General features: G+C 38.2%; 3 protein-coding genes across 3 annotated transcripts; all 3 read left to right on the plus strand.

Moving 5' to 3' along the window:
* Window positions 1-20,704: 20,704 nt before the first annotated feature.
* On the plus strand, window positions 20,705-40,040 carry LOC136678140 (72 kDa type IV collagenase-like). The gene is made up of 13 exons (XM_066656024.1): window positions 20,705-20,976; window positions 21,234-21,460; window positions 22,705-22,853; window positions 24,055-24,183; window positions 25,380-25,553; window positions 25,822-25,995; window positions 28,099-28,272; window positions 28,415-28,570; window positions 28,761-28,887; window positions 34,793-34,929; window positions 36,079-36,238; window positions 36,960-37,069; window positions 39,012-40,040. The coding sequence occupies exons 1-13, from the start codon at window positions 20,821-20,823 to the stop codon at window positions 39,140-39,142; spliced, it is 2,004 nt and encodes a 667-aa protein (XP_066512121.1). The 5' UTR covers window positions 20,705-20,820; the 3' UTR covers window positions 39,143-40,040.
* Window positions 40,041-49,381: 9,341 nt separating this feature from the next.
* Window positions 49,382-66,203, plus strand: LOC136678667 (lysophosphatidylcholine acyltransferase 2-like). The gene is made up of 14 exons (XM_066656754.1): window positions 49,382-49,718; window positions 51,458-51,600; window positions 52,519-52,736; window positions 55,438-55,550; window positions 56,069-56,129; window positions 57,183-57,241; window positions 59,951-59,985; window positions 60,716-60,770; window positions 60,969-61,051; window positions 61,163-61,288; window positions 61,645-61,798; window positions 62,361-62,459; window positions 62,867-63,008; window positions 63,778-66,203. Exons 1-14 carry the CDS (start codon window positions 49,608-49,610, stop codon window positions 63,954-63,956), a joined length of 1,578 nt encoding a protein of 525 aa, XP_066512851.1. The 5' UTR covers window positions 49,382-49,607; the 3' UTR covers window positions 63,957-66,203.
* Window positions 66,204-75,311: 9,108 nt separating this feature from the next.
* On the plus strand, window positions 75,312-108,162 carry LOC136678137 (sodium-dependent noradrenaline transporter-like). The gene is made up of 15 exons (XM_066656016.1): window positions 75,312-75,374; window positions 75,628-76,131; window positions 79,629-79,760; window positions 79,895-80,135; window positions 93,618-93,756; window positions 94,253-94,387; window positions 94,699-94,802; window positions 97,529-97,653; window positions 97,938-98,050; window positions 99,023-99,151; window positions 100,559-100,658; window positions 102,003-102,103; window positions 103,666-103,833; window positions 104,073-104,144; window positions 104,652-108,162. Exons 2-15 carry the CDS (start codon window positions 75,843-75,845, stop codon window positions 104,673-104,675), a joined length of 1,872 nt encoding a protein of 623 aa, XP_066512113.1. The 5' UTR covers window positions 75,312-75,374; window positions 75,628-75,842; the 3' UTR covers window positions 104,676-108,162.
* The last annotated feature ends 33,361 nt before the right edge of the window (window positions 108,163-141,523 follow it).

The following is a 141,523-nucleotide window of genomic DNA, read 5'->3' on the forward strand; positions in this document are numbered from 1 at the left end:
ACAGTAATATTGCAGGCTGCTGCATGTGCGCAGTGTGGGATTACAGGGCTCTCAGGAGATTAGCGGCAGGGGAGAAGGGTTACAAGTCCGCAAAACTTTTCATCTTCATCCACGCCATGTGGTAAACACAAACACATTTGTGCCCCACAAACAACATTTAACACAGTTCCACAGCTCTCTTAGATGGGAGAACATCAGCAGCTTACACCATGCTCATTGCCAAACATTGGCTAGGTCATTGGGCATTGGGCTGTGGGACTGTTGGAAAAATGGAACACCATGCAGTACTCGTCATGTGACTGACAGACAAACCTTATACTTTATTCAGGTGTATACACAGCCATTAGAGTCTCCACTGGTGTGACAGGTTAGATTTGGGCCCCTCAGTGACTGGGTGTTTCCCCCCAACGCAGAGCAGTCTACAGGCAGCCAGCCGGACACGTGGGCAGAGTAAAGCGCAGGAAATCAGCTGCAGGAGTCGGCTTACAGCACGGCACGTCCACAATTTCCCCCTGCACACCTTCCGTGTGAAGACAACACAACACACACACGCTCTGCTGCCATGTGCTACCAATCACAAGTTTTAATGAAGGCCAGTCGGACCAAGCAAAGGTCTGTTTTTGTGTGTGTGTGTGTGTGTGTGTGTGTGTGTGTGTGTGTTTTGGAAATGAAGAGGCCTTAAGGGGCTCAGACAGGCTTCAGCACCAAAATTATCCAAAAGTAAACAAGAACATGCTGCCGCTTTGGCACACAATGAACAGTAAGAAAAACAAACTGCAGTGTTTCTACTTTAGTCCCAAAAGCATGGGATTTTTTTATTTAGTTATTAATCTTATGATTTCAATACACTGACATGGCACTTAAGTGTTGATAACAATATCTTGAAGTGGCCACGGTTGAAAATAATATTACGTACATGTTAAATAAAATAATTAATGAATTCAATAATGCACACACAGCTTGTATGATCTCCAAAAAAATAAAAAATAATAATAAAATAATAATATGATGTCATATAAATGGACCGGACTGGTGCCTCTGCCTTGTTCCCAGTGATTCCTGGTAGGCTCCAGACTCACAGCAACCTTCCAACCTCTGGTGGCGCTGTGTGCTTAAATTCAAACTTTGCCTAAACTCTCTGTAGCCTACCTGAAGAAACAGTGCTGTAACCTGTTAGCGGTAGCAGTGCACAAGCAAAAAAACACTGTCATTTTAATCTTTTTGCAATTTACTGCTAGGTTTACAGTTAGGTTAAGGTTTAGGGTTATGGTTAAAAGGCAGGGTAAATGTTAATGGTTGGGTTTAGACTCAGGTCTAGGTATTAGCAATAGCATTAAACCAGCACTGCAAATATAACATAGTGGTGCTAAGGAGGTTTATGGCTAATTTTAGTGTTAATGTTAGGGTTAAGTTTTGGGTTAGGTTTAGGATTAAGGATTGTTTTAAGGCTGCTTTTTCATGCTGGGTGGCCAGTAATTCACATGAATATCCACGCATATGTTCAGTGCACTTTCACTCCTGTGAGTTAGTACTTCTCTGGAGTGGTGAAGTTCTGTCCAATCTATTTGAGAAGAGCTGACATACGTTTTGTGATCCAAAATTAAATATTCAACATCAGTGTCTGACTACACTAATGCTTTTGTGGTTAAATACCAGCAGATAATCACCGCAATGTTCAAACACCTGGTGAAAAGCCTTCAAAGTACAAAGTGTTTTTGCATGAAACAGTTACACATTATTAATGGATTATATTGAGTTCTGAAAAACTAGAATGCTGGATGAGCAGGTGTCCACAGCCGTCATTATGCACTTATGCCACTTATTACCTTTGAATAGTGTCTATGCCACAGTGAATCACATTCTAAAATATCATAAATACACACATACAGCCCTGTAAAGTGTTTGGGCTTCATGTTCTTCCAAGATGAGAAGAAGAGAGGTTGAGAGAGGTTGAGTTTTATCTCCAGAGTGAAATGCTGAGGTGTTTCCAGGCAGCAGACGGCAGTGGCTTTGTAGCTGCCGCCGCCAAGGGGCCCAGGGCCTGATGTAAGGAAGGAAGGAAGGAGGGAAGGAGGGAGGGAAAGAGGGAGGGAGTGATGCGGCCACCACATGCAGCGTTTCACTTATCCATTAGCCCTGCCACTCCTGCAGTGATGCCAGTTCAAAGAGAGACCCCAGAGAACAGCTATCGCCACCCCCTCTCAGACCTTTCCGTTCAGTCGCCTTCCGGTAGGCACCCACCAGTCATCAATTAGCCCTCTGACGGCCTACGTCTTCACTTAAACACACGCAAACACATACACACACACACACGTGCCGCATACAAATAGAGCCAGTGTTTAGTGTTCACACTGCCTTAATAGGCCTTGACACACCAAGCGGACATCGGAGCCAGTCTTTGACAAACTCGGACACGCATCTAGACCTAAATAGCCAATAAACTCTTTGTTCCTTGTGCCCCTTGGCGTGCGAGCAAGAGCCACTATGTCAAAAGTGTTTGAGAGGTAAATATCTTTGTAGTGAGATGATATCTCAGTAAACAGTGGCAGTGTCCTTACTGGACGAACATATGTGAAAGGGGAATGGACAGAGATTGCTCCTGGATGCCGAAGTCGTTATTGGTTCTGTGCATATTTCTAAAATATGAAGAACAGTAATTGCTATATAACCTTTATATAAGTAAAAATGATCTAAATAAACTAAAGATTGATCCTTTGCAGTCACATCTGGCAGCAAACTCTATACAAAGCCTAAAGTTTGGGACATCATGGGAACATATTTTGGGGGTTCAAGATTTAACACTGATATTTTCATCTTGAAACATTCAATGGTCGAATTTGAAGCTTCAAAATGAATCACTGTGAATCAAAACATGAGTGGTCGATTGCACTGTTAATTCAATCATTTTCTGTAATTGCTTTATCCTTCACCGTCAGAGAAATTGTCACTTTTGTAGAACCTTTTGCTGCCACTCTGTTAGTACCCTTGAAATATATATAATCTGTACCTTTACTTAGTGGACATATTTGTAACTTATTCTATTATAATTATAGATTTTAACATTGTGTTGGTTTCATTTGCCCAAATTTTGCCTAATTGCCTAAGTTGTTTAGCTTTGTTTAGCTTATTTCTACAATTCTATAATGAAAGATTACAAATATTCACCTCTCTTTCTGGAGAAGAGAATGTTATATACCTTTAGGGAACACAACTGGACTTTTAAAACATTGCAGTACCTTTAAAGGTAAGTGACAAATATATACCTCTACCGTACCTTTTTTTCTGAGTGTAATTGGGGTAGCCGAGGGTCCCAGGACTACCAGGAATCTTTGGACACCCCATGAATAGTACACCAGTCCATAGCAGGGCATCACACATGTGTTTTGGGCTTGTGAGAGGAAACCTGAGCAGCTGGAGGAAACCTATGCAGACACAGGGAGAACAGACCCTGGAGCTGTGTGGCAGTGACAATAACAATGTGAGTAGTTAAAATTCAAGCACATCAGTTAAGTTCCTGAAGTCATAACCAATGAAAAGCTTGGTTGTTTGTACCTGATAGAGGAAAAACATTCCATTGGATGTTTTAAAAACACAATAAAAACGAGCAGTAATAAATATAACAAGCAAATAAAGTGCAGATATTTTCATATATATAACTTCAGAACACCTACATTTTACTGTTCTGAAAAAATACACAAAAAACACTATCCTTTAAAATCACAAGTTGATTGGCCCTTAATGCTGGTCCTAACATGCATTACGCCCAAAGCATATTTACATCCTCAAACCAATAAATATATTTTATACTGAACCATTCACGGTGCCTCCTTTCTCACTAGTTACTAAAGGGAGCACTGTACCTTTAACCAGCCCCTGCCAGGACATGGCTTCATCACAGCAAGCCAATGTGCTCTTTACGCATATGATTCACATACAATTCCAGTTGCGAGGTGGAGCCTCATTGCCATCTTCAGGACTGCAGAAGGCAAAAGTCTGAAAGCTTTCCCAAATACCATTTAAATCACCATCCGGGGAAACATCTCCATTCATAATCCGGGGCATACATCATTATTGAGATAATGCTGAGGATGAATTACAGCACGAGTGTGAGCCGTGTGGGCGCTGACCCAGGAACAGCCTCAAGACGGCTGAGGAATTCATTTTCATATTGCAAATGTTCGCCCTAATCATAGCACTTTATTGTTCCAGGGAGGAGATTCACACAGTGGGAAGTAGCTCAGCCAAAACAATGGGTTTTGAAGAGCTAAAGAGCTACAGCTAATGTAGACAAGTTTACATACACTGTATATCAGACACATCATTAAAATTTCCTCATTTTTACAACCACTATGCATACATTTTATCAGCTCCACTGACCATATAGGTGCACTCTGTTGTTCTACAAGTACAGACTGTAATCCAACTGTTGCTCTGCAGGCTTTTCACCCTCTTCTTTAGTTGTCTAGACCCTTAAAGAGCCACCATATAGCAGGTGTTATTTAAGTGGTGGATCATACTTAGCACTGCAGTGACACTGATATGCTTGTGGTGTGATAGTGTGTGTTGTGCTTATATGAGTGGATCAGACACAGCAGTAATGCTGGAGTTTTTAAACCCCTCAGTGTCACTAATAGACTGACAACAATCCACCGATCCTAAATATCCAGTCAAGAGCGTCCTGTGGGCAGTGACCTATATCCAGGGACGAAGGACTAGAGGACAACCAACACAATCTGTGCAGCAACAGATGAGCTAATGTCTCTGACTTTACATCTACAAGGTGGACCAACAGGGGAGGTGTGTCTAATGGCCAGTAAAACACAACCTACTATGTATATATGCATTTCTATGGAGATTTCATAAATTGCATGTGCATATTTAACCATCTGTTGCAATTCAAGATTATAAGATGTATCTACAAACCCTTATGTATATTTATATAGATTTTTCCCCTCCAGTTACAAAGATGTTGCCACATGACATTGGAAACACAGCTCACATGACCCCTGCGTTTGTGCTGTCCTACAGAGATATAAAGCCCTCACTCACACACATGCATACATGCAGCAAGCAATCCTGCTCTGGATATCGACCCGGCTTCACGTTTCCATCTTTGATCAGATCAGAGAGTTAGAAAAAAGGCCCAGAGCTCAGTAAGTCATTAGGAATTAGTTGCAATGCTGTGTCTAATCACACCCTAGGACAAGACAAGCATGCAACATCACTAATATAAAAGTAAGTATGTCTGTTATTGAGCCGTTGCTGACCATTGTACTTAGCCCTAAGCCTAGCGCGCTAATGCCAAAGTCAGTCGGTATCACTCAGACTAGCTGGTTAGCTGGTGTCAGGACAAAAAGGAAAAGGATCACGGGATGCTTCCTGTTTCGGGGAAAAAGTAATCACAGTGGGCTTGTAACTGTAGAGACGGATGTAGGTCATTGGTGATGGTGACCTTTGCTTTCCCTGTTTGAACCCCCAACACCCCAATCTCACACACACATGCCCCTAGCAAGCCTGATCCCCCCTTTCAGAGGGGCTGGAGCTCTTAAATGATTTAGCACAGTGATCTGGAGACATGCAGAGCAATTTCATACGCCACTGATATTCACAATGCAGCACATATGGGATTTCAGACACACATCCACATGTGTATATATACTCACACACACATACACACACATATATCTGAAATCACAAAAGCGAGTCTGACATTGGTATAAGACAGGGAAAGAACGCTGTCCCAGATACATTACCAAAATATAAAAAATAATGCTGGGGATTAGGTCTTGATACTCGGCCCTTATTTACTCATACTTGTATTAGGAAAAACACCTGGCTCCTGCTCCAATAGGATCAAGAGATTAATCTTAGTAAGTCTTAATACATACAGATGGTCAGACAGGAGAAATTAGAAAAATATGAAATACGAATACATTCGTCTTGTATAATTTGAAATATGATTCATCTGCTGGGGAGATTACGGCGTGATGTATTGGTGTACTTAGCAAGGAGACAAAGTTAATTTCTTTATAGGCCAAATGTTGCTGGCAAGATCCCTGGAATAATAATGATTCTTCTGGGAATATTATATAAATTAAACCGAAGCCGTCTCTTCTGTTTGCATATTAATGGCTGCCGCTCCGGCGCAGGTTTTTGATTCATACGCTGTCAGATCCCTCTACGGCCAACACAATGCACTTCACACGGCCGCCTGACAGCCCAGGACATCCTATTTATTTATTCCATGCAGAACCGCTCGTACCTTTAATGTGGAAGGCACACAGCAGAGCCAAGGATTAGGGCACCTTTTCAGCAAGCGCCTGCCTTCACACGAGCATAGCTGTCTGGGATTAGGCTCCAATTTTTGTCCTTCTTCAGGTTTGTCAGGTGTTATAGAAAGACTGATCCTGAATCAGCTCTTCTGTTAGTATTTATTGTGAATGTGAATGTGGGAATTTCACCTTGTTTCTTGTATTAATCACGGCAAACTTATACAAATGCAACATGATCTCATTTGTAACGCTGCAATATGATAATAGCTTGCATAAGCGGTTATATATTTAATGAGAGAGCTTAGCAAATCATGTGTGTACAAATGTTTCCTGCAAATTGTTTGTGTGAAGTTTGCTTCTTTAATTTTACACAGAGGTTATGATGCTAATTTTGCTAACAAGTAATGGGAGCTAATAGGTACAGGTTAGCGTTGTCCCTACTGCTTCAAACAGCTTCCGGCTATGGACAGGTTGGCACTCATAAAACAAACAGATAATACAGATTTCAAAATGAGCACTATTTGATGTTTCAGATTTGCTAAATTAGTCTATTTTTTATTTTTCATATGTCAAAAAATGTCTACAGGTATGACATCAAATTGGTTAGAGTCATGCACTAAACTAGTGACCACAAGCTTCAAAACTAAAGATATATAAATACTTTGAACATCATGTATATCTCTGCTGATCTGGGCAAAAGGGTAACTTGCATGAAATAGATTTTCAGCTTTCACATGCATCACATGTTTTGCATTCACATCAAATCAATGAGGAACCTATGAGACCTGAGTAAAAAGTGCGGAACAGAGATGTTTCTGACATCGCTGTAGCCATGAAACAGGTCTAGGTGGTATCTGACTGCTGAAAGGTGATACAGTAATTCATCACAGTGGGTTCCGTATCCACCTCAACGCCCCATGGGTTTCCCCTTCCTGACAAAGGTCTTTCTCAATATCCTGAATGCAGGGAGCAAGGAGGGGAGGAGGCAAAGTGAGACACGCGGGGAGAGAGGTGTCGTGCCAGGTTGTGGTTAAGATTGAGGAGAGAGGCCAGTTAGGCCAGAATTAGAAGCAAGGCTCCCATACCTGACATTAACATCCTCAATGTATAAGCATTGCAGAATTTAAAGCATATATATTAACACACACACTGGGTAAATGGACACAGACATATTAAAAGTTTATTTACTTCAGTGAAGTAACTGATATCATTAATGTACCTAAACTAACACTATAAGGTGGCTTAGCTGGTTAGCTATGATTCAGCATCTGATTTTATACAAAATTGCATTCTTCATCCACCAATATACTCACTGGGCAATAGCAGTCCAGTCTTAGTTCTGAGCCACACATGGTTGTATACTGAATATTACACAACTTCAAATGAGGATCTTAGTATTGGAAATATGTGATTTATAATACTACTTGTGTATGGACTGAGTTAAACAACAAAATCTGACTTGACACTAATGGAAACATAGCATTTTGGAATTAAACGTTAATTATAGTCTACACAGTTCTACTGTTAAAAGATGACTGACATATGCAGAGAATTCCAGGCAAAAACCGTGTACAGGTTGCACCTTATACTTTGTATCCATGTAGGTGCGCTATGTTGCGTGTTAAAGTGTGTTTAGGGTTGCAAAGGCTGCAAACACTGCAATAATAGAAGACTAAAGCACTAACAAGGTGCAGAGGGTGTTGTGCCAAAGGAAAGTGTCAGAACTTTATTGGATCACATTCTCCTTGGGGCTGAGGGGCAAACCTCAGATTGGTATTGACAGCAGAGGAAATTCACTTTGGTGTGGAATTTGTGACAGCAGAGAGAACCACAACAGAATTCTATTGACACCTCCAGCTTTTCCGGAGAGAGGTTCACTGAGGACGAAGAGCTCTTGTTAAAACTCTTGAAGATTAGAAAAGTATAAATATTTTTAAAATGTAAAAAAAGAGAGATTGTATACAGGTGTTCATGTGTTTGGTGTGATGTATAAAGGTGCCTGTTATAGTTATACACATCTGTTTTTATTATTGGACCTTGCTTCCTCTTTGGTTATGTGTGTTGTGAGTAAAGAAATGTTTTTCCTCAAAAGAATGTCTCAGTTATTGGAGACTGACCTCCCATAAGCTCCCATAAAGGAACAGAATAAGCTTTTAATCACATTGATATGTTACTAATGTAGTGATGTTATATTCTCCTACAGAACAAATTTAATCTAATAAATAACATGGGACTATTTTATTGCTGATGTTGACAATAGTGATGTGTTTCTGCATAGCTCTGCTTTCTAACTTTGTCCTTCTCAAAGCACAGCTAACTAAAGCTAGCATGGATTGAATATAATTGTGTGGTACTATTAAGTCCTGTAGTGGTTATCACTGACCAGTAAAGCACAGGATCCAATAGTAAGACCTAGGGCTAGACTCCCAATACAACCTTACCTTCTGTAACATAACAAGTGTCCGTTGCTCTGAATAAGAATATCTGTCAAATGTCCTGAAAATAAATGTATGACATTTACAGCATTTATCAGACTGCAAGTAACTTACAAAAATGCTTGTGATCTACACTAGTCAATGCAACCAGCCAGTAATGTCCAATTACTCGAGACACCTCTAGACACAGGAGTCAGTGCAGAATACAAAATAAACGTCATACTTTCCTGACTAAACAATGATAAGTGCCAATACCTGGGAAAGAGAAACACGGTAGTGCAATTCAAGTCATTCCAAGACCGTTTACAACATTTCATCTGAAAGATTAGTGGTAACTGAAATATTACTCAAATACATGAGTTTTTAGTTTGTTTTTTGAAGACAACGAGGGACTCTGATGTTCAGACACTGAAGGCCATTGGACGTTAGTCCAGTTAGCTCAACAGAGAAGGGTTGATGCTGTTGAAGGATGAAAAATAGTGGTTCAAGCTGAAACATACTTCCGAGGGCTCAGGGTACGGAGTGGGCTTTGAGTATTGCCATCATGTCGGGACGGACTAGTCTATTTTTGCCTTTGGAGGTTTCCATAAGGATTTTATATTACATTTTTTTTATTTTATATTTAAGTACTTTCAACAAGCTGAAGTGGCCCATAGAGGAAAACCAGGAAGGATTGATTTGCAAAAGTCAAGCCTGGAGATGAAAAGAGATTGAATAACCTGGGTAGCCTCCTAAAAGACACAGGGTCAAATGCTTCATAAACCAGACAAAAGAAACCTGCATGAACAAGTCAGATTTGAAACATGAGCCAAGAGCGATAACAGGTCATCTAAATGTACACCAAGGCAGAAGCTAACTTCAGAAGAAGCAAGATCAGCAGATCATGGTGGGGACCAGTTACAACCAGGATGTACAGCAGCAGTCTTTCTGGGCTTCATTTTCAAATACCTGCCAATAGTCAGAGGTTCAGTTGAGGAACAAACAGAACCTGGATGCAGTCCTATGCACTGGTAGGTAGACATGTGTTAGATGATGATGTTTATGATCGACCTAAAGTACATCATGCTTTAGACGTGATACTTATATCATCAGTATGTGGAAAAAAATAGTTTTCACTTCTTTACATGTGTTAAATGTGGACATTAATCTCTGTCTATTGACAGCAGCTAATATGAAAATGACCAATAAAAAGCTGTAAAATAGCGTATTTTACAGTATCCCCATTGGCTGCTAGACCTGTCCATCAAAACCACGTATCTCTCCACTCCCCTGATCTCCCGGTACTGTCTGAGTTTTAAAGTTAACAACTGATCTCATGTTTATTCACATGAAATATTAGACCAACTTTGCTATAATTAATCACAATAAGGATTAAATATGCTGATTTCGATCAAGTATAGTAATGTAATGCTTTTGCTAAAACATGGACTCATGGCAGTGTTTTGGGAGAATACGCTGCAGGCTCTGGTTACATGAAGTCTAAAAAACATAAGTCCATTTTACATAAGAAATGCTATGATTTTTCCAATAGGTTCCCACTATTACACACTCACATTTATCATAACCTCTCCACTAGGGGGGGACCATCAACAGTTAAATCACACACACACACACACACACACACACACTTAACAAGAGACACACAAGTATGAATTCATTAATGCCAGGTAGGCAGCAGTGGGAGTAGAACCCCTGGAGAGAAACCCACTCTGACAGACTGTGAGAAGGAGAGGGATTTAAATGCTCTCAGGGACTTGTGTGTTTGAGTTTAGACAGACAGACTGAAAAGTAAAAAGAGAGAGAGAGAGAGAGAGAGAGAGAGAGAGAGAGAGAGAGAGAGAGGGAAAGGCAAACATGCAAAACACATTTCATTCATATATTCATATAATATGAATAGTATATGCCTTATGCTAGGGTGAACAATTAAATATCAATATAGTGTACAGTAGGTTACCATCTACAGCTTTCATTGTTTAAATTACACCAGTAGTAATATTTATGATTTTTTTGTATTTTGCATAAATGTAAATCTCTGTATTAGTAAATTAACCTAAATCAAAAATGAAATGTGAAACAATTACTAATAATATATATATTAAATGTGTGCTTAAAGCCTTCCTAAAAATACTAAATTAAAGTAATTAATTGACATTTGAATGTAATTAATTGACATATATATTGAAATGACATGCATTTAAAATGTGCTTAATTATTTTGCCAAAATTACATTCTCAAACTACATTCAATCATAACAATCTTAACACTCCATTGTAATGTTTTATTACATTCTATAAAATATCTATATCCCACTGCTGTATAAATATTAATAAAAACGTTCATATAAAATGTGCTTACTTTCCTTTGTCTGCCAAAATGACATTCTCAAGATAGGTTCAATCATCTAAATCCCCGCAAAGATATTGATGTATTGTTCCTGTTGTCTATTTTTTCAATCGCTGCATAAATAGCTCTTTCATTTCTATTCAGAGCCTTTAATATCATGAAGTAAATGTGACTTTTCATGATGATAAACAAACAAATAAACAAATAAATAAATAAATAAAAATAAAATCATTGAAGCAAATCACAGTGAGGTCAGAGATTTGTCTACATGTGGCAGAGCACCAACAGCATTCGCAGATTGATTTTCCCTTTGACTATAAATGACATTAAAGTTATTAAACCTTCAGTGTGATTATTTTTGATTCCGTGTCGCGGGTGATCAGACACTTGCCCTTGCCTACTTCAGCAGGGAGGAATCTGTTCGGCTCTGAAAAATTCATCTCCTCTGTCAGCTGGCGTATATTACTGTGCCCCGCGCACACCTGGGTGAATATTTTACAATAACTAAAAGCAAGTCAGGGTAGCCATGCATATTTCATCTGCGCCTCTGCGCGCACACACTTCTTGACACCTATGGGAGTAATCTGTCTATGGCTCGAAAAAGCATCAATATTTCAAGTTGGTAAAAAGTAAACACAGATTCAAAAGAGGCCATGGGCTGATGCTCATTCGCTGAGCTAATTTCTTTCAGTAAATCCAGCCGCAGCAGACATGCCTCCACCAGCCATCCGCCGCCTTTCTCCATTAATATGGATGTGGCTGCGCTTAGATTAAAATCTGTTCTGAGCTAATCTAAATGTCAGTAACAGTCTGATTGTTCTATGATAGAGAGCTGTGTGTGTTTCTTTGCATCAGCGTGTCCATGTATGTGTCCTTGTTTGTCTGTGTGTGTAAGTGGGTTCAGTTGTGTGTGTGTGTTTCTGGGCACTATGAGCTTGTGCGTGACAGTATGTATGTGCAAATGTGCATCAGTTTTTGTGTGTTCCTGTACATTACGGTGTGTTTAATATACCAATATTCTCCAACAGAATGGTGTTTGTGTGTGTATATATATATATATATATTCAATAACTACTTTAAAATTTTATTTAAAGTAAAATATTTTTGCAATATTATGGTGTACCCCTAATATAATAATTCTAGGAGGCTATGTCTACAAGAATTACCACTACAGAGAAGGTTTAAAATGCAGTACATGTGTAAGTCTTAACAGTGTCCAATCTTACACTCTTAAAAATAAAGGAGCTACAATGTGTTCCTTGTGAAATGCCATAGAAGAACCATTTTGGTTCAATAACAAAAACATGTTTAAGAGATGTGCGAGTGTGAAGAACCTTCTAAAGGTTTAAAATCATTTTTTAAACATATAAACACATTACCAAAGATTATTTTTATGAATCAAAAGTGGTTCTTCACTGGCATCACTCAAAATAATTTTTGGTGCTTTCATTTTTAAGAGTGTATTAAAAAATTACAATAGATCAAATTTCAACTTATTATCCGTCTGATACTGATCAATTTCTAAGTAATTACCTTCCAATATCAATAGGGTTCCGATATCATCAGACATCGCTTTTTCATGTAAACACCCAGAAGCAGCACATTGAAGGCGCCTTGTTTGAACACTCGCACCAGCCACAGAGCGGCGCTCTCCCGCGGTGGATCACAGGCTTTAGTATGCTCCCTAATGAAACGCAAATCATTTACATGCTCTCCTCATCAAAGCAGCCCCTCGCAGCTCCACCGAGACACCCCAGCCTCCCACTGCATCTCCAGGCACACCGGCTAACCTTTGCGACTTGCCAAGAAGCGTTGATTAATTTTTTAAATGCAGCTGTTGACCTATTATAGAGAGGAGCACGTTATTCCATCAGTGTTTACAAGCCGCCTCTAAAGGAGGAAACAGAGACGAGCAGAAAAAGCATTAAACCCGAATCATTCTGGGTCACGTTGGCGTACAAAACGTCAATCAAAGCCGAGGCCTAGATCCATCATGTCCCGCTTTCGCTTCACCAGTCACATCAGAAAAAGGAGAGCGGTTGCACAATAGAACAATAATTACACCGCACCGCTTAGGCTAAGTCCCAGGTCTGCTTAATGCATGCATAAATAAAAGATGATGGATTCGTGTTCAATAATTAATCATAATGTTTCCATCATGCGATCACAGCGAGGTGTAAAACTGGGCTGTTATGAAGTACTTAGCAAAATTAACTTCTGTTTCAAACAGATTTATTGGGCGTGCCAAAGCAGGACTGCTTTGTCTGGCGTGTGCTTTTTTCTGTTCTCGTGACACTAGGAGTGGATAAATCTCAGTAGTTCTGAGAAAAACACCTTCCATCCCAACACACTTTGACCCACAGACAAATCGGTCACAGCAGTCATCCAAAAGACTCGGTTGCTTCTTTACTTTGGTTGGGTTTTGTAGAGAGCAATATGTTACAATGTCACCAACAAAAAACAAGGCTATCTTTGATCAACTAAAAAAAAAGACAGTGAGTGATGAGTAAGAAATGTAGTTTGCATGATTTTGTTGGCTTTTTAGATTCCATTATTATTTGGAATTTAAAAAAAAATACTTTCAGTGCCAGAAAAAAAGGCAAAAAAACATTCATCCATTTTCTGAAACCGCTTCCTTCTCTTCAGTGTGATGGTGGAAACTGAAGTTATTTTATAGCTGTGTTCATCTGATTTACCAAAGTGTCACTATAAAAAAAAATACAGTACTTGTCAAGTGTTTGGGCGCACACAGTCAGGAAGGGTTTCCTATGTTTTGGGTAATATTCCACATAATGTGACTGTACAGTACCAGTCAAACGTTTGTAATCATCTTCTCATTTAATGGATTTTCTTAGTTTTTTTTTTATATATATATATATTACATTGTAAATGAATATGACTTTAAAACTATGAAGGAACACATGGAATTATGTAGTAAACAAAACAGTGTTAAACAAACCAGAATATGTTTTAGATTTTTCAAAGTAGCCACCATTAGTTTTGATGAGAGCTTTCACCCTCTCTGCATTCTCTCAAAAGGCTTCACGAGGTCGTCACCTGGAATGGTTTTCAGTGAACAGCTGTGGCCTCGTCAAGAGTTAATTAGTAGAACTGCTCGCCTCCTTTTGTTTGAGACCACCACTTGTGTTGTGCAGAGGTAGGGGCTGGTACATAGTTCTATACAGTGAATAGCCCTGTTCCTCCAATGACTTACCAGAACTTTTGACTGGTACACTCGTGACTTTAAATCTGACCACCATATTGAAGCCTGAATTTTGTCCATTTGGAAAGAGCGAGACATGTGTATGACACACTCATCCAACTCTCAGCCCGCAGGGATTTGGGTGACTTTCAGACTGTCAAAATAAAAAAAAGATGCCAGCATTCACTTTGTAGTGTACACTTGTACTACATATAAACTGTGATTCACTTTGTAGTGCAGCGCTTGCACACTTCCGGATCCAAACTGGAACAAGACCATAAGGGCTGAGAGCGGAGCGCTCAGAGAGAGGGGACATCTCATCGCAGAGGCACATGTGGACACATATGGAGCGGGTCCCAAGCAGGGGACGCATCTGAGGGTTTGACAGCGCTTCTGACATGACCCAGATGAACAGGCCAGCACTTCTCTGAAATGCCAAAAAGCCCCTTCTGCCCAAATCATGAGCCCAGTAGAACCACTTTCAGTCCAGACCAGATGACACAGAGCCAAAACATAGTGATGTGCTTCAGGAACACAGACTGAGCGGGTGTCAAGGGTTTTTTTTATGGCAATCCCAGATGACTGCATAGAATCCTGCGCAAGAAAGTTGCAGATCCCGTGTTTCAGTACTAGGCTTTACATGCCTTCACTTCCCATCGGCTATGAAACTTGTCTACATGATACCGACGGTCACTTGCAGGGAGAAAAACATTAAGGAGTGGAATGTACTTGCTTTCTTGAGATCACACTTTATCTGTAATCTTCTGTCAAAAAAAGGTCTCATTAAGTCTGCTCCTCACTGAGTAACCTTCTCACTGAGGCCAGGTGACATGTTGTAATAAGAAGAGAGAGGGGAACACACATGAAATGTGAGCTAAAGGAAATAAACTGGGAACTCATTATGGGAAAAATTTTGTTAATAAAATATGCAAATCCTTTCCTTTTAGTGTTTTATATATATACACACACACACATACCTTTTATTATTCAGCAGAGGGAGTAGAGGAACTGTGGCACCGCAGCTCCACACAGCTCCAGGGTCTCAGGGTCCTGGCTGTGATAATTGCCCCTGGTCACTAGTGCGTGGAGTTTGGTGTGTTTACACTCTGTCTGTGTTGGTTTCCTCCCACCGTCCAAAAACTCATGTTGGATACTGGGCTGGCTGTGAGGAATAGTCCACAAGTGTTAGAAACAATTACATTATGTTTGACTTTGCTGTGTATCATTGAGAATGAAAGATACTGATTCTCACAGAGACATTTTGCATAAGTAAAGCATTTCATTTTAAAATATACATGCGTGGGTGACTGACTCTGGCTGCACGGCTTGTCCCAAGTCAACCAGATGAACATTGGTATTCTGAAGACTCGAGGCGAGAGAGAGAGAAAGAGAGAGAGAGAGAGAGAGAGAGAGAGAGAGAGAGAGAGAGAGAGAGATAGAAAATGGCTTCAACCTAAAGGATAGTCAAAAACACAATGAATAAAAAGAAACAATTTACATGCAAATCAAAGTTTATCAACTCCATCTCTTTTTCACCTGTTCTTGCATGTATTTGCATTCACAAGCTCTGAGGCATTCGGTTTGGGTAAGGGAGGTTGTATACACACTTTAGAAGAGACAGGAGAAAGAAAGAGTGAGAGAGAAAGATGGGATAGAGAGAGAAATGGGGGAGAGAGCTTCACTCTGCACAATCAGTGAGGGAGAAGTGAGCACAGAGAGAGCGAGAGAGAGTTCTCCTGTCAGTAGTATGAGACGGTTGTATGTGACAGAGCATGAAATGAAGGCAGACTGCAGAGCCACAAGCCTGAGTCCGTCACTGTGGCCAAACTGGCTCTGTTTTTACTCTCAGCATCTGTAGTCAGCATTGAAAAATTAACTGGCTCAATGCGGAGAGATCCGCTGGGCGAGATAGGCAGAAGAAATCCTATTTGAGAGCTCTCTCTGACTGTTAGATCTCTTCACTAAGTCCTGCGGCTTTCCTTCATAAAGAGCCCACATCAATACACTGTCGGCTCTAATCCTCCACACGAGAAAAGAGAGAGATGTCAAGAGGAGTTAAAAGAAATCCAGGAGCGGATACGCGGGCCTAGTCAAGCTCAATAAGTCCTACTGAGCACTCATCAAAGCGTACAGTGTTTTCATCCGCCACCAGAGGGCGCTGTTGTGTTATTATTAAAGCAGAGTTTGCAAAATTTACCATATCTTATTTAGGCACCTATATTCCCAAGTTTATAGACACTGCAAACTTCAAGGTGCACTCTTTGCAGACTAACGTGTTTCCCACCCACGGCTTGCATAATCTCCAGACAATATATATATATATAAGAATAATAATAATATAAAAGGCCTAATGCCATCAGGGCCTCATGGAAATGTTCCAACATATAGTTCAAAGCCTGTTCAGAAGAAAAGAGCCCCTTTCAGCAGCAGATGATGACAAACTCTTCATTAATACCCTTAATAATGAATTAATTTCCATTTTTCTGCAGATGTGAATGTGAAGTTGTTGTTTTATTTGATTTGATTAAAATAGGGAAATTCTGTAATAGCTTGGAAACTCTATAAAAATTGTAGCCAAACTTGTGTGTACTAAATAACCAGTAGAGCAAACAAAAACGAAGACCTGCAACACCATTTACAGACCTAGTAGATAAACTATGGAGAGCACTACCAAGCTAGGAATGTCCCAGTAATTAACGTGAGATTGCATGTCCTCCCACTCCCTCTACTCCAGGGCACGCAACCTCTTGTGGTTCAAATCCACAGAGCACAGTTTCACCATTTGGGGTTAAGCCTTCTTAGACCGGCATAGGCTTCTCCTGCAGCAAACGGGGACAATCTGCTTGACCTCAGAATAAACGTTGCATGAACGCTGTCTGCAAACGTGTGATGTCATTCAATGACCACCAGAGGGAAGTCTTTTCCTATCCTCATAAAGATTCCCCACTGTACTTCTAAGAACCTAAGCTGGTTTATAAACTGAATCAGCTTTTAAAAGATGCATTTGTCTGATATTGATACTGCGAGAGAGGTAAGGCCTCAGCATTGCACTGTGGAGCAGTGGGACTGTGTTCTCTCGAGTGGTGAAACTCATATCCAGTCTTCCAGAGCAATATGTGCAGAATATTTCACATTAACTGAGATATCACACGCCTATAGATTATACGCCTATATTATTTAGGAGAGAAAATTATCACCCCTGATAATTTTGTATAATTTTGAACAATGTTGTACAATTAACAAGAAAGTTATCCCTGCATTTCTAGAAAAAAAAGTCCAACAAGCTCCAATGAAAGTGGGAAAAAATATTCTTAATCATAATTTCACATTCAATAAAAACTGTGTATGGAAATCAAAAGCGCAACATTGAAGACAAAAATGCAGTCTTAAGCCATTTCTATATTTCTTAATCATTTTCCACTTTTTTTATTACATTAATAAACTGACTCTTTTGAACAAATGAAAGATTTTCCCTGTTTATTTAAAGGCTAAGCACCAGCTTTATGAAAGTGTCATGTAAAATGTAAGGAAACCAACGAAAGGTGTTCGAGAGCCTCTGTAACATGGAGGTAAACAGGGTGAGGACACTCACTTCGCCTGTTTTAGTTGGTGTTAGTTAACGTTAGCTTGACTCCCTAAACTCGGTGGCTCAGATTATACTCGGCTACGTTACGGAGGTTTATAGTGTCGGATGAGTTCGACTTCAATCACATTTACCAGAATAACGGTACCTCTAAATTTGAGTTTAGCTTATTGCTAGGCTATTGTCATGAATAATGTTGGTTATTTAGCGAGATACTGTCATAACAGTCAGTCATAACGGTGTTTTACTGCGGCGTTGTTCAGCGGTTGTCCACCAGTGACGTCACGGTTGCGTTCAAGAATTTCCGTAGCGAGCTCGGGTTTTTCCGTCAATTTAATAAAATTGTCCGTTTTAAAGCAAATTAAGCTGCTATTTTCATTTTAATTCATACTTATATAGGTCAGTAACTAAAATAATGTGAAATATTCATGGAGGTCCATTAAGTGGTGCTTAGACTTTAAGAGTTGCATCATGGCCGTATCTAAAACTTGGTTTTAATTACTATTTATGTATGTATGTATGTATTATGTATGTAACTTTTCAATGAATACTGTTCATGGAGTCTCAAAATCACATAAACAATTATACCATATCAGTGATATCAAGGTGCTTTCACAAATGCCCCTATGAATAAGTAGTTTACATATTTGCCTTTTAAAGTAATCCTAAGGTATAACTTTGTCCATTTGCCACTTCAGCTCGCTGCATTCTATTAATTTTTATTGGCGAGAGCTGCCGCTCACGCGCGTTGAAAGACAGGTTGCGTTGTGTCAAAAGTGCCTTGCAGCGCTACAAAAGTTCAGTAGAATTCAACTTGTTTCATCAGACTTCATATGATCTCAGCCGCCCATCTGCGTCCAGCCAATCAGACGAGAGCATCCCCCACAAAATACATTCCTTTATATATATTCATTAATGTCACTGACACACACACATGCAGTGAGCAAACAACCAGTATGGCAAAATGCTGTGGGGAAAAATGTGCAAGTACTGTAAGTTAGCGTTTTGTTAGAACTGTCCTCTCCACCTTAAATAAGAAGCGACATAAGGCTGAAGTTGCCTTCAGCACTACCATAATTCTGGATCATTTAAGGTGGAATGGAATGAAATGGATTTGCTGCACCAGTGTCCAAAAAAAAAAAACAGAAACTTGCTCTAGTTTCTGATTCTAATTTTCGGTTCCACCTTAAACCGAGCAGCAGTGTCCGCTGAAATACTGGAATTTTTAACTTAACCCAACAGTTGCGGCACTGTTGTGTAATCAAGTCACACCACCCACCCCTGCTGTTTTAGCTCATGCCAGTAAAAGTCAGACCAATTTTGTGTTTGTAAACAGAGGTGACATGTTCTGTGGACAGAGTTTAACTGGTGGCAAGAAAATGGGAATATGCATCATCCACACTACGCATTCTCCAGTAGTTTTAACCGTTAAAAATCAAACTCTTAGCAAAGGGGTGAAGTACTATCGTATGCAGCTCTTTTACTGCTCTCTTGTGGCTCTCCAAAGTGTTCAACTTTAACTTAACCGTTAACTGTGCGGTGTTTTTACAGACACAGCTCCACATTCTGTCCATTTTCTAAATTCAGCGAACAGCTTGACAAAATTCCACAAATATAGCGTCGGGTATGTGCCACTGTTCACAGGGCAGGCTGAACTGAGCTTGGGTTTCTAACATATCCAGAGCTACGAAATACGCAGCATGTCAACCGTCTCCATTCACTCCATTCACCCTATGTAGTGCACAATCGGCTTTAGTGTGTGTGTGTGTGTGTGTGTGTGTGTGTGTGTGTGTGTGTGGATTGAGTGTTGAATGGAATGGTGGTCTGAGCAGTGTTGATTGTAAAGCGTCCTTGGTTATCTAGAAAGGCGCTATATAAGTGTAACGATAAATAAATAAATAAATAAATAAAAAGGTTCATATCTTCCTATATTTATTGCATTGGGCGTAGGACCAATCCATGAAGTTCACTGTGTAGGGAGTAAGGTGCTATTCGGGACAGAGCAGAGGCTCCTCCATCTACTGACGGTTGGGCTGTTTTCAAACCTGACGCGGATAAACATGGCAATGTTCCTCACTTATATTTATTTCATGTTAACGTTTAAATAAGGAACGTGTTTTGAAATCTAATCAATAAAATCATTTAAAACTTCCAGTTTTTTGTTTGTGTGCTTAGAAGTAATGATCTGCAATATCATTGATTTAAAAAAATAATGTAAGTGAAGGAATATTAATCACAGCCATCTCAACTTCGCTGTAGAACTGTTTTGTCGCAGCCCTTCGGGTGAAATGCCATAGAATTTAACATTCAGTGCGTCCTTGCTGAGTTTGTCTCTGTGAAGAATGATACCTGTCCAGTTTTAGTGATGTCATTGCTACCCAAATATCTTCAGTTTTCCTGCGATCATTCTCCAATAATGGCGCGCTGGTGACGTCATGAGCAAATATTCAATTATTATTATTATTATTACCAAGCAACAGAAAAGTGTATTTTATGTTTTTCTTAGTGCCTCATTTTTCAGCATTAGGGATTAGGGAGCCATTTCTTTCTCAGCCCGATACGCAAAAAATAAAACGTATCAAAAATAGTAGCAAGACAAGAAGGCCGCTCCTGTCTAGCTCCAAAGGTTACATAGTGCAGTTTCAGTAGTGCTGAGCCCGGAGTAATGACAGACTCTATTCTCCATAATACAAAGTAGTTGAGCATCACAATAATTTGACGCTTTAATTTTAATGTATATGCTACCTACTGTTGTTTGAAATATAGTTGGAGTCAACTGTTGATTCATCTATAATAAATGACTCTTTTAGACGGTCGGGGGGAAAGAATCGGTTCACTGAACTCACTCGAAGTTTTCATCACTTGAAAGTGAGGGCGCAGCTGGAGAGAGAGAGAGAGAGAGAGAGAGAGAGAGACGTTTACAGCTCCAGGGCGCACAGAGCTCTGTTCCTCTCACCGGACCAGGCTCTTCTCTCACGGCTCGAAATGAAGCTCTTCTACGTTCCCAGCTGCGGGCGTTTTATGCTGAACGTTTTTCTGCTGCAGATCTTCGTTTCTCTGGAAACCTTTGGGGCGCCTTCGCCCATTATCAAGTTCCCAGGAGATGACACAGCTCCGCGAACAGACAAAGAAGTAGTACTGGTGAGTAAATAATAAAATAATTCTAATTAGTTTACATCCAAATAATGTTTTCAGAGACTCGTTTTAAGGTTCCAATGAAGGTATATGTAGTGATTGATCATTTGCTGAAATGTGATGTCAAAAGAGCCAGTCCTGTATGATCCAAAATCTCTCTCTCTCTCTCTTTCTCTCTCTCTCTCTCTCTCTCTCTCTCTCTCTCTCTCTCTCTCTATCTCTCTCTCTCTTTTTTTTTTTTCTGTCTTTCACGTTACGTATAGCATTATCTGAATAAGTTCTATGGCTGCCCAGAAGACAGATGCAACTTGATGGTCCTGAAGGACACACTGAAGAAGATGCAGAAGTTTTTTGCTCTTCCAGAGACAGGCGAGATTGACCAGAAGACGGTTGAAATTATGAAGAAGCCTCGCTGTGGTGTCCCGGATGTGGCCAATTACAAGTTTTTCCACAGATCACCCAAGTGGGAAAAGAATGACATTACATACAGGTTAAGAGACTGTTTTAACCTTTGTCTTTGTGTTCATACTCCAGACATTCCTAAGTTAAAGGGGAATTTCACTTAAAAAATTAATGAATAATTAATTTATTAAGATATTCAATATTTCAATAACTTGGAAATAATGGTGGAATTTCCCTTCAAAAAACTTGTTGGACCCACAGCTTGTTTTCTGGGAGGTCACCTTGTATTTCTATAATTTGTTGTGTCCTACAATTTATGTAACATTTTTTGTTTACACACATTCCATTCTGGTATTTAAAAAAAAAGATTTTTTGGAAATCCAGTGCTATCCCCCATTTTTGGGAAATAATACATAATAATAACAATAAGTTACAATTATATATCACCTTTCATAAACCCAAAGACGCTTTACAATAAATGGGGAAAAAAACTTGTTTTTAATTATTTTAGTTGAGATTTAAGCATAGAAATAGAGGGAAAATATCTAAGAGAGAGATGCAGGGCATTCCAGAAGGTCAGGGCAGCAACACTGAAAGACCTACCACCCAATGGTGGACAGCTTAAACCTTCGAAGAAGAGCACAATCAGAGGACAGAAATGAGCGTAGAAAGAGAGCAGAAAGATAGGACGGGGCTAATCCATCCAAAGCCTTATAAGTCAGCAGAAGGATTTTGTAGCGGATGCATTCAGAAAGAGGCGACCAGTGAAGCTGATGAGAGTACAGGGGTGAAAGGAGCAGATGTTTTTAGATTTGGCTAAAAATCTGGCAGCTGAATATACTGAAGAGGGTGAAGAGTTTTAGAGGGGAAGGCCATATTTGGGTTTAGTAATGTTTTTTATCGTACAAAGCTCAAAACGTCCCAGCTGGAGAACAGGAACAACATTAGCAATGTCTCAAGAATGTCCTGAATGGTCTGTGGTGGTTTGATCTGACCGGAATGATAGTGCTAGCATTGCTAGTAACAGAACTAATTAGAGAGAGCAAAGTGGCTGAAATGATAGTTTGTTTTGTCTAGGAGAGCTTCTGTGAGCGATGGCTGAAGCTGATAATTGACTGAAAAGTAAATGGTAAATGTAAGATGAGCTAAAGCAGTTTAAACTTTAAGAGCATTTCTTGTAAGTGAATCATAGCAACAAGTATGTTAGCTTTTACCTAGTCTACTACAAAGCTTTATCAAAAGAAAATTTAGTTTTGTTTGAAAGGCTGTTTATTCATGCTAGGCTTTTTCTTGCTTAAAGTTTGGAGGCATAACTGTCTCTATCCTGTTTAGGATCTTGGGCCATACTCCTGACCTGGATGAGGAGACCATTGATGATGCATTCTTCCGTGCTTTTAAAGTCTGGAGTGACGTCACTCCTCTCAAGTTTACGCGTATCATGGATGGAGAGGCTGATATCATGATCAACTTTGGACGCAATGGTACCCACAATCACACTTTTCTTTTTTGTGGTTTTAACTGGATGGACTCTGCAGCCTAGGCCAAGAGCAGACTAAAGGCATTATATGGCCTATATATCTGTGGACAGCCTGCTAATCCAGGATGATATTAGGTAGTAACTGGCTTGTTTTGCTGTAGTAACAGCTTCTTTTCTGGGAAATCTTTACTGAACTGAACATTACTGGAATACAGAATGATGCTTTGTCACTCTAAAGAATGCAGCTCAGTTGCTTCACAGCCCAATGCTGGCGGCTTTATACCCCTGCTGTTTGTTCTCTTTTATGAGCGTCAGGATGTGTACAGGGCAATTCTTGAAATAACAGGCAGTGAGTTTTCTTTATTATTTTCTTGACATGACAATGTTTTAAATTATTTATTTATTTTGCCACGTTTTCTTAAAGAAATGTAAGTATGTGTTACTGACTGCTAGATATACACACAGCTTATGGCTAGTGTGTATAGTCACTTAAGTGACTGTCTGCCTTAGCTGTGGTTTTGAAACCATTTTAAATTATACAGTGAAAAGGCAAAGTGCAGCTCAGTGGACTGGAAATTGTGGCTCATGACATCCACATTGTCCAAAGAAATGACCAGACAGTTACTCACATATGAAGACATTTATTTAGCAAGACCTTTGAGGTAAGATGGAAGAAAACATTATTGAGCTGATGCTGCAGATTTCAAAGGGAAACATGACATGGATAATCTTTGCACAACCCTGGTGATGAATCTCAGCTGGATTTGAAGTAGAGATGCGCCATTATGGAGTTTGTAGGCCAGTATGGATAAACAGCTATTAACATCTCGATGTGGCCGATACCTGCACGTATAAATGATTTTACTTTGATTTCTAAAATAATTTCATTACTTACTAGACATTGCAAATGTTTTATTATCGGAAAATTTACGTTAACAATTCAATGGAGTATGACTTATAATATGGCTATAATTTTAATATTAGACCAGCTTTCATAAACATCTGCATATTTATTACCACTAGTAGTGGTGCTATAATTTTCAGCCATATTTTTAATCAGCTTAAACATTAGATTTTGTACTTGTGATAAACATCTCATAGCATCATGTCCTGTTCAACAACAGATTAACAGGAACAATCAGAAAATGGAAAATGCTTTGTAAAATACATTGTAGGTGGTGACTTTGCATTGGGTTGTTCCACAGAACATGGTGATGGTTATCCATTTGATGGGAAGGATGGTCTCTTGGCCCATGCATTTGCTCCTGGACCTGGGATTGGAGGAGACTCCCATTTTGATGATGACGAGCAGTGGACATTGGGAGAGGGTCAAGGTATTCTTATTTTCTGTTGTTTTTAATAGTGAAAAACCAATCATGATTGAGATTTCTCCACATATTTAGCAGAATCCTGAGCCTGGATTTTTGAGTGAACTTGAGTGACATCTCATTCTTAATCCGAAGGGTTTAAGGAAATTAAATCTTACCAGCCCTCCATTTGCAGCTATAACCATTTCAACTCTTCTGGGAAGGCTTTCCACAAGGTTTAGGTGTGTGTTTATGGGAATTTGTGACCATTCTTCTAGAAGCGCATTTGTGAGGTTAGACACTGATGTTGGTGAGAAGGCCTGGCTTGCAGTGTCCACTCTATTTAATGCAGATCAGTCAATTGCTTGCTCATCCATGTCTTTATGGACCATGCTTTGTGCACTGGTGCACAGTTATGTTGGAGTTATGTACAGGCAGAAGCCATCCCCAAACTGTCTCCACAGATTTGAGAGCATGAAATTATCCAAAATCTCTTGGTATGCTGAAGTATTAAACATTCCTTTCACTGTAACTAAGGGGCCAAGCCCAGCTCCTGAAAAACAACCCCAAACCACAAGTACCATTCTCCTGGCATCCGTCAAACCCAGATTCGTTCATTGGATTGCCAGATGGATAAGCATGATTCGTCAGTCCAGAAAACACCTCTCAACTGCTGTAGAGTCCAGTGGCAGCATGCTTTACACCACTGCATCAGACATTTTGCATTGAGCTTGGTGACGTAAGGCTTGGATGCAGCTGCTCAGCCATGGAAACCCATTCAATAATCTGAAGGCCTCATAAAGTTGGAGTGCTGTAGCAATTGACTCTGCAGAGAGTTGGCGACCTCTGTGCACTATGCACCTCAGTATCCGTTGACCCCGCTCTGTCATTTTACGCGGCCTACCACTTTAAGGCTGAGTTGCTGTTGTTCCCAATCACTTCCATTTTGATATAATACCACTGATCATTGACTGTGGAATATTTAGTAGCGAGGAAATTTCACGAATGGACTCGTTGTGTAGGTGGCATCCTATCACTGCACCATGCTGGAATTCACTGAGCTCATGAGATCAACCAATTTTTTCACTAATGTTGTAGAAGCTGTCTGCATGCATTTAATTTAATGATTTGGATGGGTGAGTGAATACATTTGACAATATAGTGTTTTTTAAGCTGACACTGATAGAAACACCTCATTTAAATGTTTTATTTGCTTTTTGTAGTTGTAAAGGTGAAGTTTGGAAATGCAGAAGGAGAGTTCTGTAAGTTTCCATTCCTCTTCATGGGGCAGGAATACAACAGCTGCACGTCACAGGGCCGTGATGATGGTTTCCTTTGGTGCTCCACAACCTACAATTTTGATGAAGATGGAAAGTATGGATTCTGCCCACATGAGTGTGAGTAGCCTGATTTCTTGGATACAGCACATATTGTTATCTTCTAAGAGTGTCCATTGTCTGGGAATATTTATTTGACTTTTTTTCTAAAGCCAATTTTTGCATGGCTGTTAATGACACATGAAACATAAAATTGACATATACTTAAAATGTGGTCTGGAAGAAAACTAAAACCTGATAAGACTCTCATGGAAAATTTAAATAACACAATATCTGTCAGTCTAACACTGGTAATTATAAATAACATGCCGTACCTCTAATGTTACAGTGCTGTTTACATTGGGTGGAAATGGAGATGGCGCCCCCTGTAAGTTCCCGTTCACATTCCAAGGGGACAAATATGACAGCTGCACCACCTCAGGCAGAGATGATGGTTACCGTTGGTGTGCCACTACTGAGAACTATGATCAGGACACAAAATATGGATTCTGCCCTGAAACCGGTACATCTACATTCCCTTTCTCTATTCTCACTAAACCATTACAAATATATGAGTAATATTACACTTGGGTTTCAAAATTTGCTTTGAGTCACACATTCTCAGTGATGTGTTTTATGGATGTGTGGTTCTAGGAAAGGTTAAAGTACAAGAACAGATAAACAATCCTGAAACAAATCTATCATTATATACCACATCCTCTCACAGTGTGATGTCATGTTTCAGAAGGGGCAAATTTAGGCCCCGGTGGTAAAAATCCTTCTCAGACATTTCCTTAAACAGCCCTGACACATCCAACAAGCAATTAAAATTAAATTAATTAATTTTGCCTCTACTTGTTTTCTAGGAATTTCTTGTATTGTTTGAGCATGGTAGTTTACTGTTAGGTACTCATCTTAAATATTCTTACTTCTTACAAATTAAATGCTTTTAAAGAAAAAAATGTGGATCTGTACTACCAGGTGTGTTTGTGACTGATTAAAAAAAAAAACATGACATTACTTCATCCATGAAAGTTTCTGCAGGGACCCACAAGTAGTTCTTCTGTGGCATATCTCTATAAAACTTGTGTGGCACGTTCATTTTTTTCATAAGCCTAGTGTGAAACAACCTGCCCACAAAAACCTTCATAACTGTGGCTTCCACTCTTCCTGTAGTCTCCAAGAAGGTTCTAAATTTTATTATTTTTATTTTTTTCATTGTGGGCTCGCAGTTGTTATTTTCCATTATGTCAGAGAGCTGGCTAAAGCTAACCAGGAGAGTAAGGCCTCTTCATCTGGATCTAATTCACTGAAAATGCAACTTCTTTTGTGTGTGTCAGAGAGAGTGTGAGTGTGCACGCACTCCTGTGCGTGTTCATATAAACCCCTGATTTAAAAACAACAGAAGCCTTGGGCTTTGCCAGCCATGTCTCCAATTAAAAGCTCAGTAAAGCAGGGTAAGACAGGCTTCCATTTCTTAAATAAGACATTTTTTGTTGTAAAAGCTTCTGATATCTCTTTCTCACTCCGACTCTGTTGTATCCTCACCCCTGGAGTATTCAGGACAGAGCTTTTCTTTTCCTGTTTGCTACAGAGATTCCTGTTATTTCAGTCCTGGCCAAAACACAGACTTGCTGTTAAGTACCAGTGGGCCATCTTGGTCTCCTAACGACGGATGCTCACTTGATTAATCTCACCCTAGATACTAGAATCCTCCTTCTCCTGTCAAGATGAAAATATTAATTTATTGTTGGCTTCAGTGTGATCAGGGCTATAGTGAGTACAGCTTACACACTAACAGTGCTAATTAAAGGAACAATTTGTAATATTTATACTTTAAAATTACAGCTTTAAAATCTTCATTGACTTGTAATAGTGAAAATAAAGCCTCTGACATTGCTACACTGGCCTCAGCACTGCAGAAATTGTACTATATAACTTTTGGATGAGGTCAGGATATTACTCCAAAATGTTTTATTTATATGTGACGCATATTTACATTTTTTTATTTAAATCTCTTAAATAAATTTATTTATCTCACTTTTTAGATCACATTTTGATCCCTTTTCTATGTGCCATCAAAATCCAAGCCATATTGGAGGCGCAGCAATGTGAACAGCCAGCTAAGATTTCAATTAATCATCAGTCAATCACATTTTATTTATATAGCTCTTTTCACAAAAGAGAGTTGTTAAAAAGCAGCTTTACAGTGATACGGGTCCAAGACTTTAACATAAAACCGTGAAGTCTGCTCATCATTTCCAACTGAAATAAAACCTTTCAAGGATTTTCATTTTTTTTAAATACTGAGAGATAAAACATTTTGTATTACTTAATCCAGGCTCTGTTACCCATATATAAGAAAATAAAACCCTTGGAAATATGTATTCAAAATTGTAAAGAAGTAAAAGAGTCTAGTTCCAGTCTTTCACTTAAAAAGGCCTGAGAAAACCCAAAGAAAATAGTCAGAATTGGTCAATGTGCACATAGCCCAAGAGGACAAAATTTGACTCTTATGCCCAACTATTTTCCTTTAGTCATGTTAGTATTTTATTTTAAAAAATGACTATATGTTTATAGGTTTTTTCACTTTGCTAATCTTTCATGTCCTTTTGTTCTCATGCAGCTATGTCAACAGTTGGAGGGAACTCTGAAGGTGCTCCCTGTGTCTTCCCTTTCACTTTCCTGGGCAAAACCTATGATGCGTGCACTACCTCTGGTCGCAGCGATGGGAAAATGTGGTGCGCTGTCACCAAGAGCTTCGATGATGACCGCAAGTGGGGCTTCTGTCCTGATCAAGGTGTGTGTGATCAGATCTGAGAGGCCGTTTTAAACCTTTATACCATTGGTTGTTATGGATCTGAAACATGATATATAACATGATATATTAGAGCTAGTTCAATCAATCTTTGTACAAAGACCAGTGTTTGGCTGTTTTCCAGGCTACAGTCTTTTCCTTGTGGCGGCTCATGAATTTGGTCATGCTTTGGGTTTGGAGCACTCTGAGGATCCTGGCGCTCTCATGGCCCCAGTCTACACCTACACAAAGTACTTCAGGCTCTCCAACGATGACGTCAAAGGCATCCAGCACCTCTATGGTAAGCCCAAAATGTCAGAAGGAATTCAAGAATATTTATAATTTTTTTTGGATGCAACTGCCACTATTGAAAATACTAGCAAATGTATAGTGAGTAGAAGCACAAGTGAATACATCAAAAACTCAAACTTCAAACATTTGCCTGTCCCACTTTTACTTTGACCCATTTATAACCTCTACATTTTTCACAGGTGTGCCGACAGACAAACCCCTTCCACCCACTCAGGGTCCAGTAACTCCTATGGATATCTGCAGTGAGAATATCATATTTGATGCTATAGCCCAGATCAGAGGGGAGACCTTCTTCTTTAAGGACAGGTAATTTTCATATGCACTTGAGGAAGTTCTTGAGCCATCTTTTGATCAAAATACTAATCTGAACTTTATTGTTTACAATTTGTTCAATTACTAGTGATATTTACAGGTTTATATTTTCAGCGAATGCAATAGACATTCTCATGTGTGTAAAGTCATTTTAAATTTATATATTAAATTAATTTATTTTTATATCTCTTTACAGTCTTGTTCAGATATATTATGCTTTAAGGAAGTTTAAGGAAAATAGCTGTTTGTAAGGACTGGGGGCAGACTGACGGAGGTGGACGCAAATGCTATAACACAAACTTTATTTGAACAGCAAGAGATAACAAAACAGATATGGACAAAGAGACAATACACAGGGAGCTAAACTGAGACTTAGACAAAGGAGCTAAACAGACTAAACCTGGACATGGAGAGCTAAACAGATTAAACTTGGACACAGAAAGCTAAATAGATGAAACATGAACACAAAGAGCTAAACAGAAGAAACTTGGAGACAGAGGTAAACAGAGTAAACTAAAACACAGAGAGCTAAATAGACTAAACATGAACACAGAGTTAAACAGACAACTGGTACTGACAGACAAAGGGAAGAGAAAAAAATCATGGAACAGACGAGACAACCGAAAATGGAACAAGGAGAAAGCAAACCAGATTATAATCAAACCAAATGTCCAACAAGCAGGAAGTAACACAAAGGAGCCTAAATATATGACACTGACAAGGGACACCTGGAATAGAAAACGAGGGGGAGGAGCTAGGGCAGGACTAGGGTGGAGACAGAAACAAAAACAAACACAGCCATGTGCTTATTAAGCACATGGTGCGAACAACAAACAGGACAGGGCCAAGGTGTGACACTGGTATGAAAAGGCTTATAAAAGACTAACCATAACATAAATATTTTGTGTGAAAACTCTTTGTTAAATTATTCATTCCATCTTTAATATTTAAGTTTTAATTATGGACTAGGTTTTATAAAACAACAATAGCAGAGTTATATTCTTAAGTTTGCATACATAATAGACTTAACATACTTAACAGACATGTGCATTATGGCATAATTAGGTGTCCAGTCATTTCTACAGCTTCTTTTGTGGCTGAATGATTTGAACAGCGTAAATGTTTATTATAAAATGTTCACTAATTTAATGTTCACATTTCAATTTATATTCAGTTTCCTGAAATCAATACAGGATCAAATGTATGCCTATGCATGCCTAAAGTATTAATTTGGTGATGCTGAATGCACCAAAATAAATTTTAACTTCATGGTTAACATTAGCCTCTTATACTAGCTGGAAGTGTCTTGTATAAAAAGTGCTTGTCTGTACACATAGGATTGACCAGTACATACTGCAAAGGGAAGGTCCAAAGAATTCAATGAAGATCTGAAAAAGAACGTCCTACAAGATTTGCAGCTGAGGAACAGTTGCAGAAATAATTCAAATCCCAGTGTAACCATCACATACATGTCCATTATGTACACTATTCGAACAGAGCGCTATGTATGGTGATATGATGTTAGCTGGAGATTTGGCAGCCAATCAGAACAAATGTAATTTATATATCAGTCTTAACAGTAACATAAGACATAACCAGGAACAGTAGCATAAACTGATTAAAATAAAGGGATAAATAGAGTTTGGAAAATGGTTACATAAAATTAAATTACAACAGTACATAAACCCACACGATCATGATAAGAGGAACACTGTTGAAAAAAAAATACAAGAAAAACAAAACCTATAGCGCCTTTAAACAAATATGGCAGAACTAATACATTTTAGAGGTTTAAAAAAGGCAAACTGCAAAGTTCTAGACTGATCTAGAAATCATTGCACAATTATGCTCTTTTCTCATAAACATTTTAACTTAATAAGAACTTCACAAATCGCAGCTTAGAGCAGCAAAACTTGAGCAAAGCGTACTTTGAGTGGTAATCAGTACCCGTCATCTTCAACTCCCAGGCAAAGCATAATAAATTCATCTGTTTCTGTTTGGTTTAAAAATCTGCTGCCAGGAAATGAGCTTGCCACCACAGTGGGAAAGTCCAAACTAGTTTTTTTTCCAACACTAAATCAGATATGTTTGAACTCATCATAAAACAGGAATAATAATGTCATAAGTACTTCAGAGAATGATGTTGTTATAACAATGATGTTGTTATAACAAAATTCAAGTTATTCCACATGTGTAGCTTTATTTGTTTTCTGACGTCCGGCAATGAATCCACCATGAATGTTTAGACTGACTTTTACATATTTAATGGTGTAGAGTGTGTTCTGTCTGTTGTGCAGTTTACAGCAGCCTTGTGGAGTGTTTTATTGTAATTACATAATTATGACCCACATAAAACATTCCTTTCGTCTGCTGCAGACTTTCCAGTGTATCAACAAATAGGGCATTAGTGAAAGGGTCTGCATCTGAGAGGTGCCTTCGTGCTTTATATTAAGCTGACTTAGGTAACATTTACGAATGAATTTAAGTGAAATTCCAGAACAGATTTCTTCCACTTACGCTCAATGCAGTAGAGTAATTCATGCACATCCAATGCTCACCTAAAGAAGTGGAAATTTGTTATTAATTGTCAGATTAGCTTAGGTGGCTATTAGCTGTCAGTTGTTGTGAATGTTACAGTGTTTAATTGACGCAAGTATATCCCTCAGTCTTCCGAAAACCTACACACACATACACACACAATCCACATATACAGACTTCCGTTCACTCCAGATGTGCTCTGTCAGGGACCAGGTCTGTTGGGAGCAGCTAACCCAAAAAATACAATTCTCTGTGTCTTTGAAATTGTTGGCCTGAGCATACAGACACGTGGCAGAGAGATATCTGGTGGACTAGATGCAAGCCCACCTACACATGCGCACACTGTTGGTTAAATGGAACCATCAGCATCCAAAGCAAACAGCAGTGGACTGAAAAGCTTTCAGTCAGAGAAGCTTGCTAATGTTGTCTCAGAGCAGCGCTGCTGGAGTAAGAGAACCACCCACCAGCCTGCGCACAGACCTATCTTTAATACGAATTGTTTTCTTTCGCCTCTGTGGCAAACGATGATAATCAGTGGTCCACACAAATATACTGAGGGCAGTAATGTATATGCTCTATAACACTCTTAGACTTTAATGAGCCAATTCCTCACTGTTCACATGTAAAATTACTTTCTCCATATACTTTAAGGATGCACTGATTCAAATCAGTTATTTAGCACATATAGGCATTTGAATTCAGGCACAAAAGCATTAGTGAGCTCAGGTATCTCCAGTTTATTCCATAAGTTTATGTCGCTAAGTACAGAGAACGCTTCCAATTCTCCACAGCCCAATACCTTTCTTGCCCATGTTTGGCATTGGGTCTGGTGACTGTAGGCATATGTGCGACTATTTATGTGCAAAGTATTTGGCAAACTTCTATCGAGATTTTCACTGGAGATGTGTCTAAGCTGAACTGAATGCAATGGGTGCCCCTTAAAATAGCAGAATTTAATCATTAGTAAGTGGTCACTTTAAACATCAAGCGAGAGAGATGTAAAAATTGCCAATTTTTTGTGTTATTTTTGTCATTATTTCTTAGAATAACCAACTAGGCTACAGCTTCTTATGTGCTGTGCATGTACATGATTGCTAGGCAAGCAGAGGCACTTAATTGTCCTAACGAAATAAATGGATAAATGCTAGGGGACTTTTTTTATCCTCTTGCAGAGCCTGAGGGAGTTACAGAAAGGATTTTCCCCTGAGCTGCTGAATTTGTCCAAGATTGTTGGCTTTAGATTTAAAAGATTGAAAATGTTTAGGCTGTCTTTGTTACAAAGGCGCTGCAATACTTGAGGGTAGCCTCATTCAAATCCTTGTGATGTCCAAGTCCAAGAACTGGCCTCATTCTCTGGGTGGATAGGATGGTCCCTTCCTTCCCAAACAATGTCCAGTTAGCAAGGGTATCTGTCGGCTGATGTAACAGATCTGAGCTGTTTGTTTTTACTGAGACAAAGTACACTGTTCAGTGGTGTTCCGCAGCAGTTCAGAAAGGTGCGCTAGGTTAGCTTCATGTGACTCAGAGGAAGTATGTGTTTTCCTCTGAGGCAGGTGGCACTGTTGGGTAAAATTGGAGTAAGGAACTAACAAGTGAGTAAAAATGTAGGCATAAATTCTAGCTAAACAAACATCCAGTCTTGAAAACTAAGCACACTTTTATTTTACCTAGTAAAAAAATGAGGGTCTTTAACCAGGCAGAATTTGCATTGTACAACTACCGTAAAAATGAGTGCTATTTTTCTCTCATTGAAAATTTATCAAGGCTTAAATACTATTATACAATACTGAGCAAATAAATGGACCTCTGCTTAGTTATACAAATGATTCGATATATCATTATGACAGGGTTACTGTAATAAACATTATGCAGCAGGGTCCTGAAAACCCAGAGTCAGTAAGTAAAAAGGCTCACTTTACTATGAGGCAGGATGACTTTAGCCCTCAGATATGCACACAGCTGGGTCACTTGCCACAGCTGTTTAAACCATTGGGGAGACAGAGAGAAACAGAGAGAGGGTAAAAGAGTTTTCTGTGGCTCACATCCTTTATTGTATTTGTGCAGCTGTCTTCAGGTTCTCATTCCTTCTTTTATTATTGCTTGGAATGTATCATATTAGATTAATGCATTCCTTATCTCTATTTTAATTATGGTCCTGGACTTTTCCACTGAGTCGTAAGAGCTCGAGTAGTCCTGTTGGAGCATGTGTAAAAAGAGGGAATGCTGACATGTCTGAATTCACTGAGGGCAGAGAGTTGCTGCTAACTGTGTGCTAACAGGGAGTGGTGTCTGGAGGCTAGCCATTTGATCACCTATTATTAAACCTTTTGTGCTATTCCAGCATGTCTGGAGTCTATTTGGGGAGAAGAGATTCTTCTTTTAATTAGTTTGAAGTAATATCTAGGCTTAGCACTTCATAGTAACGACATACAAGAGATAAGATAAGAGAGTCTTCTGTTTGTTGTTGTCTGCTGAAGATTCTTTGTAGTTTCTAACCACACATTTAACTTAAATTGAGCTATATATGTGTTCAATGTACTATCATTTTTCTTAATATTCATCATATCCCTGAGCCTCACCTTTAATCTCAATCCAGAACATAAGCCTGACCCTTAACCTACGGTTCAAACGGTTCTAAAGCATTGGGGAATCAACAGAGAATCATCAGACCATTTCACAATGCATCAAGGACTTAGTAACAAGACCGATGTCAAAACAGCAGATGTGGCTGCTCAACTTGAGAAAAAAATTAGATATACATGTCCTCCTCTGTCTAGTACATTCCTCTGCTTCATATGTGAACCAAAGGATGGCTATAATAACTTAATGTTTACACTAGCACACAAACCAGAAGTGGGTCGTATTTGCTGTGCATGGAAATCGCAGTGGCCGGATCTGCCTTTCAGAGGCTGAAATATTTTGGCCTTTGAAAAATAGGTCAGTGGAAAGGGGGCTGGTGGGGGAAGTGGGTATTGTTGCTGTGCTGAATGTTGGAAAAGCGGGCGAGTTTGAGCCTGTTCCGCTGGCTCTGCTCTCAGCCGCTGCCATAACGAGAAACAGATGCTGCAATGAATCACCCCGTTGTGGCCAAGCCATAGATCTACTAATACAGACTCCCTCACACTCTCTCTCTTTCACAAGCACACTGTCTCTCACTCCTCCTCTTTCTCTCTCTCACCTCTGGCTGCCATTTTACTTCTCCATTTGATGTGATATCGCCCGATTACTCATAACCCCCACCCTTGGTTTCTCCATTTTGATTTGTTTATGGTGTCGTTCAAGTTCAGCAATTCATATGTCATGTCTAGTTAATTTTCTCTCTCTCTCTCTCTCTCTCTCTCTCTCTCTCTGTGTGTCCCAGGTTCCTCTTCAGATCACCAAATCCACAAACTAAAGTATCAGGACCCCTGTTGGTGGCCACATTCTGGAGTGAGCTCCCTGAGAAAATAGATGCTGCCTATGAAAACCCTCTGGAGGAAAAGACGGTGTTCTTTGCAGGTACACTGCCCTTATTGCTCATATGTTGCACTTTTTATAGGTATTGTATAATGTTTATATTATCACTGCAGCCATTTTTATAATGTAAACATTTGTAAACATCACTAAGGCCGCTTTTTTGGAATCCTGCTGAGCAGGATGATTTTATATGTTTATATTTTATACGTTTTCTCCTTTACTCAACACTGAGTAGTGTAATGTCCTGTTTGACTGTGGTCTGTATAACCACTGTGGAATTTCTTACACACAGGTTATGGAATACAGAGTTCAGCAGGATTCTGAGATTTATATATCTGTGCTTCTCTGTAACTTTTAATTCCAAATGCTATCTTTGGCATTTCAGAACTTTGGTGGTTTGTATTATGATAACTTTATAAATTGCTCTGCCAGGAATAATAAAGAAACAGCTGTTTCTTAGATATGCAATGTTATACTGTATGGGAGAATAATGAGTACTGAACCAAAAAGATGATGGTAAAGTTGAGGCCAGAGGATATCAAACTCCTCAGAATGCAAAGCATTGCTAGAGACAATATTACAGTGCACTAGGAACATTTTCAGAATAAAAAACAATGTCAAATCACTTCTTCAGTCCCTTAAATCCTTAACAACATCACAATATTATTGAAGCAAAACTCTTATACAGTTCTTATAATACTCCAGTGGTCTCTCATTATGGAGATATTTTTAGCCTGCTAAATGTGAATGAGTGAATGAGCTTATTTGGTAAGATTTGTAAATAACAAGTTTTATGAGGGGTAGTGTCGCAGTCACACAGCTCCAGGGGCCTGGAGGTTGTGGGTTCGATTCCCGCTCCGGGTGACTGTCTGTGAGGAGTTGGTGTGTTCTCCCCGTATCCACGTGGGTTTCCTCCGGGTGCTCCGGTTTCCTCCCACAGTCCAAAAACACACGTTGGTAGATGGATTTGCAGCTCAAAAGTGTCCGTAGGTGTGAGTGTGTGAGTGAATGTGTGTGTGTTGCCCTGTGAATGACTGGCGCCCCCTCCAGGGTGTATTCCCGCCTTGTGCCCAGTGATTCCAGGTAGGCTCTGGACCTGGATAAGTGGTTACACATAATGAATGAATGAAGTTTTATGAGGTGAAGTTTAATAAAAATAAAATATATAATCAATGTGAATGTGCATCACAGGTGATGAAATGTGGGTGTATTCGGCCAGTACGCTGGAAAGGGGCTACCCTAAGAAGATCTCCTCCATGGGCCTGCCTACAGACCTCCACCGCATAGATGCAGCCTACTCCTACCACAAGAGCAAGAAAACATATCTGTTCTCAGGAGACAAGTTCTGGAGGTACAAACCCAAACACACCACTACAGTTCTTTTTTTTTTCATTTATAATAGGAACTTATTAAAGCTGTGCTGGAGCAAAGCTGAAGCACTTTCTTTTTGTTTCAGTGTCTGAACTTGGTGCAGGAATTAATTAATTATACGTTTGACTTTACATAGTCCACGTATTCCTTTTCCTATACATTTCTAATTAACATATCACATGTGTAGTTCATCTTGATTGACTATGTAGAATAACACAACGCATAATGCATTTGATAGCTAATCTGCCCATTTATGCCAATTATGATATTATGATACAAGAACCAGCTTTTGCTATATATATATATATATATATATATATATATATATATATATAAGGGACACACTTAAGCTAAGTATAAAAATGGTCAGAAATATCAAGACTAGCTATTGAATCATAATTTTTATATCACTTGAATGATATATTCCCCCCTTTTTTACCACACAACTTAGGGCTCCCTCATTCTAAATCCCATCTAAAGCATGAAATAGAGTATTATTTATTGTCAAATATTATCTGTAAACATTAGTGGATGAGGGTCAGTGGAACAGAAGTAAGTAAAATTTATTGTAGACATGACAAACACGCATTTTTAAGAAACACACCAAGTCACCTGTATAATATATTTGTAGCAATTAGAAAGTCAGGGGAAATAGTGAGATTTTTCAAGCAACCCTTGTTTGTGTTCTAATAAACCTACAGGTACAATGAAGCCAAGAAGAAGATGGATACAGGCTTTCCCAAACTCATTGCTGATTCCTGGAATGGTGTTCCAGACGATTTGGATGCTGCTTTGAGTACAAATGGAAATGGTAAGAGACTAGAACAAAAAGCTGCCTAGACCTTTTATATGGGGGTGGTATGATTATGCTCAGATTGCCCTGAAAGCTATTGGACAGCCTTTGGAAGCTTTGTAAATTTACAGTTGCATATATAAAAAAACAAATAAACAGATTTCTGAAGTGTAATATTGGCATGTGGGAAATCAGATATATCTTTTAGACTAAGGGGCAGTCTGTGTTCTTTCCAAAGTATTGACATTTTGTTTTGGTGCAAGCTGTTCTTAAGGTCAGTGTATATGTATTCTGACCCTGCGTGTGGGTGTTGGATGTAGTGGGGTGGTTGTTTTTTAAAGAGCTGTTGTTGAGTCTGGAACTGAATCCTTGCCAGTTGTGCTAAAACCTCATTCCCTCACTTGCAACACAAAAGTCATAGATTGCACAAACCAGGCAATTGTGTAGATGATATGTGTGTGCCTTTCTTCAACACTTTACAGACTTTTTTATTTGTTAGCCCTGGATATGTACCAGTATTCACTAGTAAGATATACCTCAATGTTCAGTAAATGCAGTAAATGCAATAAATATATATATATATATATATATATATATATATATATATATATATATATATATATATATATATATATATATATATGAATTTCTACTTACAGTATCACACAAACTCAAAGTAATGCTGCTACACAGAGACGAGACACCCACACACACGTTGAAAACTGTTAAATAGAGGAAGTCTGTGTGATGTGTGAAAGGAGCCTCTGTGCTGGTAATTGGCCACCTAAATGCTTGGAAAGCAGAGGCCAGGTCTTTAAGCTGTGATGTAGTGTCAGAGCTGACGAACACACTTATTCACCACTGTCTGTTTACTACACCTTCTTACTGGTAACTATTTCGAGCGTAATATTCTCATAATGAATGCTTTCCTTACAGTTAATTATGCATCTTCTGATGACTTTACTGTATTTGCTCATCCCTCGGCTCTGCTGCAGGAAGCTCAGGCTATTTAGATCACCTCATGAAACTGCCAAGATCTTGTACTCAGCCAGGTCACAGATTGTACTTTAGTATTTGCTTATACTGAAAATCACATGAGCTGGAGAGAGTCATTCATTTGGTTAAAATAGAATGAATTTTAACATTTTAATCACAAATGTGCTTGTTTCTGGACAGATTCATTCATATGTACTGTACTGATGGGATCCAGATTTTATTTAAGCAGGTTTTAATTTCTAGACTGTTCAGTTATTAACTTGACTTATTTATAATTTTAATGAAAAATATAAGATTTGGAAAATATAAAATTATGGATAAATTTGACAAATAAAATGCCCTAAATAAATTACCATTTTAATTTCAATTTAAGTATATTTAAAGACCCCTTTTTACAACTAGTGTTTTCACAAACCTCACAGAATTCCATGTTCTAGCCCCAAAGGAGCATCACTGAGGAGGTAGAGGAAAGAGGAACTCTATCAGAACATGAGGAATACTTAACTAACCACTTAACATCTAAGAAAGCAGCATTTAGTGCTGAAAGATACATGTGCATCAAAGGCCTTCTAGATGACATCTTTTTCAGGACATTCATGCATGTTACAACACAAACCCACATTCCACACCTGTTACAATAAACATTGGTGACTAGTCAGAAAAGGCAGACCTGTTTGCTGCATTATAAATAATAATAAAAAAAACTAGGGTCTAAAGGTAAAATTTATGCTTGTTTTTAAGTGTTACCTTAAGACCAAATCATCAATATCTATTGATATTAATATATTAAGACTATTAATTGTTCTGGAATTGCTCAAGATTTGTTAATTTAAGCAGTTATAAGACAGGAATTAAAAATTGGGCCTGCACACCTGCTCTTGCATTTGGGCTTATGAAGCATTCTTATTTGTTGATACTCTTTGCATTGTGCTGACATTCTGTGATGTCCTTGTGTGTTCTACAGGCCACAGCTATTTTTTCAAAGACTCCCACTATATGGAAATGGACGAGAGCCTGAAGATCGTCAAAGTGGGTGAGGTGAAAACGGACTGGCTGCGTTGCCGAGCAAGTGCACTGTTTCCAGCCTCAGGGTGAACTTTAAACTTGTGTCACCACATCACATTCCAGCATGGTGTCCAGTCGAATGAAAACACTCAGAGTTATCAGACTGTTCTCTCCCTTATGCCAGATGAGGACACTCTAGCCTTAGCCAGCCTGTGAGGCTTCATCATAGTCATTAAGCTCTGGGTCTGTTCCGTAATGGAACATGGTCAAATACCAGAGAGATAATAAAACAATTTTGTATTGTAATACTGTGTGATATTTGCTGTTTATTTTCAGTGTTAAAGTGTTTTTTTTTCTTTATGACCTCTTTAAAAGAAATAAATCATTTGTAAGATACCACATTTGCAAAGACATCAGGTATGTCCCCATTGAACATTCATGCAGTGTTTTTTTTTTTCATTGTAATATAGATATTGTCACTTAAACTGGATTGATTCAAGTAGGACTGCAAAATTACAGTGAAAATGGCTACAGTTTGTGCAGTGTTTCAGACATTAGCTTGCTGTTTTGAAAAGCATACTGCCTTAAATAGCCTGTTAGATGTAGTCAGATTTTTTTTAATGTATATCAGTTGTTTACTGTTTTACATTTTTTAAGGGCAAGCACTTTGTACATTGATTCTTATTGTGTTCTGCAGCAACACAGAGACCAAACATATCGGTAGCACTCGGTTTTCTTCTAAATGTCTGTGATTCCTTTCATGAAAGTATTTCAGGAGGTCGTTCAGGGCACGGGTTGCCTGAGATTGTATAGGGGTTTGGTGCATGATGGACTCATGACAAGAAAGTATAATGGAAATACTGTTGATTAATCATATGTAGTATTATTTGTATCTTTTGAGTTGCCATTGTAATTCTTTTTTTTTTTTTTTTTTTTTTGCTTTGTGCACTTTGTCACTACATGTAATTCTGAAAATAAAGACAGACTGTCCAACATCATTGATATATTTGTCTTTTTTTATTCCTTATACAACTCTACATGTGGATATAGATGTTCATTTGGGCATGCACAGCTTTATAACCGCTACAGGAATGCATGAAAATATATGGGACAATCTGGAGCAACTGCAGAAGGATATGCAGAAGGTTTTCTTAAAAATCACGTTAACCTGACATATTTTTATACAGTGCTCAAAGTTAGCGAATGCAAATGACAAATTTGTAGAAGGGGGTGGCACAGTGGTTCAACAGGTAGTGTTGCAGTCACACAGCTCTGGAGGTTGTGGGTTCAAGTCCCGCTCCAGGTGACTGTCTGTGAGTGTGTCCTCCCCATACCATTTCCCAGTAAACAAGGAACATTCCTGGAAGTTCAAAGTAGGTCTAAAACTAGTCGGTCCGTCAAGGACATGTTTTAAACGCCAATGGACATCCAAAATCCATCTCAATAAGTGACGTCAATGGAATGTTCCATAAACATTACTTGACCTTGATAAAAGTCCTCCTAATGTTAGTCTGAAACGTTTGAAAGTTACATGAACGTTCTTTTAAGGTTTTTTATATAAATAGTGTAAAGGAGTATATGTATGGTATTCTTTAGACATGTATTAGGAAAGAGTCACCTGTTTTACAATGTTTGAGATTAAAGTATACATTGAAAGATGTGAATTGATTGTGTTCAACACCATAAACTTTTTTTGTCTTATTATATTTAATTCAATAATAAATTTAAGATCCTCTATTACTCTTTATGTTTATATTTTAGTTTTTTTTTCTAACATTTCCAAACTGAAATTTCATAATAACTGCATGAAAAACTGCTGTAAGGAGAAAACATCTTTTTCACAGTACAGCCTAATTTGCATACAGTTGCTAAGGTTACAGAGATGAACAGAGACAGTTTTGTCTGGTTTTCTAGGGGGCGCTCTACTGACAAGGTAAGAAGTGAGGAATAAAATACATTTTTAAATATTGTTACCTTTCTTATAAGGTTTGGGCGAGGTTTGTAGAGCGTTATATAAATATATCCCATGGATTTAGTACCTTTAAGTTAGCTATCTGACTATAGTTTACAGAGCAAAAATTAGTTAACCACTATTTAATGTTAGCTAAGATTAGCTAAATAGCTATCTCACTAGCTAACTCTGAGGTAAAACTGAGTGTATAGGCCCATATATATATTAGGTTATAAATGTTAATGAATAAGTTATTCATTTTCTAGCTGTTTTCTGCAATGTGGCACTATTTCTACACTTAATACGCCAGTGCCAGGCAGCGGGCAAAAAACACTCATTGCTTGTAACTATTATTATATCTCAAGTACTACAGGTCCAATATCGATAGTCAGGGTACAAAATAAAATTTTTATGTTTCTGCTTTTCATAGATTTTGCCATTATATATATATATATATATATATATATATATATATATATATATATATATATATAAAATGAAGGCTGCAGTGCTGCTCCCAGCATGGCTCTGTTTGGCGAGTCGTTCGTTAAATCATGAGCTACACTGTACCACTAAGGACACAGAGTGTATGTCTGTCTGTGTGTGTGTGTGTGTGTGTGTGTGTGTATACATACTGTATTTCAGTAAATGTGTACTTATAAATAACTCAATACCCCTTGAATCTGCTAGAACGGGGTAGAAGATGATTCACAGGAGGATTACATGGCTACGGACAATGGGACAGCTTTGACGGCTTTGAGAAAGGAGATAAACATGTATGGAGAGAGATTAGTCTCAAAATACTTTACAAATGTGTAAATGTTAATCCACAAATTAAATAAAGTCACATATGTTTCACTATTCACAAATGAATACATCCTAATCTGTGTCTCACAGACTGCAATTTGTACAAATACAGTTACATTCATAAATACGTTTTTGTTTTTCATAGATATATCATACTTTTATGCGAAAATAAATACATTTGTTTACATTTACATTGCAAATATTTGTAAAGTCAAAGTCTCGAATTTAAAATTTATTTGTAAATTGTTGAATCTGCGTTTGTGAATTGAGTCACTCACAAGTTTTCCGTGACGTGCATTTGTTCATTTCCTCTTGCGGGTTTTTGGATTTTGAGACTTTCCTTTCGCATTTCACCCGATCCAAATACAAATGCAGACTGATCCACAAATGTGGCCAGCAGGCGAACGAGCCACCACAGTCGGCTAAAGTCCAGCATCAGGTTACTCACCACAGGATATCAACACCTCTGATACTACTGAGGAGAACACCAGCATAAATGTACAGGAAGGTCAATCTGATGTTAACCAGAGGGATGTTGAAGAGCAGGAGAGGGTGAAACAAGGGGCTAAAGAGAAAAGAATTGGGCAGAGAATAAAGATAAAATGACCAGCTGCAGTAGATATGGTAGGGTGGAAGTGTATAAATGATCATTTGAAAGGTATATTGGCTGGGTTGAAGGGATCAGTCAAGAAGAAATTGAATAGTTTACGTATAGTTATTTACGAATAAGGAACGGCAAGGTTTGGTATGTTGCAGAAAAAGCTAAGGGGACAAGACAGAGTGAAGTCAAGAATGCAAGCAGAAATAGATAAACTAATTCAGGAGTTAAGGGCTCTTAGAAAGCTGTGGAGGCAAAAAGGGTAAGAGGAAAGAATTATATTAAGATACTACAAAACTAGCTTAAGGGTAGGCTGGCTGTGTTAAGAAGAGCAGAGAATGTGAGGAAAAGGAAGAAAAAGAAGTAACATGCAGGGGCAGCATTGTTTAGGAATCCATTTAGTTTTGTAAAAACTGTATTTCTGTATTTCGTAAGGTGAAATCTGGGAGTTTAAAAGTTGGAAAGAGGGTATTAGAGGAGCATTTCAATGGTGTGTATACAGATAAAGATTAGGCAAAGGAGCTAGATTTTTTCTATTAGTGTAATAGCATGGAGACTTGCTGCTTATTTGAAAGCATGCAAATTAATTAATACATCAGTACAAAAGGCAGGGATTTCTGGTTTCGCAGAATGTTTGGAAGATAAGCATGATCTGACATCAGATTCAGACAGCTAAGAAAGAGAGTAGGGATTTACATGTTGTTTTCCTAGATTTAGCTAATGCATTTGGCTCAGTGCCACATAAACCTATGTGGAAAGCTTTTGAATTCTTCCAGGTGATATATAAGGTTACTAGGCTGGTTAAAGCATACTTTGAGGATATTCCGTTTTATTTCAGTACGGGGGGAATTTGTTACATTATGGCAGCGATTAGAAATAGGTTTAATGGCTAGATGTATGATTTCACCATTTGCATTTACAGTGGAAATGGAGTTAACAATTAGGGCCTCTAAGTGAGTTGTAGGCAGAGAGAGTTTGTATTGACCTGACGACACTAACGACTACTGTGCCTTGCACACGGCAGTTGCTGAAGAAGTTAAATGATAATCTAAGATTGGCTAGACTGAAAGTTAAAGCAAGCATGTCTAGAATTAACAATGTAGTAAGCAGAGACAAAAGAACCTGGAAGATTCATAGAATGAACCACTGAAAGCTTTAGCAGTAGGTAGCTTTGGACAGTTTAGTCCACACAGTCGTAGAGACTTTAATCCCTCTAAATACATTTATATGTCCCCAGTTCAATTAAAATAGCCCTTTATTTGCTTAGGTGTTGCCCTGGGGAAACTGTTACAGAGTGCATTAGGACCAGTGATTTCCCTGGCTGCTGTCTGTTCAGTATTTAATGCCTTATTCCTAGCCCTGACTGGAAAGAATGCTATTACTTCTGCCCAGGTCTCCAATGATCATTAAAACATACAAACAGGTGGAAAAAAAAATATTAGTACAGCTTTATAATCGCATTTATTTTCTTTTTACTGTGTATGGCTTTTTCATGGTTCAGGGTGTATTATAAGTAGGGTGGAAATCAATTTTTAAAAAATGGATTAATCACAATTTGCTGTGACTAATAATGATTAATCTCACTGTCCCTTCTTAAGACTAAAACTAATAAATATTTAAATCTAAATACGAGGATCAATGTAAGATCAACACAATGAATATATATATACATTGAACAATCATTGGATTTAACGTCATTTTTTAGTTCTACAGTTACAGACTGTAGTTCATCTGTTTCTCTGCATAATTTATCCCCATTTCACCCTGCTCTAAAAAGGGTCAGCTCCCCCAGAGCAAGTATGATTCGGGTGGTGGATCATTCTCAGCGCTGTAGTGACACTGATGTTGTTGTGGTGTCTACTGCACTGGTACAAGTGGATCATACAGCAGTCCACTAACTCTCCGCTGTTAAACACACCTACCTCCTTTGTCCACCTTGTAAATTCAGAGACCGTAGCTCATCGGTTGCTGCACAGTTTATGTTGGTTGTCCTCTAGTCCTTCATCAGTGGACATAGGACGCTGTCGGCTGGATATTATTGGCTGGATTTAAGTTAATCAGTGACACAGAGGGCTTTAAAAACTAGCAACACTGCTGTTGAGAATGTTTCTCAACCAATCAGATTGGGTGGCTAGAACTAACAATTGTATGACTGCAACTATACCCCACTCCCCAGCTCCTTGATAAATGTGGCAATAAAAGCAACCCTCTACTCCACATGTATTCAGCCTTGTCAACATAACGAACGAAGCCTAAAACACTACAGTAAACTACTTACAACAAAGCATGGCCAAGTTACAGTTCATTTTGTCAGCTTTACACCTCAAATTAGAACACGTCCAAGAAGCTCTGGTTGATTTGTGTACACTCTGTGTCCTTAGTGGTACAGTGTAGCTCATGAGTTAACGAACGACTCGCCAAACGGAGCCATGCTGGGAGCAGCACTGCAGCCTTCATTTTAAAGCGGGTGCTGAGAGCTGATTTTCTGAACAATAGCTGGCCCCACGTATTTGGGTTTTCAGATATTTGTTCGTTGGGTATGTATTCAGTTTCTAATTTTGAGATTCGGATATTTTTGGAGAAATGTGATTATCAATATGGAGTGAATTTTGTGTCAAAGATTTTACAAAAGCAAAAATAAATCAAGCAAAAGTCCTCGAATGAAGAGCAGAAAGTATTTTGTGTATCTTGTGAATGCAAAACAGAAAAAAATATATTAAAAATATATTTTTTAAATATACTTGGGTACCTTTTTACATTTTGCAGTTATTTGTTACTGATCTTGATTTGTATTTTTCCAGTACTTGCTTTCATTGTTTTTTTGTTTGTTTGTTTGTTTGTTTGTTATTTCTGTCAGGTCTTTTTTTTTTTTTTTTTTATGAGTTCTGAAAGAAATTTAACGTGTGGGAGGGTCTCAGAGGAAGGCGTTCACCTTGAATCTCCATTGGTCACTGATGGGTGCTCTGAAACCTCCTCTGGGACCAAGCCACGCCCCCCCCACCCCCACCCCACCAGCTTTTAAACCTTTTCAAACATGGCGGAATGAGCTTTCTTACAGGAATTAGTTCTCCGTCGCTTCGGCGGATTTCTGTCACAGCCGTTACTCGCTCAGTTGTGTCAGGCTGTGGACGGTTGCTGAGGTAGTGTGAGTTTAATATCGTGCACGTATCTGAGTAACAGAGGATTAGAATGAGCGGACATTTGCGACACCTGTTGGCAGAAAATAGAATTACATCTTTGATATGCAGGAGAAAATACACAGATGAGTTCATGATTGATGAGAATGATTTCAAGAATTTAATTTATAAAAAAGTCATAAAGGGAGGAATTCAATCCATCGCAAACAGCTGTTTTCTTTGGGTCGCTGCATGACTGGTGTTTAGGGCTTCCAGTGAGACATCACAGCTTCTACTCATTCTCTACTTGTCTGGTTTTATAATAAGATGAAACAAAAACATGCACTGAAAATGTATGTACAGAGTTGATTGTGAAGCCACTGTTCAAAAGCATAGAATTCCCATAAAACACTTTATGTACACAAGCATTTTAATAAAGTGCAGGTTAAGGCCTTTTCACAATTACAGGGGTGCTTTGGTAAACTGAATTAAAATGTTGATACAAACAGTTAAATGCTATATAGTAGCATTGCAGATGTGGAGATACATCTCCACAGTCAAGAAACATCTGTGATCTAATCAAGACGTGTGACACTAGAAACACGAGGGAAGAGTAATCACATGACAGGGGTAACAGTCATATTAGAGGGAACAAAAACAAACAGAGCCATGTGCTCATATATACATCGCTGATGTAATAAGGAAATATGAGCATCTGCAATATCTACAAATGATTTGGCGATTAATTATAACCTCTGTATCAACAAGCTGGTGAGGTGAGTGTGGCTAGGTCCCAGGGGCGCTTTCAGAGTCTCCATCAGTGACAAAAAAAAAAAAGAAGCAAATGACCTGACAGAAAAAAACAAAACAAAACAATGAAAGCAAAGACTGGCAAATTACAAACCAAAATCAGGATCAAATAACTGCAAAGACGAAAAAAGGTAACCAAGTATATTTAAAAAATGTATATACTTTTGATATATTGTTTCTGTTTTGCATTCACACTATATACTTTCTTCTCTTCATTCTAAGAATTTTGCTTTTGTAAAACTTTTGACACAAAAACCACCCCATAACGCTCCACCACATTCAGGCTCCAGCAGTAAAAACAGTGCTCTCCAAACTCCACCCGTATTCAGGCTCATCAACATAAAAGTCTTTGTGGAAGTGAAGTCTAAAACTCAGCCGTATAAAACTGCCTAACCTGCTAAAACAACACACTTACAACGGAGCGAGGCCAGGCCACAGTTCATTTTGTCAGCTTTGCGCCTGAAATTAGAGCAGCTCCGCTCAAACGGGTTAAACTGTAACTATAAAAAATAATTCTCTGCATTTGCTAAGGTTGTGAGATTAATAAAACCAAGCTTGTTCCTTCAAAACTAATATTTCTTATTTCTTTACACTTCACACCAGCTGTACAGCAAACACGGTTGCATTGTGACAACGTTTAAATATAATTCCTCGGAAGGTTGTGACAACATTGACAACTTTCTGGGAAACACAAAAGGTTGCCACAACCTTCTGAGGAATTACAGTTCAATGATGTCACAACCAAAAAGACAACATTGTGGGCACCAAATAAATAGGTTGCCACAAATTTGTCACAACGTAACCGTGCTTGTTGGGTAATAAAATCAGTGGACGTCCAAAATGCCTTAGTAACAAGTCAGTTAATTTGCCTTTCATTCATGCAAGTTTGAGCTCAAAATTCCAATTCAGTAATTCCATTTACATATGCAATTTCATAGACTTCTATTGACATTTCATTTTTTAACTGATGTTATATTGTGCCTGTTTACAACTAAATAAACAACATAGAAAATCATTATGAATATTTGTGTGAATAATTCTGGTACACTTTATTGACCACAGGGTCCAAAATTGTTTGTCACTGGGGTGGTACGTATAAAGCTTATGTTGATATCTTTTGCAAAGGGTACTCTCTTGTACCAAAATTTAATGATACATTTTAACCCCTTTGGGTTTCCAGTATATTAACTAGTACCAAAACATGGCTAAATAAAAGAACTTACACTGAAAGGTACTGTATTGTACCTAAAAAAGGTACAGCCCCAGTGACAAGGTTTTGTACTCTCTGTACTTTGATCAAATCTGTACTTAATTTTCTTAGTATGTAAATTTTTAGTTTCATTTATTCATTCATTCATTATCTGTAACCGCTTATCCAATTTAGGTTCGTGGTGGGTCCAGAGTCTACCTGGAATCATTGGGCGCAAGGTGGGAATACACCCTGGAGGGGGCGCCAGTCCTGCACAGGGCAACACACACTCACAAGTAGCCGATCCACAAACCAACAGACTGTGGGAGGAAACCAGAGCACCCGGAGGAAACCCACACGGACACGGAGAGAACACATTGTCTCCTCACAGACAGTCACCCGGAGCAGGACTCGAACCCCAGGTCCCTGGAGCTGTGTGACTGCGACACTACTTGCTGTGCCACCCTAAATATATATTTTTAAATACATTTATACATGTAATTGTGTGACGCATGTTTGAGGCACACATTCTTGGGCAAATTACAAAATTTTGCAAATATGTTTATAAATGTTTTACTTTTACCTATGGGTGTATTTTCAGTTGGGATTGGGAACCAGCAGGTATAATTAAATGCTAATAGAAGTGTTTTATAGTGGAATTATTAGAGAAATAACAGTCAAATAATTAGGAACCATTAAGTGCTAATGGTTTACTATTAGATGTAGACACCATTAAAACCAGTAGGAACCATGAAAATTCTAAATGGAATCTACTGGAATTTCATGTAAAATACCTAGTGGAAACCGTTAAGCCAATCCCCATTAAAGTATTGGAAACCATGAAAAAACATTTTCTAATGGTTTTTAAATGTTTTTTTCAGCAGGATTGTTTTTCTGATAAGCTTTTCATCATTTATTTTCAAGCATGAAAATGTATAAATGAAACAGAGATCATGTACAAAAAGGATGTTTTAATGTGACGGTTAGCTGTCTAACAATACAATTTCGACCATAACAAAAAGTTAATCAAATGGCATTCATGTATGTTGAATCGACGGCCTTAAAACGGCTTTAAAAGGATGTCTTTAATGTAAATTTGTTAGTCGTCTTTTAAACGTCTATGTTTGAATGTGGTTTTAATTTTCAACCTTAAAAAAGCACTGATGAACGACATTTCACCAATTAATTTTTTACAGAGAAGCTTATCGACCAATAACGGTAGCTCTACAGTCAGACCGTCCAATCAGAAGATTTTAGGCTACTTCACCACGCCCCCTTCTCACTCAAGCGAACCAATCGGAGTAGGGGAGGGCGGGACTAGTTTGAGAACGAAACGCTTCTCGAAATTCTATGTAAGTTCTAGAAAAACAAAATCCCGGACGATTGTGAAATTCCGCTCGGACATTTTTTAATTCTAAAAAATAGGACATGTTCGGGTAAAAGAGGACGTCTGGTCACCCTACATTGACCCAAAGTGGGGATGTTATGGAGTTATGCAGCAGCATTACCAACTGCAAATATTAAGACCTAAAAATGTTTTGGACAAAATCAAACATAAATCCAGCCACTAATACAACTAAAGACTGTAGTCCATCTGTTGCTCTACATTTGTTGTTTGCCCCTTAATCTGTTTTACAATGGTCAGGCTCACCAGAGGGCAGGTTGTTATTCAGTGTTAAGGGGGTTAAAGTGGATCAGATAGCCTGGTGTTATCTAAATAATACATGATGGTAGTCCATTTAAAAACAGGGTGAAAAGGAGCTTACAAAGTCTCCAGAGAAAGAGATTGACTAATCAGTAACTGTGGAACTACAAAGTGGCGGGTGTAGAGTATTATTTTAGGCAGTGAAAGGGCGTCCCCAGGCTGTGAGAATGTGTTACTGCAGCTCTGACGAGGATTCTTCTGAAGAGCGAAGAGGTGTGGGATTGTGGAGGGCGGTAAAGAGCCGTATCTGACACAGTGAGCGATTCTATCAGAGGAAGGTAGCGCCCCACATTTCGTAAGTGTTCGAGATGCTGATGGAGGAAGTTTCGGGTTTGTAGCCGAGAGTTATATTTGAAACAGATGCGCGGTGTTCTCGGCCATGTCTTTCCAGAGAGTGTTCACTTTACCGCGGCAGCAGTCTCTGTTGCTCCCCGCCGTTCTGAACCCCTTTGTGCTGGACACCAAACTGAACAAAAAAGAGAAAATTAGAGTGAGTACTGAGCAGTTCTTCTTTCATTCTTTACATCTCTGCACGTTTGTGTGTTGACAGAATGCTGTGCTGAGAATAGCACTGAAGGCGGGACTGTTATTGTAAGTGTGTCCACTGACTGGTCACAGTTAATCTAATCCGAGGAAAGCCTTTGGCCATCCGTGAACTCTACTATAACATAAACAGCAGTGTAGCTTTAGATTAAGCGAAGTCCCTCATTGTAACTTTAGCTGGTGATTATTTTACCTTGTTGTGTTATTTTTATATGCTAGAAGTGGTGTAATTAGCAAGCATTTCGGCTTTGAAACTGTGTTTCACTGTCTAAAATGGGCAAATTTAATCAGACAGGGTTTCTGACGTCAAAAACCCAAGGAACCAGTCCTGCCAACTATTCACAAATGTACTGAATTAATTCAGGTACTGAATGAAGGTGGAGGTCCTTAAAGGAACACTAATCAAAATATTTTACCTCATAGGCTCCCCCTCCTGCTGCGTGTAACTTTGTAGATCTTCTATCAGTTTCCTAAAGTTGTGTTTCATGAGGAAGAAAATGCTAGAATTTGATTGATAAACAGCAGTACAACAGCTTGCGACCACTATTTTCTGTTAGGACGAGGATGAAGGCAGCTTCCTTTTCAGTAGTTTCGAATTTAGTGGTTTCTTTTACATTAATTTATTACCAGCGCTCACTTCTCATAGTCTCATGTGGCTGAAACCAACTTTAAATTCGCCAGTGTCCCCTTAAATGGTTTAGCAGAAGCCACACTGCACAATTTCAGGTTGAAAATAAAGCTGGCCTGATTGTGTGGTCTATGAAGAGTGAATATTTTCTTTTGCTCAGTGCTGTGGGTGTCCACTGGTGATGGACTTAAAACTAACGTTACCTTATTTAAACAAACGTAATGTTAACTTTGAAGAGGTGTTGAATGTTTTTTGTTGCTCCACTATTCCACAGGACAATAAAATAGACAGGAAAAGACATGACAGTCATCTTGGAGCACCTTACCGAGGTTGATCCAACTGCTAGCAAACAAGTTGTATATCTCAGTACTTAAGTGAGCTTTCATTGTTTTTCAGTTAAAGGGTGTCTGGAGAATAAGACACTTTTGATAGCAGCTAATCACTCCATAACATGAGCATCACATCCAACCTACATTGTGATTTTTATTTTTGTACATTTCTCGTAAAACAACCTATTCATGTTTACATCACTGTCCTGAAATCAAAGGGGGTGATTCCTACCCTCTTCCAAAAGATACATAGTGTGTTTTCTGCAGTGCCGAGCCCTGAGTAGCAACAACACAGGAGTTATTCTCCTTATTATAGGTTTAGTGCAACATCACAATGATTTTGAAGCTGTAATTTAAGGTAAAATACTACTTAGTGCTGCTTGATGAACAGAACCAAAAACTGAATATTAATCAAATGTTCTCTGGAGCGACTGAGCTATTTTCAATGCCACGGAAATGGCTTCAAATGGTGTTTATGATCCAAAACTCACTAATGCTCTTTTGGCTAAAAGCCTTTTAATCACCACAAGTGTTCCAGCAACTAATCTACAGCCTTTCCTGAAGTGTAGAGCCCTATTGTATTGTAGATCCTGCTCTTTAAAAACTAGGCCATGCCCATATTTTTAACACTTGCTCTGCCTGTACTATGTTTATGTGGTGTGAACTAATTGTAACCAACACAATTAGTAGTAATTTGTTTTGCTGTTCTTAACCTCATGTCTGTTATAGTGTTTTCTCCAGGGACTCATTCTCATACCGCTGCGCTCCATCTTCATGGTTCTGGTTCTGATGGTAATGTGGCCTGTTGCTGCTTTGATAACCTTCAACCGTCCTCTGAAAGGAGAAATGACGCCCATGACTGGCTGGAGGAGGTAAATACTAGGTCATGATTTATTGTCCACCAGAAATACTTAATATGAACAGCATATTATCCATATTATTAGACATCAACAACCTTTAGGCATGTTATTAATTGGTCTTGAACCATGTAATAAACAGGTTATGGAGACAGGTCATCTAAATGCTAATTTCTCCAAAAATAATAACTTTTTGTGTTAAAAAAATATTTATTTCTAAGAAGTTAATATAACTTCTAGAGTATTCCACATGGTTTGCATCAAAAATTGTGGAAGATTATTCGGCTCTGACATGATTATGATATGTTTTTACTGTCTAATGTTTAATCAAATACTGGCTTGGCCTAAAAAACTCATTCAGAAACAGTGTAGATGCATGTGCTGGCAAATTAACAAGAGAAAGCACTTGCCACACATAAGAAACCAAGATACAAAAGTACAGAGAAATAAAGATCAGCAGAACATTTAACTAAAATAAAAAGCAGCATGAAAATATTTAAAATTGGAATAATACACATGGAAAAGTAAATGGTACACAAAATGTTGGCACTTGCAAGAATTGTATAGCTTGTTTGTTGTACTGTTTGTGTCTTGATTAGCTTCTCAGATAAGAAGTGAAACATTTTACATCTGCTAACAAATATTTAAAATTATACCATGGTAAAATAGTTTGCTATTTATTTAAACAAACTGTGTGCATTTTATTAAATTAAATTTATCAGTGCACATGTATGGTATCTAGACTGGGCCAAATTGCATATGGCTGTATTTGGTTGTTCTTAGTTCTGATTTTAATTTCTCAATCAATTAGTTGTGTTATATGCACATACGTCATAACCAATATGGAATGCAATATAATGTTTAAGGACTATGTCTAATGATCAACTTTCACATAATACAGCATGAATTGTTTGTATGTGTGTTTCTTTGTAGGTTTTTGTGTCGTACAGTGCTGGTGTTTCTAGGCCGGCTGTATTTCTTTGCAATGGGATTTCATGTGGTGGTGAAGGGAAGGCAGGCCAGTAGTGCTGAGGCTCCAATTCTGGCCGTGGCTCCTCATTCCTCATTCTTTGATGCCATAGTCTGTGTTGTGGCTGGACTGCCCTCCATCGTGTCCCGCATCGAGACTCTGGCCACCCCCATTTTTGGCCGTGAGTGTACAATTGCTTTTGGTGGTCTGACTTTCTTTATAGACTTCTATTATCATCAATTATGGAATTCTGAACCTAGTATATCATTGCTGGTGCTGTACAGGCTTGACCTGTGGGATTCCTTTTACTGAACACAACTGGGAAATTCAAGAATGAATATCAAATATATTAGCAATGCCAATGCTTACATCGTTACATTAATTTATTCTTTCATACATAGTCTGCAATCTCTTATAGATTTCAGGGTCTCGGTGGGTCCATACCTGGAAACACTGGGCGCAAGGCAAGAATCATTACATACATGAACTCATTCATTCATTCATTCATTCATTGTCTGTAACCGTTTATCCAGTTCAGGGTTGCGGTGGGCCTGGAGCCTACCCGGAATCACTGGGCGCAAGATGGGAACACACCCTGAAGGGTTGACACACACTCACACATTCACTCACGCTCACACCTATAGTCATTTTTGAGGCGCCAATCAACCTACCAACGTGTCTTCTTGGATTGTGTTGCAGTAGTCTGGCCTTGAATTTAAAGTATTTTTCAGTGTTTTGTCATATTGCCAAGAATATTCATTCATTTATTATCTGTAACCGCTTATCCAATTCAGGGTCGTGGTGGGTCTAGAGCCTACATGGAATCATTGGTGGTGGATTGGCCAAGAATATTGCTATTCCCAAAATACCCTGAAATATGGTGGTATTATTTTAGGGCCATATCGCACACCCCTAGTTCCTGTGGACCGTAAACTTCTTATTAATATTTGATAATTAAAATATCCTATGTCAATTCATTAGAGCTTTGCATAGGGCCCAACACACTCTTCCTACCTACAGCCACAAAATTTCTGTTGAGTCCTACACCTCAACACTAAAGTTGTTGTGGCCGTATATGATCTGATCAGCAACCAGCTAACCTTAGCAACCACATGTTATTCATTGAGCCCAGCCCACAAGTACTCAAACCACCTACAGTTTTACTAGGTCTTCACAGAGGTCACCAGGTAGGCACCTCCTCTCGTTGAATTAATCTCATTTCGCTGAATTAATCCCACAACACCTCCAGAAGGCTCAACAGTGGAGTCTGACGTCCCAGACCAAGCCAAGTTTACAGTCCTTTACCATTACCTTACCCTTTACCATCAACAACCGTAAATCCACACTGGCCTCCCTGGTGACTAAGGCTGTACCTAGCCCCACTTGCACCATTAATGCATGCTCAGTGCCACCAGTTCCATGTGAATTGTACGTGCTACATCACCAACAATCATAATAGCATCTCTACAGTGCATTTCCTGAAATGATCTGTGCTCTCCTTATCCACACCCAATGACTAGACCTTTCAGCTGTTTCTGATAACTCCTTCACAGCTGCCCTTAGTTTCTGGCCCCTGATGCTGAACAGCACAAGCAGGGATGTGGCAGACTTGGCTAAAAAAATCCCTTAAAACACATCTCCACCGGTCTTACATGTGCCTGCAACCCACGTTCCCTCACCTCAGCCACCGCGTACTTCAGCTTCTTCCTTTCAAATACTTCATTTACTGCATCCTCAAATGGGACTGTTAAGTTTATAAAGAAATATAAATGTAAATAAACTATCCGTCATAAGTTGCTCCCAGCAAAAACTTAATACGGCTTGCCTCCATTGCCCACAATTCTTGCCAGGAAATCTTCCTCTTCTCTAGATTCTCCCATCGAAGCCAATGGCCTTGTTTTTCCTGTGACGCTGCTGTTGCGCACCATCTTTATAATTTCCTCAGACAGCTTTCTTTGTTGCTTTCTCTGATCCATGTTATGCATATGATGATACAAACCAGCAGAGTGGCAACTCTTCTCCATTTAAATAGTTTTCATGGCTGATACTAATTAAAGCCAGTTAGTTAGTTTGAAATATTACTGTAATCTGCTGGTTTATCATTTATTTCTATAATAACAACAAATATGTCCAGGCCATTGAACAATCAACGATATATCTCTTTTCACACTTGTTTACTTTGGACTATGACATATCAAATGCATGCAGTTATATGTGGATAAAATGTTTCAGTTAGCTGTAGGGGTACCAACTAATTTGTCCATGTCTATATATGCTGTCAGATGCTTGAATGGCCTAATTTAAAGGAAAGAAGTCTCTTTTTTCATGAAATGATTCACCCATAAACTGACGAAATCCTCTTTAACCCTGGAAAAACCTTCACACAGGTTTGTTTAGTCAAAATTGTCCAGTTCATCATATGTTTTTACCTGCTTTGAAAAAATAAGTTTTAAGTTAGCACCACTTGGGAAAAAAATATGCAGTGTGTTTACAGCATTGCCATTTAAAGAAGCCTCTGTCCAAGAGTTAAGAGCATCATTACCCTGCCTCTCAAAACCTAACATGTTTTATTTTTAAAATGTAGACACTTTAAATAAAAAAAGTCAATATGCTGTCATTAATATGGCATTCATTATTATAAAATATTGAATAAATATATTGAACATATAACACCCTAGTCCAGAATTATTAATAAGCAGCTGTATTTCAGATAACCTGAAGCAATTTACATAATGAACAGAGCTGTAGGCTTTGCAACTTAGCAGCATCAATTTATTTTATACCATAAAAACACATAATCTAAAAATCTCATGGAGTAATGTATCAAATTTAACAATACACGTTTTACAGACGTGTATTGAAGCTTGTGTCATACGTTTCAGGGTTCCTGCGATGCCTTCAGCCTATGCTTGTGTCACGCCAAGATCCAGACTCACGCAAAAACACCATCCTAGAGATCAGCAAACGTGCCAAATCTGGAGGCCGCTGGCCACAGGTCAGTTCAAGTGACTGTTTTGTGTTGTAATGCATAATTTTTGGCAACATAACACTATATGGTGTAATTTAAAGAGGCCAGAGTTTCACAACCTGTTTAGAAAAGGGAATTTCAGAGTTTAGTCTACATGTTTCGAAAGCAGGAAATAACTTTGGAGAGCTGTGTTTCTGAATAGTGTGAATGAAGACCTGACAGTTCTTACTTTGCCCACATTTTACCATAGGAAGTTTAATTTTCAGTGGAAGTCAATGTAAAAGATTTTATTCCGAGTTCCATTTTAGAGCATTTCTATTGGTCCATTCATCATTAAAATTTCACACAGTGATAAGGACAGCTGCTGTGTTCAAATAATGTAGTAAAATAATAATCTACAAAAATGTAGATATATCTTTTTCTTTGGACAGCAACAATTTCCAACCATTATGGATTGATTTCTTTCTACATACAATGTTTTTTAAATTATACAAAAAAGCAGCTTCATTTATTGGTTTTCTTGACTGTTTGGTTGTTTGTTTTAGATATTGATTTTTCCTGAAGGAACATGCACAAACAGATCCTGTCTCATTACATTCAAACAAGGTAAGAAGACAAAGGTTGCATCACAAATGGCTCCATACTACCTATGTAGTGCAGTATAGTCACACAAATAATGCACTAGATTTCCAGTAGAAAGGTGTATATATTTTATGGGTGTGTTATGCAAAGCTTAAAGGAAATGATTATAATAATGACATAATTTTAAACAAGAATAATTCATACAAACTAGTGGAGCAATTTGCCTTCCGTGCAAATATGCAAATGTATAAAAAGGAAGAAGGCTGGGAATCTGAATGAAGCACTTTGTTTTGCTTACAGAATCAGACATTATGCTGTTTACGAAGGGTATCAAAAACAGGAACACACAAACGAAAAGTGATTTCATATCTAGAGATATGACCAACAGACCAACCACTTCCTTCCTGTAACTTAAAACAGTGAAAATCATATTTAGAACATTTTAGCATTGCAGGCATTCAGGATGATTCGTTGGTGCTGATATTTATTGAATTAATTTAACCTAAGGCTTCAGTCACAAACCATATTAACTACATAGAAAAAGTTAAGTAATCAGCAATTATTGACTGACCATACTCTATAGTATGATAAATAGGATTCTGTATTCTAGGACACAGTATGATCGATGGGCTCTTTGACTGATTCACAGCAACAATGTATGTTCACTGATACCCAGCATCTGTCCTCGGATGGAGAATGTGTTAACCTCTGTGGGCTTTGTCTCATTGAATTTGAACTATGAGCTCACTGGGTGTGAATGTGTTTAAACCATGAGAAGGAGAGTGTGAAAGAGAATGAAAGAAAGCCTGTGTTAAACTGCATGCTTTGTTGATTTTTCTAGGTTACAATACGTTAACCTGTCCTTTACAGATAACCTGTTCATTGCACCATTACTGTTTATTTACTGGAGAATTAACTATAAAATGTGGTCTTTGCTAAAATTAAGGCACGTTATAAAAAAAATCACGTTTTATATTTTATCTATAGGCTGAACAAATAAATAGAAACTGTATGCCAAAATAAGCAAAAAATATATTTTGCAAATGACTGTGTGTTTCTCTCTGTTTGCCTTTGCAGGTGCCTTTACACCAGGAGTTGCTGTTCAGCCTGTGATTATAAGGTACAAGAATAAGCTGGTGAGTGACTTGCAACAATTTAAACTGTGATTTTAAATGCATTGCCAACACTGACCCTTCCAAATACGGAATTTCCTAATATCTATACTTCATTCTACACTGTCCAAAAATGTGTAACTTTACAAGAGATGACAACGTTGTTCTTTCACATTGTAAAATGAAGTTGATGTGTTCAAATGAAAAATTAATATCTTAAATAGCTGATTTTTTATAGGGGGGTGCAATAACAATTTATTCACTATATTTTCTATTTATGTTTTTGGGTTCTTTTATGTGTACAGATATAAAATGATGTATAACATTGTTAGATATTACATATAAAAACTATGTATACAATGTAGTTACCGGTTTTATGAACTAGCTTAAAAGCTACACTCTAAAGCAAGGGTAATTAATTCAAATTCATTAAGGTCCAGTTAGAGAAAACTTTCTAAAGACAAGGTTCAGAAGCTAATGTATAAATTGCATTATAATCAGTGCCATATCATTTACATTAAAATGGTGTGTGTGTGTGTGTGTGTGTGTGTGTGTGTGTGTATATATATTTATAGTATAATTATAGCATCATTTAATGTAGTTAACAACTGAATGTCAAATCAAATTATTTAAACTAAATTTCAATTACATTTCAATATATTTTAACAAGATTTATGAATAATTATAAATAACAAATACTCTAAATAAACTGTCCTTTCTTCATTTCAAATAAAATGTACAAATAAAACAAAGATTTAGAAAAAAACTAAATGCATATTTTAAATAAACTCCCAAATGACATTTGCAGTTGCAGTTTACTTTACTGTATTTACATAACCAGCAATCTGATTGGCTCTTATTACTGGAGGGCAGGACTTAATCTGTTAACCGCAAGCTGATTGGCTCTTTATGCTGAAGGAAGGGACTACCATAAACATGATCCATGTTCAGCATTAGGAGAATTTCAACCAATAATCGTTCCCTTTTTTTAATGCTTCTGGCTTTACCTTACACAACACTGTTGTCCCAAAAGTGTCCCAAAAGAGCTTTTATCACATCCCTTGGTCCCTGGTCCCAGGATAGTGATGTCTGGGGCCCTGCCCTGTGTGTGTCACTCATTCGAGTCACAGCACTCATCATAATGCAAAGATCTGACTGGCTGAGTAGCCTCATGTGTGATATGCAGAAACACATACGATTAATCAGTGAGTATCCTGGAGCGCTAAATCTGAACCGTAATGATTATAAGAGTTAAAACAAACACTCAGTTCAAAATGTAAAAGCTCTTAATAAACTTAGCACAAAAAAGTATGAGATTTATTGCAAAGAAGCATTATTACAACAAAGAAATAATCCACCAAACACATATTTCCTTACTTTTTGTGCTATGTTTAGTTTATCACTTACAGGTCCATGCCTGGATATGACAGTGTCTGGGTCCGGACCTGGACCATGCTCCGCCTATTCGTGACCCCTGTTCTAAAGGATCAATATATAATATTTTTACAGCTTCAAAATCATTGTGAGCGTCTCTGACCTGTAATAGGAAGGACAGGGAAGAAGTCTGGGCTTAGCACTACAGAAACTGCACTCTGTAAATTTGGGGCCTGGTAGGAAACAATTCCCATGCCCTCCCCATTCTTAACACTTTTTAGTTCAGTGTAGAGTATAAACAAAAAACCAAAAGACTGCCTAGTTTTCTTTAAAGGGTTTTTTTGCTGTGAAGCCTTAGAAGGACCATTTTTGTTTCAGTAAGAGGCTAATGAGTCATATACTTATAAGAGGTTTGTTATTGTGAATAACCTCATCCACATTTCCACATGACAAACGGTAACTAGGTCTTCATATGTTGAGCACACCACATTTTCTAATTAATGCTATACTCAATAATATAAACCACACAGAAAGAGTGCTCCCAAATAGATGCAGTGTTGACTATTTGAATCAATTTTATTTTCCTAAAATGCTAAGTGAAAATGTTTCTCAGTGCTCAAATATTGGCTCCTTAGCAGGACACATGGACACATTAAAACATACAGTTGTATGAAAAAGTCAATTTTTAAATTAAAAATCACGTTAGTGTATGTTTTATTCTCATCTACAAATTTCATGTCAAAGTAAATCTAATTGTATAGGAAGTGCTTTTCATATAGGAAACTGCATGTAAACCGATCATGCAATGTAAACAGTATAAAAAGAGTCATAAAAAAAAGCAAAAGCAGAGGAGTCGTAAAAACAATATTACGTAGATGTATTTCATTCAGATTCAGAAAGACGTGCCTTCTTTGCAATCAGAAAAACAAATCCTGGATACTTATCAGTAACTTCACTTATTTCCTTGTATAAAAAAATTTAAATAGTGGGAATTGTCTGAGTTAGACTTGTCCATGAAAAACCCTCCACATGCTTTCAAAAGTGGATCAAGTTTACTGATTAAACTGAGTCTTATCTGGTTAAACTGCAGGGAGTTTAGCACTGACAAGCTCACAGAATGTCAGGAATTTTGCTGTTTGTCATCCAGTGGGACTTTTTGTTTTGTATATTTTGAGGGGGGCTGGGACTTGAATCTGCGTATCCATCAATTTCTGTGATTTTAAGGGAAAAAATGAAAAAGTTTCAAAGGCAGATTCTGTTTAAGGTTATACATGTGTGTTTTTACTCTGTGGTACTGAACTGAAACAGAGAACAATTCATTTTCATAATGGCAATTTATCTTCATTCTCTCTTCTTCAGGACACAGTAACATGGACGTGGCAAGGCCCCAAATTGTAAGTGCTGAACATTGTTAAATCATGAAGTGAATTTCACTCATAAAAATAATCCCAAGAATGAAACCCATTTCATGACTCACACTTAAGTTTATCATCACAATATCAAGACGACGCTTCTGTATAAAAAGTCAAAACTGAAGCCACCCTCTCAGTTTGCTTAGTAACTAAAGACCTGATAATATTTCTCAAGATATTAGAAATCTACTTTCATCATTATCTTATCCGTTTAATCCATTTCAGGGAATGAATCTACTGTGATTTACTTATATAATAAACAGTGTATATATATTTATTCAGTGTGCAACACTTGATTTTAGCTCTTGTCTGTTGACAGAGGCCTAAAGGGGGTGAAACAGTTCAATCAAATCTGGTTTGTTAGCCAGAATTTCAGCTGTATCTGGGCAACATTATGTGTCTAAAGGATTCTAGGCACTGCTTACCAAGTGCCTCTTTGGAAGTCGAAGAATAAATGCTTGGACATTGTTGTAGGATGATGTTGTATTCAGTTATTACTGATGTCAAGTGTATTCAGTAATTATAAGGGGTGTTTACATATATTTGAATGCACATGGTACCTGCTGCTAGTACATGATTAGAATTATTAGAATTTTCTTCAAATACTTTACCATTTCCTGGGCCTTAATTGAATGCTGTAAAATTAATGTGAATAGAAATCTTAAGAGAGTCTTTGAAGGTGAGCTAACATCTCTGTTACTTCCTGTTGCAGGGGGACCCTGCTTCTTCTTACACTTTGTCAACTTTATACATTGGTGGAGATTGAGGTTAGCCACCTCCGGTATCTACTTCTCTGTTCTAGCTTCTGCTTTTGAAGGGCTGTCTAAACTTTTCAGTAGCATTACATGCTAGTGGCATCAGAGAGATTAAAATTAAAATTAAACATACATTTGAATGTACAGTGTAATTAATACACGGTTTGTGCAACAGCTTTTTAAACACAGGCTTCTCTCTGTGTGTTTTAGTTTCTCCCACCATACGTTCCAACAGAAGAGGAGAAGAAGAATGCCCATAAGTTTGCTCATTCAGTGAGGAGTCTAATGTCTGAGTAAGAACAGGAGATTTCCCTATTTAACACAGACAACCAGTTTATACTGAACCACGTCATACGTGCTGAAGTCTGACTGTACTGATGATTTTATCCTATATGTGTTGCCAGGTCATTGCGCCTTCCAGTAACTGATCACACTTTTGAGGACTGTCGTCTGATGATCTCTGCGGGGGAGCTGACCCTTCCCATGGAGGCAGGACTAGTGGAGTTCACAAAGATTAGCAGAAAGCTTGAGTATGGAAAATGGTCCAGTGCTTACCACTGTTCTGGACACTTTATTTTTTGTGTTCTAGAGAACTTTTTTTTTCAAAAAACTCTTGCACTTATTGGATTCTACAAAAGTCCAATAAGTGTTGGTGAATTGATTGTCCCAGCTATATGGGGTACACACAGATGCTTTTAAAGTGTTGCTCAGAAGCCTGGATAAAATGACATTAAGAAAGGCATCCAGCGTAAAATCTGTGTCAAGGCAAATAAACAGAAAGTTATTCAACTAATTTCAAATGAGTTAATATTGAATTTTGTATTCATTATTTTTTATTAAATATCTTCATAGTAATCTTAAATGCTTGTCTCTGTGCCTCCTCCAGTCTGAAATGGGACAATGTCAAGAAAGAACTGGAGAATTTTTCGGCCATAGCAAGCTCGTGCAAAGGAGGCCGAATCAGAATTGAGGAGTTTGCTGAGTTCCTCAAACTGCCCATCAGTCCAGTTCTTCAGGAGCTCTTTGCTCTGTTTGACAGGGTATGTATGTTGTTTTTGTGTAACCTTTTATAAAACAGTGTTTTATGTTTATGTAACTGACACCAAGTCAGAAATGTATTCATTAAAGGAACACTACATAATATTTTTACCTTAAATTACATCTACTGCACTGAACCCAACTGCGCTCAGCCACAGATGAGTAAAAGGCGGAAGACACATTTTGTTGTACGTTGTACAATGACAGATAATTGCACATTACAATATTCAAAGTCATTGTTATAATCCACTGATTTGTAATAAGGAGACCACAGCCTCTGTCTTTGCTACTCTGGGCTCGGCACTGCAGAACCTGCACTATATAACTTTTGGAAGAGGGTAGGATATTATCCCCCTCCTTCCCATTCCCCCTGGATTCAGTACAGTTCTGTAAAAATTAATTTTCCTAGGGAGAGCCCCAGAAACACAAAACCCAAATCTTACCAAGTGTTCCTTTATATTAATAGATTAATAAGACAAAATGATTATTGGATTTCAGGTCTCCTTCTATCCATCTTACTAAAAGACGCAATACTAAAATTTGGTTTTGTGTGTATTATTGTAGGACGGAGATGGCACCATTGATTTCAGAGAGTACGTCATTGGTGTTACAGTGTTATGTCGACCAGCTAACACTGAAGAAGTCATACAGACGGCATTTAAGGTACCCACCTACTAATGGCATATTAGTTTGTATTAAAACACTTTCTAATGATTGAATTTGGCAATTTTAGTGTACACTCACTGACATTGTAAACAGAATGGGAAGCTCTAAATCAGCTGATCTTGACCAATGCCAGGCATGAGTTAAAGTGTTTTAAGGGTCACAAAGTATAGGGCTAATACAAATGCAGTTTTTTGTTGTTTATTTAAAAAAATAAGTTAGATATATCAGGTTAAATATAAATATAACAATATAAATATAAGAGATTAAAAATTATATTTATATTGCTTAGTTTTGGTTTGCCTTTTCAGGTTATAGCTTCTTTTTTTTTACTGTTAATTATTTATATAAAACTGAAGGTAAATATGAATTATACTCAACACTAATGCTGTCATCTCTCACTATAGTTGTTTGATATAGATGAGGATAACAACATCACAAGAGAGGAATTTGCTTGCTTACTGCGCTCTGCTCTGGGTGTATGTGACCTCAATGTTTCTACACTCTTTAATGAGATTGATGCCGATGGATCAGGACATATCACATATGGTAAGTAGTAAATTGATCTCAGGAACCAAGCTGTGCTAATAGATCTCTGAAGTTATTCTGCAGTGTAGTTCAGCATCATGGCCGTAATAAGAACTCTGCTTCCAAGCAGTTATCCCCTATGGGCCAAATATAGCATTTTGAGATACATTTTAGAATTTTAGTATATTTCTTCAGACTATCTCAATTTTCTTTATTACAAATCCATACAGGGGGTCAACATGTGAATATTTCAACATGCAGCTAAGATTTATACAAACAAGAAAGCTTTTGCCAAATGTGGATTATAGTGTGATTAGTTAGTGTTGTTATATATTAAGGTTAAGATTAGGGTTAAGGTTATAATATATATTATTAATTAATTTATTCATTGTCTGTAAGCGCTTATCCAGTTCATGGTCACGGTGGGCCCAGGACCCACCCGGAATCACTGGGCGCAAGGTGGGAACACACCCTGGAGGAGGCAATATACAATATTATTTTAGTGTGTCAGCTTGTTTGTAGCGTATATGCAGTATTTGGACAGCTAAAGGAATTCGCAATTTAGAGAAAACAGTGTCACTGGAAATATATTTAAAGTGAAAAAAAGTGTGCAACATATTTGTTTGTCACTTTGTTTCTGTGTTACTGCCACCATTTTGATATTTAAAAAAAATGCACATGTACAACAATATACAAAATAATGACGCACACCGTATCTTGACTATTACAAAATGCATTTGCTGTAATGAATCATAACAATATTAATTAAACTCTTCTGTCTTTACTTTAGATGAGTTCCGCTCCTTTGCTCTCACCCACCCTGAGTATGCTAAACTCTTCACCACATACATTGAGCTCCAGCGATACCAAGGGCTCCAGGCAGAAGGTCCAGACTCGGACTCCTTCTCCCACTGCTGTATGGTTTCACCTAACGACCACCAGGAAGACTCAGACAAGAAAGAAGACTAATAGCAATAGGCAGTGTCCATCCTACTGCACTCTTGAACCTGTGAAATGTGTAGAACATCACTGGAAAGATTTTTTAAATTTTATTTTAAACACAACCTTCCCCAGCAAAAGAAATTCTGCCTATTTCAGCTTAACATGTGCCTTAGCTGTGTACAGTGTAACTACGTCTTACCTGGATGTCCACAATATTTTTCCAAAGGCTGCAAATCTCTATTATATACAGTTCAGCAAATCTGGGTTGAGCTGGATCCACCTGGTGTTTATATAATTTCATCAGATATTTGCTGCTTGTCTCAGCTGTTTTATTTATAGCATTCTATATCAGCATTCTGCTTATTGGTGGAATGATTTTTGGAAGATATTTAGAAGATAAGAGAAGTAGATATGAAATATGATTCATAACTGTTTTAATACAAGATGTTAGGAATTAGTTAGGAATTAAACATATAAATCAATGTCTCCCAAACTCTTTTCTGCAGTGCCCCGCTTTTATAGATAATATTTTCATGCCCCACAGACACATACCTGTCTTTTGCTTCCAAGCGTCACTGAAATTTATTTTAAATATTTTAATTAATTAAAAACTACAAAGTCTTATTGAACAAAACTAAATAAAATGACAAATCACATGTACCTTATACATATCCTGTAGCCTTGCTACACCAGCACCCCTGCACCTGACCCCTCAATAGCTCCTCCCACTGCTATAAATGCTGCCAGGTTTAAAGCAAAAGAAACAAAAAACCTTTTGAAAATAGAGCCTCTGTGGTTGTATATTCCACAACTAGCACTGTAGAAACTACACTGTGTACCTTTTTTAGGAGGGTAATGCCAGGCAAAACAGAACAGGATTAGCTTGCACCTCTTGTAATTCCATGATTGTGATTGCAAAGAATGTAAAATCTTCATAGAAAAGCTTGAAATAAAATAGGATCCTCTGGAGCAGCTTCACACGAGCGTAACATCAAAATGCCCAGTGGCTAATGCCAGCTAGATTGGGTTCGGAGCAGTGAAATTACATTGTCTGGAGTGATGGAGCTCTGAATATTTTTGGGGTGAGCTGGAGTGAAGTTTGTGATCCAGAATAATCCTCCAAAATAAGTATTTGACCTTTCTAATGCTCTTGTGTCTGATCCTGAAATATATGATTTAATATATTGTCTAAAGCCTTCCAAGAAAATTAGAAGCAGTTGCTGTTGCAAATGGAGTATGTGTGCACTTGCCAAACTCTTTTATTGCTTTGTATATTGGGTCACTGATTATATTTTTAAAAGAAGATGGCAGTAAGATGAACTCTGAGGGCCTGAGGCTCTGAGGATGCTTTCGTTAATATATATAATATATAACACTCTCTTCTGTTACTTTCTTTTTCTCTTTCTCTTTTTCTCTCTGTGCTCAGGGACTCCGCTACAGAAAGTTTCCAATAATCAAAGGGTTTTTTTTGTTTTGTTTTGTTCTGTTTTATGCTCGGCATCTGTGTGTATTTGCATTTCTATTGAGAAGAGATGTTGCTGAGTTAGCGCTCTGTCCCTGTTGCTTGTTTAGTGTAATGCTCAGCTAGCGGCTGAAAATAGGCCAATTTGTGAGCAAACAGGCAACACAACACACACAAGCAGCTTGTTCCAGGGGTGGGCTTCTCCCACTCAAGTGCAGGTTGCAATTAGGGCTGTTTTTTGTTAACACAGCACTGTGCTTATTTTGCAATAAACAATACACTGAATTTTAACAAGCTTTTTTATAGCATCTTTTATGTTACACTGTTTGAACACTTGTTCAGGGAAATATTTTTCCACTGTAGAGAACTTACAGGAGAGAGATGCAATGGGAACAGCTGAGCAGACAAGAAAACACCACAGCTCCCATACTGAGGTCTTCCAGCAGGTGACAGCAGTGTGCTATCCTTGAAGACTGAGAGTGTTGATTAGTCTTGTGTGACAGGAACATAGTTCAAAGGATGCTTCAGTGTCTTATTGTTGGGTTTGTTGCACTAATCTGCAAATGGTAAAGCTTAGAAACCCCCTTTCATTTAATTATTTTCCAGTCAAAATGGTCAGTATGTTAAACTACAGCTAGATTTCTCAAACTTGAAAGTATTGTTTACAAACTGCACACTGGAGGCTTTTTCCTTGCTTTTTCTCCTTTAACCGTCTCCTTCTAAATGCATTCAGATTATATTTAACCTACTCTTCTCAGCAAAAACAGTAAATAACTTGTATTTAGTGGTTGTTTGTCTAGAAGTTAAATAAACGAAGGGTGATCTTTAACGTTTTCACGCTTGGTGTTTTGTGTGTGAGTTTTTGTGTGTGTTCCATGTGTTTTATCACAATTCAAACAGCCTTAGAGGTCAGTGCAGAGTGCACAGAGGTCAAAGAGGTTGATCTTCAAATAAAAACAGACCGATGCACCCAGTGTTGTCTGTTCCTATTGAGCAAAGCTACACATAAAGCATTGTTAACACCCCCTTTGTCATAAAGCAAAAGCCAAAAGCCAACTCAAAACCGCCATAAATATAACACAGTAACAGGGAGGAAAGCAGCATGCTTGCACCCATGGACTATAAAATGTAATTAACCCTTTAAACATTAGGCCTACTAATCAGTTATAAACTACATATGTAACTACATGTAAAAAGCAGTGTATAGTGTGTGCTGCTCCAGAGCTGAGGCCTCATTATCAATAAATGTGTTTGGCATTCATTAGATTTTGAGAAAAATGCAACCAACTGAGCTAGAGGTGTGGAAAGAAAATCCTGATTCATTTATTTTCAAGATGCACTGAAATTAATGAATGCTGTAGAGTGGATAAACGATATATTATGTATATGATTACTCTTTTTACTTATACTCAATTATATACATCAGATACCAGAACAAAGACAACGAATGAGAAAGTATTGTGTAACGTGTACGTCAAACATGAATGTCTGTTCATTTTTAAAGGACGGGGTCGATGATGATGATGACTGTGTCCTACAGGAGACTGATACTCCTCTGTGGTCAGGCTCAGCCGGAAGAAGGATGGAGCAGCGGTCACTTTATTTAAGGCCTGCTGTTCGGCATGCTGCGATTACAGCTGCGATTTGCACCCTCGATTTGTTTTAACCTTTTCAGAGCAGAGAAGCCCATTTCATTTTAATCACAATTGATGAGATGGCATGCGATCAATTAAGTAACATTGTTGCCTCTCTCTCTCTACCTCTCTGTGATATTGCTGTATCCATTTCGCTGCAGCCTCAGGTCGAGTCTGTCCAGTCAAATCCTATGCAATCAGTGTCACTAATCTGGTTTTATTTGCACAAGCTGAACGAGTGTTGGCTATCAGGTCCTCAGAAAGTGGCCGTCTGCCGACACAGATGAAGGAGGAACTGATCAGATGTTCATCTGGGAAAGGTCAGAGCTGATGAGCCGGACAGCTAATTAACAGGTTGGCAAACAGCTGCAAAAACGGCTTGTTCAAGTATATGGGCAAGTCAAAGGAGCCATGGCCTTTTTCTTTGTAGAGATACCTCCGTGACAATCTGCATTTAGTTATTCCTGCTGCACTCCGTACAATTAGTAAACTCAAGTGCTTTAAAGTGTCCATATTGCTTTTATTATCTATACTGGAATGTATGGCATCAAGTGGGACTCACTTGAGCACTCGTATATTGTTGTTGTCCAAAGAAAAACATCGCCATTCTTGATTATTTTTAGTTTACTACATCCTTTGGAGAACATACACTATAAGAGCACAATGGATTGTTAATTAGCTAAGTAAAAAAGCTAATGCTTCAGCCTACACCTTTTCAGTCAGTATTTGTTTTTGTTTTGATTGACATGTCTATTAAAAATCAAAATAACTACTACTACTACTACTAATACACCCTAAGTGCAACCATCAGAGCTGTTCAGAGACCACCACTGACCAAATATAATCATGCTGTTGTACCATTCTCAGCAAAGAATTATCATCATCTCAGTAGTGGCATGCTAGTGTTTGGTTTAAAACGCTGTATCTACCTTGTTGCTACAGCTAAGGTCTCAGTGTCTGACCACAGGACAGCTGTTGGTTGAATTGTCTTGTGTTTTGTATCTCTCCAGATGCTGTGAATGATTGATTGCTTCGCAAAGAAGATGCTCCAGGGTTCCTGGGTCAAAGTCACTGAGAAGTCAATGACGAGGCTCTAATGCACAACATAAAGGCAACACTTGATTGAACACGGGAAACTATGTTCATAAAAACCTCTTCAGTTTCCACTAAAAGAGATAAATCTCTATTCATCTAATATCATCTGTAAGATATATCACTGAGATCTCAACCACAAACAATGGAACTACCTGGGGATGCTACGTTCAGCAATATCACAGTAATCTCTAAGAGTGTGAGTTTCCAATTTCCACGAGTTGGAGGTTGTTTGAGGACTAGTTCTGGATCACAAACACCACTCAATATAATGGCAAAGCTATTGGATGGACCTTCATCACTGCTGGGGGACTTTATACACCTCTTGATGATACTTTGATTTGGAAGTGGAGATTTTAGTCTTTTGTGCTGCTGCGTCTCACTGTATTATACACAATGTTTGCTGAGTACCAGTTCTTTACAGGTACATCGACTTTTATTATAAACCATCAACAGACAGAGACACATACTGAGACCAGTGTAGAACAAACAGATATTGTCTGGCTACCATTCTCAGAAAAGGGCTATCAGCTTTTCATATCACCTACCTAGTATACTGCTGCAGATTAAGATTATTGTTTGTTATTAAACGTTTTTTAGATATTCTGCTCATCTGGGTAGTTTGCTGCACCTTTTACTGCCTCTTCTCTTCTGGGACTAGATGTTGGAACATTTCTCTAAATATATGATGGCATTCAGCCACAAGAACACTAATGAGTTACTAATACAAATAATACAGCATGAGGCAATACAAATTTACTCATGCTGATTAGTTGTTGATCACAAACCCCACTTCATCTCATCCCACATGAATTGTGCAGACTTCTATCACTCAATGCGATTCCACTGCTCCACATCCTGATGTCTGGGGCTTTATATCCCTCTAGCTGTTGCTTGTCCTTAAGCACATGTGCAGCTTCTCCAGAGCACTTTATTTCATTTCATATTTTATTTGTTGTATGATGATTATACAAACTGTGCACACACAATTGACCATTTGTGTCAACAATGGGTGAGCCTTATGTGAACAATGGGTTGAACTGACCAAGTGGTTATAAACTTACATACAAAGTGTTTTTCTGTGGCTGCTTTTTGTACTATGGATGCCATACCAAAAATATTTTCCATTCTCCCTAACACAGCTTCTCCAAGCCCATCCTTTATAAACACTCGCACAGCGTACACTCTTATTCACCTTTGATCTAAGGAAAAGGCCTCTGCCTTGGTGAGCTGGGACAAAAGCCATAGCGGCACCTCCAAGACGGCGAGACACAAACAAACCGCCCTTCCTCCAAACCCCTGGACAACACTGTGTTGATTTGTTCAGTTCCATCCGATGTGAAAGCAGAAGAGTCAGGAGAGCCAAAAAGAGCTGAGAAAAGTCAAATCTCACACTCCATGTGTTTGCTGAATTTGTGTTTTGTATCTCTCCGGATGCTGTGAATGGTTGATTGCTTTCCTAAGGGGTGTCTCTAGGGTTCCTGGATCAAAGTGCTAGCACAAGTCAATGAGGATGCAATATTGCACAACATAAAGGCAACATGTGACTTTAAGGGGACGTATCCGATTGTGGGAAAACACTGCCCTCTCTGGTTTGTTTACATTCAGAAGCTCTGTGTCTTTTATGGAGGAACAATATGTTAGAGGGAAAAAATATTTTTGTTTGAATGTGGATGAATTATAACTTTTTATTTACTGTATTCACTGATTAAATGACCACAGAAACTCATTTAGTTACTCATACGTCATTTAGTTTTGTAGCAGTTTGCAGTAAAGCAGTTAGCCATCTCTCAAATTTGGAGTCAATTCCACATTAAATAATTAAAAATTGCAAAATAAGTCATTTTTTATCCACCTATGGAGCAAGAATAGAGCAATATCCTCATTGTGGTTTGAAGTTTTCTCCATTGTTTACAAAACTCCAGATGCCTTTTTGTTACCATGAGTGATCAAGACACTATGATAATTTTACTCAGGTACTGACACCGGGGAACACATTAGAACCATTTCAAGCACACAAACAGAATAGAGAGATAACAAATGGTGAGAGAACATCCGCAGAATTTTATTTTATTTTTTTTTATTGTGCTTTAATATTGTATTCAAGAAAACACATTCTTTTACACTATGAACAAATAATCAAAAATACTCCAGTAAGGATTATCTGTAATATACCTCACTGAGATAAGATCCACTAACAATGAGGTTACCTAGAGATGCCTCATGCAGCAGTATTGCATTAGTCTCTAGTGTGTGATTCCAGTGATGTTAGATGATTAGTTCTGGATCACCAAAGCCACTCCATAAAACCTCAGAGGTACTAGATGGGCTTCTATCTAGAGAACACTGCAGAGAACACAGCTCCACCCCTCCACAGACCACTTTGACTGATGCTTGGTTTAAGTCTTTGGACTGATTCTCTGGCTTATGTGCAGATGCTCCAAAGTGTCCCATTGTATTTACTGCTTTTCAATGCAAATACAAACTGGTCATGCAGAATTACTAACTGGACTACTATCAATAACTGAAATCATTAATTGTAATAGATGTGTACAAGTTTAAATTGTCAAAACGTTTTAAGAAGCTCTGGTTTATGTTGTTATTTCAATGGCAGAAACGTGTTGTTTGCTGTTTTAAAGTGAGCCGACCTCTGCTGCTCAATCATTAGACCATTTGCAGTTATACTATATAATGAACCACATGGGTTGTATAGATCAGGGTTGATTCAGTCAATTGATTCAGGACCCAGCTGTAGGGCACTGAGAGATGATTTTAACACTCTACCCAACAGGCACACACATAACACTTAATTGAACCTTCTCAATGGTGGTAGAACTACACATGGCCAACCGAAAAAGCTACTGTAAGACTCTGTGCATAATTCAACTGTAGTTACAAGCAAGTAGTAATTCTACTGATTTGTCTTGGATAAAAAGAGAACAATAAATTAATATCAGCCTTTTGTTCTGTGTCATTTGTAACTGCATGCCATCACTCAAAATGTTGCATTTCCACTGCATATAATTTGAACAAACAAACAAATCCTGTAAAAGGCACGATGAGCATTTCTTCCTTCCTTCCTCCATTCTTTCATTCATTCAGTAATTCATTAACTGCATCTTGATAACTGTCACTGTGTATCCTGAGCCAGTTCACAACCACAGCTGCAAGTCCATCGCAGGGCATCACTCCCTCACAGTCACTTGCGCTCACACTTGTGAAAAGTTTCATGAAGACAATCCAACATGTGTTTTTGGATTTTATAAAGAAACCAGAGCACATAGAGAAAACCCTCACAGACACAGGGTGAACACACCGTACTCCTCATAGACAGTGAATTACCTTTAATTTAATATAATCTTGTTTTAGAATTGAAAGTTGTTAAAGTGTACTTCTACTTTAAAGTTATTTATTAAAAACACATTCGGTTTATTCCAATTCAAACACAACACAGTGGAAGCGGAACTTTAAATATGAAAAACGAAAATTAAAAAAAGGAATTTAGACACAAGGAAACATAAACTAAACAAAGATGCACAATTAATATTAGAACAATCAAATACATACATGATGCAAAGTAGGTTACGCTGCAAATGGCTGGTTAGTGCGTTAGTAGATGAAGCCGCACTTGTCCAAGGGAATACATTTAACATTATAAAGAAGTTAGTGGTGGTTTTTCTAGCCTAAAAGCTGCAGGTTGATATGATGTCTGCTATTATATTAACATCACTCCTTCACTTCCTGTTGTTAAGTAGTACTGCAATAAGTTACTATATCTCTCTGTTATGATTTGTGTCATGGTGTGTATTAAAACTGCAACATAACACCTGTGCTGTTTCTGAAAGCCATGATAGTAACCTAAAAGGCCATAGGCAACATTGTAATTAAGCGAGCCAAAATGCTTAAATGAATCAATTATATCAAATAATGAAATAAAAAATACAGGCCTGGCTTCATGCATTATTTTTAGTCCAATTAGTGACCTCTGACCCAGTACCCCAAGGCTGTCCATCACCTGGCTTTTTGAGTCCTCAGGTCTGACACCTGCTTTCAAACGTGCAGTTTCTTTCATTTTCTTTCTCCTTTATCTCACTCTGTTCATCTCCCTGTCTTTGTATACTTAGAAGGAACAGCAAAGTACACAGGCCAGCCCATGGTGGGAATTATAGCCTGATTGACATGAAGCAGGTTAAAGAAGGAATAAGTTTTTCCTCAAGCACATAGAGTGAGAGGCAAAGAAATAAATGACTATGGACCAAAGGATTTGTTTAATTTGAAGTATATATACCCTTTATTCAAATGATTGAAATAACCCCCATATTTCCACAATCACTGTCAATTAAATCTGTTTATTTCAGGAATATATTTTTTACCATGTGCATAGAGAGAAAAATGTGGTGGTTACTGTGGCATAGAGGATTTCCAATAACTGTGTGATGATGCATACTAGCTTTAGGTTAAAAGACGCTTTTAAGAGGTTAGTTCCTTCACTCTGCCTACTATAGCACACACTTTATGACTTTTGTACACGGATAAGACTGTGGCTATGAAACCTTTCCTGCCTTAGATAACGGGTCTTGAGTTTGTTTGACTCTTTCTGCGCAGCATTTGTTAAAATGGACACTGCTCAGCAGACTGATGATGGTGGGCCGTCCAAGCATGGGGTACTTTACGCCGAAGTGCAAGGACATCTTGTTTGTTTGTTTTTCTGAGACCCTTGCTGGGGTCACCTTCTCCCACCCGTATGGCAATGTCCTGAAATAGCACATACAGATTCCAACTTCCAGAGAGAGAGAGGGAAAGTGCCTTTAATGAGTGCATATATCAGCCTGGGTAACCAGGTTCCTAACTTTTATGATCTAATCTTTGCCGGAGTATCAACAAAAGCTCCCCAAAACAGGCCTGTAAAGGTTTCATAAAAGAAGCACTGGAAAGCTTTAAAGAGACATTCATTGACTTTAATGGGATGAACTGATCACCCATATCTAATAGAAATCGTAGCCTTTGGCTAAAGCTGGATGGGATTCGATTACACATGGAACACAATGCTTTTACCGCTTCTTAGAAAACAGGTAATTGAATCTATGCAGAAGAAGAGAGGAGAAACAGACAATTAAAGGGAAGAATAAAACATTTTTGAGAAGGCCTTATTTACTTATTTATTTGACTTTCCAGAACTTTTCGGTGAGAATACGGACCGCGGTGCAAAGGCCAAGTCCCAACGTCCCATCTTAGGACAGTGTTTCCCAACCCAAGTACGTAACTCCACTTGTATGCTTTTTCTGCTGATTGAGCTGAGGAAGGCCTTGATCACTAGCTAATGATGAGACTCAGAGGTAATGGAGGAAGTTTATGAAACTGGAGCAGGGAAACACTGTTTCCCTCTAGACTGATTCATATCTCAACACCTGTGTACCTAAGGAGGGTATGACACAAAGCAGCTGCTCTTTAAAGTCTGTTTATAATATTCAGAAAATAATCAGTAAATTATTGCCTAAAACATGGATTGGAAACAAAAGCAAGCTGACAGTGTAAGCGGTTACAGACAATGAATGAATGAATGAGAAGTAGACAATATATAAAACTTTACATGAAAATGATGATATAAAAATACAAGAAGAATAAGAAAAATAAAAACAATGACAAAAAATTTACAACAACAATATTATTACTAATCCTGATGATCAAGATGAAAAAGAAATGTTATCCCTGGTGCTCAGATATCAAGCATCACATGGAGATGGAGGAGGATGTGGGCTTGAGTTCTCTGTGCTGGAGCTGCCTCTGGCTCAAGGGAGGAGCCTCTTAAACTTGGAGGAGGATGAGCAGTCATTCATTCACAGCTGGATCTGGAGCTCAGCAGCAGCAGCAGCAGCAGCAGCAGCAGCAGACGGCCATGTCTGACACCTCTCTGCCTCACAAGTACGACTATATTCTATACTCAAACTTCTACAGAACAGCAAAGCGGTAGTGCAGCCACAGAGTAGCGGACCAGTGGAGTACAGGTCTAGAGCAGCAGAACCATAGAGTAGAGCAGAGTAGCAAAACAGATAAAACAGTACTACAGTAGCGTAGAGCAGAAAACCATACAGTAGTAGATTAGCAATAGCACAAGGTAACAATACAAAAACAACAGAGCAGAGTAGAGCAGCAACAGAGTAGAGCTGAGCCTGTACAATTTGTGCCTAGGTTTTCTCTACTGTTTTAGCTCTGAAACTGAATTGTGCACAGGCAAGTCTTGTTCAACAGCATTGTTCGTGGGCCCCTGCTTTTCTTTGAGTAAAGCAGAGTAAATCAGAGCAGCGGAACAGAAGGGTAGAGCAGCTAAAGAGCAGAGCAGTATAGCAGTGGCAGACCAGCAGCATACAACAGCAGCAAGAGAATATGGAAAAGCTTGAAAGAAGCAGAGCAGTAGCAGCCTATTGTAAGGGAGTGAACTAAAGAAGTATGGAGCGCTTGAGCTGACCATAAACAGATAAATGACCTCTTTTAATAAAACTTCATGGGAAAGATTAATCAGATCCTGTGCTTTTACCTGTTAAACACTTGCTTTTGTGCGGGTTCATAATGTGGCCTTTAGAGTGGTTAATCTTTCCATACTTGTGCTTTGAACTTTTACACCGTGTGCCTTTTACGCACATGCTTCTCTGTTTAAATATAAACCTGCGCATACTTCATACTCTGAAGCCAGTCTCAGCAGCTTTAAGCTCTGCCCTGCAAGCTGTTGAGGTTAATTACTTACAGTGATAAAGTAGGAAAACCTGGCTGACTGAATCTGGCCTGCTTCAAACTGTATTTGGAACACTGCAGTCTCAAAACTATAATGCTCAGCCTAGCTCTAGCATATAAACAACACCATAAAGATATATTAGAATGGAAAGGAAATAAGAGATTTTGACTGGTGGGGTCTTAACAACTTTTTTTTTTTTTTGGCTCGTTTGCGCATGCGCCGCTTCTCTCTTGAATGCTGTGAAATGTAAACTTGCTCGTGCTTGTGTTTGCGCACTTTCTGTAACGTGCTAAAGTGTGTATTTAGTCTTTTCTCGCTGCTGTGTGGTTAGGTGTGCTAGGTGTCCATTAGGAGAGTTGTTTCCTATTGCCTTTTTTGAGCACGCGCGCTTGGTTTTGTGATTTTGCCGCTTGTAAAACTGTAAAGCAAACTTTGTCGCGCCTGAGAGGATCCCGGCTGTCTGTGCGCGCTTATTTCTATCACGTGCTTGTTTTGCCTGCAACTGATGGAGCAGAGGATTCGTCGAGGTAAAGTGGTGTTTATTTTTCTCCCCTTTTCCACGTGTTTTTAACTGTTCTGCTCGTCCGTGGTGTTTGGGAAGCGCTTTCTGGAACTACACGACTCTGCTTGTTTTTGTTTTTTTGCGCAGGCTCCTTCTCTGTTGTTGACTAGTTGCAAGAGTGCAACGCAAAGTCGCTCGCGCCTCATAGGCTCCAGTTTGTCTTCGCGCACGTGCTAAACTTTTGCCTTCCTCCCCTTTCTTTCCTCTGTCGCGTGCAGCTGATGAAGCAGAGGAGCCGTCTCCACTTCCCCACGACGCGCTTTCTCCACTCTCCTCCTCTTCTTCCTCCTCCTTCTCCACCTCATCACCATCATCATCATCATCATCATCGTAACGACCACCACCGCTGCCACTACCACCACCATCATCATCAATAGCAGCGGCGCGTCTCCCCCTCGCCACATCGTCGTGTGCGCGCAGCCGGCGACTCGTGATGAACGCGCACATGATGCCAGAGCACAAGCTGTCGTCGGTGGCGCCGCTGAAGCCTTACAATGCCGAGAAGAAGGACGTGGAGCTCATCCTCGTCAAGGAGCACAACGGCGTGCAGTACACGAGCTCGAGCGTGTCGGGCCCCCGCGTGCGCAACCGCACTTCTGCCGAGCAGGACGACCGGGAGACATGGGGCAAGAAACTGGACTTTCTGCTGTCCGTCATCGGCTTCGCAGTGGACCTGGCCAATGTGTGGAGGTTCCCCTATCTGTGCTACAAGAACGGAGGAGGTAGAACAGCTTTTTCTACTCTGTCTTTAATCTTTACTCTGTAAGTAACCTCACACCTCAGCAGTGTGTTTAGCTTCAGACACTTTAGCTCTAGAAACGGAAAGACCAAAACACGAGGTACGGGCACTTTAGCTGGATTTAATCCATTCAAAGATGGAAAGCCCACTGAACTTGTTCTGAACTTATGAAAAGTATGTTGCTGGGGTACTTTGATATTTTTATTTACTTATACTTAGTTATAATGCTACCCTTAACGTTTCACATACTAAGTTTCTAATGTAGTAGTATGTAAACATTGGTAAACTTCTTACATAGGTTCATACGGTAAACTGGAAAGCCCATTGTGATTTTTTGGATTTTGTGATGTCATAAATCCAGTCCAATGAAATTTGAAAGATTTCATTTCAAACCTAAACAGTTTATGTACGGTTTATCACTAGCTGTTCCTATTGCAGGTGGTTGCTAAAATACATAGAGATTTGGAAGTAAACGCCTGATATGTTCTGTATTATATATCTATATACTGGATATATTCAGCCTACAACAAACTGATCTCAGTCAGTTCATACTGAAATTGTAAGTAACAGTCCAGAACAGGCTAACCAATCAGAACACAGGTCATTTACACATGACCCCTTGAGATTAGAAGGTCCTCTCAGACTTGTTTAATTGTCAGAGGTGTACAGAGGTTGTAAAATTTACATTTAAATATAACACTACTGCTTTGTTTTTCTACCACTCAAAATTGAAATATGAACATCAGTTGGAAGATAAATATAAACAAACATAATTAGATGCAATATTGCTCACCGTTCGAAACCTCTTTAATGCTGCAAATATATTAGAATTTAGTGTAGACACAAATTGTTATTAATTTACGGCTTAAGCCAAAATATTTTTAATAAATTAAAAGGTTTAAAGAGTTTTGGTCAGGTGTTCCTTCCCTGTTTTGTAGGTTGGTGCTGACCAGCAGGCCACTGCTGCCATTGTTCAGTGAATTATATGGGAACTGATGGAACATCTCAGGGCTTTCCACAAAATTATGACTTGGGGGCAATGGCATTATTGCATTATTTTTTTCAGAACAAAATAACACCCTTTAAATAAACCTTCAGTGGAGTGTTTTAAACAGGTAACTTCTCTGTGTTCTATGTACAGGACTTGTACAAATAGAGAAATGTGTTTAATAGTTAATAGAAGTTTATGAGGCTTTTTTTTTTTCAAAATTTTCAAGTTAGCTGGTGTTAAAATGATTTTTAAAGATGTAAACTGGAGGCAACCACATGGACATTGGTGGTTTTATTCAGACTGTGAATATACAGGAATAGCAAATCAGTGCAGCATTAACATGACTGCTCTTTTTCTTTTTTTTGGAGTAAGCCACAGTTATTTTCTGGCTGATGTAAGTGAACAGTTCTGAAAGAGCAACGTTCCAGAAGTCCAGAAAACAGCTTCAGTGTTTTTCTTTCTAAACAAACACTGCTCTTCACCTGTAATAAGCGATTGTGTTTGTAACAGCAGTGTTTGTGGGTGTCCTGATGCATTTTTACTTATTTGTTAATTTATTTAAATTACAAACACCGTTGTATTATGCCAGAATTTTAAGTAGAATGTCACAGTTGAAAAGGAGAAACACAACATTGTATAAAAGATCACAATGATAGTTCCACAAGCACATACCATTCAGTAGATTGGAATTTCTGTTTAAGTATTTGGAGTACGTCCGATCTGTTTTTAAATGAGAATACAGTTATAAATGTCCTAGTCCTCAGCAAATTTGTATGTTTCTTCTCATGAATAGGACACTATTATGTTTTAAAATAACACACCGTATGGGGAGAGACTAATGTATGTTGGTTAAAAGAGAATGGCCATATATTATTAATTGTTTTATTCACTTCTTATTAGGCTTTTAAGTTTTCTGTCACATTGTTCTGCCATCGTTTTCTCATGATAATATCATGAGGGGCATAAGTCTCTTTTGAAAAATGAATAGCTTCAGTGATTTTTCACCATGCATAGAAGAAAGGAACTGAAAATATTACCTCAGGGTTTACCCTCTGGAGGTTACAGATGTGCCTGTGCTTCAAATTCAGTATTTATTAATGTTTTTAATATTTTTTTAAAAATATACAGCATATGATTTTCACAAAAGCACCTCCTAAACACATTGAGTCCCCCCTTGTATTCCATCTTATCATGAGGCTGTATGTGACTCACATCTATTCATTGAGGGCTATGAAGGGGTTTGGGAAATATGAGATACACTCCATCCTCAGAGTGTAACTGTTGGATTTGTATGTCTGTCCAAATTGTGGACTAAACTAACAGACATTCATGGATTAAGGCATGTTTTCACGGAAGATATGAAGAATATCTAAAAAGTATATTCAGGTGGGGTTATTTTAGAGTAAGCTGAGATTGTTCTGAAAATATTGATATAAAGCATAAAGGTATCAAATGCGTTTAAAACATTATGACAACGATAAGGAAAAGTTGCAAAAATGCCCTTAGACTCTGGAGAATTAATAAAATATTGTACTGTAGAAATGATTTGAAACATCATGATGTTACACACTGAACAGTCACTAGATTAGGAAAACCTGTGTTTACACTCATCTATTTTATCAGCTCCACAGACAATACAGGAGCACTTTGTCATTCTACAATTATAAACATACAAGTAGTCCAACTGTTTCTCTGCATACTTTCTTACCTCATTTCACCCTGCTCTTCAATGGTCAGGACTCCCACAGGACCTCCACAGAGTAGGTATGATTTGGATGGTGGGTCATTCTCTGCTGCAGTGACACTGATGTTGTGTTTGGGTAAGTGTGTGTGCTGCTGGTATGAGTGGATCAGACACAGCAGTGTGCCTAGAGTTTTTAAACTTAGCGTCCCCTCACTGTCCACTCTCTCAGACATTATTAGCTTGTTGGTCCTGCTGATACAATCAGGGCTGTGTCACTGCTGGTCTGAGAATAGTCCACCAACCAAAATTATTCAGCCGACAGCATCCTGTGAGCGATATCCTATCTCAACTGAAGAGGACTAGAGGATGACCAACACAAACTGTGTGGCAACAGATGAGATACTGTCTCTGACTTACTGTCTCTGAGGTGTCTACACGGTGGACCAACAAAGTAGGTGTGTCTAACAAAGTGGGCAGTGAGTAATAGCTTGAGCATCACTGCTATTTCTGATCCACTCGTATCCAACACAAAACAAACTAACCCAAAACCACCACCTCAGGGTCATTGCAGGCTTAGAGTGATCCACTACACAAATCATACCTTTTCTGTGCTGGGCATAAGGAAGTATACAGAGAAACAGGTGAACTAGATGTGTAATGTATGAACTACAAAGTTCTCCTGTATTCACAGTGGAGCTGATTTAATGGACAATAAGCGTAGATATGAGGTAGGAGTTAATAATCTAGTGATTGTTCAGTGCATATTTGCCACATTGCCTCTATCTAAACAAATGTTATTCTCCAGGGGCCTTCCTGATTCCATACACTCTGTTCCTATTCATTGCGGGGATGCCACTCTTTTACATGGAGCTGGCTTTGGGTCAGTACAACAGAGAAGGTGCAGCAACAGTGTGGAAGATCTGCCCTGTGTTCAAAGGTTGGTTTATAAATTTTGTTTATACACTAGACTCATGTATTAATCTCAAATTTGTATTTTATTATCAGTTTGGAACTTTCAGTACTGTGAGGTAGTACTGAGCATTTACCTAAGCATTTATCCTCTTTCTGCAGGTGTGGGCTACACTGTAATCATCATAGCTTTATACGTGGGTTTCTACTACAACGTGATTATAGCATGGTCCCTGTACTACCTGTTTTCCTCCTTCACGAGTGAACTGCCGTGGCAGCACTGTAACAACACGTGGAACAGCCCCCTGTGCAAAGAACCCAAGTACATCAATGGCTCTTCCTTACTGGGCAATGGCACATCCTATGCCAAGTACAACAGAACGCCTGCTGCAGAGTTCTACAAGTGAGTTCCTTGAATTGTGTAGGTTTTTTTTGTTTGAAGTCCAAAGTCTTGGTTCCAGTGAATATACTTATCTTTCCATGTTTGTGATTAGCTGTTTCCTTGTTGCACTACATCACTTAATCCCAGGCCAAATGCAGCCCCAGAAACAAAGATCTTCTGCTTAAGGTGGTGTCCAGGATGTCCCTAGAAATCTCATTACACAACATATGCAAGTGTTTGTTGCCATGCCTTCTAATAATTAGTTTCCACTATTTAATGAACATCCATTTCTGAAGCAGGTGTTCAGATGTGCACACAGAGTATGTATTATCACTATGGGTGAGCATTGCCCAATAGTATGGGAATTATATCTGAGCCAAAAGTCACTATGCCCAATGGCAAATAGCTTGGCAGGTTTGTAAACCCCTCAGTGAGTTGTGGTGCAGTGAAATGGTTTTTAATGGATGTAATGGCATGGCGTTTGTGATCCAGAATTAATTAAATCTATGCATTTTCATCAACATTTGGAGCTAAAATCTGTCATTTGCCTCAAAACAGGTTGCCTTATATGGCCAGTATGTTAATAGAACCTGTCAGTATTCTATATGCAGAGTCAGTTATTTGGGCAGTATTCATATAGCATGGTTTTCCTCTATAAAATAAACATCATTTTTAAACTCCATGCAAGTAAACAAACATCCATTTGAAATATGAAGGGGATTTCAGTGTTGTTGTACCAAGCAAGCCAAGTAACTCTTAATATATTCCCTTTAATATCTTCCTATCATTTCCTTGTACTTTGTCATGTTTTCCCAGTTATTCCCTACATCCTATTATAGCTGACTGATAGAGCTCTTAATGGACCATTTGCTCCATTCTCATTTAGCAATTGTTTTATGTCTTTTATCTCTTTGGCCCCATTGTTGTTTATATTGTTTTCTTTTTCCATGCGGGCAGGGGTGGAGTAAGGCATCTGCACAATGTTGGCAGCTTTGCTGTATATGTGTGTGTGTGTCTTGTAAGTTGAAGGATGGAAAACACTTTTAAAATGGGATCTTTGTGACAGAACATGTTGACAGGGTCTGGCCATTAATCATTGACAGTAGTAGACCGCAGAGGGTGCCATAATTGATTTGGTCTAGCCAAAAGCAGTGGGGCGTATAAGCATCAGATTGCTATGTGAAAGTGGAGCAGGTTGCATTCCAACAGTCTGTCTTTTTCTGTGTGTGTGTGTGTGTGTGTGTGTTTGTGTGTGTGTGTGTGTTTGTGTGTGTGTGTGTGTGTGTGTATGTATGTGGTGAAAGTTTAATTGAAGCTTAAAAAGGTCTCTCTTCACCAGGAAATATCAAATTAGTGAACAAGACTTGTACAATGTCTCTTTGCTGATGTTTTTCACACAGACCTTTTAATTAATGGCCAATGTTGATTTGCTACAGGACTTTAGTGATTGATTCTCAGTTGCCTTAACTGGGCATTGCATGTTTACGGCAGAACTTTAATTTTGCAAAGTATTGTTTTGATATATACTTTATAAAGACAAATAAGGAAGGCTTACGTAAGACAGCTTTCATTTTACATAGTTTGCACTTAATCAGTGTAATGAAACATAAGGTTACTTTAAAACTTGGTGGTAATTATTTGAAATAAATCAATTTAAGCCATTTACCTTTAAGCAGAATTATACACACCCCTGCCAAGGTTTGATTTACAATACATTTTCATTTAACCCATAGGTTTTTCCTGACCTGAAATGCTATTAACAAGTGGTAAATCTTGTAAATGCCATGTTGAAAGATATCCATACCACTTGAAAGTGTCACAAACTTTAGAGATAATGTAAACTTCAGATGGTCCTAGTAATTTCAGCCACGTTCCAGAGTATTCTAATCAAGTATAAACTGAGAACATATAATGTAGCAGTTTTGTATTCAGTTACTACTCATTTGCAAGTGATTCAGAAACCAAAGTATGGTTGTGCTAGAGGCCAGGAAGAATCTAAATATCCACAACAAGTTAATTTTGATGAATCTGAGAAAGTCTGGTGCCAGTGTATCAAGGAAGACATTCCAGCAGACATTGCATAAGGCTGGTCTCTATGGACGCCAACTCTCTGGTCCTGTGATGGCAAATAAAGACTTTGCAATTGATTACTGAGGAAGGGAATAAAAAGTTTTTCATCTGTAACACAATATCTTATTTTGACTGGTCTAATAGGCATTTGCTATATATTAAAATTCATCAAATATGAATTATTGTGGGTCAAACTGTAGATCAAATATCCAACCTTTTTCTTTTTTGGGGGGAGGGGGGGGTATGATAAAATCTTTTATTATTATAAGAATACAATTGCACTTGACTTTCTCATGAAGTGTTGACTTTAAGATTTTAATGCATGATCACACTTCAGCTGCATTCTTCAGTACCCTGCAGGATATATTTCTAGTAATTCAAGCTTTTATTGGAACGTACAAGGTAACATTGTTCATACTGTGCATGATACATAATCCCTTCAATGGGCTGCTTTCCAGGATTCCTATTAACTCCTGTAACTTCAGAGTAACCTGGCCAGTTTGCATTCAGTATAATTACTGGTTAATATGTATTTCATCAACGATACATCCTTAAATACCAGGCTAATTACGCCTTAGGCATTTTTATTTAGTTACTACATGGAGCATAATGCAAACAGACTTAAGAATTACCCTTAACTAAAAGAAGAACATGATAAAAATATGTTCCCTTCAGGGTCACGTTAAGGGATTTATGGACATTCATTTAATTATCTTCTGTAATCATCTTTAATCATGGTAATAGCACATACAGACTAGAATTAACATGTGTTTTCTTTATAGAAATAAATCAGGTTTAATAGTTGAAAATGGCACACATATTGTGTTGGCCAACATTTTTAAGCATAGTTGGTAGTGTAACTGTGAACCCCACCAAATATGTTTATTAGAAATATAAAAGTAGCTCAGATCTTTCTGATCAATTCTGATTGTTGTGTTTTGCGGTTTACTCTTTCTATCTTTTTAATGTGATTTATAACCCATTTATTTTAAAGCCACTCTCCTTCCCAAAAGACTCCTGAATTCTCCTGCCCGTCCAGCCTTAATTTGTGCAGCCCATACGAGCAAATATTGGTGTTAGGTAAAGTTGTGTCTCTCAAGCCACAATCTTAAGTTCTTAAGTAGTAAAAGTACTGTTGATACACATATATAGCACTGTTTTCATTTTTTAAACAGTACGTTTATGATTTGTCGTACTAGAATGAAGATAATCCCTAAAATCTTTTGTCCTGACATTTTTCTGATAACCACTGGAGTCCCCCACAATTTATGTGAATGAGAGCACATCCTGTAGAGTTATGCAGACATCCCTGATTAGTCACTTTATGATTTGTTGTTTCTTTTGAAGTGTCTTCTTTTTCGCGCATGATATGAGCACAGTATTTTGGTGCATGTGAACAGTAAAAGTGGGTCACTAGCAAAACTACCCATAAAACTTTTCTGTTGCACCCTAAAACCCTGCAATCTGTTGCCTTCCACCTATCGGTGGATTCTGGGCTCTACAAAAAACACTGAGCCTCTAACGTTTGAAGTAGAGAGGAAGAAAGGCATTCTGTTTGCACTTCAAAGAAAGGCAGTTGTGAGTCTGTGTGGAGATTGGGTTCTGGAGCCCAGAGGAAGCTGGAGCAGTGACTGGGACAATGCACAGGGCTTATCTTTGAGCTGATGTGCCAGTCGTGAGCTGTAGCTGAGAGCCATGTGGTGTACAGCCTATTGAAAAAACTCGCACTTATATACTGCCTTTCAGAATCTCTTATCACACTCATATGTTTATGACAAACAAATGCATTAATTTGCTCTAAAACTGAATGTCTGTTAAGTTTCATGAATGATTGTGTGATGTTAAATGATTCTTTTCTATATTTTGCTTTAATACATTACATTTCATCAACTGGTTAAACACATATGTTAACTTAATTTTACATAGAATGTGTGAAGAATTTTTGTTCAGAAAATACAGTGGTCCACTGAGTCATATCACAACAACATTTATGAAGCAAACAAAAGTCTGAGAACACAACAGCATTAAGGGAAATCACAATGCACAAACAAATGGGAGAAAATACTACAGATAGAACAATAGAATGCTGCTCCAATGCACCATTTCTTAAATGCAGCTTTTCAGTTAATGCTGTTGTGTTCTCACGTTTGTGGTTCTGTTCTCTCATCTGTATTTGTGATTGCGTTCTCCCATAATACTGTTGTGTTGTCAGCTTTTGTTGGCTTCATAAATATTTCTGTAATATGACTCAGCAGGCCACCGTAGAACATAATCTGGAGTGTAAAAATTCTAAGAAAAAGGTTTGTTTTGGAGGATTTCCTTGATAAACACTGCTTTTATCTGAACACTTCATCATGTTCTAAACAGGAGAAGGTGTTGCTTGATGTCTTTGTTAAACTGAATGTCAGAACACATCACTGTAATGCTGGGTAATGTGTGTGAAAGATAAACTCTGAGCTTTTAAACAGAAAAACTCACCTTATACCACATGTACAGTTACAGAACATAAAAAAAGTTTCCAGCTTTCTTTATACTCTTTGCCTCCATACTGAACTTTTTAAATAAGAGGTTTATACACTCGTAAATATGAGTCCTTAAAAAGGTTTTTGGAGAGGTGCCATAGAACAACCACTATTGGATCCCATTTCAGTGGAATGCTCTTTAAAGACGCATTTTTGAAACCTTTTAAAGTTTAAAGAATCTACACATCACAGCAGCATGGGGTTGTGTCTTAAATATATCACTCCACATTAGAACAAATCTTAATACAATACATGTGGTGTTTTTGCCCTATAAGATTACTTCAAATAATGTAAACTTTAAATTATACCAGGCTGAACTCTTTAGTGAACCTAAAATGGTATTAATTCATAAAACCCATTCATCATAAAACACGTTTAATTTTAAGAGGTTATCTTTTCATTTCTTAAATATACAGTCATTTTGTATCTTATCTTTGCTTTAAAGGAACACTACAGAGGGTTTCCTACCCTCCTCCATAAGTTACATAGAGCAGTTTCTGCCTGCTCCTTGAGGGTGTCCCAGAGCATAAACTGGTTCATTCAAGGAGTGCAAACCATTTACATTTCTCTAATTTGGGTTGCACCTAATGATTTAAATGGAAACATATTATAAATAAATAATGGCTTTACTTTAAGGGTAAGGAGGACGTATTGCATGTCACTTGCCTTGCTCTCTCTGGCTTCTGGACTCATACACAATAAGGCTTTGAAGGGTGGTTTCCTAAGCTGTCCTAGTTGCCTGAGAGGATGTGGAAGGCTGTCATTTCCCACTGTCTCCTCCCTCTTGCCTCTGTCTCTGTAAGCAGTCAGTGGCCAACACTAACCCTGACATCAAGTCTGAACACACAGCTCCCCAGGGCTCTCTCATTAGTGTATTCCATCCACAGCAGGTGTCCCATACACTATCAGATGGAAACACCAGCTCACAAACCTAATTGCCACCATCACCTGTAAAAAGAAAGATTCCTATATGGATTAGAGGGAAAATGTTTACAAAAAAATGACTAAAAATGTATCTTACATCAGTCAGCACAAGCATTAAAATGAAGCAATTATTTCTAAAGTCATTGTCCATTTTATCAGGTCCATCGAACATATAAGTGCATTTTCTAGTTCTACAATTACAGAGTGTAGTCCATGTGTTGTATACTGTATGCTTTGTTAGTAGCCTTTCACCCTGTTTTACAATACAATAGTAGTAGTACAATAAGCAGGATCCCCAAAGAAGCACCACAGAGCAGATATTACTTTGGGCGTTCAATCATTCTTAACACTACAGTGACACTCTGACAGGTGTTAGCATGTACTGCACTGGTACAAGTGGATCAGACACAGCAGTGCTGCTGGATAATTTTCTTCTGCTCTGTATTTGTAAGTGATTGAGATTTGATTGTGATTGTCTCAAACAGTGACTGTTTTGATGGGTTTGAAGAAGTTTAAAAAAAAAAGGATCTGCTTAGAGGACTATAACATTTAGTCACTCTGAAGGAACATTCAGCAATAGATAGGCAACCAAAAATTAAGGAAGATGGTCGCTGATCCCACACAAAGTCCATGTCATCACAATTTGTCCTTAAGTCAGTAATCAATCTTGGCAGCCACACAAAGGCAAGTGTGATGTTGTGTGACAACCTCAAGAATGAAAATTTTCATCTACTATTTAACCACCCACATTTCTTTTCACTGCATTGTTTTGCCAGTCAATCTATGTGCTTGGTGGGCAGAGAGTAATAGTTGTTGTCAAAAACGGGGGGAATTCTCAATGGGGAAGCCTTCCAGACACAGATTAATCCTAGTTTTTAACTAATTCACACTGTGTATAGGGGTTCTTCACTAAAATCCACTCAAGATTTCTTATGATGCAAGAATGCCAGTTAGATGTAGGTTAAATAACAGCCATTAATGAAGTGACAGTAATTTGAGGGATAGAAAAACAGCTCCATGCAAACAGCAGTGATGCAATATATTGTCTGCTTCTGCTGAAGTTGCATTTTTGAAAATAATGAGGCTAAACAGAGCAATACTATACAAGTGTGGTTCATGAAATGTGTGTGAAGTCTAAAGAATCTTTGTAAAGTTAAAGGACATACACTACTCATCTATTAATTCTCCTGAATTAAATGGCATTCAGTCATCAGAACTAGGTGAGTTTTGAGATGTTAGGTGCTAATGTTGGATGACGAATTGTTCTCCAGCTCATCTCAGAAGTATTGGATAGAGCTTCATCATTCCCAAAAACAAAATCAACAAAAGATCCCACACTATTCCTTTACTGCACAGCCCAAAATCTGTGTTCATTGTACTCTGACGTTGCTGATATTTGGCATTAGACAAGGTAATGGCTCATGTGCAGCTGTTTCAAAGTGTCCCATTCTGTTCATTGCTGTTTTTCTATGGAGATTATACTAACTGTGTGTGTGTGTACAAGCTTGTCTGGTAATGTGTTTCTGTAAAAAAAAACAGAATATAATGTATATACAGATTGGCAACCATTTACTTGTTTTTCTTAATTTTTCTCTTTGTGTTATTTATAATCCATTATTTGATGGATTTTTAGCCTTTGGTTAAATGCAGAATTTGCTTCAAAATCATTGTGATGCTTCACACTAAAGGGAACTGAGCCTTTGCTTTTACTATTCTATGCTCAGCACTGCAGAAAATGCACTATGTAACTTTTTGAGAGGGGAGGGTAGGAATCTCCTCAGCATGAATTCAGTGTTAATTCTCTGGAAAACGACTTGCTCTATTTACACAAGAGCTCACTCAGACATTACTTGGAGTTTGCAGGGGGCTGACTGGATAAAGTCTGGGTAATGTTCGGATATTTGCGTTCACACATACAGCTTAAGCAATGTCTGGAAAAGTTCTGAGTGGCTTTGCATGTCTGAAAGGGGCTATAAAGACAATGACAAAGAAAAAATGCATTACCCTCACATCATCATAATATTCTGATGGTGAACTACACTTTGAACTCTAAACTTATATTTGAATTCCTTATCTTCAGACTAAATGTTGATTAATGATCAAATGGTGTGATCTTTCATTTAAGCCAACATGTGCATGTTCTTCTTGGTGATAAAACGGATCAACATGTGGTTTTTGGAGTATGTTGCGCACTGCCAGGTTTTGTGTTGTGTGCTGTCATACTATAAGGGAAACATGGTGCTTCCTTTATGGTTGGGTAGTTTCAGAGTGAACATGCATACTTTGAGAATATAATTTAGATGATTAAGTGCTTACTATTAATTAGAATTGGATTGTAAGGTGGCTGATGTTGGAAGTATACACCTATTCAAATAGTGAATAAAGCATCATTTAGTCAATAATTTTGGACCATTCATTCTTGTTAGATCCTCCTGTGTAAAAATAGCCATTATTATGTGTGAACTAGGATACAAGAACAGAATACAAAAATCCTATGATCTGATGCTGTATATTCATTGACCACTGTAGATGCTTTAGACTGTGTAATCAGATATGCTTAGCATCATAACATGTAAGGTATCCTTGTGACCCTGTAATAGCTTGACTGGCAAAGAGCATATGCATTTTTGTGAAATTAAAGAATCAGATACGCTTGGCATTTGACAGTGAATTGAAGAGACTTCAGACTGGACAGACAACAAACTACGGTGGAAAAGTCAGCCAGAATGCCTGCCAGTGATGTGCAGTCATTCAATTACAGGGAATCTTGCTTACACAAGTTTGATTTTCTGGCTAGGCATTTTTCAGATGGCTATAAGAGACAGATTGGAAAATAGAACTGGCTGTGCTGTTATCACATCCATTCAGCACAGGAAGATGCCCTAGGGTACACTCTCTTTTAGTGTATGTGTGTACTGTGTTTACTGTTATTAAGTGAACCTTTTGATTTGTGGAGGATCCTTTTTCCTTTACTGTTTCTATGAAGACTTTGGGAATAGATATATAATGTGGGGATACTTGCACAGGTCTTGATGCATCAGTACAAGACACCGGTTTTGGTTTTAATAGGCTAAGGATCTATGCATTGTGAGAGAATGTGTGTCATTAAGCTCTACAACCAACCTTTATGGCTTTCCTTACAATGGATACAGATTTCATGTTCCCAGATGAAATACAGCAGGTAGATATGTTGGAAAATATTGTTGCTCTAATTAGGTTAAAGTTAAAGTATGTTTAAAGGTTAAAGTATGGAAAAACCATAGAGATTCTTACAAACAATGTCCTGTGAATAACCCTTTTTACATTCTCCCACCAACTGTATTGCCAGTTCCATCCACTAGCTAGACCTCTACCAATCTTATGACAATATTATATCTTAAAGCATAAAGGCCGATATACACTTCTGCATTGACTCAACGCAGAACCTATGCCCTAGGCTATGCAAGAGTCCTATGTTTTTCCTCTATGTTGGTGTCTGCGTCACTACACCACCACACCTCTAGGGCTGAATCAAATATCTTCCTTTACACTATGTAGTACCCAGTGCAGTGCCTGCACTCATTGCCTGTAATGGATTATACAGTTCAGGGTTGTGGCGGGTCTGGAGCCTACCTGAAATCACTGGGTGCAAGGCAGAAACACACCCTGGATGGGGCACCAGCGAATGAATGAATGAGACAGTGAATGAATGAATCTTTAAAGTAAACAATTTAGGGAGTAGGGTGATGTTCGGAACAGAGCACAGGTGCCAGGAAAGTAACAAATACAAAGCTGGCAAATTTTTCCCCACTTCTCATTATTTTTTCCCCCTGTCTCTATAGTTTGAAGAAAGGAGTTCCTGGTCCTGTACTTCTTTGGTTCAACATAAACAATGTCCGTCCGCCTGCTGAACAATCACAGATAGTCTGCGTATAGTTAAATGTCTGGAGAGGAGCGTGTAAGGCTATGCTGTAGCCTATGGCATAGGTTTTTCATCAACGTGTTGTATAAATTAAGGCCAGCAATTGTGTCACTTAATAAGCCAATCATTTTTTGAATGTAATTGTACACTGTCAGAAAACCTGTCACTGTGGTGTTACCTTTCGATGTCACTGTGGTGGTACCCTCAAGGGTACATCATTTTCAGTGTCTGTACCTTTAGTGACAATAATGTACCTGAGAGTGTACAGTGTACAGTCAACTCATTGCCTTGTTAATTGCTTACATATGAGAGATGAGTACTGTGACCAAACAATTTTCCATCCGCTTATTTAGTGTAAACAAAGATCCAGGGAAGAAGCTTTTGTTCTGTTTTCTCCAGTTTTAATATCACTGTGATGTCAGTAGCACAGTTAGGTTTTGTATCCAGTTACGTCTAAATAAACATGTGTTCCGTAGTCTTACACTGTCCACTTACCAAGTTTCCAAAGAGCTGAATGTATGAAGGTGTCAAATGAGTGAAAAATTCAAACACATATTTTACAGTCTATCTGTACTTACATGAGCAGGCCTTTTTTATTCCACAGAGCAGTTTTACCATATTAGAATTACCATTTATTTAAGTTGCTTATCAACATTTGAGGACACTAACTGCCTGCTGAATGTCATTTTTCTCATGGAAATTGTTTTAGAAGCTCTGTGCTTGGACCACTACTGTATGCAATACTATACGTGGTCATTATAAAAAGCATATAAGCTCAATTCAATACCTATCCATTGCTGAGACACTCATGTTGCTAACTTCCCAACATAATTTTTGAATGATCAGTGTGACCGTGTTTATGGAAAAGCTTTGAAATTATATTTGTTTCTTATCACAGGCTTTTTCTTTAAAAAGTATGCAGTGCTGTTTTTACGTGGCCTGAAAGGGGACATATGAGAAGACTGTTGCGTAAGTGTAGTTATATTGAAAGTGGAGATGTGTGTGGCGAATGAGAGTGCATGTTCTGAGGTTAGATGCTATGACAAGGTCACAGACAATCCAATGGGCCCATGTTGCAGTTCACTGTGTGACATCATCTGTCTAATTACTGTAATGTGAGACATTACACAAGTGCATCATGAGGGACTATCGCTTATCTCCAAAACGCAGAAGGATTCTTTGGGCCCATCTCTTTGTCTTTATCGATTTCATTGCCCACTTCCTGTGGACCTCGCAGCTGTGCTTTGATCGCCATCAAGTCCAGGACAGGCCAAGCACGGTTTGCAAGTTTTATCGTGTGCCACTGGGCAGCCCCTCCGAAGTTCCTCTGCTTTTGTAAAAGTGGGGAAAACCTCAGATAAGAGCACTGTAACTAAACTCTCAGATCCAGATTAAATGTTTTCTTATTATCACTCGACATCATCAAAGTGAAGCAAAGCGAGTAACCCACTCCACACAGTAGGAGCATGAATCAGCCGGTGCAAGGATGAAAAGAGATGGAAAAGTGAGTGTGCTCACGCTAACGTGATGGACATTTTCCAACCTTGCCTGTAGACAGATGAAGTCTGTTTCAGATTATGAACAAACGATTTGCTCATATTCCATGGAGAAACTTATTTAGCGGTCATTTACACCGCAGTCAGTATACTCCGCAAATGGTTGTGGTCATGGTAGTAAATCTCAAGCAAGGACAAATATACAGGTCCTCCTGGTTATATCGTAAATGTTTGCTCCATGAAAGACTTGCTTACAGTATTTCAAAGTGATTTCAAGGGACGTTTTTTCCAACCCTGCAAAGCTTAGTCTCAGAAGTTGAATGCATTTTCCGCTTCTCAAAATCTGAGTAATCAGTGACATTCAGTGATGCTGAGATTTTGGCTCTGGAGTGGCTGGTCTATTGTTCTGAGTACACGAGTGGCTTCTTTTTTTGATTAGCAAAGGCTAGACAGAAGCCCTTGTTGGTTTTTTAGGGAAGCAAGGTCCTTGTAGCCTGTAAAAACTGCTTGCATTAATGCCCAGTGTGACTGCAATTTATATGACGGTCGGTCTGTGACATTTCTACAGCACTGTGAGGAGAATTTTGCTAAATATTTCTTTAAAAAATGTCTAATTTAAAGATCACTGACCCCACCTTAAACCTGTAAACTGGAAAATGTAAGGAAACAATATCCCATGGGGCTGATCCTGTGGGACGGAAAAGCTGAAAACAGCATGTAAATGGCTTTAAATTCTTGTCATTTTACAATTCTTAGGTTATCAGATTCATTAGTAACCAGTAAAATAAATATTCTCAAGATTCAACATTCAGCTGTCTGTTTCTTACAGGGCATAGGGCTGATGTATTTCTTTGTTTTTGACAGTGCTGTAAGAAAAAACATTTATTACAGGAAAGGTGAGGTCCTATATATCTCTCCTACATTTCATACCTTTGTATTTATGAAACCATAAAAATTCTTGAACCTTTGTAAGCCCTTCCACCTAGAACAGGAAAAGGACCTCTGGGAGGAGAATGGTTCCACAAGGCTTTATTGGTAAGCCACGACCCGGCAGAATGCTCGAGGACCCCTGACACAGGGGTTGGTAGTGTTTGAGAAAGTGTTTGTATTGACAGAGAATGAAAATTGAAGCCATAAACTACAGGAGCCGTTTCTCTTCAACAGACGTCTCACACAGATAAAAGCAAAGACTGGTTTCATGTCTGAGTCAAGACTTGCAGGCTGGCACACAGTATATTTCCAAAGATGTTGGTGATATAAAAAAAAGGCACACCTTGCTTTTGAGAGAAGAATGCAAGGAAATTATCAGTTGCAAACATAACAAAATGAAACAGATTCCTATCTTGATAAACATTTTGATGAGTGTGTATACCAATTCATTCTGTGCATCATATAAACTCATTAAAATTTGTTTTGAACTATCTCATGGAACTATCACTTTTGGTTTCTTAAAACCTTGTAGTGCATTATTTTGTTACTCTGAAGTAATGGAGCTACATCCAGTACCTTTGTGTGGTGTTTGTGGTCTAGAACTAATCAACACATCTGTTCAAGATCAGCACCTGACTTTACTAATGCTCTTCTGGCTAAATGCTATCCAATTCTTCACAGGAATGAAAGAGTTGTCTACATCTAGACTAAAGGCTTCCCACAGGAATTACAAAAATATATTACAAAAATATATTCTATGAATATATTCTATTAATTGTCTTGCCAAATCGTTATATTGAAATATCTGACCGTCTTCATCATTTGCAAGTGAAATGCATCCTTGATTGGATGTAAATACAGAGAATTTTACCCAGGCATTTACATTGGCAGCATTCTCTGGATTGATGTCTTTCTCAATTGCCTATGAACCAGGATTCTCTTTTACAGATACAGATGGAATGTTACAGGATGCTTTGTGCTGCTGTCATTATCAATAAAACTGAGGCATAGCATGAGTACAGATGATGGAATATGTTTTAAAGCATCCAATACAGCTCCAAATATCATGACACTATAGTTCCAGGTTTTCCCACACTCCCATACACATCTCTTTGGTAGAAGATTATCATTATCTTATCTGTGTATAAAACTTCCTTCCTTACCCCTGCTGACTCATTGCAGTGTATTTTAGCATATTGTCATCTTGTGGTGTACACTTCATAATGTTGTCAAAGTCTGTATGGGATAATAGACTGCCTCTGAATATTGGTTTCAGGGACAATACCATAGGTTTTGGGCATAGGACCAGTAATATATTATGAAATTATATTGTACAAAAAATTCTGTTAGCTTATTATGCTAAATGCTATTATAAAGCTATTATTGCTAAACCTCCATTTAAGATCTTATTAATCAGTTCTCATCGATCAGTGCCTTCATGGCAGTGCCTTCAAGGAATTCTACTAGTATGCTAGTGCTAAGAAAATGTAAATTCAGTTGAACTTACATTCTCAATCTACATTAAATAATTTGAAGTCATATTAATGTATATAAAATTGTACACGTTTTTTCAGTGATTCTGTCAATAAAGCACCCTGCATTAAACTATTGTTTTAAGCTATTAAATTATGTATAATATGTATTTTTTATCTCTCGCCAGTCGTGAAGTATTGCACATCCACGAGAGTGAAGGGATCCATGACCTGAAAGAACCACGTTGGCAGCTCATCCTTTGCCTGATTGTGGTGGTTTTCATTCTCTACTTCAGTCTGTGGAAAGGTGTAAAATCCTCTGGAAAGGTAAGAAACCCTTAATTACTTAGTAATAATTGGTAGTTTATTATCTTTTTGTTCAACATCCTACTGTATAGTAATATTTTTCTAAAAAAAAAAGCATGCTCATTGAATTCTGTATGGTTTGAATGCAGTGACTGGCTTTTGTATTTAGCTGAAGACTCATGATGAATGGATGAATAATAATGGTCCAAAATTACTTGCTTAAAATCATTAAATAAATTTTAATTAAAAAACGTTTTGCCTTGTACTCTAAAGGATCTATTTTGGTAATGCATCTATTTTGATGCAACAGTATGCTGTTTAATGAATAAATTATGTGAAATTAGTGATACTAAAAATTTGTTTACTTTAAGTACTTTCAGAAAGATATGGGACAAATAGTGAAATCAGTATCTACAAAGATCATGTAAACACATATATCACATAACTCTGGAATGGCAAAAAATACAGAAGTTTCCTTTAAGCATGTGCTACTGTGTGTGTGTGTGCGTGTATACAGGTGGTATACATCACTGCCACCATGCCCTACATTGTTCTGCTGGTGCTGCTGATTCGAGGCATCACTCTGCCTGGTGCTATGAATGGAATCAATGCATACCTCCACATTGATCTAAAAAAGCTCAATGAGCCTCAAGTAAGTTATTCGCCAATGTACTCTCGAAAATTATTTTTAAAACATCTAATCCTTACAAATTTGTTTTGCTTTGGTTCATTTTAATACATAAAATGTAATAAGCTGATTTTAGGAACTAGCACAAGTGTTACACCACTGTCACTGCTAGGGAAATGCTAAAAATTAGTCTTAATGTGAGGCTTAATGTGAGGCACAAGCAAGTTAAAATTTCAGCTGTTTCTGTTATGTGGCCAAAGAGTGTATTATATTTTGCCCCAGCAAAGCCCAGTGTTTCCTGTCTTTGTACATAATATATGTTGTATATATTGCAGGTGTGGATTGATGCTGCCACTCAGATTTTCTACTCTCTGGGGGCAGGATTCGGAGTCCTTATCGCCTTTGCCAGCTACAATAAATTTGACAATAACTGCTACAGGTAAGACAGGGCTTTGATGCAAAGTGTAGGGTTTGGATATCATGGCCTTCATCAACAGTGCTTTAGAGTAAAGAGCAGCTCAGGCGGTCTCATGCCCACCTGTCTGTCTGCTTCATTAAATCCACTACAGTGCAGGTAAATGATAGTTATCGGCAGGTTTCTGCTTGGAGCTGTTATCTAATTGAATTCCTAGCTGCTGTCACTGCCAGCTTTCTACTTACATCCAGCCAATGGCATCTCTGCTTTGTGTCATTCTCTAAAGAGCATGTCAGGCAGAAAGAGCTGCGAGCCCCTGCTCCTGGCCCTACCTCACTGATAAGGGCATTTGTGTTTGTGGTTAGATACACACATCTTAGTAAAGCCAGTATTCTGTGGCAAATACCAAGGGTGACTGCTCTCTGCATTGTAAATGTGAGGGTTAAATATGTTCGAAACTAACTAATATAAAAATGCTATGTATTTTGACATCTAAATAAACATGAGGGGAACCTGCTCTAAACTGTTCATTCAGTGAGACTTTATTGCATATGACTTATACTTTATGGAAAAAAATAAATAAATAAAAGTTACTTAAATAAATTTAATTTGCTAATCTTTGGCGGTAAATGAGTGGCCTCATGTCTTAGACTAAGTCTCTTCATCTGTAGCAATAGTACAACATTAGTGTAGCCATTTTTGTGTGCACAAAATAATACACATAATCATGAATGAAAACATGTTTGTTATTTTTACATGATCCCCTGTTCAGAATGTTGTTTAAGTTAAATCAGTCATAAAAAGCCCTTGGCTCACTTTTGGAGGACTAGATTAAGACTGTACCTGTTGTAAATGTATTTAAAAAACATTTATTGAATACATACGTTTAGAACCTGAGTAATTAATATATAGCACTGATTTTTGTGTGATATAAACCTTTGTTACTGACTTCTCGGCTACTGTTCATTCATAACTGCTAATCTCTATCATCAGGAGAGTTTATACCCCTATCATGAAGTAAGTTTTTAATCTATAATTCCTCAGGCTACAGATGGGATTTTATGAGCTCCACATTGTTCACTTTGGCCACATTACAGATAGGGAATCACAGTATTTCCACACGGGTTGTCTGAGGTCATTTTTCTACAGCACATAAACAGTGTGGGATCAAGCTCTCTGGGCTGGTGTATGTTCGGGTGGGGCAATTTAACATGAGGTCTCACAGTGGGAGGAAGGGGCCCAATCCTCATTAACCTTATTCTCCCTTAATTTCACAAACAATGGCCTAGCACTGGCCTTGGATCCACGCTAGCAGATTGTCTTTGGATAACATGATGAAACGCTGCTCACAGCCAAGATCTGGTTCCAATAAAAATGTCCGTTTAGATTTACTGTGTTGTTTCAGAGACATCAGAGCGTCAGCAAAAGAGTTCATGCGTCATAAACATTTGAAAGAATCTAACTAGGTATGGTTTGTGTCTGTTTTTGTTGCAACAAATGTCAAAGTGCTTATTTGGGAGGATCATGGATATAGTGGTGTTGCACCATTGGCTTACAGTATGAGCGTGTAATGTTTAATTTTTACCTTGACATATCCACTGATTATATTTATAAGGTTCGCCTGTTAGGTAGAATGTAAGGTTTTACAGTTCTGTACAGAGAATTTACTCCTTTGCTGAATTAAAATTAAAATATAATTTCTCCACGTTTCCAAAAAAAGGCAAGAATTATATCATGCTATGAATACCAGTGTTCTTTGTTAATATAGTGCATTTCCGTGAAAACAGTTAGACTGTGTTATTTTGAATGCAATTCCAAAATATTTTATGCCTTTGTATACTACACAAAAGTATGAATACATATTTCAATTCTGGTTTACTCCTTTGGTCCATTAGAGCTCTGTCAGCTGTTTTAGTAATATGTAAAAACCCCACCACACACACTGTTTCAGAAACTAGCTACATTGTGTTGTGGAATTTTTTGCAGTGTATTTTTTTTATCACACTGGAAGCACATGTTTCTACTAGAAGCATCTTTTCACATTGGAAGTGTTAAATCTTCTGGGCAACTATATATCAAACTGGGGTCCAATTCCCATTAGGGGCAGGAACATCATTTTCTACCAATATGAAATCCTTAGGCAAGACCCCTAACACTCATGAGTCACACAAGGCTCATAGTGTACTAATGTTATACTATGAAAAATATATTGTCCAGACACATTTCAAAAAGAAAAAAAAAAAGACTGGGATTGAGTTTCAGTCTGTAATTAATCAAAGGTTGGGATAGTCAAAATATAAACCATAATAGTAACACTGGATGTTGCATCATAGTTGGAGCTAGGTTAACCAGTTCATCTTACAACCAATCACATCCACATACATTCTCTAAATTCTGACCCATAAACCAGCATGATAAAAATTACTCATCTGGCTAAAATCAGTTTTTATAGTTATTTACCAGTCTGAGCTTTAAAAGAGTTTTAAAAAAAAGTTTCCTCTCCATTATTTCGTCATTTCTAATACAGATAGTTAGGCCTCCCGAGATTACACAACCCCACATGATATGAGGACAAAAGCTGCATGCTTCCTCCACATCATATAAAGCCAGCCACCACGTCTTGTCCAGGCTCCTAACACAACTTTGTTGTACAGTGTCTTAACTCGCTTGGAGGAAATGCTAACTGTTAATATGTACATAATAACATATAGAATATGAATCAGACCTGTTGTTGCTTTGTGTTGTTACAGGGATGCCATGCTGACCAGCACGATCAACTGTGTTACCAGTTTCTTCTCAGGGTTTGCCACCTTCTCAGTGCTGGGCTACATGGCCCATGAACATGGAGTCCGAATTGATCAAGTGGCCACTGAAGGTTTGTCTAGCACACAAATTAATAATTGATTGACTGTTCTAGATATGACACCACTGCATCATTGAAGATGTTCAGACTTGTGAGAAACTAAATATGAAAACATACCTCTTATCTACAATTTCCTTTGGGATCAATAAAGTGTTATCTTATCTTATCTTATCTCTGAAGCTGATAGCAACTGACAAACTGATATTATAGTGGCCCATGGGACAGATTATATTCCTGACTTGCACTTGCTTAGTAAATACATATACAATACAATGTTTGTGTGTGTGCACTTACAGGGGCTGGTCTAGTGTTCATTATTTACCCGGAGGCCATTTCCACTCTTCCTGGCTCCACTTTCTTTGCCATATTCTTCTTTATTATGCTCCTGACCCTCGGCATCGACAGTTCTGTGAGTGAATCATTACATAATAATCTGTACTATTTACTGTGCGTTGTTTTTGGGTTATATCAATGTGTGTGTGATGGATACATGAATGATCATGTTTTTGAATGTCCTGTCATATTTTTTTATGTCTGTTTGTGTCTCTCTTTTTTCATTTTTTTTTTTTTTTTGTTTTGTGTCTATTATTTTAAGTCTTAATTTGTAACAGTTGTATTGGCCTGTCTGATAATGTTCCATCACAGATGCCAGTATAAGCATACGCATAAGTATAGAGGAACTCAACTAGATACTGATGGATATGGAGTTTGTTCATATGAACAATTAATAATAATGATGTTTATGAAATTCATGAATGAAATTGTTGAAGAGACATGTTTAGGATTGTCCAAAATTCCAGAATATTTTTTATTATCTTCAAAGATATATACAGTATTTTCTGAGAGTACAGACCTTTCTTTACACAGTGTGAACATTTTATTATGAATGGACCAACTGAAATTCTTTTAAAGGTCCATTGCATTTTTATGTTTATATTTGTTAAGCTTGAATTCACAGCTGAAAAAATATTTCCACAATAAGTGACCATTTTATTAGGTAATATCACTATTTATAAAGTTGGTTCTATAAACCTTTGGAGATATAATGTATTTTTGAATTTTGAAAAATAAAGATTTACTATTTTTTTTGGCAAAAAAAAACATACACTCAGAATTCAGAAACACAGAAATTTCCATTAGCAAAGTACATCACAAAAATCCCTTTTTAGCCATATCAGATGAGTAGAAAAATAAAATAAATCTGACCAAATGTGGCAAACATAAAAGTGAAACTCCTCTCCAGATTTCTTTCCAAATTCCAGACTTCTCTAATCCTCCCAAACCAGCCTCAGAGCTGTGTGGGCAATGGACAAAAAAGTTGGGATTTTTACTTTTTGTACCTGATTTTGCCACCCCTGCCAAACTTTTATTTTCTGTTTAGATGGGAGGAATGGAAGCCGTCATCACTGGACTCACAGACGACTTCAAAATCCTCAGGAGAAACAGGAAGTTGTTCACTTTCATCACTGCATTTGGAACATTTCTGGTTGCCTTATTCTGCATCACCAAAGTACGTTTCATTCTTTTACATTGCATTGCCCTGAATGGTAGGCAAGGGGTGGGTTTGGAGGCCATGACACATTATATAATATACAGCTTAATGATCATACGTTTAAAAATTAGGGTCTCTATTAATAAATAATATATAGTGTTTCTAATAACTGTGTAGTTACACATTAAGAAAATTCATAACAACTATTGGTGATGTGTTCAAGGTTACTGATTAATTACAATACGACTTCTCTAACCGAGCATACCTACCAACTGTAATTTTTACTCCTGTGGTTAAATTAATATGTCCTGAGAGTTTCAGTGTAATTACGTATATTTACACTAGGATGAATGTACACCAGGTGCATTTACCAAGGTTGTACTACTGTAATTCATATGTAACTATGCATATATCTCCTGTTGATACAAAGTTATTACATGTGTTTTAAATGTCTAAATACACAATTATTAGAGACTCTTAAAATAAATCAGGACCAAAATGTTTGTTAACCTCTACACAGGGGGGCATGATGGAGGCTACAGATATCTAAAAGGTCCTGGGTTTGTGGGTGCCATAGGTCACTGTCTGTGAAAAGTTTGGTGTACTCCCCTGTGCCTGTGTGGGGTCCTCTAGGTGCTCTGGTTTCCTCCTGCAGTGTACAATATGAAGTGTTTTCAGAAGATGAAGGAACGAACGTCTACACACTTAAAACTAAAAGTTCTTGACTTGAATATGTTCTTCTAGCGAAAAGAACTTGATTTGTAAAGACCCTTTATGTGAATATTAAAACATACTCTTTACAGTCACACCTTTCTATGAAAATCCATTAAAAATCCATTTAAAAATCCATTAACAGTTTCCTTTGTGTGACTTTTCAAGAGTCTAATGGCCTGTGTAAACAGACAGAAGACATTGAAGCAAACCTTTCATAAACTTACATAAACCTAGGGGCTGTTTTCTCTGATGTATAGCTAAATAAATAGATTGGAAACTCATTGTTCCTTACTAGCATTAATATTGAGAGCATAGATCCATGTCCCTATAGATTGTACCTATGTTTTTAACTTATGTCCATTCTCATAGAAAACATTTAATTTTACTCCAGTTGACCTGAAGAAGCATAAAAAGGATCATTGTCTTTTGAATCACATGCCATGATGTATATGATTTTCTAAGTGCGGTCAATCAGCATAAAAGTATATTTAAGAATGTTGTGGCCTGCAAAAGCAAAACCTAGTTTAGCAGATTAAAGGAGGGCTGGATGAGTGCTTGACTACAAAACTAAAATGGTTAAAACATTTAAACTTTAAAATTGAAGTATGGAATCCTCATAAAATCAGCACTACACAACATGTTCTGTTTTCACTAACAGGTCTCAGTATCTAATCTGGCTTTGTTTTCTCTGCTGTATCACTTTGTCCACAGGGAGGGATCTATGTCTTCACGCTGTTGGACACCTATGCTGCCGGAACATCCATTTTGTTTGGAGTTCTCGTGGAGGCCATTGGGGTGTCCTGGTTCTACGGTAAGGGGTACTTTGCAGCCTATAAATAGTCTACTCGTCATGTGCTGATCACAGTTCTGATAGTTATAATCCCACCTTACACATATACTAAGTTAAAACATTTTGTTTATATAATACAGAGGCATTAATAAAACATTAGTCTCATGATTTAACACATAATAATATGTCCAGAGTTTAGGAGTTTAAGAATCCATTTATTTGAACTTTTTTATCAGAAAGACTACACAAACCAGTGAAAATGGCCTGATGTGAAGTAGCTTTGAGACAGTATACATTATTATTTAATATACAGATTCAAATCAAAGACTGGAAATATTTTATACATTTTCATTGGTTCTGTTCTTAGCTCCACATCCACAAAAGGTGCACTGCTTCATGCTTGTTCGCATGCAGTCTGATCTATTTTACTGTGTAGGAAAAAATGATATCTTGAATTTGACCCAACTGTTTCATAGAAAACCCTGCTCATGTGTAACCCATACCCTCTTCTATTATTACAAATAAAGCTGTTTGTAATGTAACAGCTTCTTCTTATTTACTGCAAAATCTACATTTTTATGACACATATCAGAAAAATGTAATTTTGATACATAATGCCATAGGATATAATACCACGTCATAATGCCCCCCCTCCCAAAACCACTCACACACTTTCAATAGGAAGCTTATTATCTATGCTCAAATGATGTCTACATAAACCTTATTTATTCATTGATCATGTGGTGATGTGTGTAACAGTGATCTGGTTCAGAGTGAATACATTTGCATGTAATCCACTGTGCTAAACATATTTATTCAGATTAATGTTCTACGTTTTAATCATGCAGCAGGAGTTGAAATATTACTCATATTGATAAGAAAATTAAAATATATTCGACTTTAAATGTTCAGTCTTTAAGATAAAATTATTTAGCTGCCATGTTGCAAAAGGGTGTTTTCATTGGCAAAAATTTGGTTTTTGGATTCGGTTTGTCCAGAAAAAAAATGAATCATAACCCTACTGCATGATGAGCTATAATGTTCAGAGGTGGTACATATTTCATAATATTTAATATTAATCTCAATATAACAGTCTTTTGCAATAAGTGTGCAGGAGGTAATTGTTTGAATTTACATTATTGCCCAAGAGTGCTCAGAATTTGACAGACACAGACTTTCCAGTCTCCCCTCCTTCCCTTTCTCTGTAATTTCATTGCATAATTTATCATCACAAGACTGAGGTCAAGCTGAGAGTGCAGATTTTTGCTGATAAGTTGTATCAGTGTATTCCCTTGCTGGAAATGATGCCTGGATGGATGTGTGTATGTGTGTGTTTGTGGGTGTGGGTGTGTGCGCACCCCTCAGGCGTGGACAGATTCAGTGAGGACATTGAGCGGATGATGGGCTTTAAGCCAGGACTCTACTGGAGGCTCTGCTGGAAGTTCGTCAGCCCTGTTTTTCTACTGGTGAGTGATCATGAAAGCATGGGAAAAAAGTGCAGCCTTATCTGGATTGGATCCATGCATATTAATCACTTCTGGGGAAGAATGCTAATCCAGGATCAGCTTCTCCTGTGTAAGGGCTAATTTGACCAGGATCAAGTTCACATGATAATAAGGATCAAACGGAATAGAAGGTTACACATCTTTCAACATAAGTTTGGAATGATTGAAACTCTGACTGTAGGTTTATAGGGAAGAGGACATAAATTCTTATTCTGTCATATTGTTTTAAGTATTTACCAAAGAGTTAATGCAGGGTTGAATTAATTAAAGGACCGACGTCTTGCAGATTTACTCTGTGCTGCATTAAATATTCATCCCTCATTACACTAGAGGGAGGATTTTTCTAGATTTTCCTTCATTGCTTTGAGTATTTAGCCACTGGAGCATTAGTAAGTTCAGGTAATGATGCTGGATGATTAGTTCCTCCACTCAAAGTTATTGAATTGTTTCTGAGGCTACCCTTCTCCACAGCGCCGTGTTTGGGGTACATATTAACCCTCTAGATCACAGCTAATCCCATCCCATTGAATTGATCGGGGGTTTTCTACAGAGATTATACTCAGATTTAGACTAATATTATACAACAGTGTGCTCAGCTGAACACCTGCATACGCCTTCCATACCATTGCCTGGCCCAGGAGGGTGCAGGTACCAGCATGAACATTTTTTTTTTTGTTTTAAACTTTCTTGCACACCCTGCTTTTTGATCATTGACTTAGATAGTACTACAGACTATTGGCTCTGTGGCCTATTATGAGAAAAGCTGGATTGAATTGATTGGTGTAATTACAACTACCCAGTCACATTATTAACCATAATGATTTTGTCACATTGAAGCAGTCCTTATAATATTGATTTACAATGCTCTATAGTTTCCATTTGATTCATTTCAGAGATGCATTAGAAAACAGAGCTTTAGTCCGAAGCAGATCTCATAGGTCACTTTGTGGACATATTAAATATTTCAAGACAGTGAGGTACAGATGTTTGTGTCGAAAGGTTTCCATGAAGGGGCTTATGAGAACCACATGATCCTTTTTGGATAAAATATTTTACCAACGTATGCCAAGTTTTAGATTTGGATTTTCACTCTTTCCTCTGCGCTTATTACTAAGCAGCCTGTAAGTTTTTCGTGCCTAAGGTTAAGCAAGAAAAATACAAAGGCGTATTGATTTATGTCACCTCTTCATCTAAAAAGAATCTGTATTGCATCTTGCTTCAAAGTCCCTTACAAGCCATTAAGAAGCGGGTAGGATAGTGTTTCACAGGACCCAGCAGTGCTTGTGTCCAAAGATGAAGTGAAATGTACAGTAATGAACCTCTGCATGCAGTCGAATGGCATTACTTTGGAACATGGTGTCATGCCATATTTTCAAATAAGCGTTGGGCAGTGGCCCACTTTTACAGGCTGAGGTCATAAATTTCACAAAAAATACCCACAAATTATGGCCTTTACAACTGCACTATCTGATACTGTTATTTTAGAGTACAACAGTTTAATGAGGCCTCTCTGTTTTTTGCAGGTTGTGGTCATTGCTAGTATCTTCACCACTCATGAGCTTAAATATGAGGACTATGTCTTCCCATACTGGTCTAATTTGGTGGGCTGGGGTATTGCCTTGTCTTCTATGATATGTGTGCCTTTGTACGCCATCTACAAGTTCCTCAGTTTGCCAGGCACCTTTAAGCAGGTGAATATATTATTGTATATATAATTTCTTACACAATTCCTTCATATTATATGTAATAATTCAGTAGGATTTTAGTTACTAGTTACTGCATAATCTTAGGATTATTATAAACAGTTCTCAAGCTTATTAACCTAATGCTCTACATCTTATATCTTATATTTCAGATAATTATTCAAACTATTCTAACCTAATTTTATTTTCTAGCTTTTTAAATGTGCTTTATTTGCTCTCCATTGCAGCGAATAGCATACTGCATCACACCAGAGCATGAACATCATCTAGTCGCAGAGGGCAATGTGAGGCAATTTAAGGTAATACTTACTTACAAATCATACTTAATTTTTTTCCCATACATATTTAGCACACGGACTGAACAGTGCATAACAGCACTGCTTTCTACATGGCAGATTGGGGTTTTAGTTTCAAACATGCAGCAATATACCAACAAAATTCCTCAGCTAAGACTCCTAATGCTACAGTAACTTCCAACAATTAAAATTAGTCCAAAAAACACATCACCAAAATTGGCTTAAAGCAAAATTAATGGTAGAAGAAAAAGTCTTCTCTCAATGAAGTCAATGTAAAAAGCTTTGTTCCATGTAATTTTTCACAAAATTTTAAATAATAATTTGCAAAAATCTATTTGTTTGTTTTTGAAAATGATGATATGTATTTGTTTTTGCGAAATCTAATAAAAAATTAGCTATTTGTAAATCTCAATCCTAGAGATGTGCCCTATATGGACCCTTTTAAGAGAGTATATAGGCCTGTATATCTGGCAATCTTGTCCTGACTTATTTGTCCTTCTGTACCTGCAGCTAAAACACTGGCTTGCCATCTGATATGGTCAGAGGAGCTCCAGTGCCCTGTAAAATGCCTGGTGGCTGATAGGGAAGATGTGCTGTGCGAGAGAAAGGTGCCTCCAGCGAGGAGGACTGAAGCGAAGCGATGACTTCTGTGTATTTCTCAACCATGTTCCCTACCGTCCACGCCACTCCGCTTCTGTCCTGTGGCTGACTTTACTTTTTTCCCTTTGGTGGGATGAGATCATTGTTCTTCATGTCAGTTTTATTTTGTTTGCCTGTATTCATTGTATGATTTTATCTTTATGTTGACATTAGACCTCTAAAACCTCAGAAAACGTGCCATACCAGGACATCACAAGTATTCTCCAATTTTTTTTACTGACATTTGTTGCTCCCCTTCTTCTCCAGTGTGGATTTTCAGTCTCTGTGAAGGTGAAAACATCCTGAAACATACTTCAGTAATTTGTATGTCTGCAAGAGTGAGTTAGTCTGTACGTGTGTGTGCAAGTTTGAACAGTAAACCAACACATTATAGTTTCTTACTTAAAAACTTAGAGTTATAAGAAATAAATAGAATTTCTTTCAATTTGCCCAGTGTTTGGTGGTGGATGGGCTGCCCAGGCCTTTTTAATCTCTGCCTAATATCTGTTCCATTATTTCCCCATACCATAGAACCTAATTTTTACCAGTAAATACACTACTCACATTCTAAACATGTACCGCAGTGTCAGTGCCTTACTGTCAACATTCTAGTAAATATAGTAAATATGCTACTCATTCTTATGACCCCATAACTGGGTGCTCAGTGCAACCAGTGTATTAAATTGCTGGCAACTTTCAAATAAACAGAACCCAGGGCAGGGCATATTGTCAGCTTTCCAAATCTAACTACATGTTATATTCTTATTTGTCCCCAAAAGTCTGAACCCAAATAAGATCCAAATTATCAAGGAAAGGAAGGGAAGCATATATTTTATGCCTAAATACCATTCCAAAGCAAGAGTCTGGAACAAAGTGCGATATATTACTATACTATAGCAGGACCTCTTAGCCCTGTGAGGCATTCTTCACTGATTGTTAATTAATCTTCATTGAATTTTGCACTGAACAAAGAATGTTCCTCTTCTTGCTGAGTAATGAATTTTAATAAGGTTTGTTTATACATCATTAGTGAGGTATTGGATATTTCATTAACATTAGCTAATGCCTTTCCATGTGTGAATCAATGAATTGGTGACTTATAACTCATATCTAAATTAGAAAGTATGTGCAATGTACAAATGAATGTGTGATGTTATGATTTAAGGATTTTACTAGTGCTTTAAAATCCATGTCATATTTATGAATATTGTTTGGAAAGAAGACTACTGTGCAGTTGATTTTTTAGTGGCTCTCAAGACAACTTTAAAAGCATATTTTCTACAGAAAAAAAAAAGTGAATTAATGTAAAGCTGTCCAGGCCTTGCTCTTTCAGTTTGGATACGAAGCCCCCCAAAGCACCCCACAGTCCATTTTCAATATGTTTGATATTGTGTACAGTAGAACCCGTAGTAGAGTAGTGGAGACCATTTCTCATTTATATAATTTCTAGTCAAAACTGCTGTTCAGTATTATTAATTTTGAAAAAATGTGTCTGAGAAATTATATATAGGGCAATCTAATTGCATAAATCAGAAAAAAAATGTATTTCAGGGGATTTCAAATTAAAACACCAACAAAACTTTCCTCATGAGGTGAACGGATTAGTGTCATTTTTGCGAGATCCAAAAGAATCCCAACAGATTTCTGTTGAATAGAAATGAATAGACAATCGAAATACTGATAAAAGAGTTTACAGAAAAATAATTAACATTTTGAAAACCTTTTGTTGCAGAGTCTACAGTGTAACTGTCTGGAAAATATATGGTTGTTTTGACTAGAAATGTATACTGAACGCACAAATACCCATAAATATATACAAATACACATAAAACATCAATCAAAATAGAGGCTGCAGATAACTAATGATTTATAAGCCACCATTTCTAATACAGGAAATCATCTGAGATTTATACTGTGAGAAAAATGAGTGGAGTGAATATGTGGAAAAAAGAGCTGAAAGCTCTTGTTGGATCCTTTGTGTGTGTGTGTGTGTGAGTGGCAACATTTACCTTGCAGAGGATTGTAGGAAAATAGCAATTAACAGCCTGGTGTTTGACCTGTTTCCTTTTGAACTTGTGGACTGTAGATTTGAAAAATGTTAATTCTTATACTGCAACTTTTTTATTTTTATTTTGAACATCATCTCACTCTGATGATACAATAGTATGCAAAAGTTTGGATGTGTATGGTAAATGACAATGTGGAGATTTTCAAAATGAAAGATAACATCCTCTTTACAGAACACACATCTGCTCTTTTTAATGGACAGCAAATATTTAAAAATATATATTGGGGGAGAATCAAAATAAGGCCTGGAAGGTATGGCACATTTTAGATTTTATGTCCAATTTTAGATTTTTTTCCTATGTGTTGAATTGACACTGCATTAAAATTATCAAGAAAATGTTTTATTCAAAGCTAAGATTTTGTATTTTTGCTCCTAAGCTCCCCCTACAGTTGCAGAGTGTAAATCACTTTTACAGCACTGTCCTGAAATCAAGGGGGAGTCATAAGGAAGTGGTTTCCTAACTGCCTCTAGAAGTTACATAATGCTGTTTCTATAATGCTACAGTACAAAGCAACATCAGAGGCTTTATTCTCCCTATTACAGGTCAGTGGAGCATCATTTTAAGGTAAAAAAAATACAACATACTGTTGCTTTAAGTGTGCTCATTAGAGAGGATGTGTAAATGTAACTTTAATTTAAAAATCAACAAACCATGACTTGACGAGGGGTGTTCAAACTCATGCACACAACTTCGCGTGGATGTGAGTGAGCTTCCGTCAGTGTGTTCCGAATCTCTGTCCTTGTGTTAATGTCTCTGCATGGAGATTACACTTATTTTGTGTGATTTATTTTTATTTTTTTTTTAATTGAAGAACAGGTTTAAGTGCCAAAATTCCCCTTTTTTGATGTATTTTCTACCTTTATTTATTTGAGTGGGTATCCATTAAGATATAAAGTATACATTACATTGTAAACTTCGTAACTGGTCACAAACAAGCCACAACTGTAGGTTGCAAAATATATATAAATAGAAGTATATATAAATATATTCTTTTGTTATATATCTAATCTTCTATTTATCAAATCCTTTATAATGAAACGTGAATGTAAAATATTTTAAATGTAGGCTGTCTACTGTTATATCATGTGTTTGATGTAGGTAAATTTAAAGCTATATGAAAAATATTAATAAAATAATATACGTTCTGTGTAACTGGGGCGGCTTGACTGCATGAATGTAGACTCCTCTGAGCAATGTTTACAGAATGAGGACAAGGACAAGCATTGTGTTGATCGTGAGTGATAGTTATTCATGATGAAGTCAAAATATGCACACGACCACAATAAAAAAAACTTTCCATACAATGCCAAAAAAGAGGCGAATGTTTTGTCTGTCTTTCGAGAATAGTTTGCTGGGGGTATTATTCTCAGCTGATGTATAAGCACGTTTCCTCATGTTGAGACTGAGCTGAATGATGCTACAGCTAAGTTAATGCGTTTTACGGATGCTCTTATCCAGAGCAACTTAGAACTTGGGGATTTTTTTGGTGTGTTTATTTTTATCATGTGATAAATGTAAGTGGGCAGAGTATCAGAGATCTTTCCTGTGGAATCTTATTAGTAGAGGACAGTATGCTTACCACCTCATCCCACATCTATACCACTTGCATATCAAATGTATTACCCACCATATTAAACCAAGTCATGGTTTACTCATGGAATGCTCATGGAAGGAGTGATTTAGCTAATTCTTACTCAGTTACATATTGATTGTTAATGTCAATTAATGTTAATGAAGCTGTTCTCTTTTGTGAGCTTTAGAAATGTATTCAAAAGTTATGAGTATAGAGGTTTCACCTGTTTTTTGTACAGGAAATTGACCTAAAAGATCAAAATATATTGTTGGCCTAAACATTGGGCTTTAAATTACTGGTCAGTTACAGACAATGATACAAACATACAAAATTAGGGCCACAGAAGTACTTTTTTATTATTTTTATTTTGCTGAGGACATAATGACATAGCTGTTCTGCCCTCTGTCACTTTCCTCATTGTGTTTTGGTGGTCTCTGTTATTGAACCCTTTCTGTAAACAACATTCTGAAGGGATGCTGACCATGAGCAAGTGTGTTTGCTTTACTACTGCTGTGCTGGCTGCTCTCACTGGTATATTCTCCTTTATTTATATTACATAAATGATCTGTACACTCTCAATGGGTGGAATGGCCATCAGGGCCATTGTTGCACTAACCTCTGGGGCAATGCTGCCAATAGATACGAAACACTTTTAAAAAATATATCAGACTATTATACCAAAATGGGATACTTTCTTTTGGTAATGGTGTGAAATCTCATCAGGAATCACATTCATACATTGAACGCTGCCCAGAATAGACGTCATATCTTCAGATACAATAAACTTTTACCCCTCGGTGCAGATCCTATTTTTGGCTCATTTTTAGAGCAGTTGGTATTACTGCAATTTAACTCTAAATATCTGAAATTATATGTACATTAGAATTATCATTCAAGACTTAAACTGATGTAGGTACATGGACCAATGTGTTCATGTACTTTCCATCGTTTTTCCATCATTTAATATACATTTGAGAACCTTAAAAGCAAAGCAAAGGACCTCTGTTCTTTTAGGGGTTGATAATGTGTATTTGGGTGTTGGGGATAACAAACTAGAGAATTCTTTACATTTTCTGATTTACTTGGGTTTAAGGCAACTTACAAAATATCCAAATCCTCTCGGGTTGTACAGCATTTCTGTATGTGGGAATATGTGCCAAAACGTTTAAAATAAACTGTCACAAAACATAAACATAAGATTTTTATATTTTTTAAATTAATTCTAGGGGGAAAATAAATAAATAAAAAAATTCCTTTAATTTGCTTTAAACTGACAAAACTTGCATGCATTTATAGTGATATTTGGTCACAAAAAACAATTATCTGAACATGTAACCAAACATATTTCTTCAAGATAAGCACTTTCTTTTAGGAAAACTAAAGAATTAGCTGACATATTTTAAACATGCCTTTTAAATAACATGTTTTGGTAAGAGGACTGAGAAAAATGAATAAAGTTGATTGACATGGACCAATACAACCAATACATCCAATACATGGACAGTACCATTTTGAATTAAATATACCTGTTATAACATTGTTGACAAAATATAAAAAATTAAGCTTATTTCTGAAGAGTTACAACAAGCAAAAGGCACCCATTCAGTGGAATGGCTGTTTTTTATAAGAAGTAAATTTAAGTTTATAGATATTTTGTGCTTTACTGCTGTAATTGAATGAAAAAATTTGACACATCACCTATTTCGCCTATTTTTACTCAGTTATATTTATTTTATTTTTTTTAGCATTGTCGCATTAACTGTTTAGTGAATAAATAAAGCACTACAGCATGAAAAGAACCCAATATTTAGCAACATTTAACAACATTTAATAGTATCCTACACCTACCCATTAGGGTTGCTGTGGCCATTTATGATCCGATCAGCAACCAGCTACCTTTAACCCTATTTATTATTATTTTTGCCTACTTGTGTAAAGTGACCGTGTGTATTAGAAAGACGCCATATAAATGTAACAAATTATTATTATTAACTACATGATACTCTTTGAGCCCAGCCCATGGGTATCCAAACCACCCACTGCATCACTAGCCCTTCACAGGGGTCATCAGGTAGGCACCTTGTCTTATCAGAATTTCTCTGAATTAAGCCCACGACACCGCCAGAAGTCTCAGCAATGAAGTCTGGCGTCCCAGACCCACCCCCCTCCAAGCTAGCTTTACAGTCCTACTTTACCCTTTACCATCAACAACCGTAAATCCACACTGGCCTCCCTGGTGACTAAGGCTGTGCCTAGCCCAATTGGCACTGTTAATGCATGCTCAGTGCCACAAGTTCCATGTGAACTTTACGTGCTACATCACTAACAACCACAGTAGCACCTCTACAGTGCATTTCCCCAAATAATCTGTGCTCACCTTATCCACAACCACTGACTAGACCTCTCAGCGGTTTCTGATAACTCCTTCAGAGCTGCCTTTATTTTCTGGCCCCTGATGCCGAACTGCACAAACAGGGATGTGGCAGGCTTGGCTACAAATTCTCTAACACCTATCTCCACCGGTCTTACATGTGCCTGCCACCCACGTTCCCTCACTTCAGCTGCCAAGTCCGCGTACTTCAGCTTCTTCCTTTCAAATGCTTTATCTACTACATTGTCAAATGGAACAAATTGGAATCTGTTTAGTTTCAGAGTAGAGCACCAAGTCTGGCCTCAGTGTAGTTAACACAATGCACTATGGGACTTCAGTATTTTACATAATGTAAACATAAAAAAATAAACATAATGCCTGAATAAAGATAAAGTGAATGTACAACTGGAAAAAAAATGTTTGCTTTCAGTTGGTGGTAGCTTACAATTATTGTCCAATAGAATCCCATAGGAGAAGCTTGGGGATAATATCACTGTAATAGGCATATTTCGCCATTTTTCTCCCAAGTTTTCTTAAAACATATCCAAACTCACAACAGGCATGAATGTATGGAATTGTGGGTGTGGTTTGGCCAAGCAAATAAAGGGTAATCTAGCTACATAAGGGATCTGCATTATGAGCAAATTCTGTGTTATTATAAAGTGCATATTTTAGATCACAGTAAGGCTCAAAATTGAAATGAGTCTTCCAAGACCTTAGCTGTCTGGTATTTCCACCACTAACACGGAAACAACTTTAAGCCAGACCACAGACGTTGGTTTTCAGCTGCTGAGTATGGGCACAACTGCAAGACAGCATTAGACTCTCCATATTCTTTTTCAAAGACAGAGCCAATTGGTCTTAATTAATTGCCAGTGAAGTCATAACCAAAGACAAAATTAAATACTTTCTTGAGAACTGTACAAAGAAATCCCACAAACCTGGGTTATATTCTTCACACAAACTCAAACAATCACATGCACACTCACTGCACTCAGATATACAAAAACAGCACACATGCAAAACAAATAAATAAATAATAATAAAAAAAAAAAAACAAGCAAATTATTTAAAGCTTCAACTTTATGGCTGTCAGTGGAAAATATTTTGTTTGGTGTGTGAGCATTTTTCATGGGAAATGTTTCTGTGTTTTTCCACCTCAGTGTGTGGAGCCCATGATCCCTTTTGTCCCAGTGTTAATCATAGGCTTTTTAAATTTATCAGAAACTCCTACAAAGAAGTTTTCTCAATCAAAGCAGGCCCTTTCTCACTGTCTCAGACGAGCAGGAATTTAAAGCAAATCAGACCTCAGGTGGAAGAAATAGGAGTAAAATCCTCTCCAGGATCTAATTCCTGAAACTGTCTGGCTTTTCGAATAATCAAACCAGAAACATCAGGGGAATCTAAACCAAATTCTTGGAAGGATTTTTAGTTTCTGGACTTTGGGAAAGATTTTGAGTTTCTGAATTTTCCACTAAAGGATCTGACAAAATAAAGAGTTTCATTAAGTCATACATTTCATTTATGTTCATGTTTACATTTACTGAAACATTTATTTGGTATGTTGTAATTCTCAACCATTAACATATCTACAACAGTCATCAAACTAATGTCACAGTTTAAAGGTGACTTTGTATAAACCAGTGTGTATGCCATTTAAAGAAAAAAAATCACCTACATTCAGCCTTTGTTCCAAAGTCACTATTTAAACTCTTCCACAAAAGCCCACAATGTGTCACACAGAGGGAGGAGCACAATGTCTCATCTTCAGACACTATCCACCTACATAATGTCTCATTCACATGTAAGAAAATTATGGATGTGCGCTATCCACATTTTTTTTACTGTCATATCGTTTCAAAATACTACTGTATACAGTATTACCGAGTAAGAGGTGTGCACTGTCAGGTGGCATAAGCCTCATATCTGTGAGGGTCAAGTGAAGGGTTTTAGCACAGCCTGACAGTGCACACCAAAGTGAAGTGAACAGTCTTATGATTATTTTCTCTGTTTTCAGCTTCTTTCCTCTCTCTTTAAAACCAAAACTCAGCACTAAACTCACAAATGCAGTGGGCTACTGGGCTTGTGTTTTTTCCCCACCCATTTTCAGGCTGTGACATCAGTCAGTGAGCTCCCACAGCACCCCCTCCCTGTGGCTCTCTTATATGCTCATTAATAAACGCTGGCCTTGTACTTAAAGACAAAGAACAGAGATTTGACACAACACGCTTGTCATAATTTTGAAATACTGACCTCATTTTGAGATACCGTCCACATTTTTAAATACTGCAAAATATGGTATTACCGTTATAGCGGTAAAAAAAAAATACACCAACGCTTCACCAATATTCACTGTGGTTTGTCCTCTTGCTTCATCCAGCCTCTTTTTTTTTTGCTTAAAAGCATTTTTCATTTTCTCCTTCTGTGTGTCTTTTCAGCTGTAAGACTTGTCTATGTGTGCATGGAGACAGGGTGATTTAGTGCAAGATTTCTCAACCTTTTCCACCTGTTTATAAAGCATAATGGCCCACAAGGAAATACAACTTTTTAAATCAAATCATTTGTGTCTTTTTTCCGCCTGAAAAGCATTACTTAAAAAAATATATTGCCCGTTTCAATTTAGTCAAAGGAGGTAAAATCTGTAAAAATATAAAAACAACTAGAAAGGTGAGATGAAATGATGACACAAGAAGTGCAGAATATTGGTCATTTGATTGCTGTGAGGTCCGACTTCTATCCTGCTTCTGTCTATTAACGCCAAGCTCTTACATTTAAAGGTTGCAATTTTCTTTTCTTTTCAAATATTTTACATCCTTGTGTCCTGAGGATGGGCCTGCTGGCCATTAGTGGGTGCAGCCCACAGGTTGAGAAACACTGATGTAGTGGACAGACAATTAAGACATCCAATCATTTTATTTGCTCTGAACAGTCATATGGCTTATATAGAGAAGGAGTCATTTTTTTTTATTTTTGTCACCAAACCATTTCATTCTCTGCTACTGTGATGAAAAAATATGTAATCCCATTGTGTTAGTTTAAAACTTATACTTCAGTCATTATTGGTGTTTTCCAAATAGTAAATACACAGTAAATTCTCCAGTGTTAAATCAACACTATTAGTGTTAACTAACAGTGTTAATTTAACACTAGTAGTGTTGATTTAACACTGGAGAATTTGTTGTGTATGTTTAAGAGGAAGACAGTAGTGCTCCAGACTGGTGGCAGTAGCAGCTCTGACTAAATGAAGATAATATCATTTCTGCAGCAGGAGCTCTTTTATCTACTTTTTATTTGTGTTTTTGTCATTTTTCCTGTCTGTGTTTCCTCTGCTGATGGGAGAGGGAGATGACCTGCTCTGGGTTTCCTCAGACTTATTTCTCCCAGCGTTCCTGATCTGCAGATTTCCAGCAGATAAAACCTCTGAGTCACATGCAGCTTCTCCCTCAGCTTCTCTCATCATATGTACCTTCTACTCATCTTCACCTCCCATGATCCTTCCACATTTTATCTCTCTTTTTTTTGGCCCTCTTGTCCTTGAGTGTTTTTGTGATGTCACAAAAAATGCCCATATCACCAAAAACTACACATATATAGGGCATTAATTCATGTTTAACATTAAGGTCATAACTGATGTTTTTGCAAGTGTCTTTGAATAGTCAGTATTTAGCAGGTCTTGCACAAAAAAGCCTCTAATTGCAATCCTTGCATAGTCATAATGCAACTAAAATCTTTCTCTTCAAATCAAAAGCCTTGTCCACTGCCTCATAATCCAATTTCCTGAATGTAATCCATGTGACAACACTGAAAGTATCCTTCCTTTTGTCAGTGGTTCAGACACTAAGCCGAGGTATTAACTTGGGGGTTGCGACCCCCGTGGGTGTCTTGAAATGGTCCCAGGGAAGTCGTAAGTGTGAGTCTACAAAAATACACTGATGCAAACTGATGCCAAGCCCTCTCTGATCAGTGGGGTATAGAGGTGTTGTTCGAAGCCTTGACACTGATGATTAATTATTCTGTGCAGCCTCAACAACTAATCAGAATTACTCAAAACTCAAAATAAAGTTATGTAGCAGAAAAAGACAGAAATCTAAATTAAACTATACTTTGTTCACACACTTTTGGTTCCCAGTGTCACACGTGCTCTGTATTTCTTTAACACAGATAGGTGTGTATCGCTCTGCTAATTTTCTGTAAATATTTATCTTCTGCAGACTCATTCTGGAAGGTGCTGCTATAACATTATCATAATAATTTTGACTGAATTGTTTTATTTATGTGAATGATTTTTGCTCTAGTTTCCATATTTGTTTCTGTATAACAGCCCCAGTAAAACAAATACAACATTGCATTGTGATTTCAAATGTTCCTCTTATAGCCATATTATTCAATGAGTCGGAGGGTCACAATATGTTTGTCATCCCAAAAAAGGGGGTCACTATTTGAAAAAGTATAAGCCCCTGCTCTAAGCTTTACTCAGAGACAGTGTGTCATTAATGGAAGGATTAATTTAAGGGTTGTTGAAAGCTGGAATGAAACATACAGCTTTGACAGCAAGAGGCATTACACGTCAATAAAGCAACCCCTTATTCCTCTCATTATTTTTCATTGCACAAAGGTTAAACACTGCTGAGAAGCAGACAGAAGTGATTCAAGGAGCCTGAAAAAACAAGGCCCAATAAAGAAGGGACTGCAAATGAAAAAGCACATTTGCAGGATGTATTTACAGAATATATGTAAAATAATTAATTTAAGGTCTGTCTAAAATTAGTTTTAATTTGGTCCATAACATCTATGTACATTCTGGCAGAAGACTAAACATGTCACCATCAGGGAAACACTTTAGATCTTTGAGACACCAGGAGAAAGCCAACGTTTACTCTTGTTTCAGATCTTAAAACCTACAGGTGTTTCTGTACATATTTCCACTTTAAGAAGGAAACTCAATGATATGAGTCTGAAAGCACGTGGAACTGTCAAGAAGCTGTAACTGAGAAAAGGTAATAAATAAAATTTGGGAAGATGCTGGTATTCTCAGAATAACTGGCCACCACAGAGCCTAGATCTCAAAATCACTGAATGTGCACAAGTCCACTAGTTTGATAATAAGCAATGAATGCATCCATTTGTACTATAGTGTGCAAAATTACTTTATTATTGTTTACTTCTTATTTTTGACATATTCTAATGTGATTTATTCATGTTTACTGTCTTGATAAATAGCTTTACAAATCACTTAATCAGATGGCTTTAACTGTTTGGACAATACTGTATGCATAGTGCACACTTACTGTAGAAGCATTCTTGTACAATTTCTTCAAAGGGGCCATTTGTTGCAACCCAATATGGCTGATAAAAGCACACTCAACTGAAGCCAATTAAGTAAAAAAAAACTTTACATGGTTTAGCCAATGAATTGCCAGGATCCCCTCAAAAGCAAATCCAGATTGCCATTACTGATGTGATTACTTGCTGTAGTTGGCATAAGAACAACCATAGACTGTGATCCTGCATGGGAAAAAGTTAAAGCACTTTATTTCAGAAGACCTTCCGCTCATGTAATCTTCCACTGACTGACTGGTTATTAGGATTTTCTGATGTTTTGAAGGTCTTAGAATTTTGAAAGCCTGTTTTGACAGAACAGAAAAGGCTTGGCTTAGTATTTCCCGTTGCCTAAATATCTCAAATGTATCACAAAATGTTAATCATCTCAAAAAGTGTCACAATGTTAAGTGAAAAAGAAAAAAGTTTAAAGAGCCCCTGCCCTAAGCTCTACTCAAAAGCTAATGAACGAATGTTCAGATACATGTCTACGTCCGTCTGCATCACTGAATACATACACTGAATACCAATACATCTTATCGATAGTTGCACAGAAGCCTACACTGAACAAGCTACTCTGCTCTTTTTTATTGCCATTTCTAGGGAAGTCATATTAAAATATTATTCATTCATTGTCTGTAACCGCTTATCCAGTTCAGGGTCGTGTTGGGTCCAGAGGCTACCTGGAATCACTGGGCACAAGGCAGGAACACACCCTGGAGGTAGGCTCCAAACCCACCACGACCCTGAACTGGAAAAGCCGTTTCCGACAATGAATGAATGAATGAATGAATGAATGCTTTTTATATACAGTCACTAAGACAATCAAGACACAGGGTTAACACAGACCTCACATGGATTATTGTTTTGCAACTTCTGCAATCCTTGGACAGTTTATTTTATATTGAGACAATATAATTTACCTTGGATGCGTTCTAAAACTTGTGCAAAACTCTCATGCACAAAACATGACCACTTCTCAGTGTGAGTGCTATCTCAAAGACCATGTCCAGAGGGACAAGGCTCAGTGTGTCTGTATTAATCTGATCTGAGTTTCTGTTTTGTACTCTCTATTTTTTCCTCCACCAAAAATCCATTCAACCATTCTACAAGTCCAGCTCCTCTGTGTGAAGACAGATCTCCCAACGCCATCAGGCTAATATTAGAGAGCGAGGGTCACCACGGGACGTTTCCTCCCGAAAAGGGGAGTATTTGGGGTGTGACTGAGGAAGTCAGGCATCAATGGACTTCTTCTGTACTGTAAATACTCCCCATGCTTTTGTTGGACTGGGCAACACAGAGAAAGGAAAATGAAGTATGGACTTTCCCCAATGAAGATAATATACCTAGGGGGAACCAGTGTGTATTTTATGTTTTTAAAGGCTGAATGCAACTGAAAACTAATTTTGAGGCTACAAATATCTGCCATGCGTCTTGGGTTTTGATGTACATTAATGTGCCATTGGGTTTTCCAGTGAGCTGAGCCAAACATATTGGGTGCATTAATGCAAAAACTCTAAGATAAGGAAAATTTGTTATTCGGAAAATGTTCTGGTTGGAATGCAGTGAAGGTAATTAACTTCTACTGGAACTGTTTGAATATGTATATTTATCATGTTTAAACATGTGTTTATGGATTTGGTAGCTGAAATTACAATGCCTACACAAGCCTAGGTTTATCTCACAGTTAATTGGTTACCATTAGATAAAGGACATTTTGAGTAAAGCTTTAAAATAACCTTTAGTTTAAAGGTTAATTATTTAAGAGGAAGCTCATGGTCCATTCCTCATATGTGAGCTAATTTAAGATAAAATACATTCCTTTAAATATTGTCTAAAAGCATAACAGATGCTATGAATGAACACATATGTTGCCAGAACCTGGACAGACAGCTGAAGTATGGACCAATAAATAGACCCATTTAGTGCAAAGTCTTCAGAACATGTTGTTAGAATTAAATTCATGTTACTGCCATTTCCCCTATCTACCCTGATATCTCTCTGGCTTCACAAGGAAAGAGTTTTCTTTGGCTCACTTCAGCAGTGCACATCTGCTTGGTTACATCAGCTGTAGATACAGTAGATCATTTTCATTAAAAGCCCGAGGACTGTGGCAGCAATTGATCCCGAATGGCTCGCAAGAGACCACTTCTGTAGTCTGGCATCATTATTTAAGCCTTAGCTAGTGAGCTCCAAGGAATCTCACAGTCATCAATGCACACAGAGAGCTGTTAATTACACAGCATTCCTTTCTGCCACAGTTTGTGGGAGTGTTCAGTTTCCCTTCTACAAGCACAGCGTGGTGATGTACAGCACGCTTTTCCTGTTTACTCCTCAACCTCACCATCCAACTATGAAAAGCCTGAGTATTTGGGCAACCTGCTTCAGGATGGAATCTTAGGATGTATGATATAGAAAAAAATGACTCTAAAAACTAGTGTCATACTTGACAAAGTTTATAGCAAGATACACAATTTGTCTTAGCAATTAATGTCTCCCAGCTTTTGCTATTTCTAGGACATGTGGAAGCACATATAACAAACATATTTCATTGCAGAAAACACAATGTCCAATTCATTCTTGACTGTAGTTTTTATTTCAGTGATGATGTACAGCAACTTATTTATTAAAGCATCTGGCAGTAGAATCTAGCCTGAGAACTTAATCAGCTCTAATAAGTTGTCTGGTATGTTAACAGAGTTGGAAAAAAAAGTGCCTGAGATGAACCCTGCCCTCCCTGCGCAATGTCTTAGACCACACACACACACATATCTAATGAACCTCAAACACTATCCCTGTAGTAGCCCTAGGGAGGACCCATTCGGAGTCTTCACCCAGACTCTAATCTCTACACGCTTAAAATAAATGTTCCTAAATAGTTCTTGGCTCGGACATTTGGCACAGTAAAAGCCTGGACTGGTAGAGAAGTTCTGCATTATGCAGAGGTTCTTTAATCTTCACACTTGTGGACTAATTTTGGCTCACTGGAAATGCTCTAAGCCATTTTTGACGCGATGTATTTGAGAATAATGTGGATATTTAAAAGGTGTGTAGATAGACTTAGGATTTATTAATGGTATGTCTGCTTGTAGATTTTGTTGCTGAAAAAATATCCAAACGAAATATCCAAGGAAAAACGAATGCCATTGTCTAGGAGGCCAGGAATTATTCCTTTTGCCAGATAGATTTGTGAATTTCTGGTCAGCTACAGTAACTGGCATGTCCTTAATAAAAACTCATGACCAAGGAAAGGTTTCCTGGCAATTTAAAATGGCAAAACATGCATCGGTTCAGATTTCTAAATGCTCCTTGGGTTTTAATTGTTTGAAAAACCTTCTAAGGGCAGTATATACAATACCACACATAGTGCTGCTCGAGTCTAACATGGACAAGATGATCTGATGGTATTTTTATTTACTTTTTACTTTTCTAATTGATTCAACTGTATGGAAGGTTACACTTAAACAGAAAAAAAACAAGCCTGACTCAAAGTTTCATCGCATATGAAACTCTGTGGTAAGTGATGTCCTAAACTGCAGTGATAGCAGAAGTCATATCCAATCACTGCTATTCTATCCTTTTAGTAGAAGAGGTTCTCAGAAAGACAAATTTTTAAAAGCAACTATTTTGCAGGCAAAGAAGTCCAAATTATGAGCACTGAGACAGGTTAGACTGAGGACTGAGGACATTCTGTACTATCATGGCCTTCTACTCCCTCTGGTAGACCAGTAACTCTGGACCATAAATAGCATGCTGGGTGCAATGGAGCTTGCAGTTGTTTGTTTGAGCAAATTGAATCACTTACATACAGACACACACACACATACACACACACACACACACCCAGACATATAGCGATCAACAATAACATCAAAGCCCCCTGGTTGTTTCTACACTCACACTTTTTTAGTTCTTCAATTACAGACTCTAGGCCATCTGTTGTTCTGCACACCTCTGCATATTTCTCAATACATCTCACACACGGATAGACACTGACTAAAAACCTGTTTTCTTGTCCTACATTCACAAGTGTAGTAATAATAAAATGACCATTAAATCAAATAAACATGCAGTAAGGTTTTTTTTAATCATTTGCTGCTCTGACGTTTCAAATGCATAATTTGGCATAATCTCTATCCAGCATACGGCTATGTAACAAGTGGTAAACAACTGAGTGATTTTATAAAAGGCCATTTACAAGTGCTTTAATTCATATTGTGATATTTGTGTTAAAGGCTGTGGGACCTCTGTACTCGTGGAATTTTAATTTCTTTCATCTATGTAACTGTTTTGTCCATGTAACCTTTTCCTTACTGTGTTGAGGGTTTGTCAAATATATGCATGTGGTTACAAAAACAATGACTAAGTACTCTAATTCTGTTACTGTAATATAACCCTGCTGTGTTATGTGTGACCTTGATCATGTCCTAATGTCCTGATGTCATTTATTTATTTTGTCATTGACAGTGAGTCATTTCCAAACAAAGTAAAATCTCACCAAATCTATTTGGCTGCAACACAAAAATCTTTTCTTTGAACGTAAACGTTTTACAGTCTTATGTCATTGTTTGTAGAGATAAGATACACAATAAAACTCAGAAATTTCCACTGGGTAAATCTATGGCATCTTCTGTTCTAAGACATTTTTGAGATGTTACCACCATATGTCTGAGAATCCTGGAACAAAGCTGCCTTTAAGACATTAAATCCATATAATTCAGTTCTAAATTAAATTCTGTATCTCCAGACATGATGTCTAGGATGTCTCTCAGTTAATGATGTTCCCTAAAGGTTTAAGGAACGCATATGAACTCCCATCATATATGGAGTACCAATCATTCTTATATCAGTTTCATTCAATTCCATTACTGGGTGAACAGTCCATCCGGAGCCTTGGGAGGAAGTATACAGCTACGTTCTTTGGACAGGCAGATGGGGAGGTGGACACAACAGTTCATGAAATGCCTTTATCAGCAGTCAGTAGAATGGATAGCATTTCCAAAATGCTTTTCTGATGCTGGTCTCTTCAGCAAAACATGCAGCTCCTGCTGAAGTCCATCACTTTGTCTTGTCTTGAGGAGAGGGATATTCTAGTATTTGTCCTGTTTGCACTGGCAATAAGTGGAGGGCACAGGCCAGATTGGAACTGACTATCTAAGAGGTCCTAAGAAGAGTCCAGGTAGGCCAAACATGATTCGTCTGGACTGAGAAGGTACAGCTCTGGTCCGAACCAACTAAGAAACAGTTGAAGACTATAGTTGTGGATAAAGTGACCACTGCAGAAATTAAAAGGTACCTGGCACATGGTTGGTAGGGCAGTGCACAGCAGAGAAATTAGCATGGCTACTATTTGGAAAATGTCACAAGCCAAGTTAAGCTTCCTAATAAACTTATGATAACATATCCTCAGAAACCTCAGCCAATGGTTTGGAAAAGAATACAACTGCCCACTCTTCGGTATGGCCACCACAGGCCTATAGGACATCCTGTCAAATGCATGGTGGTTCTGTCACAAAGGCACTTGGGATGGCAGCGTAATTAGGTCCTGGCAGAGCTACTCACAAGTTGAAGGGTGGAAGTAAACAGCAGCCCACATGGCATCACAGTGAACAGCAGCCCACATGGCATCACAGTGAACAACAGCCCACATGGCATCACAGTGAACAGCAGCCCACGTACCTCCTCCTTTACCAGGACAGGTCAAAATACACAAGGAAAAGTACTGAAGAGGAATGACACACTCTTTCTCCCTGGTAAGGCATGGCAAATGAGGCCAGACCTCAGCAGACAGCTCATCTTCCAAAGTTAGATCACAGTTACAAGCCTCAGGCCAGTGAAATGAGTTATATTGATCTTGCTCACTGTACCATGGGAGGAAGGAATGTCAGCAGGCCATGAGTGGGAAAGAGTAAAGTACACAGAGCTGGGATGCTGGCTGGAATGCAACCATCCACACTCTGGAAGTTGGATGACTGGGTATTGTGAGCACAGCATCGATCCACCTGCTCTGCAGTGGAGGCTTAACAGGGTCAAAACTTCAAAGGGCACACCCTCCCTTAAACTGCCTCTGTTTTTCACCGTCTCTTATCTTCGTGTTTTGAACATACAAGCTCTTTTAACAGTGCCCGATCAGTATATTGTTATATTATAGGTTTTGTTTTGTTTTGTTTTGTTTTTGACTGATTTATTTTTAATAACCTAATCAATTTAGGAAAATATTTCCATCCGTTTTGTTTTTTGCACAATCTTGGATGTGCTGTTTATATTATCAGTGCATTTGTTTTTGTACTACTTTGCAAAGCTTAGTAAATAAATGAATATAAAAATTTTGAAGGGTCATTAAACCCCTAAATGAGGAGTTTGTGGCTATGAAGGAAGGATAGAGCTTGGAGCTTGGTCTCCAGGTGACAACTCTGCAGCTGTTCCAAAGGAACTGGTTGAAGTATGACAAGCAGGAATGCCAAAGCAGAAGCTAACATCTACCTGTGTATATTAGTTTACTTAAAATTAGTAAAAGTGGTTTGAAAGCTTCAAACCCTCAGCAAAGCAAACATTCCAGGTGCGTTCAAACATAGGCCCTGCAGTTATTTTGGGATATGAAAAACACAGACTAATTTGAAATAAACAAACATTGATTGTACGTTATTAATCCTAAGTGAAATAAAAGACATTAGGGGTCAACTTTGCAATTTGTTTTTAAAGAAATGGATTTGTTGACATTGAAATAACCTAAAATTCCAATGAAGACCATTTGGTACAGAATGTGAGTGACATAAATTTATATAACTGTGTAACCATTCAAAAACTTTACATTAATAATATATGCTATTTAAAATATATATATATTTATATTATTATTTGTCATTATTACATTTATTATTATTATTATTGCCAGTATTGCCCATTTTTTGAAACATCAAGAAATAGATTCAGAAGGAGTCTTCCTCTGAATGTTGCAGTTAAAATGTCTTTGTTGATGTTAAACCTTATAGGATTTTTTTTTAATTGATAAACATCCATAAAACATTCCTTGAGCTTTAAATTAAACATATTCTTGGTTAATATCTAATTCTAAAAAAATCATCTACAGCTCTGTTCATCATTTTGAACACTTGTCAAATGACATTAAGGAAAACTTTCTACCTAGAAACATTGAGATCCTCCATGATTTTTGCAACCATTTGTGTCAACAGCTTTATGTATTTCATCCTAACAATCATTTCCTCACAGTTGTGCTGTTTGGCCCTCACTTCAAGAGGCTAAGTGAAGATGGAAGAAAGAAGGAACCCCCATATGCTGGAGAGTTCAGCATAAGAGTTTACCATATACTCGCCCACTCACAGCTAACATAAGTCATGGAAAACCCTGGATCATGCTCCTTCCAGTCCACCTCAGAAGTGTAGAGCTTTGTTTAACACTACCCTGCACGCATGTTTCCTGTGCAGCTGTTATGTGTTTGCGCTTTTGTGACTTGTTTTGTCTGCTCCTAGGGGCTGTTGATGTGGATTTTGGGTTCAATGTGTTGGCATTCTTGCTATGGTAACCCTGTCAATATCAACGTATCATACAAGCCATCAAGACTTTTCTTTAGGGTGCTATCACTCAGCCACTTAAATTCAGGTGCCGATGTTGGATGATACGTCCTGGATCACAAACACCACTCCAACACATCCCAAAGGCTTTGGATGTAGTTCCTCACTCAAGAAAATGCATTTACACTACTACACAACCCAGTACATGTGTATGTGTATGTGTGTGTGTGTGTGGGGGGGGGGGGGGGGGGGTTAATACCACCCTTGATGACTACCAGCATTGGGCATGGTTATCTAAGGCTCATGTCGGGCTGCTCCAGAGCATCCATTCAGCTGGCAATGCCAGCAGTAAACATACCTTTAAGTAAATGGTAACTTTTGAACATAAAGTAAATACGTTTACACAAATATGGATTTAAACACGTGTACATGAAAGCTTTGTTGCAGTGGTGCGTAAATCAGGGTCTAGATATATTGCTGTGACATTTTATGCTCTTTATCTAATGACATCAATTGAGTCATGAAACGGAAATGGCCCATAAACTGTTTCTTCCTTTTTAATCATGCACATTCGCCCCCAGGCCTGACGTGTGTCTTCTAGCAAAAGAAAGAAAGTGCTGAAGGGCTGAGTGTTGAGGAGCAGGGTCACGCATGTTTTTGAAATATCCATTTATGTGTTTTCACTAAGCGCTCACAAGCATTAACAAAGAACCATCACATTACTGATGAAGACATTGCATGACACCCAGCGTTCTGTGCTATTGTCTCTGTGTTAACCAGAAATCAGAGAGATGTATAAAGTACACAGTGACACAGGCCAAACCCTTAGGACCTCCTTTATTTGAACAAATGACAGGCAAAGGGCACTTACCATCTTAATTGTGTTTATCTTCAAGTGCTTCAAACAAAGGCAGCCGAAGCCCAGAGGCCGCACTTTCTCTCTTTTCCTTGCCTTTTCCATTGGAAATGTTTGACATTTCACTCAAACACTTTCAACAGCCAAAGAAAATAAACAGCCTAAGGTTAATGTAGGTGTGTCCCAAATATATACAAATGATTCCGTTATTTCACTGTGAACTTCAAAGCAACTGTACGAGAGCAAAGACCTCAGGGGTCATCAAGCTAGAGTTCAGTGATTCTTTATCAACTGGATATATCCCAAATTATTCTTCCAAGAAAATTCGAAGGTTTTCTTATCACTGCTGTTATTTCAAGATGTTTTTTTCATGTTGTTGATGTCTTTGAAAATGCCAGCTGCTGTTTATATTGTGTGAACACTGCAAGACAAATAAACCAGTTATTTCTTGGAATAAAACCTTGTTCAGTTATTACACATGAAGCAGGCATGAGGGCTTAGAGTCTTCTGCTGCAGTGATTAAAGACAACAGTCTTGTGTTTCAAAACAACATCCCACCTGTAGTATGCAACACTGTGGTGTAGGTTCAAGCATTCATTGTGAGATCACAAAAGATCTGTTGATAAAAAATAAAAAAAATCATGTATCTCCATTCTAGGCTATTTTTGGTTTACTATCATTTGAATAAGCAGCTGTCCAAAATAAATCATGAATTACATGTATGAAACAATAGAAATGCTCTAAAATTACTTGGAATAATCTTTTTACATTGACGTCCATTCAAAAATTAAGTTTTTTTTCCCTTCACCTCTAAAGCTGTTATTTTGGAGATACATATTTTTTCTTTGGACAATATATGTTGCTAATTTGGAAATTATTTTGCCCTAAATTTCATTGTATGTACAATTGCAAAACAAGATCTAATCTGAATCTGAAAAAACAACAACATACTTATGGTCATTTGGCAGGACATAAATGCAGTGGCAGAAAATATATATTTCTTTTTTAAAGGCATCCTTTTTCTCAGGTTCTTAAAATGAAAATACTGTTTGTAGCAGGTCCAGCAAGTGGAAATGAAGTGAACACATTCACTAGACTTCACGTTCACGTTTTGGTCTCATCCCTTTGCAAGAGAAAGTATTATCATCAGAGAAATCTCTCAGAGCAAGATGTTTGTGTAAATTCTAGAATACTTCCTACTGAGATTTAAATAAAAGTGCTATGACGGACCGGTATGCTATCAGTAGCTTATCAGATCGCCTTGAGTTACATAATCGAATTGGAGTGAATGGCAGCATTGAGGATGTTTCCCACGTGTAAAAATTTCATCAACATCCGTGACAAAACAGTCAAAATTAGAGGGACAAAAACAGAGGCCGGTAGAAGTTAGACATCCAGCCTGGTGATGATGGACCTGCAGATAATATCTTGGGTAGGCCTACAGAGAAAACACAACGAGAGTGAGAGAGAATATAAAAAAATAAATAGAAAGAAATAAGTTACATTTCAAAGGACCAAATGAAGGTATAGGAATAAATTGAGAGTGTATGAGCAAGTTTGTCATTGTTGACAATGAAAAAGATATTATCCAAAGTGTTTGTATATGTATGATGCATGTGTGCTTGTGTGTGTGTGTGTGTGTTCGTGTGCGCCTGGCAGTCCGGCTTTGTTTAATCCAGCTTGAGATGTGTCTCTCTTCTCTCCAAACTGATGCTGCAGCAAAAGGGGAGGAAAAGCAACTGATTTTATTGTGTCCATCTTTATCTGATCACCTCCAGGCTGGAACTGCTCACTTCTCATTTTCTCTCTGTCTCTCCTCACTAACTGTATGAGGCTCAAAAACTGTGAACTGTAAATTTCACACATACAATACAGTATATAAAGGCTTGTTAACATATGATTTACTGAAGACTTCCACATTATTCATTCATTTATATGTTTTCCCCATTGCCATTATTCAATGTTATGTTAGTAGCTCAATTCCAAAGTGATGTACCACAAACAGAAATAAATGATTCTAACTTTTAGCTTTTTTCTTTTGTATTTTTAAAATTGCTTGTTTTATTCAGGCCAAACTCTGAGTAAAACAAGCAATGTTAAAAATACCAAAGGAGAACATTTGCCTCCAGCACAAAACATCAGTTTTGAAGTTTTACCTCAACTGCAAGTTTTTTCATTAAAATCTGCTCACCTAGTCCCAAGCTTTTTCATAAACACTGCAGTGTCTATGACTGGACAAGTGAAGACATGTACTGTCTTTAATGTGTATGAAAAAGAATTTTAGTGCGTATCCAATAAATGGTCTTCACAGAACAGCATGAAATTAAATGAGACATTCTCAGGGAGCTGGACGTGAGCCTATGGTCACCATGCACAATATCAATTGCTAGAGTGACATAATGTCTCCCAGCAATGGGCTGTGGACCAGTGGGACTATTTATGTGAACTATTGGATTTTATAGAAAAAATAAAGGGGAACCAAATGCTACCAACAATGTTACAGCCTAGTACCACTGTTTCAAGTGCTTTGTAAACAGTGCCATTAAAGAGAGTTAAATTAGATCCCTTATCTTCACAGATTTATGTCCTGTAGTGGAACATCTGGACTAAGAACACTTCCAGGAAGCAGTGAAACTGAAGGATGAAACAGCAGGACTGTAAAAACACTCAGTAAATCACTACATTCCAACCTTCAGGTGCTCTGCTACCCCTATGGTCTCCAAGACAACCCTCAAGAGCCAAGAAGTCTGAGAGTGCAACAGCAAAGGTGTGGCCTAAGAACTGCCTGGGCTCAAAGTTTCAAAACACTGAGACACGGTTTTCATCTGGCTAACATTAATACCTGCTGACAGTGCCTGAGAAAGCATTTCATTATAAAGTGTTGTCTGTCCAAAAGGTTATGTGCTGTGTATGTGCTGTTAGGCTGACAGTACAAGATGATGCTTAGAGGATGTGGGCAAAAATTTGCATTTTTCTGGCAAACATTATTTTCCAAAGCTGTATATTCCAGTGGACCTATTAAAATCATGAATGTTTAACTGATCTATGACCAATTTTATCTCTGTGATTAGGACATTTTGTTTCTATCAGTAACTCACTTAAACATAAAATGACAATTATGAAAATTTTTTACTTTGTGAAAATGTCTTTACAAAAAGTGTGAAAACAACTTTTACATTTATGAAATGAAAATACAGCTAAATTTGGTTAAATACAGAAACATCTTATAAAGCCAAACCATTTTCTGGCTCATTTTAGTGAAGACCTACTACAGTGGGAGATACAGTCTGGGATTTTCTCAAATGCCAGGAAACTAATTTTTGCGGTGTCTTGATTATAATAAAATAAAAGACTGTCTAAACTTCACAAGTTTTATTTTGAGTGATGATTTCCCTGTACCTGCCACATAAAATACATAAAAGAACATCTGGATCTGTCCTTTGATCACTGTTTCAATCTGAACATTTACATATGCCTTCGTCTCACATTTTCCAACAGCTTCACTAAATTTCAGAGAAGCCTACTCAAAGCAAAAGAACACAGGGTCAGTTGTCAGCAGTTTAAGGTCCCTGTGTTTAAGGACAACAACTGATTATGTGCAACAAAGTCATACTGGCTTTGAGCCACAATCACTCATCACGAGAAGAACTCTCACTGGTTCATTTGTTTCAAAACTGTCCAGATTTACTTTCTATTAGACATTAAATTTTCCATTAACAATAACACAAGTGACCCCAAAGTAAACTGAAGCTTTATAGTAGCAAGATATACTGCACATGAACAAATATAAATTATATTATTTACACGAGAAGCACTGGTGTGTATATCACTAATAAAAGGCAAGACATTGTTTTTACTTTAAATTATGTTTGCATATATTTCACTGCTCTATATTTGCATGTATTTCACTAGAACGTTATTCGGCCCTGCCACACCCATTATGTCCGGAAAAGAAATGTTCAGTTTTTTGGCCACTACTCTATAAAAAGTCTGTATGCTACAGCTACCAATTTCTTCATCTGTTGGCTGTTTAAAAAGACCCCAAAAAAAAGGGCCCAAAAGTCAATATCAAATGTCCTCAATACCCTCAGGCCCTCAGGAGACACTGCTTTAAAAACAGATAATGCAAGTTAAAAATATCACCCATTTCCCTGGCCTGAGCTCATTTAAGACAGACTGGAGAGACCCTGGAGGGGGAACCAGTCCTTCACAGGGCAACACAGACACACACACATTCACACCTACGGACACTTTTGAGTCGCCAATCCACCTACTAACGTGTAGTGGGAGTAAACTGTGGGAGGAAACCGGAACACCCAGAGGAAACCCAAGCGAACACGGGGAGAACACACCAACTCCTCACAGACAGTCACCTGGAGCACGAATCAAACCCACAACCTCCAGGTCCCTGGAGCTGTGTGACTGCGACACTACCTGCTGCGCCACCGTGCCGCCTTGGCTGTATTTTAGTCATCAGTAATTACTAATTATTCATATACATGGTTTACAGATTTGTAGATGTCACAAATCACTCACCGAGGGTCAGAGTCAGTTTGTCAGGATCACGAAGTGGACTGACTGAGGGCGGACGCATTCGCTAAAACACAATAAACGTTTATTAAAGGAACAATAACAAAACAAAGACTTTTAACAGAGAGAAAACAAGCTAAACTGGACGCTAGGAAATAAACAGGGTAAATGGGACAGACGGACAACAAAGCGAAACGTCGACAAAGGAAATGAAACGACGACGGGGGAAACTACGGAGACAGACAGCTAACATGACCGACAGGACTGAAGACGATGGAGAAATCAGTAATGTTCGACAAACAGGACGTGAGACAAGAGGGCTTAAATGCTTGACGCAAACGAGACACACCTGGACAGATAACGAGGGGACAGGTTAACAAATGACAGACGAGGAGGCGGGACAAAGGCGGGACTAGAACGTAAACAAACATAGCCATGTGCTGAGAAAGAGCACATGACCGGGGAAAACAGACATGACGAGACGAGGGCGTGATAGATGCCCCCCCCATGAACGCGCAACTCCCGGGGCGCATACACCTAAACCCCCCAGGAGTTGGCACAGGAGAGGGCACGGAAAACAAGACAGAGTAAGACAAGGAACCATGGGAGACAGGACTCAGGACAGGACGGGAACAGACACAGGAGCTGGGGACACGACAGGACCGAATATCTGAGACGGGACATGGGACATGACAGGTGACTGACAAAGGGGGGCAACAAGAGACTGGAACGGACTGGACAGGACAGGAATGGAAACATGAGACTTGACAAGAGACTGGGGTTGCACATTAGACAGGAACTGTGACAAGACAGGGGACTGAACAGGTTTGGGGACAGAAGACTGGACATGGACAGGTGACAGGACAGGGGACTGGAATGGAGACAAGACAGGGGACTGGACCGGAGACGGGACTGATGACAGGACTGGGTGCTGGGAATGGACGGGAGCAGAGACTGGTGACGAGACAGGGGACAAGACACTGGACAGGATAGGAACGTTAGACTGGACAGGGGTATGTGACTGGACAGAAGACAGGACAGGTGACATGACACTAGACTGCAACGGGGACTGGACTGGAGACAAGACAGAGGGTTGAAACGGGGACTTGACCGGAGATGGGACTTGAGACTGGACAGGGGTTTGAAACAGAGACTGGATAGGGCTGACAGGGGACTGGACAGGACTCACAGGAGACTGGACAGGACTTGGCAGGGGAACAGGGACCAAGACATTCAAGGGGACAGACACGAATACAGTGACAGGGACTGGGACAGAGACAAAGGCAGACACAGGCACAGGGACAAGGACAGAGACAGGAACCAAGACAGGGACAGACAGGGGAACCAATATAACAGGGGGGTGCCCAGGACTGGCAAATGTCTGTGGGGCAGTCTGAGGAACCAGCCTGGGCACAGTTCTGGGGATCGGCCCCGTAGTCCTAGGGACCGTCCCTCGGACACGACCAGGAGCGGCCGGAGCCACAGTCACAGGTGGCGAAACGGCCGAAGCCATAGTCACTGGGGCAGAAACGGCCATAGCTACGGGGACAGGAGCGGCCGTAGCCACAGTCACAGGGACAGGAGTGACCGTAGCCACAGTTGTGGGGACAGGAGCGGCCGTAGCCACAGTCACGGGGACAGAAGCGGCTGAGGGAGCCGCCATTCCGAAGACAGGAGGCCCTGCGACGACGTCCACGGAGGCAGGGGAACCTGCGACGACGTCCACGGAGGCAGGGGAACCTGCGATGACGTCCACGGAGGCAGGGGAACCTGCGACGACGTCCACGGAGGCAGGGCAATCTGCGACGTCGTCCACGGAGACAGGAGAAACTGCGACGACGTCCACGGAGGCAGAGGAATCTGCGACGTCGTCCACGGAGGCAGGAGAAACTGCGACGACATCCACGGAGGCAGAGGAATCTGCGACGTCGTCCACGGAGACAGGAGAAACTGCGACGACGTCCACGGAGGCAGAGGAATCTGCGACGTCGTCCACGGAGACAGGAGAAACTGCGACGACGTCCACGGAGGCAGAGGAATCTGCGACGTCGTCCACGGAGACATGAGAGGCGGGCGTCGCGCTCATGAAGACGGGAGAGGCGCGCGCCGCGCTCACGAAGACAGGCGCGGCTGGAGGCGCCGCGTTCACAAGGACAGAAGCGGCTGGAGGCGCCGCGTTCACAAGGACAGAAGCGGCTGGAGGCGCCGCGTTCATGAAGACAGGAGCGGCTGGAGGCGCCGCGTTCATGAAGACAGGAGCGGCTGGAGGCGCCGCTTTTACGAGGACAGGGGTTTGTGCTGCTCGCCGGGCTCGCGCTGGAGCTGTAGAGGGTTTAGGGGGTTTCACAGGCGCACCCATTTCATCCCTCAGAGGTGCGCCCCTGTTAGCCCCACCTCCGTCGTCCTGAGGTTGGAGGCTAACAGCCCCTACGCTTAACCCCCCCAAAAAAATTTCCCCGGACTTAAGGGGGTAATCCACCATCGAGGGGGGGACTCCAGCACGCTTCTTCCGCAGACTCTTTCGACTCCCGCTGGCGCAACTACCCGATTCACGAGTTGACTCCTCCGGTATAGGATTCGGAACAGCGCCAGGCAGGAGCTGGAGCCGGCGACTCCATTCCGAGGCCGCTTTCAAAACCTCCCCCACAGGATCTTTGGGGCCTGTACGGAATGGATTCCGGCGAATGGCACACCCCTTGAGAAAATAGTCCGTGCTAGCTGCGTCCATAGTTTGGTCGAACATTCTGTCAGGATCACGGAGCGGACTGATTGAGGGCGGACGCATTCGCTAAAACACAATAAACGTTTATTAAAGGAACAATAACAAAACAAAGACTTTTAACAGAAAGAAAACAAGCTAAACTGGACGCTAGGAAATAAACAGGGTAAATGGGACAGACGGACAACAAAGCGAAACGACGACAAAGGAAATGAAACGACGACGGGGGAAACTACGGAGACAGACAGATAACATGACCGACAGGACTGAAGACGACGGAGAAATCAGTAATGTTCGACAAACAGGGCGTGAGACAAGAGGGCTTAAATGCTTGACACAAACGAGACACACCTGGACAGATAAAGAGGGGACAGGTTAACAAATGACAGACGAGGAGGCGGGACAAAGGCGGGACTAGAATGTAAACAAACATAGCCGTGTGCTGAGAAAGAGCACATGACCGGGGAAAACAGACATGACGAGACGAGGGCGTGACAGTTGGACAGTTGGAGATGTATTAAATACAATAGACGAAGTGAGGTCAAAACAAGAAGAAATATTCCAAAACCCAAAAATCAGTACAGAGAGAAACAAGTCCAAAAGGCAAAAATCAGTACAGAGAGAAACAAGTCCAAAAGGCAAAAATCAGTACAGAGAGAAACAAGTCCAAAAGGCAAAAATCAGTACAGAGAGAAACAAGTCCAAAGGGCAAAAAAGAATATCAGGCAAGAAGTCAGGAAAGCAAAAAACCTTAGCTTATTAAAAAAAATAGGTATTTCAGAATTGCAGAAATCACTCAAACTATACTCTGCAGCCAAAACAGAGAGTTTAAAGAAACACTATGTAATATTTTACCTTAAAATTACAGCAGGCGTGACTTGCACATTTGTGAAGGCACTGTTAATACTGAACAATGCGCACAGGGTTTGGAGAAACATTCAGATGATGTCTTTTTTGAGAGAGGGTCTTGCTTATTTTAGCAAGAAAATGCAAATCCACATTCTGCATAGATTATAACATCATTTTCCCATAGCAAAAGAAAGGTGCTAAACTTGTTCAGGTCCACTGCAAACATTTGGTGCGTTATTAAATAAAAAATACTATAACAGAGACCTGAACCTTTGAGCAGCTAAAATCCAATGCAAAACATAAAATGGGAAAACTTTTCAAAACTACAATTAATGGACTACTCAGTTACCAAATGTTTAGAGAGTGTAGTTAAAAGAAGACATGATGCAACACGGCTGTAAACATGCCCCTGTCCCAGCTTTTTTAAACATGTTGTTGGCATCATATTCCCAATGGGCATATGGGTTATGATGTGCACATAATTGTGCCCTGTTGTAATTTATAGTTCGCACTCTCAATTTTTCTGGAAATTGCGTTTGTATTTAGGGACATTTATTTTAAATAGCTGACCTCAAGACTGCAACTGAAAGTACCATGACCTGTTGTAGAGAGAGTTTCTCTCCATTTCATTAAAGGGTTTATCAAGCAGATTATTTTCCCTCCTCAATTATCATCGACCACTGTAAGACAGCAACCTCCACCAGAACTCTGGCTTATTTTCTAGACATGGATTAAGCTCAGGCTTGGACAAAACTTCAGTACCAATGACGAATCACAGTTAAAAATTCTATTTAAATTTAAGTTTAGGCTTGGATTAGGCCTTAAAACCTGCTCCTACACCTCAACACTGTGAGTCAAATACCCTTCGTTTCCTTGTCAGTCACTGCATGTAATCACACCTGCTCCTTATTTTATTGCTAACAATGCTTTGTTATGAGACTCTATTAAGTTATCATTTTGATAGAGCTCTAATTCTTTAACCTAGCAAGCTTTCAAATATGGTTCAACAAATGTCTCCAGAATTTTACCTAATTTTATCTGCATGGGACTATCCACTGTTTATGATTAGAAATACCAAATCTGATAAGTTTATCTTAGTTTAACTCCCACAGTGATACAGTGATATAGTAAAACATGTTCTGTACAACATGCACGAAGTCTGTCTTTATCAAATCACAGAGTTTATACTTTATTTTGGCAAATGTTATGTTTCAAATATTTCTGTAAAATATTATCTAAGAATTTAATGTCTGTTTACATTGGAAATACAGCATTCAAGATTTCACACTTCAGTTATCAGTAATAAATGAAGGTGCTTGCTTCTTTATACAAATCAGTAAAAAGGGGGCATAGATACAACTAATAAAATATCATAAACTAATACAAAACTTTATACAAAGTTTGTAGACATCCCTATTTAGGGGTCATACAGTTTACCCAAAGTCAAATTCAAGCACTTTTCATGCACTTTCCAGGTCAATGTTCAAGCCTTTCCTGCACTTTACCATTGTAGTAAATTGCATATTTATTCAAATACATTTAGTCAAAATGATAACTTCAATTTGTATATATTTTTATTAATGGGATATTAAACGTCCAGAACTGTATTTGGAAATAGTGGAAGGATAAGACTTTAAAAAGAAATCGAAGTTTCAAAATGTGTCACCTGTTTATAAGTAGACTTTCCTTGCTATAAACTTTACATTTTTATTTGTGCATGTTTATATTTTCACCTAGCATGTTCTAGTATTGGCATTAAAATGACGCCATGAAAACCCAATTGTGTCACACACAGTGCACATCATTAAGCCTGCAAATTCGGCAGCTAGCAGTATGCATAAAAATATTAGCAGTCACGTTTTCTCAAAAATTCTCCACTACAATGTATTCCTTTCTTTCTTTCTTTCTTTCTTCCTTCCTTCCTCTAACCTGGGCAGAATGTTAGGGTGATTTTCTCCTCCGTGGTACAAGGAAGAGCCATTTGGAACCCAAAGAGTGTGCACTTCTGGGCTGAGCCGAGTCAAATAACCTGGTTCACCAAAAAGAGTCAGAATTCTCATCATTAACACACGCATAGGCACTAGCGAGCAGTTTTCGTTTTAGGCTCAGAGACTTATTTTATTTGTCCATCTAATAGATTAACCATTTGTTGTGAAAGAAATTCAGTCACAATTTTAAGCACTTTATCCAAAATTCCAGTATTTTTTCAAACCTGGAAAATACAACATTAATATTCAAACATCCATCCGTTATCTGTAACCACTTATCCAATTCAGGGTCCAGAGCCAATCCACCTACCACCGTGTGTTTTTTGGACTGTGGGAGGAAACCGGAGCACCCGGAGGAAACCCACATGGACATAGGGAGAACACACCAACACTTCACAGACAGTCACCCGGAGCGGGGAATGGAACCCACAACCTCCAGGCTGGAGCTGTGTGACTGCAACACTACCTGCTGCGCCACCATGCCACCCCTAACATTCAAACAGTTTCAAGGATTTCAAGCACAAGTACGAACCCTGCGTATAATTGTTAGCTTGGCTATATAAAAGTGCATCCTAATATCCTTGATTACAAAATTAAAAAAAAACAACTATGCATCATACTTGATTTTCTCTTTGTATATGTATCTTTATTAAGACCCTAAAAATGTTTATATAAAGGAAGCCCTTTACCGTGACCCTATCTGAGTGCAAGGCTACAACCGACCCATAGACTCTCTAAAAAGTTTGAGATAGTGCTGTAGTCTGTAAACCTGGCAGAGGGAAAGGACTGTGGTAATTGGATTGATCTGAGCTCCAAAGAGGGATCAAGCTTTGCAGCTACATGGATAAATGCTTCATGTCATGTAGCTCTACACTGATTCTGACTGAGTGGTCCGGTTGCCACTAAATCAAGGAACTGCCACAATATTTTAAATAACTTTTGTAACCTAAGAATATAAGCCTTTGACAAGCATCACATATCACTGTAACCTCTACTGTTGAATGATTATAACTCACTTACCTTACAGACCTTATGGTCTGACAACATGGAATCCTGATAAATGTGTTTATGCATAAAGTGCACAAATTAACTCTGTAAAAATCAAACAGCACATTCCCTTTATGTCACTTTGCATATATCAAAAGAGCCAGAAAGTGAATTTAGTAAATTGATTTTAATATAGTCCATGTGTATGAGGAAAGAAAGGCAAAGAAAATAACTTTAAAACCTTGAAAAGAACTTATTCTAAAAATGGAGTACAAGAAATTATTTAAACATAGAGTGAAAACAGCCATGCAACAGTTAGATTGTTAAATGTAACAATTAAGTTAATTAAGTTGTGTGTGAAATAAATATATATATATGTGTGTGTGTGTAAAAATGCCTCTAAGTGCTTTTATTGAACTATCATTTATTCAATTATACTGTAGGCATCCTCCATTATATGTAAACACTGCTGCCGTGTGGTGTTTGGAGGGAAATGCTGTGAGAGTTGCTCTCTTGTATTTGTTGAACTTTAGCGGCATCTACAGGACAGTACCATTAATCCCTTCTGTTCATTTGTGGTGGCCATATGAAAATTTCATTTCAGCCACGACATATTAAGAGCTTAATAGCGCTGGTAGTTCATTAAAAAGTAATAAAGACGTAGACATTTGAAACAGGCTTTAAAAAATAGCTTAAAAAATTAAGAATTAAGGTTTTCTAAACAAGTGTCTAGGCACGACTGAGTATCCCAGAAAATTGACAGTTTCTTACTGGGCAAGGAGTGGTGAACACCTGCTTTCTTCTTGTCTTTCCCAAATACACCAGACCCCTTTATCATTATTTCCAAATCATATGATTATCGTAGGTTCCTAAATATTCATTATCTGTTACGCCGTTATCCACAATGCGTCCATTATTTTCAAGTAGGGTGACCACATCTGAGATGGTGAAAAAGAGGACACGTCTCGGGGGGGGGGGGGGGGGGCTCGCTGCCGTTGTATGCTTAGCTGAACCTATGTGTGCTTTTAGGTCATTTACACCTTTATTTTCTACACAAAACATGGACATTTCTTTTTTAATTCATCCGAGAACTTACATAGCTGCTCGAGATGAGGGTAGGTACAAGAGCTTTGCTTGACGTAAACAAGGACTACTGACGTGCAGACTGACTAATTAAATGTTTACAGAGAATGTTATTGACCAATAACGTTAGCTCTACAGTCAGACCGTCCAATACGAAGATTTTAGGCTACTTCACCACGCCCCCTTCTCACTCAAGCGAACCAATCGGACTGGGGGGGGGGGACTAGTTTGTGAACGAAACGCTTCTCGAAATTCTATGTAAGTACGAGAAAAACAAAATCCCAGACGTTTGTGAAATTCCGCCCGAACAAGTCTAAAGTCCGGGTAAAAAAGGACGTCTATTCACTCTATATTCAAGCCACTGAGTACACTAATTTACAAAATTACTCAGTAAGGCCTAGCCTTTAATTAGTCTCTGACAACTGCCCTGTCCACTACTATGGCAAAGTTGATTTTAAAAATGACAAAACTATCAGTGTCTCAGGCTTTAGTCTTGGATCCAGCACATGGAGACCACTATGTTTTTGAAAGAGCCTTTGTATAAAAAGCATATGTATGATGAAGTTTCTACTGAACTACAATGGGCTTCTATACCGTCACTGATAGGTTTCTCATACGATTTATGCTTAGACCAGCAGCTCACTGTAATACTGTTGCAGGAGACAGCGGACACAGCAATAAAGTTACTCTAAAAGGGCACAGTAAATTAAACAACAGGGTAGAGAGGACTTTGTGTGTTGTACAACATGCCTACGCACACAACCCTCCTTTACATTAAATTTTGCGTGTTCCTGAGTTACAGTTTATTTTTTTGTGCCTCTATAGCACACCAAGTACAGCTGAAAGAAAATTTCAGGCATCATTTTTAGAAATAAAGCCACCAGAAAACATGAAAACATGTTCTAACTCAAGTTTTTATTTCTATTACTGGGGTTACACCAGCCCTGAAGACACTGCTGTTATAATACTCATTTGTAATAAAGAACTGCTGAATAATTTGTCTCAACTTGTGTCTGTTGAGTTGGACTGCTCACTTGTGGTCAAAGCTGGTACAACATGCTAATTCTTAGCACTTAGATCCTCAGAAAAAAAGGTTTCCCAAAGCCTAGAAGGCTACGACAAGACGGCCATTTTATTATTTTTTGCTCAGTATAGGTTTTTCCAACAAGGATTTCATAGCTGACGTAGCTGCTATTTCAGGATGACCATTACGGTGATTATTTTATGGCCTTAAGCGATGTTTTCCATCTGCTTTCTTCCTTCTGGACATCAAAAACAAAGTCAGCTTCAGGAGGATACCAGACACTGAAATTACATTACCACTTCAACTTCACATCTGAAATATGAAACTTAAACATTTATTTATTAAAGGATCCTGACTAAAACATATATAATGTTGCATAAACATTCTATAGGGAGATCCTATATGTAAAATAACATTTGAGGCCTACATTTACAGTGCAGTACTGACGTTTTGACCACTACAAAATGTACATTTAATTTTATGGCTTTAAATGTATCCATGTTCTATGCAAGTAGCTAAATATGTTCTTTGTTAATATTGAGTGACCCCATGTGTGATTTGGGAACATCTAATTTAACTAATGGTAAGTTTGTGGGTTAGTTAAAGTTTACAAAACCCTGTACATACAAATCTTTTAACGAGAAAAATATTCCAATCAGGCTTTAGTGAGACTATTGTACATTCTGGGACTTTATTTACTAAAAATGCTACTGGTGAGACTGTGTTCACTAGTGGGAACTCAGGAATATTCAGAAGTATTAGACACAACCTGCAAAAGTCTGCAAAGCAGTTGCTCAAATTGAAATAATCAGATAAAGAAACTAATAAATAAAGTTACAGGTACTTTGTGATTCTATAGGTCCCTGAAATACTTATCCTACCTTCGTAGCTTAAGCACTTTTGAGAAGAGTAAATCATTCAAGCATTCATTGTCTGTAGCCGTTTATCCACTCCAGGGTCGATGTGGGTCCAGAGCCTGCAGACATCCAGCACAAACATGCCGTCTATAAATGCTAAAGTAGTGATCAGATATTTTTATCTGACTCACAAGGACAGCTTGTAAAATCTTGCATGGTCTTTTGAAGAGGTACAAATGCTCCTTGGATTCAGAAAGAATCCACTGAGAGCCAGGCGGTGCAACAAGGAACAAAAAACTGTACTGATCTGTCTGATGTTCAGTGCTATGTTCACTGCCAAAAAAACTAAATCAACACCAGAATATATGATGAGTAAACAACATTTAATGTTAGCCTTTGTTACTGTTTCCAAAGCAAGTAGAAACAAGTATGGTAGGTACCTTGAAGTGGAAAAAGTACAACTGTATTGTTTAAAGATCCATTCATTTTAAATTTATTGACCATACAGCATTTCTATTTTTTAAGTGTAGGCGATGTCCACAAACATACATAGTCCCACATAGAACATTTTGCATTATTATGCAACTCATAACTCTGGAGACTGTGAAACACAGCTGTAGCCTTGCAATAAAATGTCACTTGACCCCTGGCCCGAGAAGAAGTGAAACACTGTAAATGTGGGTGCCTACAAATCTAAGGGAAACAAATAAATTCACCACTCCCTTTGTCACAGCTGAAAGCTGACCTCAGAGCCCTTCCGCTCCTCCCTCTCTCATTACCCCCACCGTGTCTATCTTCCCTTTTCTATAACTTTTGTTATTAAATCAATACAGAATACAATTTATTCATAACAATGTAGATATCAGACATGTAACTTTTAAAGGCACTAAACATATCAGACATCTGGTTCCTATCAGTATTTCTGGTTCCTTTCAACTGTAAACGATTCAGACTCTTTTGAGGTAGTTTTGATAATAATAACATAAATTGACAAAAAATATATATCAATAACCAGCACTTGAACTGTCTTTTTTCCTCCCTCAACATTCATGGCTGATGTGCCCTTAAGCAAGGCACCTAAGCCCCAACTTCTCCCTGCTGCTCTGGGTGTGTATTTGGGCTTAGTCTTTATGTTACTTTTGGGATGAGTTGCAGTGGTGTTTGTAATCAGTAGCTGAATATAATCAGATCCTCGCTGGAATGTTTCAACACATTCTGCAAAGAGATGAGCAAGTGTCACTAAATTGTAAACATCATACATCACTCTGTTTAATGACATCTTCAGTCTAATCTTTCCATTAATCTCTATTTACTACATATCTCTTTGTGTCTGTGACTCTTAGGTTATCTCTGAAAAACACACCACACTCTGGTCAGCACTGTGCGTATGTGAAAATATGATGCACGTTGACTGTCATAATAACCATGATGGCATTACTTTCAGACATTGCTCATAATCCCCAGTAGCTCCCTGCCCTACTAACCCACTGTTTATTAGAGAGCAGCAATCTAAACCAGAGGGAACAGACAGTAAAAACCTAAAGGTCTAAACAATGAAAACTTGAGATATAATCAGAAGCTATAACCTAGCTTCTGTTCAGTTTTATAGCATCTGCAATAACAACAGAGACAAGTATCTGAAATGACATGAGACAGCTGGCCACTTGGCATGTGGGTCTATGCACAAGTTCTCAATAAGGGAAATAAATGGGTTTTCTGAAAATTGTAGACATTAAAGAAAAAGAAATCAAGAAAAAAAATCAAGGTGGATCTTGATTGTTCTGAAAATTGTCAGATGATTTGCCATTGGAATGCAACATCAAAACTTTAAGCAGGTTTATATTTTATATTATTTCAATTAAGCATTTTACTGTGTTATATTTTGAACCCAGGGCTTCTTTATACAGCATTTAAGAGGTTTAAATGTCTGTCACAGGACCACAAATATATCAAAAGAAGAAAGCACCACTGCATCTGGCTTGTTCAGTGGTAAAAAGGGACAAACTTATGTAGGAAAAATTGGAAAACATTTCAGACTGGTGGTAGCTTCCTAAAATAGAAGGCCTGGAGTAATTACAGGCTTTACATCTACTGGAGAGGACCTGCTCTTCCCAGTTCCTCGATAGAAAACGACAGGGTACTACTGGACTACTGAAGTTGATGAGAAAGAATGTCACTTTGGGTTGAAAATTGGGTGGGAGTCTAAGGTGAAAGAAATGTCAAAAGCTCCACACAGCTTTTGGAAATATGCAAGGTACTAAAATTGGATTATGGATCACAAATGCCACTCCAGTTTATTTCAAAGGTCCTGAACGATTATATATTACTCCAGAGAACACAGTTCTAATGTTCCACAGCCAAATGCTGGATGTATAGTGCCTTATATTAAACTTTTATACACTTGGAATTGAGTGGGGTAAATTTTAATGTGTCAATGCGTGTTTAATGTGTGTTCATAGCAGCCCATTCTACTGGCAATGCTTTTTATGGAGATTACACAAGCTCTTTGTGCAACTGAATGCCTGTGTTAGCAATGGGTGCTAACAAAACTGTTTAAACTCAGATTATCTACTCTTTGTGCAGCTGTTTTCTGTTGTTATTACAGCAGCTGCTTTTAGTGCCAAAGGCAGGAAGGGTATATAACAGTGTAATTCCAAACGTGCCTTGGGCTGAGTTATAGAGTTAAAGCTTCCTTTAAATGTTCTCTCCATTCTTTATTCACTGAGACACTTATGCAATAAAACAAGATTCACAGTTTGTTTTGAGCAAACTTACTGTTTATATCACACATGAATTCATCTTTTTAATCCTCACCTAAAGTCCATAAATGTAACTAGCTGTTTAATCACGCGCAATCCAATTACAACAAACCTTTTGAGCTTTTGCTTGTGGATTTACTGTAAAATATTAACCTGCTGGAATAACTCCTTGTTCTCTTCTGACCCAAAAGTCCAAGGGAAAAGTCCATGAGGAAAATAAGCAGGCC

The sequence above is a fragment of the Hoplias malabaricus genome, chromosome Y, assembly GCF_029633855.1.
Source record: "Hoplias malabaricus isolate fHopMal1 chromosome Y, fHopMal1.hap1, whole genome shotgun sequence".
In the NCBI taxonomy this organism is placed as follows: Eukaryota; Metazoa; Chordata; class Actinopteri; order Characiformes; family Erythrinidae; genus Hoplias; species Hoplias malabaricus.

Excerpts from the sequence above, each read along its gene's own strand:
- LOC136678137 (XM_066656016.1), top strand. The coding sequence starts at position 75,843 with ATGAACGCGCACATGATGCCAGAGCACAAGCTGTCGTCGGTGGCGCCG. Across the intron at positions 97,654-97,937 it reads TGATCAAGTGGCCACTGAAG|GGGCTGGTCTAGTGTTCATT; the intron begins GTTTGTCTAGCA and ends GTGCACTTACAG. Across the intron at positions 99,152-100,558 it reads CCTTATTCTGCATCACCAAA|GGAGGGATCTATGTCTTCAC; the intron begins GTACGTTTCATT and ends CTTTGTCCACAG.
- LOC136678140 (XM_066656024.1), top strand. The coding sequence starts at position 20,821 with ATGAAGCTCTTCTACGTTCCCAGCTGCGGGCGTTTTATGCTGAACGTT. Across the intron at positions 21,461-22,704 it reads AAGAATGACATTACATACAG|GATCTTGGGCCATACTCCTG; the intron begins GTTAAGAGACTG and ends TATCCTGTTTAG. Across the intron at positions 37,070-39,011 it reads TTTGAGTACAAATGGAAATG|GCCACAGCTATTTTTTCAAA; the intron begins GTAAGAGACTAG and ends TGTGTTCTACAG.
- LOC136678667 (XM_066656754.1), top strand. The coding sequence starts at position 49,608 with ATGTCTTTCCAGAGAGTGTTCACTTTACCGCGGCAGCAGTCTCTGTTG. Across the intron at positions 61,289-61,644 it reads AAGATTAGCAGAAAGCTTGA|TCTGAAATGGGACAATGTCA; the intron begins GTATGGAAAATG and ends TGCCTCCTCCAG. Across the intron at positions 63,009-63,777 it reads ATCAGGACATATCACATATG|ATGAGTTCCGCTCCTTTGCT; the intron begins GTAAGTAGTAAA and ends TCTTTACTTTAG.